General features: G+C 43.3%; 4 protein-coding genes across 12 annotated transcripts; 1 reads left to right on the plus strand and 3 right to left on the minus strand.

Moving 5' to 3' along the window:
* Window positions 1–8,893: 8,893 nt before the first annotated feature.
* Window positions 8,894–36,076, minus strand: GLIPR2 (GLI pathogenesis related 2). Its single transcript, XM_083709969.1, has 6 exons — window positions 36,033–36,076; window positions 31,276–32,721; window positions 20,456–20,564; window positions 15,140–15,243; window positions 13,884–13,961; window positions 8,894–12,080 (listed from the first exon to the last, which is right to left on the minus strand). Exons 2-6 carry the CDS (start codon window positions 31,286–31,288, stop codon window positions 11,920–11,922), a joined length of 465 nt encoding a protein of 154 aa, XP_083566095.1. The 5' UTR covers window positions 31,289–32,721; window positions 36,033–36,076; the 3' UTR covers window positions 8,894–11,919.
* On the plus strand, window positions 33,497–51,633 carry LOC310830042 (zona pellucida-binding protein 2-like). 5 transcript variants are annotated; one of them, XM_083709492.1, is made up of 10 exons: window positions 33,497–33,668; window positions 34,421–34,597; window positions 36,447–36,572; window positions 39,041–39,184; window positions 42,702–42,920; window positions 44,568–44,644; window positions 45,435–45,609; window positions 46,672–46,833; window positions 48,813–48,885; window positions 50,682–51,633. In XM_083709492.1, the coding sequence occupies exons 1-10, from the start codon at window positions 33,572–33,574 to the stop codon at window positions 51,073–51,075; spliced, it is 1,644 nt and encodes a 547-aa protein (XP_083565618.1). In that variant the 5' UTR covers window positions 33,497–33,571; the 3' UTR covers window positions 51,076–51,633. The 5 variants fall into 5 exon arrangements, 3 of the variants coding, with proteins under 3 accessions (XP_083565618.1, XP_083565617.1, XP_083565619.1); XM_083709491.1 differs by having other exon boundaries at window positions 33,665–33,904; XR_014557467.1 differs by lacking the exons at window positions 33,497–33,668; window positions 44,568–44,644 and adding exons at window positions 33,675–33,904; window positions 44,879–44,955.
* A 1,239-nt stretch (window positions 51,634–52,872) lies between these two features.
* RECK (reversion inducing cysteine rich protein with kazal motifs) lies at window positions 52,873–95,900 on the minus strand. 4 transcript variants are annotated; one of them, XM_083709163.1, is made up of 22 exons: window positions 95,759–95,887; window positions 90,184–90,242; window positions 88,066–88,140; window positions 86,483–86,519; window positions 85,396–85,481; window positions 83,320–83,367; window positions 81,492–81,529; window positions 74,502–74,535; window positions 73,970–74,167; window positions 72,694–72,961; window positions 71,857–72,036; window positions 69,454–69,666; window positions 68,534–68,670; window positions 65,322–65,462; window positions 63,652–63,840; window positions 63,090–63,209; window positions 62,506–62,677; window positions 61,728–61,923; window positions 59,568–59,778; window positions 57,764–57,837; window positions 56,920–57,075; window positions 52,873–55,533 (listed from the first exon to the last, which is right to left on the minus strand). In XM_083709163.1, the coding sequence occupies exons 7-22, from the start codon at window positions 81,516–81,518 to the stop codon at window positions 55,318–55,320; spliced, it is 2,532 nt and encodes an 843-aa protein (XP_083565289.1). In that variant the 5' UTR covers window positions 81,519–81,529; window positions 83,320–83,367; window positions 85,396–85,481; window positions 86,483–86,519; window positions 88,066–88,140; window positions 90,184–90,242; window positions 95,759–95,887; the 3' UTR covers window positions 52,873–55,317. The 4 variants fall into 4 exon arrangements, with proteins under 4 accessions (XP_083565289.1, XP_083565287.1, XP_083565288.1 ...); XM_083709161.1 differs by lacking the exon at window positions 81,492–81,529 and having other exon boundaries at window positions 95,759–95,900; XM_083709162.1 differs by lacking the exons at window positions 81,492–81,529; window positions 95,759–95,887 and adding an exon at window positions 94,124–94,254.
* On the minus strand, window positions 77,649–121,067 carry TGFBR1 (transforming growth factor beta receptor 1). 2 transcript variants are annotated; one of them, XR_014557470.1, is made up of 10 exons: window positions 120,879–121,041; window positions 114,623–114,874; window positions 114,057–114,302; window positions 111,136–111,366; window positions 109,917–110,084; window positions 107,805–107,961; window positions 105,784–105,908; window positions 105,568–105,698; window positions 101,829–104,693; window positions 77,649–77,908 (listed from the first exon to the last, which is right to left on the minus strand). XR_014557470.1 is itself a non-coding variant. In XM_083709515.1 (9 exons), exons 1-9 carry the CDS (start codon window positions 121,015–121,017, stop codon window positions 104,568–104,570), a joined length of 1,575 nt encoding a protein of 524 aa, XP_083565641.1. In that variant the 5' UTR covers window positions 121,018–121,067; the 3' UTR covers window positions 100,410–104,567. The 2 variants fall into 2 exon arrangements, 1 of the variants encoding a protein (XP_083565641.1); XM_083709515.1 differs by lacking the exon at window positions 77,649–77,908 and having other exon boundaries at window positions 100,410–104,693; window positions 120,879–121,067.
* Between the last annotated feature and the right edge of the window lie 829 nt (window positions 121,068–121,896).

Below are 121,896 nucleotides of genomic sequence, written 5' to 3' on the forward strand. Positions count from 1 at the left end.
ACTTGTGGGAGCAATAAACCATGCAATCTGTTTTGTCTTACAGAGAATACGCTGCGTGGAAAAACCACCGCAAAAGGTCCAGATGTGTAACAGCTCCCTGTTTTAATCCTGCTTCTTAATGTGAACCCTCTCCAGTTGAAATTTGTAACCCATTAATTACCTTCTCCTCATTTATATGATAAGTGGTTAATTTTCTTTTATTGTGATTGAAGCCTCTGCCAGCGTTCCAGGAAAGGTGGGGAGGGGGATGGAGTTGCAGAGGGAGTTTGATTGGATTTCATTGCTGTGGGCCATTTCTTAAACAGGTTACAAGCTGACAAACGCAGGAGAAAAGGGTCGATATCCTTCCTCTGCCTCATGGACAAGCCAATCTTTTCTGTAAACATTTCATCAGTATCTGCCCTTTGTATACATACCTGCCACACAGAGAGACTGGGGGGAACTTGGCTTTATATAGGTTTAGGCAACTGATAAATGAAGCAAAGCCAATATAAGTGGAACAAATCTCCAACAGATTTTCCTAATCATCGTTTGTCGTTTGGTTCTTCGGCTGAAAAGATGCAGCCAGTTTTTAAAACAATGCTTAGATTTATCATCATCATCAACATCATAATTTATTTCCCACCCTTCATCCTTAGGTGCTACGGCAGGCCTCAGCAATTCAAAATACAACATTAAAAGCAGTTTAAAAGCGTACGATTAATAACAATGATGAAGATGCGGTCATAGAGAACAGGGTGGGTCCTGAAAAGATACCATAGCTGTCAACTTTCAGATTTGAAAATAAGGGATCAGCAGCCTCGAAAATAAGGGGTCAGCCGCCTCACCTGTCCCAGGGACAGTCTATGGGATATCTAACAATCTGGGATAGCAGTGGAGAGCAGCGGGAAACGGCGCTGGAATTAGGGAATTTCCCGCAAAAAAAGGGAAGGATGACAGCTATGAAAGGTACATATCAGGTGCCCAAAGGCCAGAGGGAAGAGGTCCTTCTCCATCGGTCGCCCCCAGGGAGTGCCGCTGAGAATGCCCTTGCCAGGCCACATGCCCCTGAGCTCTACCCATTGGGCCTCTCTGCCAATCTTAATATCCAGGAAGGGTGCAGGGAAGGAGGTGGGGAAAATCCCTGTCCCAAACCCCAGAAAGCTGCTATGAGACAGCGGCTGGATCTACACTGACCCGTTTAATGTTATTAGAACAATATTAGAGATATCATTTTAAAACGCCACAGGGCGGATTTGTAATTTTAACCGTTCCTTACCTTATTTTGTCTGTAACGGCGCAGTTTCCCTGCTGCTGGCTCCTGGTTGCTCCGCAGCGCCCTCTGGTGTCACATTTTAATAGTGCCTTATGAACGCTAAAAGCAGAACAGAGTGTGTCCATTTCTGTTATGAAAACCATTCCTTAACCCTTCCTTAACATTATAAACTGTGAGTGTAGATCTGACCATTGTCAACAATATGGAGCTAGATGCAGCAATAGTCTGACTCAGTACAGTCATACCTCGGGCTAAATGTGCTTCAGGCTGAGCATTTTCAGGTTACGCTCCGCGGCGACCCGGAAGTAATGGAATGCGTTACTTCCAGGTTTTGCCGCTCACGCATGCGCAGACGCTCAAAATGATGTCATGCGCATGCGCAGTAGCGGCGAATTGCGACCCGTGCAGCCGCGCAGTCACAGGTTACGCTCTACTCAGGATGCAAACGAGGCTCCGGAACAGATCCTGTTCGCATCCAGAGGTACCACTATATAAGGTAGTTTTGTATGTTCCTTCTTCACCTAATTACAGTTGCATAACAGCTCTTCAATTCCATTTTGTTACAATCCATAGACTTTGAGTTTTTTCACCCTTTTCCTTCCCAACTTCTTGCCTTTTTGTGAATCATCCAGTCTGATCAGGAGTTTGGGCAAGAGACTTCTCACTTCTGTGTGATCTTTAAGTTGGTTCCAGTAAGCATTGCCCTTACTCTTACATTTTACCATGCATAAGGCCAACAAGTGAGTCCCCGCCTAAAGTTTTATATAGGTTTCAGCAGCATGGGCGCTTAGCTGTTACGTAGGCAGTCAGTCCAAGGGTGCTTCTGTACAAAAGATTCAAGATGTTTGCTGCGTTTGGAATTGCCTCAGTGCAAGCCTAACCACAGCGGTTTAGGAGTAAGCTAGGGCCCTCGTATTTACGGGACTGCCTCTCCTGGTCTGCCCCGCAGAGGACCTTAAGGTCCATGAATAACCATAGTTTAGCAGTCCCGGGCCCTAAGGAAGTCAGACTATCCTCCACCAGGGCCAGGGCCTTCTCAGTGGTGGCTCCAACCTGGTGGAATGCTCTGTCCCACAAGACCAGGGCCTTCAGGATTTAACCTCCTTCCGCAGGGACTGTAAGACAGAGCTATTCCGCCTGGCCTTTAATTTGAATTCCCTTCTCTTCCCTCCCCCTCCCCTTTTATGAAGATCACCTGCTCTGAGACCCCACAGCTAATTCTCCCCTGGCCTCCTCACTGGCCCAAGTAGAACTAATTCAGCCAGCTAGCCCTGGTGACTATTCTAAATGCTTATTAGATGGATTTTCCCCAAATTGATTTCTGAACTTTGAATTTTATTGTTATTCATGTTTTTATACTGTATTTTATGCTGCTTCTACAATTAAGTGTTTTAAATTTGTTGTTAGCCGCCCTGAGCCCGGCGGGGTAGAAATAAAAATTAATTTATTATTCTTATTATTATTGAAAGAAATGGGGCTTACTCCTAGGTAAGTGGAGTTACGACTGCAGCTTGGATTTTTTAACGGCCTTATGGTGACTCCTGTTTAGGGGTACTTTCATTGCTATCACATTGGCACATGGCTCAGTGCTGACGTCTCTGGGGACTTGCTTCTTCATTCACCATTTCCCTTCTGAAATCCTGTACTGACCACACCAATCACAGCAATGCACTTTTTCTAATGTGTAACCTGCACTCATTGCTGTTTGGCCAAAACGCCTGAATACATTTTTCTGCTTACAGCTTCCAAACATTTCACTGTCTAGCTACTGCTGAGAAATAGTTTAGTAAAGTGGACAAAAAGCACTATCATCTTTATCATCATTATATTATATATAAAGGGACTCAAGGCGGCTTAAAGATACTGTAAATTAAAAATAGCCAAAAACATAGGAGGGGAAACCAATAATAAAAACAATTGAACATTAATGTGTGTGTGTGTGTGTGTGTGTGTGTGTGTGAGAGAGAGAGAGAGAGAGAGAGAGAGAGAGAGAGAGAGAGAGAGATCTATTAAAGCCATACAGATAATTACTATAAAACCAGCAGCGCACCAGTCCTGTCATTAAGAACCATCGGTTCCGAAAGGCCTGTTGGAATAGGAACATCTTCACCTGCTTGGCAGAAGGACAACCAGTTCAGCAATGCCAGTCCTTTGGCAATAGTTATTATTATTATTATTATTATTAGGCAATAGTTGGGGCACATAGACTCCATTTTTGTTGTCCAGTTGTCACCTTCCATATGATAGGTATATAATTCAAAAGAATATTTTCTTCTGAGTTTTAAAAGTTTTTCCATAGAGGTAGATTTATATAGGTTTTTCCCCCATAGAATTAAGTTTATACAGTTCAACACACACACACACACCCCAAATTTTGTGAGAATAACTGTCTTAACTAAGAAACAAAAAATGGGAGGATGTAGATTACTGAATTCCTCCTTCTGAATGCCCCAGAAAGAGTAATCATGTAAGTAGTCTGGGGATGGGTTTAATATGAAACAATTTTCTCTTAATTAGTGGTCACTTTGCAGGTTATTAAGCTAAGCCATGCAGGACTGAGAACTTTCATTTTAAATCTTTTATTTTTGTTGTTTTATCTAATTGGACTAATTGGGCAAGCAGATTAGCATGGTTGGAGTCAGGAGGGGAAAATATTTCTCTCTGTAGGCAAATTGCTGGTACATGTTGCACGGACAGCCTTGGTTACGTTGATTAATGGCCTCAGTGGACAGCTGAAAAATCACTAGAGCTGCTGGAAAAGATCATTAACAGTTTTAAGGCTTGGATCACTCTGATGGGTGGAGAGAAATTATTAGCAAGATTTCTAATGTTGTCTGCCAAGACTGTTTTGTGTGTGGAGAATTTGGTCCATGGCGCTGCTGAAATGGAAGCCACTGTGGTTCTTCCTGCTAAAATACAAGGTAGTGATTATAATGCAAACACACATAGGTGTTGTATCGGTCTCTAAATGACATCGCCTGCTCCACTGCTACAAACAACAACAACGCTGAAACAAGGAATGTTTTAGGTTTGTGAAGGTGCAGCTAATTCAGATAAGAGATTCACAGGGCACTACAGAACTGCAGACATGTCCAGTATCCTCATTCATCAACAACTTGTCAGCGCAGAAATGTGTTTAAAGAACAGTAATTGAAGCAACAGTGGCACTTAGTACCTTTAGTACCCTTAGTAACTGCATGGTTCCTCCACCACTTACCCAGCATAGCTGTCAAGTGTCCCTTATTTGAAGGGACAGTCCCTTATTCCAGCACCGTGTCCCGCTGCTGTACCTTATTGATGGATGTCCCTTAAATTTCAAAGGAAGCAGCTCCTCTCCCCCCCTCCCTGCCAGCCAGGGAGGAAGGAGGCTCCAACTGTGTTGCTTGTCTGTGTTGCTCACCCAATAAGAAGTCTTAGAATGACTGGGGGTTGGAGCTTGTATGCCTTGTGTGTGGCTAGTTAATGCAAGCTGAGGAGGTTTTTGAATGCTGGACTCCATTTTGTTGCACGTGCTGCTGCAAACTTTGCAGTGCAAACCAGGCCGGGGAGCCATCTTAAGTTGAGGCTGCATAGGCCTTGTGGTGCATGTGATTCAGATTCTCTTCAGTTGAACCTCTGGTTACAAAGTTGGTTGGACAGTGTTCTTGAAGCTACCAGCATGAGTTTGACCAGACTGCAGGAGGACAGGAAGACTGGAGTGCCTGGAACAGGTGAGGCTGCAGGTCCCTTATTTTCAAGGCTGCTGGTCCCTTATTTTCAAATCTGTAAGTTGACAGCTATGTTACCCAGGTATATTCTCACTACAAGTTTCCTTAGGAAACATCGCAGGGAATGGGGTATGCTGATGTTCAATAATCTTCATCAAGGACCAGAAGACATAGCTTCAAATCCTGCTCCAGGCAGTGGCTGCTTTTCAATTTCTCCCCTGAGCTCTGATCATTACCACATTAATTTTTTTTAAAAAAAATGCACCACCACCATCATAAATATTTATGGTTACTGTTGTTTGAACAGAAAACTCTGAAGACAGAAAATGCAAAGAATCCATTCAGTAACAAGTAAGGAAAGAACTGAGGTGGGATGCAGGAAGGTCACACCGCACAGTAACTGTCTAAGAGACTTCACATGCCAAGAGTAGCTGTGTTAGTGGTTCTGACGAGATGAGATATGGTGGTTTTACAACAGAAGACTATTCCCAAGCTGTTATTAATGTTTTACTTTATGTAGGAGTTCATAAAGTCTAGAAATGCTTTATTCCTTTCACTCATGGGCAGGCAAACTAAGGCCCAGGGGCTGGATCCGGCCCAATCGCCTTCTAAATCCAGCCCGTGGATGGTCCAGGAATCAGCGTGTTTTTACATGAGTAGAATGTGTGCTTTTATTTAAAATGCATCTCTGGGTTATTTGTGGGGCATAGGAATTTGTTCATTTCTCCCCCCAAAATATAGTCCAGCCCCCCACAAGGTCTGAGGGACAGTGGACCGGCCCACGGCTGAAAAGGTTTGCTGACCCTGGCTTTCACTCTTTCACACAACAATGACCCATCTAGGCAGGATACAATCTGCAGCTGGCTCCCTCCCAATCTGCCTCAGTCCCCTGCAAAATCCTTTCACATCAAGTGGCTGGTGATGGCATCCATCAAATATTTTTGCATATAAATGTATGTATAATAACTTGGACCTTATAAACAACACCTAAGTGAGCTCTTGATGTAAGAGACAATATGATATGGGCAAAGCTTGAGCAGCTCAGAACTGTCAAATTCCATATATTAAATCTGTTTCTGATTCCCCCTCCAATATTGTGGTCCTCATTCTGGCTGAAGAGCAACACTGTCATCTACTGGAGAACAATAAAATAGCTTCAGCAAGTGAGATTGGCGGATTTAAAAGGGCATCTGTTTGAATCGTTTTGTGGTGAACGGAAACAACAAACCGGGTGCTGTTAGAGGTTGTGTGATTCATATTGCCAAGGCAAGAGGATATGAGAGCCAGGGGAGTTGGTGTGTGTCTGAGAGAGTACAGCAGTGGGATGCTTGAGGAAGTGGCATGTCCACACATCTCATGGCACATTCAGGTAGACTTTTCCCTAGTCACACACGGCAGAGGCTGGTCCGCTTTTGGGCCAACCATACCTACCTCAGCCATCCCTCAGGCACCCCCCAACTGCCTGCCTTCAGGAGATGGCACGGCCAGGCCGCTTCCTCCTTTGTCTTGGTTTGACGTTGTTGAAGGTAGCTGGGAGAAGGATGCAGTCAAAACAAGAACTGGTTGGTCCCAGCTGTCATTGGCTCTGCCTCTGCTGTCATGGGATTCTCTGCTTTCCCTCTTACCTGTCTCAGTGGGGCACATCTGTTGTTTAGTCGTTTAGTCGTGTCCGCTTCTTCGTGACCCCCTGGACCAGAGCACGCCAGGCACTCCTGTCTTCCACTGTCTCCCGCAGTTTGGTCAGACTCATGTTTGTGGCTTCGAGAACACTTTCCCACCATCTTGTCCTCTGCCGTCCCCTTCTCCTTGTGCCCTCCATCTTTCCCAACATCAGGGTCTTTTCCAGGGAGTCTTCTCTTCTCATGAGGTGGCCAAAGCCTTGGAGCCTCAGCTTCAGGATCTGTCCTTCCAGTGAACACTCAGGGCTGATTTCCTTAAAAATAGGTTTGATCTTCTTGCAGTCCATGGGACTCTCAAGAGTCTCCTAAGGGGCACATCTACATTCACAATTTTTGTGTATCTATATTGCAAGTTTGTTGTGTCTTAATGGGGGGTTTCCTGCAGGATGTGATTACAGACACTGCAGCACTTGAAAGGGAGTTGAGTGCCACACCACAAAAGCAAGTTGAGTTACAATCTGGGCACATGCTGAGACAGCAATAAATCTCTGAGACCAGGAGGCAGGCTGAATGTGGTAAAGCTTGTCCTGAATTGCATCGCTTCAGGCTGACCCCCATGACAGAATGCTCCTGCATATGAAAAACAAGAAACCTTGACCTCAGGAAGAAGAGTTCTAGTCAAGAATAGCATTCTTTCTTCTTTTCCGGGAGGAACATTCAAACACAGTATCGCCCCCCCCCCCCCCCGCAAGAAGCAAACCATGGATTTACCATGGGATCTGCTTACTTTGTAGACCAGCCCTTAGTTTATGTTAATAGTGGTTTGCTTTACGAAGAGGAGCTTGTTGGATCAGGCGAGTGGAGCTGAATGATGGGGGTGGAGATGCTCCTTCAGGTATTCAGAGCTGAAGCCGTTTAGGGCTTTAAAGGTCAGCCCCAACACTTTGAATTGTGCTTGGAGACGTGGGACTCCGCTAGATTGGTAAAGAAAAAGTGTTTTACAATGGTAAAAAATGTAAAGGTAAAGGGACCCCTGACCGTTAGGTCCAGTTGCAGATGACTCTGGAGTTGCGTGCTCATCTCACTCTATAGGCCGAGTGAGCCGGCGTTTGTCCGCAGACAGCTTCCGGGTCATGTGGCCAGCATGACTAAGCCACTTCTGGCGAACCAGAGCAGCGCACAGAAATGCCGTTTACCTTCCCGCCAGAGCGGTACCTATTTATCTACTTGCATTTTGACGTGTTTTCGAACTGCAAGGTTGGCAGGAGCAGGGACCGAGAAATGGGAGCTCACCCCGTTGCGGGGATTCGAACTGCCGACCTTCATGGTCAGCAAGTCCTAGGCTCTGTGCTTTAACCCACAGTGCCAACCTGTATATGTGTTTTATAAGCGATATAACACTGTGACACCAGATGGCGCTGTGGAGTCCCGACTTTCCCAACCAGATTTCCCCGTATGAGTTTACAACATGTTTAACGCTTCTCTGGTGTGTCTAGATCCAGCCGTACTGACAGCCAATGTAGGTCTTTCAGGACTGGTGTCATATGGTCCTGGCAGCCACTCCCAGCCACATTCTGAATTAGTTATAGTTTCTGAGTCACCTTCAAAGGTAGCCCCATGTAGAGCATACTGCAGTAGTCCAAGTGGGCGAGAACCAGAGCATGTACAATGCGCAGACAGGTAGGGTCTCAGCCGGCATACCAGAGAGAGAAAGCCGCTTGTAGTCGGGGCATCTTGCCTCTGACAGTGAAGGAATAACACATCCACAATAGCTGTTTCTTAGTCATAGTGCTATCTTCTCCACTGAAACAATTAGGGGAGTTTCCATCAGGAGGGGGAAATCCTGACATTTTCTTCTCATTTTCTCTGCCTCCTCTCTTAATGAGAACTGAGGTACTGTGTCAAGAAAATGGGAGAACCCCCTCTCTTTATTTTATTAATACACGGGGGAAAGCTCTTTCCCCCAAATGTAATGGTGTGTCTCACAAGTAAGAAAAATTAAGAGTGGTGAAAAATTATTTGATGGAATGAAAGTATTCCCTGGATCTGGGGCCAAGCCTAATCCTCAATTACTCTATTACCCTTTTTCCTGATATGGCAGTTTCCTCTTCTTGTTTTTTGTTCTTCTGTAAGATAATCTCTGCATAAGCACAGTTGTTATATAAAATTACAAGCTGACCAACCAAAGGATTTACAGATGTGTTATCATTGGAGTCTCAACATTTATTGCTTCTCTATCCCGTGTGTGTTGGGCCATTCTTCTGAATTATGGCTATAGTGATGGTGATGAGTTTTGAAAAAGCCACAAACTCTTCATACGAAAAATACTTTATTTTCAAATATTAATAATTCTGCTGTATTGAATTCTTGGGTTACATTTAATGGACTTGGAATACAAACGGCAGCACCACTAACTTAATATCATGTGACCATGTAAGGCAAAGACCTTTCTGATTTCATGTTTCATTTCTTTTAAACAGAAGCTGAATATTCATGAATATACACAATTTTGGTAAGGAAGTAAAGAGATAAGGCGGGTGGGGGTAGGAAGATTGACATCAGGACCTGCTACTCTTCTGGATCCTGCCACCTGAGGCAGTTGCCTCACCTTGCCTCATGGGTGAGCCTCCCTAGGGTGAGGTGTGCGTTCTGGTTAAAGTGGGGCTACATATGGACTATGCCTATAAAAGGGCATTTGAAGCACACACACCCTTAAATTACAGTGCCTGATTTCTCACTTTATTGGACGTGACTCCCCTCTACCCACTGTAGTTTAAGGGTTGCTAGGAATTGTAAATGAGAGATAAACTACAGTGCCCATAATTCTTTGGGGAGGGGAGGGAAGAAATCGGCTTTTAAGGTATAGTGTGTTCACAGCCTGGGACTAAAGCAAGGAGGCCTACAAGCTGCCTTGGGGATTTGGGGCTTCAAGGAAGGTTGGGGGCTGCTGTCCAAACCTGGGCCACATGGGCTCCTCTGCCCACCCCTCAAGATGTCCCAATGCTACACTGATTGTCTTTCTTCTCTCCTCTTCTGGTAGGTAAGGAGCAGGCTGCCACTGGGACACTTGCTTAGCATCTAGGCATCCCTGGCTCTCTCCTCCTTCCACCTGCTCTTTGCCCGGGGTTCACTGGACCCACCCACCCCCAAACTTGTCTAAACTCGCAGGTCTCTGCCTCGTGCCAATCCTAGGCAGGAACTTCTGGGTTCACCCAACCCTTCTCTCCCCTCTGTGCACATCCCGGTTCTTTATCCAGCAGCTCCCAGTGGAGACTTGCACTCTGTCCCCTTCCTCCAGGGTCTCTCACCCCTTCTCCTCCACGCCATCCATCTCCAAACAGGGAAGCATCATCTGAATGCTGGCATTGGATAAACTATAACTGCCCTGGGCTGGTTGGTGAGGCTGGCAGCCTCCCTGGGAGTAGCTGAGATACCGCCTCTCTTTTCCTTGGTTACCTTCCAGCTGGCTGGCTGAGATCTACAGTCCAGCCAGTGGATGGCCCTGGGCAGTATTATTTCAGATGTATAGATGTATCAAAAATATAAGGGCAAGTCTTCCGTGCAGAACTATGTGTACTCTGCACTCTATATATTCAGGCAATCCATATTCTGTACTAAGAAAACAAAATCCTGTGAGATGTGATAAATTATAAAATTTGAGCAAATTTTATGATTTATCTTATTTTGCATAATTTACTCTACAAGTTTTGCTATCTTTCATAATTTATGCTGCCCTTGCTAATTATGGGAAAGGAAATGACACTGAAACGTGACGTCCCCGATGACTGAAAATCTCATTCAGGCACTGCTTATACTTCTGAGCTTTCAGCAAATTTTTGCATCTTGCTTTACAAAATGAAAACTAAATTTCTCAGGAAGCTTATTTGTGTTTACCTTCCTACACTCACTTGGAAGTGCAGCATAAAGTCATGCATTACCAGTTACATATCTAATAGGAATGTTCTAAAAGAGCAGATGAATAGATGATTTACAATATTTCCTAAAGTGGGGGAAGAGATGGTGTTAAGAAAGATTATGATTTCTAATGATGGCAGAATAATCCCAAAGGGCCTGTCTTCCCCTAGTCGCTGGTATGGTATGTATTTTTAATGTAAACCACTGTGAGCAACACCATATCATGTAAATTGTCACCTGAATTGTACATACAACAAGCACACATTGTGCCAACTTTTTTTTAAAAAAAAAACTGCAACCAGGCATCTAAATTATGCACCAAGAAAAGAGTAATCCTTTAACCAGTGTAAATTATGCACAGTTGCTCTATTTGCACGATTTCGCTTTTCTGCATAATTTACCTGTATTTTTGCTATCTTGCATAATTTATTCTGGTTTTGCTATAATGGAGGTCAAGAACCTATGTAAGCCACGGAAGTACTGAAATCAACTACCAGGCTTCTGACATATTGGTGGGCATTTGACCAGACACTTCTAAGCATCTCTTTGCAGCTGTGCTGCTTGTTTTATTTTCTGGTGAGATTCTCAAGAAGCTGAACTCTGCACTTCTACCGCAACATGTATACAGCCCTGGATTTAGGCTGCTATGTGGCATCCTGGATTTCACTGAACAAATAGTACTCACCCAAATAGTAGCTACTCATCTAGGACTAAGTTCAAATTTCAACTAACTGGAAAACCTTTCATGGCAACAGCAAACCTTGCTCAATATACAGTACATCGCAGAGTTCATTTTCATCTTCTGTGCTCCCAGATGCCACCATCATCTGACAGACCATTGTGATTTCGACACATGCACTTGGCCAAAGAACACAAATGTTATTTACAGAGTGTATCCAAGCTACAGAGAGAACCCTCATACATCTAGAAAGAGCATACAAAAATATTATAAAGTACTGCAGAAAAGCAAGGGCTATGGATGTGAATGGGATTCATAAGGAACTCAACTGTTTTGAGACAATAGCCAAAATCAGACTGTTTACTTCGTAATTTGCAATCTGAACTTGATTAAAAAAAACATTCAAAAGTTATCACAACTGATTTTTACTTAAACCATACAAATGTAATTTTAAAAAGGAACCCTAGACAAATATAAAGCTATATAAAACCATTATTTGAACTCCTAATTTTTGCACATTCTACATTTTGGGCTTGCTGAGGTTCCTCAGCCCTTTAGGCACTGGTTCCATACAAAAGTCCATTTTGGTAGGCAAGACTGATTCTCACGATTCAAGCCACTCTCCTTGTAGCAAGTTTGATAACCATTTTCAAATATAAACCTGCTTATCCAAACTAATCTGATCCTCCGCTTTGCTTTTCATTAGCCTCTTGAACAGTCCTTTCCCTCAGGCTCCTGGCAATGTTATTTCCTTGGCGGGAGCACATTCTGTTCGTAGTGACCAGGGTTGACAATATTGCCAGCTGGCTCATATCGGGCCACCACAAATGTGGAGCCGTCGCTGGCAGCCGCCTTTCCAACTCCCATCTTTTTGGTGTTCTTCCAGACCATGGCTGTAAAGTGTCCTTAAAGAAAAACCCCACACGGAATCTATTAGGCGCTGGGCAAGAGTCTCATGCAAGACTGGGCAAGAACAGTAGTCGGTTTCAGAAAAATTGCTCAAGGAAATTCAAGCATCCTAACTCAAGGACATTAACCTTTGTGCGCAATAAAAGTATTGCTTGCTCATAACTTTTTTAAAGAACAATTGTTTTGAGGATACATTTGAAAGTTTTAAGGAGCGCTCCAATTAGTTAACTTGTTTGTTTGACCTCAGTTTCAGGTTCCTTGGTATGAAGCTCACGGGAGACTGTGGTGTTCCTGTGATATACGCTTTTATTTATAAACATACACAGGCTGAGCATTAAATGGAAGAGCATGAACACTCCAACCAATCTTGCTCCCCATTAGGCTTCATGGAGATCCCCCAAAGTCAGAGCTTTGGTTTCAGAAAAGACAGCATGTCTGTCCTCTTGAGAATTCCCAGCGACCTGTGCCAGATGAGACTAACCCTGACTAGTCACTGGCCTATTGCTCCCAAGGCATCCCTAGTTAGTTGTTTCTATGGCAACACATCCGTACTTAACAGGTTAACCCAATGCAGTTAGTAAAGCTTCTAACTGGTATCTCTGCCATTTCCTGAAAAACTAAACCACGTGTCTTTGGAATCAATGCTTTTTCAAATTATGGAAGATTTAGAAATTACTAAGCCTGAGCTTCTTCACACTTGGTTACGCAGCGCCTGTTTCTTGCTGAATTTTGAACACCATGCCTCTGAGGAGATTTCACCCCTCCCATACCCAAGAATCTCCTGAGAATCTCCTGAGGTCTCCGCTGACTCTACAGAGAGGAGGAGCAATGTACTGCTCTCTACTTAATTAGTCAAGTGAGTGAATCAGTGTGTGTGAGAGAGTCAGTCAGTGTGTCGGAGAGAGAGTGCAAGAGATCGTGTTTATAGATAAGATTGCTGCTAAGAGCAGCTGCAGGCACTCAGAGTATAGCATTGATTTATGCTCAGAATATTTAGCTCTGTATATAGTTTTGTATTATAGCTGTAGTTATAGAATAAAGGAGGATACTTTACAGAGCTGCTCTCCGAGTGGTTTATACTCTGCAAGACTCTGCAAAACGCTGCTGCACAACAACTATATTATTGAGACAGTGAATCCGGTGCTCTCAGCTCCAAGCTGTGAGTCCACAGCACTGTGACCTGTTCCTGTGGGAAAGGAGGTCTCTGGCAGTGCTACCCAGCTCGCCTAGCCCAGTCGGGGCTGTAGTGCATGAGTCCAGTTGGTACACTGGCTCAAGGGCAATGCTGACAGCCTCCACCTCCCCGCCCTCTATTCAGTCGAAAGGATATGTTTATATAAAAGCTTAATGTCTGAGATATTGTGAGAAACTAGAAGTGTCCTTTAGGTTATCTGCAGGGCCAGCCAAAAACATTATGGTGAACCACTAAATGGCACCCCTGCACCAGGGAAGAATGGGTGAGTGAAGGGGGGAAATCAATTCAGCCTCACCCAACAATTGAGGTGCGGGGAGAGGAAGAGAGAGGTCCACTCTCTGAATCTCATTGGGTGGAGGGGTGGGAGGAGGCCAGCATTGCCTCCTATTCACTGAGAGGCGGTGGCAGAGGCGGCATGGGGGGGTGCCAAGGAGGGGGCAGCTGTGGCCTCCAAGGAGGGTCCCACAGCCATCATTGCCACCAGCAAAGCAGCAGTGGGTGATGCATTCCTTAGCGACGGGATCCGCTGCCCCTGCGGATCCTGCTGCCTGAGGTGGGCCAGTCCTGGCTAACTGTCAATAAGCAACGCCAAGCCCATACTCACCTGTCCCAGAGGAAAACCCCGGACTCTGAAAGTTGTAACTTTTTATTTCGTTGTACCATCTGTCAGCTACTTCGCTCCCTGCAAAATGAATGAAAAGATGCTGTTGAATTGCAACTGATGGGGTGCAAAAATGCTGCCACTCTGTTCTTTTTTCCCTCCAAGACAAGGCAGCTCTGGGCTCTCAAAAAACATTCTAACCAAGCTGGAATTAAGTTAGTAAAACCCCCAAAGTTTTAGAAAAAAAGAGTATCACACACCATTCGGACCAACAGCAATAAGTAGCTGAATTTAAAACGTAAAGAGAAAGCAATTTTCTGACCACCTAAGTATGTCTTTTGCAGTTACCAAATGTCCTGATGCAGTTTTGAAAAATGTATCAAAATATGTAAAATGTGTATTTTGAGAGAAAATAAATTTAGAAATGTTTTGGTCGGTGAGTGTAAAATCACAAAGATAACTGACAAGCACTAAGCACATTTTCAATTTTATAAAATTCAAATGTTTTAATATTTAAAGCAGTTAAATAACTTTAAACATATTGGATTCAGTAGTTAGGTTCTGCCTCTTTTCTACTGATTTACACCCTACCTTACCCTTGGGCCATAACATTTCTGGGCTGGATCTAGACACATGAAAGAAGAAGCGTTTCAGTTAAACGCATTGTAAACTTTGTATGAGAAATCAGGTTGGCAAAAACGGAACTCTACAGCGCCACCTGGTGTCACAGTATTATAATGCATATACAAAGCATATAAAGCACTTTTTCTCTGCCAATGTGGCTGAGTGCCTGGATATGGAGATGCAACCTTTTAAGAGGAAAGGTGGGATACAAATGTAATAAATAACTGAAAAAAATTATAAGCTGGCTCACATCCAACTTTATCAACACAATACCACACCAGCTCTCTGCCTAGGTTCAATGAGCCTTGAACAAGAGTACCAAAGGTGACACTGGGATACCTACACAAAGCATACAACCGATTCCAACCATTGAAAATTAATAATGTTTATCTTAAACTTCTTGCTGCAATCCTATGCTCATTTAGGAGCAAGTCCCACTGAATCAAGAGGGATATTTCCCACTTGAACATGCATAAGTATGGCACTGGGCCACCATTGGACTGACAAATAAAAAAATGCTTTAAATGGTATTTTATCACATATGTGTTGCGTAGATTGCAGTCCTTACAGTTTTGGGAGGAAAAGGTTTGAGCACTGCAATGTTTTTACCAGTCTTTCCTATGTACTTATCTTACCTGACTGATCATACGAAGCCCATGCCAGGTTTTCCCCACATTTCCCACTACTGGACTCAGGACTGTGTTTGAGGATTCTGGTGCTAGCAAGTGCTTCTGAATACCTAGATAAAAAAAGGAAAGATCTTTACATAAGTGTAAACAGACTGCATCATGCTGAAGCAAAATGGGTGCCAGGTTGCAAAGGTTGTTCTAAATCAGGCGTCTCCAAGCTTTCCTTGCCTCGGGCCGGGGTCTCCAGCAACGATTGTGCAGCGGGCCAGAGGGCAGGGGAGCGTGCACCCGTACGCACGCGCACATGCTATTTCTGGTGCTCCTCTGCACAGGAAGTGGGTCCCTGTGTTGCGCTGCACAGCACCAGTAAGAGTGGGCAGAGGCAGTGGCGGCCGCTGCCGTGGGCCAGATAAACAAGTCCCTTGGGCCTTATCTGGCCCCCGGGCCGTAGGTTGGTGACCCCTGTTCTAAATGAAGAGCACGCACAATGTTCTGTATAAGAGCAGCACAGTGCTCCAGAGCTACTCATACCATTGTGGGAGACTTTTCAGGAAGTTTTTTTTAATGTTTGATGCTTTGCTGTGCTTGGGGTATCTGTGCGCTGCTCTGGTTCGCCAGAAGCAGCTTAGTCATGCTGGCCACATGAGCCGGAAGCTGTACGCCGGCTCCCTCGGCCAGTAAAGCGAGATGAACACCGCAACCCCAGAGTCGTCCGTGACTGGACCTAATGGTCAGGGGTCCCTTTACCTTTTTAAGCCACCCAGAGTGGCTGAAGCAACCTAGTCAGATGGGCAGGATGTAAGCAATTTTTTTATCTTTATCATCATCATCATCATCATAGCCATCATCAAATATGGCCTCTGCCCAAGCTCCTCCCTTGGGTCCTTCTAGACCAGGCTTCCTCAACCTCGGCCCTCCAGATGTTTTGAGACTACAATTCCCATCATCCCTGACCACTGGTTCTGCTAGCTAGGGATCATGGGAGTTGTAGGCCAAGAACATCTGGAGGGCCAAGTTGAGGAAGCCTGTCCTAGATAATTCCTTCCTTTGGCCTTAGAAATGGGGTGGGGGGCTGGCAAGCTCCTATTTCCTCCTCCTGTCTCAGCAGTGGAGCCAAGGACCACCCCCCAATGCTAATACTAATAATGCCAACACCAACACCAATGCTAACCCTAACCCTATGGATGTGAAGGGTAAGCCAGCTGAATTGCATTCTGCCACTGTAATGAGAAATCAGGGGTGAAGTAGGTTCCAGAGTTTATAGACAGAAAATGGTCCCACAGATTGATCTGAAACTGGGTTGTGCAAAAGAGGTAAATTTGAGGGTGGGCCATGCCATATTCGTAGTAGAAAGGGTAAGAGATTGTTATTCGGAATGAGTCAACATTTGATGAGGGACTCTGGTATGTTGACGGTGCTGTGTGCTTCTCTCCATGCTGAGGTGATTCTCCCATAAAAATTTCTATGCTTCCGTTGTTGCTGAGTAGGTTTTGGCCCACCACACTAAAGGCAGACATGGCTGCACAGTAAACTTCAAACGGGATCGTTCACTTAAGATCCACACACGTCAGAAACAAGCAAGCAGGAAGAGAAATGAGAACGGAAAGCTCAGGAAGGCCACTTAGTTTTTCGTTCCTATAGACATTAACTCTCTAGCGGCTTCTTCCTCTCAGGACAGCATTAATTAAATACGCACCATTGCCTTTTCGAACACTCCTTCTCAACAGACACATTAATTAACCCACAAAGCTGATTTTTCTTAATAGCTTGTGACAACGCTCCCCTGATAAAGGTTTTGCAGAACATCTGCTGTGGTATCTTCTGTAGGACAGTATAGTTCCTCTGAATCTCTTTTTTAAAAGTTGTATTTTGCATCAGTGTTTACCTCGCATCCCTTTTCTGGCTGTAACACTGAACAACATTCTGACAGTTGTGCGCCTGATTCCATAGAATCCTAGAGTTGGAAGAGACCACAAGGGCCATCGAGTCCAACCCCCTGCCAAGCAGGAAACACCATCAGAGCACTCCTGACATATGGTTGTCAAGCCTCTGCTTAAAGACCTCCAAAGAAGGAGACTCCACCACACTCCTTGGCAGCAAATTCCACTGTCGAACAGCTCTTACTGTCAGGAAGTTCTTCCTAATGTTTAGGTGGAATCTTCTTTCTTGTAGTTTGGATCCATTGCTCCGTGTCCGCTTCTCTGGAGCAGCAGAAAACAACCTTTCTCCCTCCTCTATGTGACATCCTTTTATATATTTGAACATGGCTATCATGTAGCTATCATTCCATGTAGTTCTCCCCATACTTTCATGAACAGCCTTTCGCAATTAATCAGACCATATGCCATTAATTTTACCCTATTGCACTTTACTTTATTTTCAACTCCCACTTACATCCTATTGTCTGAAGGCTAGAGTGAGTATCTAGGTTTGCTTGTCATGCATGGATTTTATATCTTCCTTTGGCTACCCTTTTCTATCGATGGGCTTCTCTTTCTGGCGTGTGTGCAGCATTCTCCCAGAATGGCCTAGTAGTGCTAACTTTGTAGGACAAATGACCAGAAGGATTGTCTTTTGTTTTCCCCATCTGATCTCAACATCTGCATGGGACTGCCTTTGATCCTCTTCTGATACTGCTTTCTGCAAAGTCATTTGCTGTATTCAACCAATGAGTCTTGCTAGCTTGACTAAGCTTTCCCCCTCCCTCCAAGTCTCCTAAAGCAGCTCAGGGGATCGAGAGAAGCCCCAAAAAAGCATTTAGGAGAGGACAGGAGAGGTTGTTTGGTCCAGAAAGCACAAATACTTGTTCTGATATAATGATCACCTTAGTATGATGCCAAATCCCACCCATCTTACTGACGGCCACTTTGTGTGTGAATTCAGGATTGTGGGCCCAGACACAGTGAGGCCATGGGCAGCTGGGGACTAATCAAGGAAGATGAAATAATAACAAGACAATTGCTTTGGGATAAAAGAAGGGTTACGGTAATCTCAGGTTAAGGATCACTCCGGGATATACATCAAAATGGGATGACCTCTAAGATCACCATTTGGGGGGGGTATCCTGGCCCATCAGCCCCCATCTGAGTGTCAGGATGGAAGCACCTCCCCCAGACACCTTTAAGGGAGCACCCCAATCCCTTGGAGTGGGGGGTGAAAATCCCAATTGCCTCCCCATCTGCACTGACTAGGAATTCAACCCAATGCCTTATCTGCCACCTCAGTTGACCCCACCCTCAGCCAGCTCACCCCCAAGCTACTTACATCTGCAACCACTCTCAAAGGTCTTTGTAAACATCCAGCAGCCACATCTTGGTGCCCATTGGCAACAGATGTGCCCCATCAGGTCTGGACAGGCCTCTGTTATGAACTACAATGCCAGGGTGCTGAATCACCCACCCCCACCCCCAATCTGCCCTATCACTGCTGCAGCACCAACAGTTCAGACCAAAATATAGATATTAAGGAGGTGTTTCAAGAGTGGACTCTCCAGATTGGTAGGCTGGTGAGGCTGATGATGCCTTTTCTGTTTCTCAGATTATTCTTGTCTAGCTAATGACAAGGGCATCTGGCAGGGCCTTCACCACAATCAGCGATGTAAGCCAGGGCATAAGGTTGTCTCCCATCTCATCCTCCTCCGGCTCCTTTTCCACACTGGTCTGTCTTAGAAACCTGCACCTGAACCCTTAAGGAAGACTGGGACAGGCACATATCACCCAGCACAAGACCCGTGGCAACCAGTGAAGCAAGAAGCTGGCTGTGCATTCACTGACCCACAGCTCCCCAAAGAAAGCTTTGTACTTTGACCAGTCCATGGAGCCCAACACAGTCTATATGTCCCTTAGGACAGCGTATGCAATTGGTTTTTTAGTGTCCTGGGCTGGGGGGTGGGGTAGCTTCTGCACCAGCCTTCCAGCAGCTTCCATACATGGAAGTAGTCACAGAGGTTCTGGAAGCTGCAGGAGTTTGCTGAATGATGTGAACACAGCTACATGCAAAGCCGTGGTATTTTGCAGCTAATCCCTGTTCCTTAAGGGATGTGATCGTCCGCCTGAGGAGGAGGAAAGTGTGAGGCAGCCCTGCCGTGAGACCTAAAGAATTCCAAAGATTACCAAACCCTATAATACGCTTGGAATGTTGATAGCGCAACAGAATGCAATGCTCCCGGCTTCACAGTGTGTCTCCAAGCACCCACAGGTCCCCATGAAGGAGTTCTAGCAGTGGCCAAGCTATGGGTGTCAACACCATGAAGTGATCCTCCTCAAACCAGTCAGTTAATATCTTTTCCTCAACAGGAACATGATAGCAACTGTTTAGTTTTTAGAGACAGAGTGAGCATCAGAATGCTTGAAAGATTATATAAATTTAATACATCCAGAAAACTAGCACATGAGGGATAAGCGAGGCAAGGCCCCTTCTCTCAGACATGCTAGGAGCTACTGTGTCTATTCTGGGTGGTCTTCTTTTACAGAGAGGCATCCTATCCTATGAGACCTACCAACTGTGTGAAGTGGTCCAAGAAATGGTGGTGTGAATTGCTGGCAATACCAAGAACATTAGAGCTAAGCTACATGCACCATGAGCTTGACCAAACTGAGGGAGGCAGTGGAAGACAGGAGTGCCTGGCGTGCTCTGGTCCATGGGGTCATGAAGAGTCGGACACAACTAAACTGTTATGTACTGAAGTTCTCACCCTGGGCCAGCAGGGGGATACTGTAGATAGTTATGCAAATGAAGGATCGAAAGTGACGTTCAGTGATTGGATAGTTTGTATGCAAATGAAGGATCGAAAGTGACATTCAGTGATTGGATAGTTTTAGAAAGTTGCAACAGTTACGTTGTTCTGGAGCTCTATATACCGGTAAGCAGGCTGACTGAGCTCCTCAGTTCAGTTCTGTTCCAGCTTACAAATAAAGAGCTGCTTTGGAAGAATCGCTGTGTCGTCTGATATGTTCGCCCACAACTTAACATAAACAACAACATGCACCATGTAATTTTGCTTGTGTTCCTTAGCTCTAATATTCTTTGGTAGTGCCAGCCATTGACATTAACAACATTTAGGTTTTCTTCTTCCTTTCAACCAATGCTTATAGAAATTTCTAGAGATTTTGCTGTGTGTCGCCTTGCTCTTCCAAAATATGGGCACCACTGGAGAAGACAATTATGCTGATCCTGGCAGTGGGGAAAAAATGCCTTTTTTGTTGTTATTCAAGGAAATAAATCTATGAGGATTTGAGTATCAGTAAACCAAGAATTAAATCAAAAGTACTGCAATACTGATAAACTCTTCAATTAACAAAATAAAGAAGTAGTTGTACTCACTGCTGTGCTTCCCTGTTTAACTTCTTGCAGAGTTTTAGTGAGGGAACTCCATGCTTCTTCCTGTAGTCATTGTGGGCTTTTAAGACCTCTTCCGCAAATTGCTTGGAAGCTAAAACGGTATAAAGCATTAGAAATTCAAAACAATTCCAGTCTCTGCTTCAGGCCCTAAGCAAGGGTCAAAATCTTACATTGTTCTTACATTTCAAAGCCTACAAAATAAGAAGACAATCAGTTTAACCAACTCATCAGGTGGCTTGTTTTAAAACAGCTGCACCTGAGATCACTTAGTTGCGCAAGCACATGCGAGGGGGAATGTATTATGATATATATGGCATTGCAGAGAAAGACAAGAAGAAAGGAACTATAATATGCATGTAATCTGTGGCATTCAACATTTTTGACCTGGTATCAGAGTTTCTGTCTTATAACCATAACCTCCTTAGCTCATCTTCAACAACCAATGCAAAAAAGTAGCAAAGTTAATTTGTTAGCATAAAATATTGTTTTTTTCATATCTAAGATTTAGATAATTTATTACAGTCAAAGTCCAGCTTGCATAACACAACAGAAACAGCATTCATAAAGATAAAATATACAATCAGAGCAGATTGCAGCAATAGCTCATGAGCTAAAATTGAGATATATACATACACCCGTACAACTGAGATTTGGGCTACCATAAAAATTGACCCTGAGGCACCCCAAAGGGCGTCTTCAGCATTTCCCTGGTAAGCTATTTTATTCTAGAGGATGATCTGCACCTACAGATCTAAAATTAACAATATACAGTAAAAACTTAGGGTGCACATCTATCTTTCTTCATACTCATCTTTTACTTTTGTATGCCACATTTCCAGCAAGCAAACTGAGCACAAAACAGCCCACAATAGCAAAAAATTAATACATAAAAGCGTCACCTCCCTGTCCCAGTGCTTCTTCCTTTGATACATTGGCTATTCTGAGCAGATTTGCATGAAACCTCAGCTAATCTCCAAGGAGCAGGAAAGTTTGGAACTATTCCACTTAGTAGTGCAACGACTTTCTCTGGAATGTGCATCACTCATTCATGTTGGGAAGATGCCAAGTGACGTCTCTGCCAAACTGTTGTATTCCAATGTGTTCCACTTGGTACTCTCGTCTTTTTCAATAAAGTTTGTGGTGATTTTTCCTACTTTCAGTGCAACTGCAGCACCAGCCTGGTGGGTGTAGACTTGCAAAGCACTATTAATGCCCCTAGCAATAGGAGTCTTCAGTAAGAAAGTTGGTGATGTTCGGCCTGCCTGTCCCTACAGCATGTGGCCCCTTCCCCCAGTTGTTTCCACAGCAACTATTGCCCCCACTCTTTTTAATTTTCAATTTGTTTTGTACTAAAGGGCATGTGTACTAATAAAATTATCATTTTGAAAATGAAGAAGCAAATGCTGCAATTGCTAGAATCATAGGAGCCAACTCCGAGGGGCCATAGGGGCTTCGCCCCCCCCCCCATAAATATTTGAGAGGCCTGGGTCCCCACAAAGTTGATGGGCACTCGCATTCAAACAGTGTGTGTGCACTGCGCCATGTGATTGATAATGCAGGGTGGGCCTTATCTGGGCCCCCACAGTATTTTATTCAAGTTGGCACCCCTGGCTATGATTGTAAAAAGCAAATCAGTAAATGAAGTACCAACTTAAATAACGCCAGTGTCCGGAAGAAGCATGAATCACTTCACACCATGTGATCGGAGGCTGCATTCCTAAGTGTGCATTCTAGGGAATAAATCAGAAGGTTAATTCTGACTTAAGCATACCTAGGATTGCAGCCTTGGAGCAAGAGCATAGGTCAGTAATGCACAAACCACTTTTGTTTCTGCTGTGGGAACAAGAACTGAGGGGTTCCCTATAGGGAATATAGTACTATATTACACGCTATGTAGAACCACAGTTTTAATGCCTCTTCTAGCAGATAATAGTGATAAAGAATCCTTGTGTAGAAATGACCCATATTTATGTTTAAAAAGAAAGAACAGTGTACAAGCTTGGGTCAAATTAGCACAGGCACTTCCAATATTTAACAGAAGAGGACGGATAGCATAATTTCCATCCCATTACCAATGTGTTCACTGTGCAACACCCTACACATCCGAGTACCAAAAATGCAAATGTGCAAATGAGGCCATTGGAGCAGGTCCTCCAAGGCCTCCAAAGCTTTGCCTTTTAGCTGGTGATGCCAGACCTGGGACCTTCCGCGTGTAAATTACTATTGAGCTATGACTCTCCCAATCGTTGCTGAGGTAACTATTAATTTGGTAATCTTTGCCGGATTTAGATACCACATTTAGTATTAAGATTTAGGACATATTTTTTTGCATAATGTAATGTACATTGTGCACCTCTCATTAAACTTTCCATAACCGATAATTAATATGCAGATCTGCCAAACAGCTACATTTTATTAACTCAATGAAGATGTACAGGGACATAAAATTCTATGTTTACAGAGTTTTAAAAATATGCAATTCTAATATTGCTTTCTCTCTCTCTTTCTCCCCCCCCCCCCACAAAGACATGGAGCCTCCTAGCAGACGGTAACAACTGAAATAAAGCCGAAATCATCCAGTCAGCAGTCAAGGAATGTTATTTCTTAAAGATGCATATGTGCTAGTGCTGAGAAACAAGAACAATAAATGACGAATTTGCTTCCCGTTTCTGTCCTCTGGAGCCTGAAAGATACAGAGCTTGCTTTGTCAGTTTGGTAATCTCAGCACGATGGACTCATGGAAAAGAAGGGAGCAGCTGGACTTTCCAACAAACTTGGAAACAGAAGCTGCTTTAAAAAAACAAGCTTTATAGAACAAGATTAAGTGAATTTGAGTTATATTCCCTGATCTAATCCATGATCTGTCAGTATAGACATAACTCCTAAGCATGTGATCCTAACACACATTTAAGTGGAGATAACGTACTCCTGAAGAACTTTCAAACAATTGCAAGCCCAAAGTATTCCCTTAATGTTTATAAAGTGTTCCGAGCACTTTGCAATGCTGTATAAATACAAGATGCATACTGTCTTGAAATCCTTTGGGAAGAAGGAAGAGATATAAAGTTAATACATAAATGCCCACACATCTACCCCAATTAATTCTGGAAAGAAGTCTGCTCTATTTACTAGCATAGCTGACGTGTCTTTTAGCAGTGCTTGGGCAAGTTCTCTCAGAACAGGGAGGGAGTTCCAGCTATTTTGGGACAGGCAAGAGATACTAACAGGAATGTCCTAGTTCTGAAATACTGCTTAGACACAGAGGTTGATCAGGAAGGTTTATTCTAGGTGTGAGTTTGGGATTTAGAATCATAGAATCATAGTTGGAAGGTACCCTGAGGGCTATCAAGGCCAGCCCCATGAAATGCAGGAATCTCAACTAAAGTATCCAAGGCAGATGTCCCTCCAACCTCTGCTTAAAAACCTCGAAGGAAGGAGAGACCACAGCCTCCCAAAGGAGACCATTCCACTGTCAAACAGCTCTTACTGTCAGAAATCTCTTCCTGATGTTTAGTCTAAATCTTGTAACTTGAAGCCATTGGTTTGGTCCTACCATCCAGAGCAGGAGAAAACAAGTTTGCTCCATCTTCCATTCCTTCAGATATTTGAAGACGGCTCTCATATCTCCTCTCAGTCTCCTCTTTGGAAGCCAATGTGGGTTTCTTGTGGGTGTGGGTGCTGCACTACTGGGGATTTCAGGTATGTAGAATGCTTGGAGGCAGACGCAGGCATGCCTGGCACATCCTGATTCTTATAATCCATTATCTGCTGATAAACTGCTGCAGTTGAAAAGCCCAAGGCATTTGTTGTGTGATTCAGGCTTTGAAAGCTGCCTGGTTCATGTAGTCTCACTGACTGACTGCTTTGGTTTAGATCCTGCATATTTCAGGTGGGGCCCTGGACTTTAGCAATGCTAGTTTGATGGTTATGAGATGGCACTGCTGGTTAGTGGCTAGAAGACCACTGGTACAGCTGGGTATGGTTAAGGCTGCCTCTCTCTAGGGGTGCCAAATTGAATAAAACATTGGAGGGGGGGCAAGACAGGTAAGCCCCGCCCACATCACCAATCACAAGATGCAGCACCCAACTACCATTTGAATGGCAATGCCCATCAACTTGGGGCCCCGGCTCCCTCAAATATATTACTGTGGGGGTGAAGGTACCTCCACTCCTAGAAGTTGGCTCCTTTGGCAGGATTTTGCTCATGCATAGTGTTAAGGAAAATTCTGGGTTGAGAGACTATTCAACAGCCCAGCTCATCAGAGTACAAGTCCCCTGCAGGTCCATGCGGTCAGTAAAAGAAGGAAATTCCAGCCAAGTAATTTGGAACAAAACAGCTGTCAGTAGACTTAGATCCTTTATTGTTGCGCAACAGGTTCAAACAGTAGTAAGTGAACCCAGAGAATGGGGCAACTTTGACTTTTAAAACTTTCCCACCATATCCCAGAATACAGTTCGCACAGCATCACTGCTACGTCACTAACATGCCACAAAAGGGGAGGGTTACACAAGATTAGCATAGACAGTTATGTCAGGGCAACACCTAAGTATAAGCTTAGCATAGGCAAACATGTCTTAAGTACCCACCACCCAAAAGTACAATAGAACTTCCTTGGCATGTCTGGAGCCTGAGACAGGTCTGGGGATGAGATTTGGCTTCCCTTGGAGAACAAGGAGCCCAGCAATTGTCACCTCTGGGCATTTCCTGGGGTAGGAGGTGTGTATACATGTCTTCAAGCTTGGGGAAGTGCCGGGGAAAGAGTCCTTTTTCCAAGGGCAAAATGGTGTTAGAGTGGAGGCAATTGGGCAAAAGGGTTGATTTGAGCTGTCAAGTCGAAAGGATGCATTCAGGCATAATATTTGTAACATTTAACAACTTTAAAGATGTGTGCCCCACCCCGCTCCGTTGTAATTTCTGTAACAATCGTTTTTTGGCAGCTGCTGTCTTGCACTGCATCATGACTGCTGATCTGCTCTTGTTAAATTCATAAATGTGGCCCTAGTTCACCAACTTCTGTGTTTCCTACAATCTCCTGGTTTGGTTGCAATTTAATCTATCCATTTTCAAGCCCACTCTTAGCAGGCAGGAGAACATACAACTTCTGGAAAACAGTACAGCTTCCCTTCCTTTTAACTGTGATTCATATATACAGAAATCTATTACACAGCCTGCAATGAGTCATTATCTTGGGGTTTTTTCCACTCAAGTCTTCAAAAAATGCTTATGACTAAGGTTCCTGAAAGCAGCTTGTTTATATATCTGCAAAGCTAACAAATCTGTAAAAAGGATGTATAGAGTGGTGGGAAGACCTTCAGAAGTCATGGAGATAGGGATCTTCCAACCCTGAGGGTGGGGAGGGTGTTGGGCTCCGCAAGCTAATATTTTACTATAAGCCAAACATTGCTTCAGTCACTAGCATGGACTAGAACTACTCCAGAGCAGACTCAATATTGCATAAAGGTAAAGGGACCCCTGACCATTAGGTCCAGTCGTGGATGACTCTGGGGTTGCGGTGCTCATCTCGCTTTAGTGGCTGAGGGAGCCAGCGTACAGCTTCCGGGTCATGTGGCCAGCATGACTAAGCCGCTTCTGGCGAACCAGAGCAGCGCACGGAAACACCGTTTACCTTCCCGCCAGAGCGGTACCTATTTATCTACTTGCACTTTGACGTGCTTTTGAACTGCTAGGTGGGAAGGAGCTAGGACTGAAAAACAGGAGTTCACCTTGTCATGCAGAATCGAACCGCCGACCTTCCGATTGGCAAGCCCAAGAGGCTCTGTGGTTTAGACTGTTAACAAGGGGGGTGGGTTCTCCTGCAACAAGACCACAGCACCACCCGCGTCCCTTTAATATTGCATACCCTCCAACATTTTGTAAGAAAAATTCAGGGCACTCCTCAGCCACCCCATCTATGTCACTTGCCCCCTCCCTGCCACTGACCCCTTCCTCGCCCGCCTGATCACCCCCTCCTTGCCTCCCCTCTCTTACCATTGCTGTCTTCAGCCTTTTGCTCAGCAGCCTCAAGCCGCCTCAGGGAGGTTGCCCTAGGCCCTGTGGTGCTGGCAGACGCTGTGATGCCTCCGAGAAAATCAGGGCATCCCAGATTGGGATCAGAAGCCGGGGCAGCCTCCGTAAATTCAGAATGTCCCGATTAAATGGGGATACTTGAGGGGTCTGATATTCCCCTAATGGAGATGAGAAGATTGGGAGCATGATGTGGCAGTCACACAATCCCCCCCTCCTTCATTATTTACCGTATTTTTCGCCCTATAGGATGCACTTTTTCCCCTCCAAAAATGAAGGGGAAATGTGTGTGCGTCCTATGGGGCGAATGCAGGCTTTTGCTGAAGCTTGGAGAGCGAGAGAGGTCGGTGCGCACCGACCCCTCTCGCTGTCCAGGCTTCAGGAAGCTATCCGCAAGCCTGGGGAGCCCGCAGGAGTTCCCGCAGGGCTCCCTAGGCTGCGGATAGCAGCCTGCTGCCCGGAGCGCGGGGCGCACTGAAGCCGCAGCTGGGGGGGGAATAAAATTTATTTTCTTTATCCCCCCACCCAAAAAAAAACTAGGTGCGTCCTATGGGCCGGTGCGTCCTATAGGGCGAAAAATACGGTACTTTAACCATGGGATAGGATTGCTAAATGCACCAGCACAAGTCATGATCTGCAGCAGCTAGAATTCAAACCACCATTTGAAACAAATGAGTTTGCATATTTTGGTTAACAGGGAAACTGAATAGCTTGCTTAGCACCAATGCAAGAACAGCTAAAAATCCCACAGATTAAATAAAATGTTTCATGTTTTGGATATATGGTGGACTCGGATTTTTGTTTTTGCAAGATTAAAAAGAAGATTCATTATAACAAATTATTTTGGTCAGTAGGATATAACAGCATGTCCTTTTCTATTAGACACACGGTGTCTCAATCCTTAGTTAGACATATCCCAGGATTTCAAGACTTGCCTCAAAGGATATCATAGCTCATTTAACACAAAGAATGTACATTAGTACAATCTCTTAGTACAGTCTCTTTGTAAACTGCTTTGGAGGTTAGAGCTGCATATACATTTTATAAAATAAATACATGACAGAATTAGACTCCTAATCCTTTGGGTGTGGAAAGTGCAGAACTGTAATAGCGAAAAACAATGTACCAGTCCCATAAAGGTTTTTACAGCAATAATGTAATACTGTATATGTAAGTAATATTGTGTCCTTGTTCACGAATGAGTGGAGTCCTGAGATTACAGATTAGTGAGCACAGAAGTAAGATTGTAACAAAACCATTTGTGGCTCCATTAACATTTCACTTCCTGGAAGGTAAGAATACACCTGAGGATTTAAGGTTCATTGCTGTTGAACAGATTCACATATACAGAGGTAAATCCCCACCTCCTACTTCAAGCTATTAAATGTTCACCTTGCAAACAGTCATTCCTTATCGGCGGAATGAAAAAAAAAATGATTTACCAGCATATTTATAAGGATGTTTTCAATATTGTAGCAGCCTGTTTACCATTCTAAACAGGAAATGCTTTCAGGAAATGCTCTCTTGTTGCTCAAGGGTTGTTATAGCTCAGTGGTCTTAGGACACTGATATTTGTGTTTCTTAGGGTTTTCTTCTATTGTATGCATAGTATATTGCTAAAATGATAACCTGACAGATGCATACTTAGATATTCTAGTCCCTGAAATCTGGGTGGCCTAAACTGCACATGCAGATTGTTTCCTAATTATACAAATCAGGTGGTGGGTTAAAAAAGGTTGAAGCAACTCCCTCTCCTCCTGACCTCCCACTGCAAACCACCCCTTTCCAAGTTTCTTTTATAGCAGGAGTGGAGAACAACATGGGTTTTCCAGATGTTCCTGGACTCCCCCAGCCATCAGGCCAAGCCAGCGTGGGCAACAGAAAGGGAGCTGGAGTTGATGAGAGTCCAGCAATATCTGGCTCCCAGAGAGGTTTCCTGCTCTGTTGTAGAGGAATGAGCAAGATGGCTGGGTTTTCTTAGATATTTTTGCATGTATTGACTGTCTGAACCCTCAAGGGGTACTTATCAGATATTAAGAGAATTTCACATATTGGAAGAAGTCTAAAATTCTTTCCTGGGGGAGATGAATACAGGATGTTCCTTTGCTGTTATTATGCCTTATTGTTTTTAGCTTTCTAAAATTGTATAAAATTCAATAAAATCTCTTCCTGATAATAAACTCCATTGAACAAAACAGGACTTACTTGTGTGGAGAAATGTGCTGTTTGTCTAACAAGGTACTGTAACCCTCAATCATCAAAAGCCTATTTGATTCTGTGTTTTACTAATGACCCATTACCACCAGGCTGCCACCTCAAAGGGGGATTAGTCCAGAGTGCATTAGCTTTTAATACTGTATACCACAGGAAGCACCAGTTTGCCTTAATTAGCTCTTAACACATGCTAATTTCAGAGGATTTAGAAACTGTCTAATACAAATGCACACATGGGTCTGTCATCCAATTTTAACACACAAGCTCTGCTCTGCTCTACATATTTCAGGCAGGCTTCCAGATCCTCCACTCCAACGCTTAAGCACCAATTTCACGTTTGCCCATTTCAAATATTTAATACTTAAATCAATTTTTTAGTTCAAACTACTGTCAAAGGTGGCTTGCAAGTTTTATTAAACCTCTTCTAAATCAAGAGAAAAATAACAGAAATTTTTAACAGAAGCATCACACCATAACACAGACCAGAGGTGTCAATCAGTTGTGTTTTACTCAGAGTAGACCTATTGAAAATAATGGGCATAATGTAGGTCCATAATGATCATTTGTTTCAATACTACCCATAATTTCCAAATTAAAACTATTGAGGGGCTTGTGCCTGGCCCAGAAAAACAAAAGACTCTCTGCACCTGATGAGCACCACCCAGGGAAAAAACATTCTATAACAGAGAGTACCCTTTTCTGATTAAATGTTTTGATTGCACCTTAAAAAAAAACAAATCCGCTTTTTCTCATTGCAAAACTGTTCAATGGAACAGCGACAATAAGATTGTGACATCAAAGCCACCCATGTATTCAACACTCCGCACATCAACTTCACAAAGAACACTGGCACTTGGTTTTTAGGTACATCTGTGTGCACCCTGAAATTATCAGGCTTGGAAAAACTCATAGCATTAAACACAGAAATCTGTTGGCTGGATGCTGCAGTTAAAAGCAGGCTGCATGACTTCTAGCCTTGCCTACATCTGGGTAAAACCAGATGGACTTCTCCGATAGTGCAGTTTAAATACACCCACACCCAGGCCTTGTACACAATCAGAAGTTACAACATGCAGCTAGTGATTACCACCCCTCTTGCTATTTATGGCACAACAAAAACACACACACCCTTTCTTCACAAGTAAAAACAATGGGAGAAAGAGGTATTGTCAGGAGGAGTCAAGAGGAGCACTGGTCTTGGTGATTTGGTCGCCTGAATGATGGCATTCAGGGATTCAGTGTGTTTGACTCCTATCAAACTTTGTGGGGAATGGCTAAGGGACCCTCCTTGCATCGGCTGAGAAAGTCAAGCTGTGTTCCTTCAGCCACTGTCCTGGGCTCCAGTCCAAAGTGTTACTGCTAACAGGTAGACAGATGTCACCTCTGGCACAGAAGACCAAGGAAAGCTACCTGCTTAAAACAGACATGCGGAAGTCTCCTGAGGCAGTTCCACTGTAGCTCCAATTGTTTGTGACTACTGAGCCTTGCTGCCTGGGACTGATGGTAGTGGTGAGTCCAACATCTGGAGGGCCACAGGTTGCATACTCCTGGTGTGTGTGCGCGCGCACACACACACACAGTGTATATCCTTCTCCATTCTGGACTTTCCCACCGACTTGCAGAGCTGCAAGGCTGCTGTGTTGTGAACATAGCTGCCTCCCAAAGGGGCCTAGTTCTTTGGTGCTGCCAGACATAACAGTTGCAGAGTTTAGCATTTAAAAGCTGTAAGGCTAGTAGACATGTAAAAGATACAGCTTTTGCCATCACAGCATCTGTGGGCCGAAGAAAAGCAGCAGCTGTTACATTCCTGCTTGTTTTACAGCTTTTGAAGTTGTCAGGAATGAGAAGGGCCCCCCGTGGGACTTGCATCATCATCTCCTCCCTCCCTCGCCTTGCCCAGACCCCCTTGCTTCTGATGCCGAATGATGCTGCTGCTCCAGAAAACAACGTTCCTTGCTCCAGAGCAGCTTCTAGAACAGCAGTCTGATTCCAGAGCCTCCTTCCTTGCGGAAACTTGAGTGCATCGGTTCCAAATGTGAACCCTAGAACACAGAAGCGCCACAGCTGGTTGGGATGCCAAAATCCTCTTGCATGAGCAGCAGGAGAGGAAAGTTGCTCCCTCTCACCTCAGGCAGTGCAGCTGTGCAGGCTAAGGGCCAACATATATGGGGAGCTATTTTGAATTCTTGCCAAATAGGTTTGCGCTGCTCGCGGCTTCCTTCCTGCCCCCTCTTAATCACATCCTCCGAGGAAACGCAAAGCGCTGCTTGAAAGCTAACGGACTCTCCCCATGGCCATTGCTGCAAGCGACGGCTGCCGAACAGTTTCTAGCAAGCATATTGTACCGAAATCCATGTCACGGCAAACCCAATGCGCACCCTATGCAGCGAGTTCCGGGTTTCTTCTGCACACAGAAAACCCTTCCGGGCTACTGGATGAAGCTCAGCTAAAGAGCCATTAAGATCTATGCACATCGAAGCAAGGGCGGGGTAAGGTTTTAGGGGGGGGGGGCGCGTTCATAGGCATGGAAAGCTGCGAGCTTCGTTCAGACTCGTTCACCCACCTGACTTGCCCATAGTCCCGTCCTGGATGCTGAGCTGCAGAATCGGCTCCTCTGGCTTTTTCTGCCCGCCGCCTGCAGCTTCCTGGCGCTGCTCTGAGCTGCTGCGTGAAGCAAGAGGCTGCGAACAATCAGAGAGCAATTGCCCATTCACAGGGCTCAAGCTGCCGGGTGATGCCTTATAAGGAATAAGGCCATTTGTTCCTTTCTCGAGGAGATGCTTCTCTGTGGGCAGGGAGGGATTATTTATCTTCTAGAATACTCAGCAACGCAGGAAAACACTACTGGATATGATTTTGCATACCAGTTTAATCAAGTAACAGAAAAGTTAGGCTTCACTCATTTGGGGTGGGTGGGGAGTGTGAAAAGTAATTGGAAACATGCTACATGCTTTGAATAGCAGCTGTTGAAGATTGTGGCAAGATGCACAGATTGTGGGGCCGCTACGTAATTTTAGACTTAATCCTTTTATGCCCCCCCCCAACTTTGGGTAGTGGTGTGTGGTGCTTCAGTTGCAAAGCACACAATAGTTGTTTATCTTCTCCCCATCCGTTCTTTACAGCAGTTTCCAGATTCCCGATACGCTAGAGCAAAAGCAGACAAAAGGCAGTGTGACAACGCAGATTTAAAGAAGAAAATATTCTGAGCATGTGCAGCTTCGCATTTTAAATTCACTTAAATCATTGCAACCATCGTGACTATGGGAATGAAACTGGCGCAAAATAAAACAATTGCCCTGATGCTAATGCATTTACTTGGGAATAAGCAGCGTTTTATTGTAGAAAAGGGGAACACGTTTTAAAAGTGAAAGTAATAGAATAAGCATCCAGCCACCAACATTCAGTCTTGGTTAACCCTGGCATACCCATGTACCAGCCTGGATTCTGACACAAGGCCTGATGCACCTGGAGAATGTCTGGAAACAAGTTATGAGGGACACTTAGAAGAACTGGGTGTGCACCACCAGGGGAAGATTAAGGAAAGACATGATAGCAGCCTTCAAGTACCTGAAGGCAGTCATGCAGAAGATGGAGCAGATTTGCTTCTAGGTGGTTATCAATTGTAGAGTCACTACTCCTCACAAATGCATGGTTTTTGCAGTGGACAAATTGCATTATTAGCATCAAAAGTGCCTGCCCACCCACAGCCCCCTTACTTTTCTGGAGAAAATCCACTATTGGGGAAAAAATGTTTTTCCTAGTTTAAGAGCTGAGACAGATATAGTTTTGGAGGCTAGGCTATACTTAAAAAATGTAAACTGCCAAGACAGAGGCTGAGCTATCTCAATCATTTTGACAAGTGGAGGTGGCTGACCACCTTTCCATCAGCTGGCGCCAATCACATGAGATCTGGTCAATCAACTTCAAAGGAAAGAATTGGGAGCACACTCCGGAGTCTTACTTTCAGGGGAGGAACTGCCATAACTTGAATCCCATGATGAAGTATTTCCTGAAGAGGAGAGAAAGTAATGAAAATGCCCAAAACCAACCTCAAAACTGTGAGAGTTTTTGCAGCAAACCTAACAATGTATAGTTTAATGCATGAAGTCCATAGAGCTGAATTTGCTAGAAAAAGTTCAACTAAGTCATGCCTCGTGGGCCAAATTGGAGCTTGTGTCAGGCCTGAAGGCCAGAGATTCCCCAAGATCCCTGCTCTCGAGGCAGGACCTACACCAGTAAACGTGGTGAAAACATGGCTCTCTATCCTTTGCACCTGATAGGTGGAGACAGACAGCCCTTGGAAGCTTCATCCTGTTGTTGTTGTTTAGTCGTTTAGTTGTGTCCGACTCTTCGTGACCCCATGGACCAGAGCACGCCAGGCATTCCTGTCTTCCACTGCCTCCCACAGTTTTGTCAAACTCATCCTGGTAGCTTCAATAACACTGTCCAACCATCTCATCCTCTGTCATCCCCTTCTCCTTGTGCCCTCCATCTTTCCCAACATCAGGGTCTTTTTCAGGGAATCTTCTCGATTCATGAGGTGGCCAAAGTATTGGAGCCTCAGCTTCATGATCTGTCCTTCCAGTGAGCACTCAGGGCTGATTTCCTTAAGAATGGATAGGTTTGATCTTCTTGCAGTCCATGGGTCTCTCATGAGTCTCTTCCAGCACCATAATGCAAAAGCATCAATTCTTTGGCGATCAGCCTTCTTTATGGTCCAGCTCTCACTTCCATACATCACTACTGGGAAAACCATAGCTTTAACTATATGGACCTTTGTTGGCAAGGTGATGTCTCTGCTTTTCAAGGGTCATCCTGTTACCCTAACCAATACCTGTTTGTAATGCAGTTTGGAGGGCATGAAGAAAGGAAGACCTGTGGTCTCACTCCCACAGTGCCCAACTGCCGTTTCCCAACTGTCACTGTGCCCAGCCTGGAATGTTCTGGCCCACACAGGTGACTCCGAGGACCGCGAACATCTTGCATGTCTGAGTCTCTCATCTCAGTGCCTCGCTTGCTTCACCTTGCCTGAGCTGCTTGTTTGGGTGGAGGGTTGCCTCCCATGTGTGAAAAGGAGAGAACGAAGGCCATGGTGGCAAGAAGAAGCCGTCCACGGCGTCGGCTTCGCCTGCTGAAGCTTGCTTTCGTGTTTCTGTTGTTGTTGCTCCCCCTCCTTTTCTCAGGGGCTGCCTGTAAGTGACAGAAGACCGGAGGAAGAGTGAGAGGGTTGAATCCCTTGCCATCCGCTGGGGATCCTCACCTCGCTTCATGAGTAGACCAGCCCTGAATAAAGATCTACATCAGGATTTGCTTCCCCTGTGGATCCTGCTGCCTGAGCAGGTTGCCTCACTGCAACTAGAATTTGAAACCATGGTTTGAAGCTGGATCCAAATGCTGGTGAAGAACTAACCATGCTTATGGTTGGTGCAGGAAGGATTGTGAAAACGGCATTAAATAAGGAAGAGCTTGGCTGGGGAGCAAAAGTGATTCAACAGCCTTAAGGAGAATGGCAATGGTGTTATGCTGGGAATAGGCATTTATAGTTGTTGCAAACTGCACACTTGCAAAACTCCATGTAGCCAGATAAGCATAAAATTAAATAGATGCAAATCACTAATTAATTTAATATAAATTGTTGAATATTCTCTAAGTTTTGTTTTGATGGGCTTTCCCCCCCTTTCTTTCTTTTTTTGTCGATGTTGCTCTAGCTGGAAATCCATGTTTTGTGAATAAAATGTGTCTGTTAAGAAAAAGGACGGTGCACTTGAAGAGGGAAACCAGAGATATACCAGCAGAGTCAGAGACTGAGTATGATAACACTTCATATGTCCCAGAAGACCTCCCAGCTTCAGATAACCAGATAACTGGAGCAGAAGAAAGAACTGGTAACTGAAATTGCTGCTTACACCTGTTGATTTCAGACAGTGGATTAAGCACTTTGAGCCTACTGCAATTTTGTTCTATTGCATGTCTCTCGTTACTTCCAACTCAATAGCTGTAACTGTAAAGATCACTGTTTAAAAACCCCAAGTTAGGAACTTTTTGGGTGTTCTAGAGTAGCTGTTTGTATCAGTGTATGTGGAACCAAGTAAAAGGATTAGGACAGGAATCAGGGAGTGAAACTTAGTGGCACAGTTACCAGGAAGTGAGTCAGTACAAACAGATACAGCAGGAAGGAGATAGAGAGTTTCGAGTTGGATGCCAAAGCTTGTTTTAGTAAAGTTCTTTGTTTTAAGGTACTTCTGCTTGATCATTTGGTTATATCTTATAGGTCGTTGTTAAGTTTGAATTGCATCTTACACTGTTTTTATTTTGGTTTTTGGCATTGCATTGCCTTTTATTTTCTTATGCGCTGCTTCCAGATTTTTGGGTGTTAAGTGGTTTACACTTATTGTTAATAAATCATCTGCAGTCTAACAATAAGCACATCAGGATCTAAGGTAACTGAAATGACTGCACTTAATTTTCTGTGTAGGACAGCACTGCCAGTATTTTGCAGGAGGAATTCTATGACGTAGTAGAACTTCAGATTTGCACAGTTAAAGAGCATTAAATCCCTCTGTTGCACCTGCACAATAAACCCACTTCTTAAAAAATGGACTCTTTGCAATCTGGCAAGAGATGGGGAAAATGCATTGGAAAGTGAGGGATTAACAGGAAGACGTGTGAACATCTCACAGACAAATCAGGATGAATGCAAGACTAATCCTTGTTCTACCCAATAAATTGGAACAAAGACTGGACGTAGCCCAGACACTGTGTGAGCAAGGCAGGATGAATGCTGAATAAGCAGGTCATCTAGATGGCTCTGATTTATCCATGCTAATTGTGACTTTTACTTACTGGTTTTCAAACTGCAGGCCCAGTTGTTGTCACGTCATATAATTGTTGTGGCTTTAACACAACAGTTTAAAAAGCCTTTTTTAAAAATGCTCAAGGGCTACAATTTGAGGTCAGCAAAAAGACCATTAACTACATACAGTGGTACCTCGGGTTAAGTACTTAATTCGTTCCGGAGGTCCGTTCTTAACCTGAAACTGTTCTTAACCTGAAGCACCACTTTAGCTAATGGGGCCTCAAGTTGCTGCCGCGCCGCCAGAGCACGATTTCTGTTCTCATCCTGAAGCAAAGTTCTTAACCCAAGGTACTATATTTCTGGGTTAGCAGAATCTGTAACCTGAAGTGTATGTAACTTGATGTACCACTGTATTGATGCAAAAAAGTAGCAAACCAGACCTTTTAGAACCTAGACAATGATTCAGGAGGGGGTGATTGAGATTGCAGAAGGGGGAGAGGGGGCTTAACGCTTTCCCATCTCACTGTTTCTTGCTCCACATCTTTCCCATTCTGAGCATATTTTCCTCAGTTGGGCTTCAGACGCAGGCCTGTAAATTTATGGGCAGAAAAATTGGTGGAGGGCATCCACTGCTGCAAAATAGAAGATAAGGAAAATGTTGTGCCTCTATTTCTGTTTCTCTGTTTACAGCTGCCCTCTCCCAAGTGAATGCTGCCATACATATATTTCCATGTAACATGTAATGTGTCCATTCACCAGTCATTCACTATTTTTAAATTCAGTGTTCTCATTGACTTCTTAGGGAAGAGTCACGCACTTTTATTGCAGTAGGCTAAGTAGGTATTACGCATCAAGGCTGTGTGGAATGCAATGTATTTTAATATTAAGTTTTATGTATTACTATATCTCATTCTAACTGGATTTTTTTTCTACTTCAGTTCCAGCGTACATTCTCATTTATTCAAACAGTTTAATTCTAAATTGTTTGACTGAAAAGCTATTAGTTGAGGGAATCGTTGATCCCAAATACGTATGGTCTGGTCCCCGAGGACAAATTACTAGAGGTAACTACAGTATAGTTTAATTGTGCATAAGTTAAGACTACAGTCGTTAGCACAGTTTCTAAAGAGTAAGCCCACTTCAATTCTGAGGCTCATTTCGGAGTAAACGTGCTTAGGATTATGCTGCATATTTTTTTAAAAAAATATTTAACTCTGATACAGTGGTACCTCACAAGACGAATGCCTCGTAAGACGAAAAACTCGCAAGACGAAAGAGTTTTTCGTTTTCTGAGTTGCTTCGCAAGACGAATTTCCTTATGGGCTTGCTTCGCAAGACGAAAACGTCTTGCAAGTTTCAATGCATTCCTATGGGAATTTGGTTTCAATGCATTCCTATGGGAATCCGTGCTTCGCAAGACGAAAAAACTCGCGGAACGAATTAATTTCGTCTTGCGAGGTACCACTGTATATGTATTTCTGTGCTGCTCTGATAAGCACAGACAGTCCTAAGAGCACTTCACTGAGGAAACGCTGGTGAGCTGTGATCCTGTATTTGCACCACAGCTGAAAGTTTGAGCAGCCACTGCGTGTTCCTTGAGGGGTCTCCCCTCATGCAATTCCTTCCTTCGAAGAGAAAGCCTAGGCAGGGCTTTGGGACCCTTTGTCCTTCCATCCCATCTTGGGGCAGCCCGTCCTGTTTTGCCACCTGAGGCAGAAGAGGAGAGTGCCACCCTGTGCACCTGCCGCCCCTTGCAAACCCCGCCATTGCCACATTAGGTGGCGTTGCGTGGCTTCTCCTCCCTTCTCTGGTGGCAGAGGGCCCTCCTTGGATTACGCCACCTCAGGTGCCTGCCTCGATTTGCCTCATGGTCCTGCCCACCCAGTGGCGTCGCAATGGGGGGGGGCAGGGAACAGTGCGCCCCGAGTGCCATGTCTGGGGGGGGTGACAAGAAGGCACCCCACAGGGGCTTGCAACGACGTGAACAGCCATTGCGCCACCATAAGCTGCATGTGGAGGGTTCTCCGTCCGTGGCTGCAGCCGCAAGCAGCACCGGCGGCAAACCGCTATGTACAGCACATGTGCGGAATCACATGTGCTGTATGCAATGACACCGCACATGTGCTTTACATAGTGGTTTGCCACCTGGGCTGCTCGAGTGCGGTGGGATCACTCTGTCGCTGCTACAGACGCATGTAGAGGATCCTCTGTTCTCTGCTGTAGTGGCAATGGAGGGATCCCGGAACCATCCATATGGCGCTGGAGCAGCGGTGCCAGCAAAGCACCATGTACAGGGCATGTGCAGCAGCGCTACATACGGCACATGCGTCGTACGTAGAGACGCCGCACATGTGCCCTACATAGCGACGCCCCTCCCCAGGTGTCACGACGCCTTCGTTCACCCCTGTGCCCGCCCCGGGTTAATATTCAGGAGCCCTTCCAGAAACAGCACTTTAGAATAGAGTTCAGGAGGCCCTAATCAGTTCCGCCAAGAAATGTAGTTATGGCTTTGTCCATTCTTTGTCTTTTGTCTCTTCTGAGAGCAAAACATCCATGATGAGAGTGAGTAGCAAGAAGCAGCTTGCATTTATTTTTATATGGCCTGGCCATATAAGGGAGGGTGTTTGTCATGTGACTTGCTCCCAGATAGGTGGGTACCTTAAGGTTTTCATATGAAAACCTTAGCTGGTTTTCATATGACTTTTATGTGTTTATGGGGTTGTTTATAGGATGGCTGCCTACATTCTAAAGAAAGATGGTTGTTGAGTTACATGTCCACTTAGCCGGTGCTCAGCTGGGGGGGGGGCAGTGGTGGAGCAAGCCGATTGGGTGCCTGGGGTAGGCGCACATGCCCTGTGCCTAGGGGCAGGGCCAGCCGCCCTCATGGTGGGGTGAACTGGGGCAGGATGCTCCGTGGGGCCTCCAAGGAGTCTGCCTGCCTCCTCCCACTCAGCCACCCTACAGCTGGGGGGGGGAGGCAGCGGGCGGACCATTTGGGGCAGCATGGAGCCTGGGTGCCCAATCCACCGTGTCACTCCCAGGAGAGACACGTGGCTCAGGTGTGCTGCAGGCCCCACAGTGAGTGCCGCCCAGCATTTTGTCACCCTCCTCAGAGGTGACACCCAGGGTGACCCACCCCCACCACACACCCCTTCCTCTGCCCCTGGGGGGGGTCTCCTTTTGCTCTTTGTTTTGTTTTCTGCCTGGCTCTGGAGACCTTCAGACCCTGGAGCTCCATCGGGCTGTTGGTCAGGTGCTCCCGCTAGGGGGGCTGGGGGCTCTGAGCGACTTCCCTGGCTCTTGCACCAAGTGCCCCTGGATCCCCCCCAGTCATGGCGGTGGCGGTTTTGGTGGCTCAGGGACCAGCCAGGCAGCACAGTTGGTTCTGGCAATTCTCAAGAGCTCCACATGGCCGTGGCGCCCGCCATCTTGCCTTGAAGGAAGTCCATCGTTATGATTTATGATTAGTTAATTGACACTGGCATTGAGCATCCCGTTGCTGATATTTTGGGTGATGTGTTGTTATTTGCAGAATCACAGAGGTTTCTTTTAACGGATGATGGTAGCTTGCAGATTTATAATATTAAAGGCAGTGACTCTGGAGGTTACACTTGCAAAGTGAATTATATATACAAAGCTGAACAAATGACTACTGAAATCCATTTCATGGTTTATGGTAAGTAAGGTTTTAGTAATTTTAATTTTGTTGTTTTGCATCCATGGTATTAATTTGTAAAATACTCAGGAAAGCATGGAAATCTAGAACCCTTAAATATTATTGAAAAGAGTGATTTGAAAATAGTATCTTGAAAACCACAAAAATGTATTGGGCCTTACTAATTTCTTGGTTAAGTGTCCGCTAGCACCATCAGCTTGAGAAATAGTCAGGAAATATTTGGACTCTGCCCAGGCATTCTGGAAGTTTATTTAGTGTACGCACATGCAATTCAGGTACCTGGGGCAGGGCAAGGGGTGGGCAAACACTGAAGAAGGACAATAAAATTAAGCTAGAGTGCCACCTGGTGGAAATGCATTGTCTTACTCTGTGACTGCATTGTGTCTTATTAGTTGAGTGCAAAACCACATACCAAAACAATTGCTGATGAGTACATTTGCACTGCCTTGATCAGAAAACAAGATAAAACATCTCCAAGGGCAGATGACCTCCATCTTGGAGCCTCTATCTACATACAGTTTTAGAAATAATTGAGAACTAGTGACATATTGGGAACAGGAGATGGGCAAATTCTTTTTGTTGTTGTTATTAGAAATAATTTAATTTATAACCCGTCCTTCACCCTAAAGCCCCAGGATTTGTGTCTGTTCAGTGGCCAAGCAGACTTCCTTGAAAAGTAATGGACTTTTGTTTGTTAGAGGTTTGCAAGCTGCAGGTGACCGGTCACTCATCAGGGATGCTATAGCAGAGGTTAGGGAGTTGGGTACGGTTGGGGGAAAACTTATCCTGAGGGGTCATTTCCTAAGAGTAGAAGTTCTAGATTAAAACTGAGTAGAGGGAGAAGAATTATTTAATATACTAACTGTTCTGAAAAGCACAACAGCCTTAACATTTAGCAACTCCTACTCTGCAGCTGTGTGTAAATTCAGCAAATTAATTTTGACTGATAAACTTGGGAGGAACAAGAATTATTGGCGCACAACAGGGGGGGGGTCCCTGTCCTCAGTTTTCTAGAAGTGACTGAAACGTGGTGGAGTAATAGCCGTGGCTGCAGTACCTGTACTGATAGGGAAGCAGCAGCCAAGAAGATCTTTCACAGATCTCTGGCTATGTTCTTTATTCATTTAGGTCATACCAGCAAGATTCTTACGTGTCTTCACTTACAATAATTTCAAGAGATGTTTCTAACATCAGCACTTTCCCCCATAAAGACCAAGAAATATATTTTAAAAATTAGAATAATTGTATTATTTGTATGCCGCCCATCTGACTGGGTTGCCTTCGTTTATGCAAAGTCTAAGCGCTGGAAAGAACTATGGTGCATTCTCAGTAGGGGCAGAGCCTTGAGGATGGATGCTAAGCGGAATGGGCATGGGGGAAGATTCAAGGGCATTTTGGCTGCATGTGAAAATAATGTGCATGCACACACACCCCTCTCTGGCATATTTCAGCTCTTGGTATCTTCTGCTATCTTCAGAACCAGTGTTTCTTGCACCTGTTGGGCACGTGCCTCTTACCCAGTTCCACCCTTACAACAACAAGGATATTCGTAAGGATGAAGGACATCTGAAAAATATTTTAATAAATAGACAATGCAACACAAAAATACATTTGGTAACAATTAGAAACAAGCAAGGAATGAAAGAGTAAAAAGGAACATTCAGCCACATTATAGCCTCTTCTGCCGAGGTCATGCTGACTATAAGAGTGAGGCCAGAAGGAGCCAGGATTTCACTCTCTCTGTCTCTTTTCCTTCTGGTGTGGTGTTCTGTACATAGTATACTTAGTGTTAGCGTTTAGTCTTATTATAAGTTATTGTAAGTTTAAGTTGAGTCTGCTGCAGCTGGATTTCTTATGGACACTGCCAATCCTGAATCTTTTGGATTTGTGACCATTATGCTCATTTGCCTTCAGTAGCAATAAAGCAGTAAAGCTCTGCTGGTCTTATTTTTAGGGGGAATCCTGCAACGTGTTTGAGTTTTTGCTCTGCTAACTATGCGTTGGAGTTCTGTGCTGGATCAATATGAGTCGAATACATGACAGTTATTGCATAGTTGTGCCTCTAAAGCAATGGAAAGGCATGCAGGTGGTGCTGTGGGTTAAACCACAGAGCCTAGGGCTTGCCGATCAGCAGGTCAGCAGTTCAAATCCCTGCGACAGGGTGAGCTCCCGTTGCTCGGTCCCTGCTCCTGCCAGCCTAGCAGTTCAAAAGCACATCAGAGTACAAGTAATAAGTAGGTACCACTCCAGCGGGAAGGTAAGCGTCGTTTCCGTGCCCTGCTCTGGTTCGCCAGAAGTGGCTTAGTCCTGCTGGCCACATGACCCGGAAGCTGCACACCGGCTCCCTCGGCCAATAAAGCGAGATGAGCGCCGCAACCCCAGAGTCGGCCACGACTAGACCTAACAGTCAGGGGTCCCTTTACCTTTAAAGCAATGGAAAGGCATAATCCAATATGAGATAATATGAATCTATGGAAGAAACTGAACTTGCACTATAAGCACAATGTTTCTGTCTGAGGCAACAAGAACGAGAGAACCGTGTGGTGCCATAAGAACTAATAGCTGTGTTTTATGGATAAAGTTTTTGTAGACCTGAGGTCACACTTCGTCAGATGCATGAAGTATCTTCAGTTGACAGAAGATGACTTGCTTCTTATACCCATAAATGCTCCAACCAGGAATGCGTTAATGATTGAAATGGAGCCCATGAAGTCAATGGCAATTTTAGGCAAAGTTTATAGAAAGGAACCAATGTTCATTTTGGGTTGGACAGAGGTTTCTAGGACTGGATCTGAATGGAGCACAGGGCTCTTTTTCATGTCATTATGGGGGGGGGGAAATGTCCATAGGCATTAGGTCATGAGGGTCATTAATATCCCAGAAAATAAACGTTGCAACCAAATTGTCAGAAACTAGACACAGGTAACATATACACCCATGTCTGCGATTCGTCTTGCACAGTCGTAATACAGTCATACCTCGGGTTAAATATGCTTCAGGTTGAGCGTTTTCAAGTTATGCTCCGCAGGAACCCAGAAGTAACGGAGCACGTTACTTCCGGGTTTCGCCGCTCATGCATGCGCAGACACTCAAAATGACGTCGCGCGCATGTGCAGAAGCGGCAAAATGCGACCTGCGCACACGCAGACGCACAGACATGTGTTACATTTACTTCAGGATGCGAATGGGGCTCCAGAATGTATCCCATTCGTATCCAGAGGTACCACTGTATACTTCTCAATGATTGTTCAGGACACAACCTCTTTATATCTTTGGCTTCTCTCCTGTATTGCAGTTCAGTGCTAGTGTTTCCATTTTGCTTAGTTTTTGGTTTTATTTTATGATTTTTATGTGCTTTGCACCTGTTCTAATTGCAATATTTTGTGTCCGTTTGGTAAGGGCAGGCTGTAGGTATGTCTAAAAAGAAACCAATAAAATATTATGCTTAGGAATGCATTAGTCCTGGTGTTGGGTAATTCCTGTAGCATGTTAAGAGAGAATATTTTCCTTTTCTTAGTGTATCATATGCCAGAGAAGAGTCTCCGCCTGTCCTCTGAATTCACGGTTCAAACCTGTGAAACCAATGCGGTTGCTTCATTTGAAAAGCATTTCTTAAAGAAACTGGAGAGCTTAGTCTACAACTTGGGGTGTGAGATCAAGCAGTGGAGTACACAGTGTCATGCTTCTACAGACACACTGGAGAAGATAACACACAAGCTGACCTTTCAGTTTGTAGGTAAGGTGAAACCTTACTACTTCTTCAGTATTTTATTTTTGACCATTGTGTGCAAGAAAATACTGTAGGCAAGAGGCCTGGAGGGGGGCAACATGAGAACGGGCCTTTTCTGTGGTGACTCCCCACATGTGGAATGCTCTCTCTAGGGAGGCTCGCTTGGCACCACCATTACATACAGTGTCTTTAGGCGCCAGGTGAAAATATTCCTCTTCTCACAGGCCTTTGGCTGATTAAACAATATATGGCCTTTTAAACTGGGGTGGCGGTATTGTTTTTGCTTGTTACTATGATAAGTATTTTTGTATTTTTATATGCTAAACCACCCTGCTATCCTCAGATGAAATGCAGTATTTAATAATGATAGAAACAGAAATAATAGAAATAGAATAAAAGGAAATGCAGGCCAGCTATAGCACATTCTCTTTGTGAGACAACTGGCAACCAACCCAATCAGTTTGGGCACCAGGAGGTCATCAATTCAGGTGCCCAACTGTGTGCTGCCACCTTCTCCTTCTCCTCCTCCTCCTCCTCCTCCTCCTCCTCCTCCTCCTCCTCCTCCTTCTTCTTCTTCTTCTTCTTCTATAAATGGTGTTGTGGTTAGAGTGTTGGACTAGGACTTTTGGTGGGCTTCAAATTCCCACTTCAGGCACAAAAATCACATGGGTGACCTTGGGCCGCAGTCTCTCAGCTTAATCTGTCTAACCAGGTTTGTTGTGAGGATAAAATGGGGATGAGGAGAACATCAAGCACAACCTTGAGCTCCTTCGAGGAAGATGGGATATAAATGAAAGTATACACTCCTCCTTTTCCCCTGATATAAGGACTCAGGGCAGCTTACAGATAAATATAAGAAGAGCTAAAACGGGGGGGGGGGGGGGGGGAATCATTAAAAACAATTAAAAATTAAGAATATATATATATATATATATATATATATATATATATATATATAATGCATTAAAATCTATTAAAACCACACAAATCATTACTTTAAAAGCAGCACAGCTCCAGTCCTTTCGTTAAAAGCAGTCAGCTCCCAAAAGCCTGTTGGAATAGCAACAAGGAGGGAGCCAGTCTAGCTTCTCTAGGGAGGGAGTTTCAGAGTTGTCAGGAGCAACCACCAAGAAGGCCCTGTCCTGCGTCCCCCTGTGTCTGTGAGGGTGGTGGGACCGAGAGATGGGCCTTCCCTCAGAGACCTCAAAATCCAAGCAGGTTTGTGTGAGGGAATACAGTCTGATACAGGGCTGTAATTTACTTGTTGTTTTAAGATTTCTGCTGGGTGTTTATTGTTTAAGGAGCATTATGTTATGCCATGTATTGTTTTAAATGAGTTATGTATCCTGCCCTGAGACAAAGTGGTATAAGATGAGTTGTAAAATTTTGGAATAGATATATACAAGATCTATATACAATGAACCTAAAGAACTGGGGTCATATTATGCAATGATAGTTTTAAAATTGTAGCGTGCAAGAAGGTTGCTGCTATATAAAATATTGGCATTGCAGACAGATTATTACATGTGGTGAAGTCACCGTGTTGTAAGGCATGGGTTTTATCATGTGGGGATACTATTGGAAGAACATTTACATCACACAAAAGTTTTATTAAAGTAGAAAAATTGCTGCTTACTTTCTCTTAATTTGCAGTTTTCCCTTTAGCACTGACCACAGCAGACCTCTGTAGAAGTTCTCAATGTGAAAATTCCACCAGCAACATGAAGGAGGTGAAGTAAAATTATACCAAAGGTTCACAGTGCAATAATGGCCGTGATATTTTGCAGAACTTATGGCAAAAATAATAACTTATAAGTGTGCAAAATCAGGAGTGCCAACAATATTGTGGGGACCTGGTATACTGTATGTAGATTGAGCTCTGCTGCAGTCGCCAAAGAAGGCACAAATTTGCATAATATTTGTGTAATATTATCTCACATGCAAACTTGCACCCTCTTTTGCAGGTGGTGGTGGAGCTTACAAAAATAAATCAGGGGTCACATACAAATAATAAGATGTCCAACAGACAGAATATTAACAGGTGAAGCTTTCCCCATAACTGTCGTTCCATACTGTTTAATATCTGCCTGCCACATAGCTGTTAAAGCCACAAGAGTCCTCCAGTGCTAACCCCAAACCATGTAAAGAACTCATGTTTTGTGAGATGTAAATGAATTGTGTTATTGTGGGTCTTTCATCTGTTGATCACAGGCTGGCAGTACAGGTGGCAGCCATTTTGCACACATCCAGTTGACGCATGACTGCCGATGCGCAGGTCCTTTTGGACCCGGAAGAGGGCGGAATGGAGGGCAGGACAGGCTTACGCGCACTCTCCCTGACAATGTGCCATCACGCGCATGGCGCATGGGTGTGACATCACATGCCGGGCCCCCTCAGTCTTGGGCACAAGATGGCACTTCTGGCTTGTGTTGTGTTTTATCCACAGCCCACCGTGAATCTAGCTAGGTCACAGTTTGGTCTCTGTTAATGTGCAGCTCTTGTTAACTGTCACACTCCTAGGCCTATACCAAGATTAGTGAGTTCTTTGAAGTCGAAAACGCGAACTCCTCTCACAGTGATTATTCAAGTTACCTTCATGGTACACTGAATGCAGTTAAAGTAGACCACTGCAAGCCAGGATTTGGGAAGATCATAAATGCCCTCAGCAATAACACAGAGTGCCCAGGGTGTTGTGGTGAGTTTCCAGAGTCTGTATGTTAAAAAAAATACTGCTGACTAATTTTCATGAAATGTAGTTTCTTGCTGATTTCCCCCCTCACCTATTTTTCTTCTTTCAATTTTTAAAATTGGAAACAAATTTCTTTGGGTACGGAGATCATTATGACAAAAACACATTATTGCAATAAGGGGGAAAGAATGAACATTAGTGCCCACCTGTCAATCACTAACCTAACAGGTAATGGCCACCAGGACTTCAAGGCACCATGCAGGGCCTCTGAGAAGCAGGCTGGATGTCACTGCCTGTTGATGGGCAGTGAATTCAAGGCTGTTTTCTGCAGGGATCGGCTGTGTGACCAAGTTCCCTGTGGGGAACTCAGTCTTGGAGCTGATCCAGCCATATCTCTACCTGCCTCACACCATGCAAAGGCATGGTTTTGGGAAAACTGCTTCATGGGCAAAATTGGGAGCTATGCTCTCAGTGTTTTGCTTACTTATAACAAATGAGTGCTGATTTTGTTTATGTAACTCACCTACAGCCGTACCTTGTTTTGCAACCGGGATCCATTCCGGAGCCCTGGTCACTAGCCAAAAAGGATGCAGGGCAAAGCACTGCATCTGTGCATGTGCGCGGAGTGGTTTGTGCTTCTGCACATGTGCGAAGCGCAATTTGGTGCTTCTGCGCATGCGTGAGCAGGAAACCCAGAAGTAACCCATTCCGGTACTTCTGGGTTTCCCATGGACATTCGCTGGAATGGACGCTAGACGTTCGCAGAAGTATTAATGTACTCAGTCTTTGCAAAATTGTCTCTGTGGGCAGATATGTGTGGCTAAATACCCCAATGAGGTTGTACATTTCCCTATGTAGAGGGAGATGCAAAGGACCCATTTCTGAAATTACTGTGACATGGAGCACCAGGCGGCATGTCTAGTCACATCAGTGTAATGTCTGAAGCTGGACATTCAGCCTGCCATGAATGGAAGTCAAAAGCAGGCTAATAATTTCTCATAAATTTAAGTGAATGAGAGCCGTAGTAATTTTGTGTGTGTTGCCCCTATGTCTTTTATTTTTGGATAGTCACCTGCCCGCCAGGTAGATTCAGTGCAGAATATGGTACCATCTGCACTCTGTGTCCTGCTGGATCCTACAATGAAAACTATGGTCAAGCAGCATGTGAAAATTGTCCCAAAACACAAAGCAGTGATGGTGAGGGTGCAAAGACAGGAAGAAGTTGTCATAGTAAGTAGCTTATCTTCACAGGCATGTGGTCATACCATGGGCAAAATTTCCTTATTGTGGCCAAGTTGTTCTGACACTCGATAACATTTAGGCATTGGCAAATTAGACAGTTTGCTTTACTATAACCCACAGTGAGTAACTGTTGTGGGGATAAACCACCAGAGTGAAGTTTTTGATTGACAATTTTAGACCAGGCACTCTTGTGACAGTCTTGTTGCACTAGGAATATTAAACCAGGGGGATTTGAGTTTAGGCGATGCCAGAAGTTAAATGACCTGTGCCAGATCCATAATTCTACTGAGGGGAGATTGGCCTCTAGGCGTAATGATGCGTTTGGGACAGAGGATGGTACAGAAAAAAAATTGTCTTAAAACTTTGTTTGGACAGCAAATGGTGTATGGACAACCAGCCAATCGAATAGGTCAAAGTTTTCAAATATCTTGGCCTTATTTTCCAGTCCACGGGGTCATGGGGAGCGCACCAGAAATGTGCAAAAGAAAAAGCGTCCGAAAGCGCCAAAATTCTGACAAGCTTTTTCCACACAAAAGGTGACCAACAGATGCCCACAGTCCTGGAAGTGTTCCAAGCTAAACCCCTAGCACAGCTATTATATGGGGCTCAGATTTTTTCATGTAACTTCTCTTGGTGCACACAAAATCAGGCACTTCTTGTATGGAAATATGTGAACAGTTCACTCCCTGGAGAAATATTGACTGGCTGTAGCAGACTTCCCCCACATGGGTGGGGGAACCTATTAGAATGTCTGGTCCCCAGAAGCCTATGGAATCTCAAGGATTTCTGAATGCTCTAGGGTATTCTACCCCAGTGGTTCCTAGGTGTCAGCAACCCAGTTGGATGGGCAGGGTACAAGTAAATATTATATTTACTTGTGTGTATACACGCGCGCACACACACACACATATATATAAAATACAACAATAATAATAGCAACAACAATTATAATGGTTCTCCCTTGCCTCTGCTGCTGCCTCCTGCATCCAAAGTCACAGCAGCTCCCTGGCTCCACCCATGCAGTCCTCCACGGTTCTGGCAATGCTCTCCTCGCTTCCCTCCATCATTCTTGCCTCTGTCAGATCAGAGTGCCTGCTACCTCTCTGCTTAGTTGCTGGGCAGAGACTCAGCACCTGAGACTTGGCTTCATTGGTGTTGGCCTGACTCTCAGTTGACTTCAGCTGGTGGTGAGTCATGAGCTCTCAATCTTGCACGCCTTCATAGCCACTGCCCCAACTGTTCTGCCCTCCTGATCCTCCTCCTGGCTCGGGCGTGAGGGAGTCAGGTTCTGCTAGTCATATGAAGGAAGAACTGTAGATTCCATTCAGGGGGAAAGGCTAGATAGCAAGCTGGACGGCACTGAACAACAGGAATCCCTGCTCAACTCTCCCTCTAGCTTAGCCTCTTCCAGCATGGTGCTCTTCAGGTGCTCCCATCATCTCTGAACCTTGCTGGAGATGATGGGGACTTGTGGTCCCTAATATCTGGATGGGACTGTGTTGGGGAAGTCTCCTCTAGCTCCTCACCACACACACTTTCCTGCCCGCCTTCACAGCTGTGGTGTTATGTGCCGAGAGAATTTGCAATACAAATCCACTTAAATTGCACAGCAGCAAGGCCCTGCCAAGGCTGATGGCCATCCTATGTCCCCTAGAGTAAGAGAGAGCAGCACAACCCAACAGAGAGGAAGAAGGGTGATGCTGCTGCCTTGGGACCTGCTGTTGTGTTCCAAAGAGGAGCGGTCTGAGGCATGAAGAAAAGAGGACAATGGGTGTGGGTGTGATGCTACCTCCCTTACCTACCTCGTGCTCTGAGGATCGGAACAAAGGTTGGAAGAGCATCCTTTTTGAGGCCCACTAGCAGGGGGCAGAGGTGGGCTGGCAAGCCCTTTTCAAGTGCTTGTGTGTGTGATGTTTGTCTATAGTCGCCATGCTAAATAGATCTCTGTTCTTGTTCATGTTTTTCAGAAATTCTACCAATGTGGATGGTTTTTTTAATATCTTCCGCAGGAACCAGTCTTATTCTTGTGACAATTTGGCTGTAAGTACCCTACTGTTTTACATTGAACGTATACTTTACATCTGTTTATCACCTCTAACCCCTGTGCCCTCCTGCACTGCAGGAGCTGAAGCCTCTTGCTGCTGGACACTTTAGGAAAATATGGCTTCCATAGCTATAGGTGTCATATATGTGATGCTACCCATGTGTATGAAGGCAGCTAGCAGTTTTATGCCTAGAATTTCTTAAAAAAGATTTGAATTAACTTCTGCTTTTCCTTTAAAAGCCCCTTACATTCCACACAGTTGTACAAAACTGCAGCACAAATCACAGAGCAGTTGCTGCACTGACTTTGAAACGACATCTTATGCTAGAAGTGGGGAAGGGGGTTCCTTTTCAGCCATGGGGCCACATTGCCTTCTGAGCAATCTTCTGGAGGTTGCCTGCCAGCAGCAGGCAGGGCCAGAGGCGGAAGGGAACAGACCAATGAATGGAAACACTGCCTTGCCACAGTAGGCTGCTTTCTGCAGATGCTCACACAGCCTTCCTCACCCTCAATCCAAACTAGCAGGAGGCCTGGCCAGAGTTCAAGCATGTATTTGAGCCAGGCAAACGCACTCAAGCATGGTCGTGTGGCCCAGGGAGAGTTGCAAAGGCTAGATAGAGACCTGGAGGGCCACATTTGGCCCCTGAGTCTGAGGACCCCCAGCCTGTGCTTAAGAGATCTGTTATCAGTTCTCCCAACATTTTGATTTTAACTTTAAAGCAGCCAAAGCTTGAACTGGCCAGCAGCACTGATAATGGGCATTAGTTCCTCCCCTGCCCTATTCTGTTTAAGCAAAGAGGATTGGGAAAATGGAATGGGGCAGACTTCTCCAAGCTCCTCCAGCTCTTTTGAATTACCACTCCCGTCAGCCTGTGATCCTTGCCTAGGGTGGCCTTATTTCAGTTAGGCAACTCCACTCTGGTTTCTGTCCTTCAAATCACCAGCTCCCAGTGTTGCTTTGTAACAAGGGAATGAGCCATAGGTCTTTTCCTACACTTTTGTGTAGAACTTTCAGCTGATGTCCAGGGTCACATTGAAAGCACATGGCCTCCCTTGAAAAAACCTGGGAACTGTAGTTTGATAAGGGTGCTGGGAGTTATAGGTCTGCGAGGAGTAAACTAGTTTCCAGAATTCTTTGGGGGAGAAGCCATGGGCCTGAAATGTATGGTGTATATATGACCCTAGTTCACTATGACGGCCAAGGATGGGGTGGGGAAAGGGTGGTGAACTATCAAAAAGTAAATGAAGAAAATCAACTGCCCTGAATTTCCTTTTCCTTGGTAGAGATGTATGTGCTGGTGTCTGGCATGACTCCCATCTGTTTCAGGGGGAATAATGTCAATATCATGCTGATTGAGAATTCTTCATCATTCATGAAAGCGCTGTGCTATAATAGTGGAATTTGGAAGCTGCACTTAACTTTCTGTGCTGCTGATGTGTCTATTTGTTTTTACATGATTACACTTTATGTAATTCATTAAACTGTGTATGAACAATTTGTGAGCTTTCGCCACAGCAGGGTAAGTGTATCTTACGGGAGAGGTGGGAAATCTGTGGTCTTACTGGAGGTTACTGGACTCCCATTAGCCCCAACCAGAATGGTCAGTGTTTGGAGATGTGGTCCAGTAACATTTGGAAGGCCACAAATCTCCCTCCCCATCATACAGCTTGACCCCAAACCCCTTTATACTTAAGTCCCTTTCATTCCCAAATGAATTACTTAGCAGTGGATAGGAAGTATGTTCACCTGTAATACCAGACCTGACTAATTTTTTCCACATCTCTCACACAGCATCATAAGTAGGTGCTGCAAAAAAACAATAGCTGCTCAATACATCAGAGAAGCAGAATCTGGACTTAAGAGGCGGCTGCAGGCATTTGCGAATATTGCAAGTGATGCAGAAGTACAAGAGCAAAGAAGCAAACTAAGCCCCATCAAAATGCACAGAAACAAAGTTGATTTTCTAGAAGATGAATCGGTGGGATTGTTAAGCAACGACGAAGCGACAGAACCACCCACCACTGCTGGTACAAGTCCATCACCTGTCCAAACAGGACTAAGCGATTTAGAAAGTAGCTTTGAAGACAAGTCAATACCCACGCTGGACAATGACAATTTTATTCCAAAGGACCTGCCACCCAACCAGCAGAGATTAGTTGACATAATGAAGCACAATCTGCCCTAGCTGCTGTAAGGTTCTTCACAGCTTTGCATAAACCTACAATTAGGAAACAGAGGAACTTCCTAAACAATATTCGCAAGAAAGCTGAAAAATGAGCTTGCTTAGTGCTTGCAATTGGGAAGCAATTTTCAGTCACTCTATTTCTGGAGAGCATTTCAGCAGGATAATATAGCTTCAAGAGGGCAGTGCATTGAAGTACACTCATTCCCCCCCCCTCAAACTGGCAAACTGTCCAGTTTAGCAGATAATGGAAATTGTTGAAGAAGCTTCCTTTACAAAGAACTTGCTACAGAGCCCAAGAATAATCTAGACCAAAAGCGATGCTGAGTTTAGAACTATTGTATTCTGTAAGCCAAGGGGAAAATGTAAGGATATACCATATACAATACTATAATCTCTGTGTATTCTATGTGATTTGCATTGTGTATTGCTAGTAGTAGTTAGAAGAATATGTTCAAAATGCTTAATCTGAAGCAACGTGACTTGGGCCCATATCATAATACTGAAAAGTCTAAGAGCCTGTTAGAGAAAAGAACCCCTTGAATAAATTGTCTAATATTGTTATCTGCTTTGCTGCTTGTAATGCATGCAGTCTAAACCAAATAATACCAGTATTAGCAGCCACTAGCATAGTGGGACCATAGATTGCTTGGCAAATGACAGGGCAACCCCTGCTTCACCCTATACAGACTTGAAACCTTGTTTGCCTTTGACCCATTGTTCTGCTAAAAGAAGGAGAAAACGTACAGTGGAACCCACAATCCCTTAATGTCCTGGAGGGGGAAATGAGCTACTGCTCACAGGTGTTTTTAAATATTTTGTCAAAGTATTTCATAAATTATCTTGAAATCTCGTAATGTACTGAATTCCAAATCACATTTACACATGCAACCTAAGCCCTTAAGCTCATGCATGGAAACATTCCCACTTTTCACTTCAGCTCCTCATGCTCCGGGGCTGCTACTGAGCCAAATTTCAGAATCAGCATTTGGGCAGGGGGCTGAAGTGCTACGTATTATGGGTGATAGGAAGATGCTAAAGGAGCAGAACAGCACCTAAAATCCATGCAGAGAATGTTTGAGCTCTCGGAAATCAGCTGACACAGAGGTTTTTACCTTTTTCTTCAGTTCCACCCTGGCCTGTGGAATGAATTGATTTTTTTCTGCACACTGGGCAGTGTGAGTTAATGCAGAAGAGGACAGGGCTCTTTACTGTTAATAACTGGGATTTTGTGGGAAAGAAAAAGGATTTTGAAGGGGCAACATGTAAGCATGAGAAACAGCATCTGCTGAAATTTCTCTTAACACATGTATTAAAGTTACAGGGTACAAGTTTCCCTATGCTGCATGACTAAGGTAGTAGCTCTTTTCTGAGGCCTTGCCATTCCACACCTCCTTTACTTACCAGATTTTCTACAATACTGTTTCCCCCTTCTATGTAAAACCATGTAAAAGGTAAAACCAGCCAACCCATAGCAGTAGGAATGCAATTCAGAGCACACCATTTAAGGGCGCATGTGCATAATAGATTTTTCCTTTAGTACTGTGCTCACTTTAGTATTAGTCCCTATTCAGTGAAACAGCCCATCTCACATAGTGGACTGGGGTGCTGTTGCTTTGATGCAGAATAATACGTGATTGTCTCCCCCCCCCCCTCCCTTTTGGGTCTCCTCCAGCAGCATAAGAGAAGATGCTGGTTATCCAACAGCTGCCTATTGTTTTCTAGAAATGAAAGTTCCAGTATTCAAGTATGCCATTTTATACCTTCTATGAAGTTGCCACATTTTTAAAGGACACGTGAGAAAATAAAAAATATTTTTATTAAAATAAAGGTTTTCATATTGCATTGCAAAGACTTTTTTTCTTTTTGTAAGAATACAAAACACTTGCCACGACATTTGACAACACAGAAACGTTGAAATTAATTTTCAGTTCCTCCTTTTAAAGTTCAACAATTTGGCAAAGACGATGCAACCTGTATACACTTCAAAAGTTGGCTATCATAATACTGATACAAAATACTTCATGTAGATAAGGTTCAGGTGCACAAGAACAGGGCACAACCCAGCAGATGGGTCTCCCGGGAATGCCATCCTGAAGTGAATAGGAGCTGGGCAAGAGCTCAGATTTACTTCAAATAGGCTTCTACCGAAGATCTTCCCACTGGATTGAGCCCCAAGAATTAAAACATATGCTTTGTATAAAATATGAACACACTAAAGTGTAAATTTAGATAGTATGCAAATACTGATATATTTAGAATGACATATAAATAGCTTGAATTCTTCATAACTTTGCTTTTATAAAAAAAAGGTCAAGAGAATACTGCATTTGCATCTGTATATTGCATACATTTTTTATGTAAGAAAGATGCTAGCTTAAAACATGATTGACATTGCGGGAGGGATACTCTGCAAAACCCTTCTTTGCATGTAGAATTTTACACAAACATGCTACTCTTTGCAGAATTAGGCTCATGGCTATATTCTTCATAATAAAATATAGAATGTATTTACAGTTGAGTTATTCAGTTCATTTTTTTGGTAAGTTAAGTAGCAGCAATTGGTTTCACTTAGAAATTTTTGTTTTAAAATATTCTGAATGATATACCTCTAAGTCAGGGGTTGCTAATCTTTTTTGGCTTGAGGGTCACATTCACTTCTGGCCAACCCACCCGGGGCTGCATGGCAATAGTGGGTGTGGCCACCCTACACTCACACATGCGCACACAAACATGCATACACAGAGAACCTCCCTTCTCCTTGGCTGATCTGTGTAGACCAGCTGACGGGAAGGGCTATTCCCTGCTCCTCACCCATCACCTTCTTGATCTGATGACTGGGGAGGGGTGATCTCCTTCCACATCAAGGCCCGTTGGGGAGGTTTAAACCTCTGCCCACCTCAGCCCCATGTCTGCATTATCCCCACCCCCTGCTTCCTGGTTTTTGCCGCCAGCATAATTGGTACGGTGTTGGGGAGCACAGATAAATTTGCTTGGGGACTGTACCCAGCCCCCGCCAAGGGGCTGGTCTTTAGCCACCACCCCCCTTAGTAATAGACAAATATTGTATAAAATTATTGCAAAGTTTCGGTTGGGGGGGGGCTTGCATAACGATTTCCTCTTACATGGAAATCAAAATAGCTTCCTTGATCCAACAGTTCCTTTGCCTTCACAACAGGTGTTCTGTCCCTGGGAACTGGACAGAGCAAGAGACCAATCTAGCAGGCCCATAAGTAAGCGTAGGGTGCTGATTTGTGTGTGTAGTTTATCTATGTGGCTGTGAAGGAACATTGGCAGAGACACGTGCTCCCAAACCACCCTTGCATAGATAAAAGTGCACACTGTCGACCAACTTTTGATATAGGGAGGAATGCATAGCCCTGTATGCTGCATGAGACCTATTTTGTCTTGTTTCCCACCCCTCCAAAGATAGGGGGCCAGCTAGTGCAGGAAGGCTGCAGTCCCCCAAGGCTGAGCCTCCCAGTCACTAGCTGGCCTCCTCCACTCAAAAGGAACAGGAGGTCACAGGAAGTGAAAAACTTCTGTTTCCACTGCAGTTATAGTTCTGCTCACCATCTTCTTATACATGTTGTTGATTCCAACTTCCATCAACCCCAGCCAGCATGGTCAGTGGCCAGGGGTGACAGGAAATGTAATTCAACAAATTCTGGAGGGCCATAGGTTCCCTATCCCTGTTTTAGCAAATGCAAGGGTAAGGCAAGGCTCCTAAATGTGAAACCTGACTTGTACCGCATTGTAAGCACCATGCAACTTAGTGTGACTTACTTCCAAATAACCGTGCATAGTTAAGCTTCTTCAATCCCTACTGGCTTGAGTGCTGGATTGCAGTTTAAGGCTTGAGACAGAGGATGTTTTTTCCTCCATATAGTTGAAAGCGGTATGCTAGCACTTTAACTGTCCAGTCAGTCATTTCTTTTGTCTTGCTACCATGTGCACTCAACACGTTTTCCTGATTTTGGAAGCATTGCAAAATTCTCCAAAACTGTTTGACCAAAAATGACAAGAGGATCAAAAGAAACGAATGCACACACTTCAGACAGAGCCTTCAACTCAGGGCAGGGGGAATCGGTCTCCTAGGTAAATTGTACATTATTGCTGGCGCTGTGTGGAGTAATCACTTTGGTCATATAGTTTCCTCTCAGAAACATTATTAATGTTACATTATTAATACACCGTTAAGTTCTGAATGTCTTTCGCAAATCAAATTACAAACCTCACTTGCCACTACGTATTAAATATTGTGGCTGTGAAAGTGAGCACAAGGCTCCAGAAGAAAGTACACTGTGCTTGCATAACCAGGCTGCAAGAAGACGACATCTTGCGTGAAACCTCCGCCTGGGCTGCGATAAGTGCTGAAAGTGGCACATGGGATGCTAGAGCAGGACTGTCAGAGTTGATCAGCGATTCTATCTTTTCTGCTTCTTTATTGCAGGCTTCAATCTAGGGAAAAGCAAAAGTGAGCTTCCAAAGTATCTTTCTACTACGTAAAACATACAGTAGCTTTTTTTTCTTACCGTATCCCCTCTCCCCCAATTTCAGATGGCATCCTTAAATGCTCTGGTCCAGGTGTAGAGAACATGGCGCCCTCCAGGCATTGTTGGGCTACAACTCCCATCATCTCTGACCCGTGGTCATGCTGGCTGGGGCTGATGGGAGTGGGAGTCCAACAATGCCTGCAGAGCACCACGTTAGGTACCCCAGGATAAATTACCTTATCCTGACAGAAGTCAGGGAATAGAAGTCAGTTTCTCGAGTATATACTTTGAAGTTTGCAAGACATCCTCAGAGCACATCTAATGCAATCCCGATAAGCATCAGCTAGTCATAAAAGTGGTCCACAATTTGCTAGCTATAGAAACCATAAAATCAGTTTGTTTGTTTGTTTGTTTGTTTGTTTGTTTGTTTGTTTGTTTCTTAGACCAGAGGCACTCTGAGTTTTATTCATTTCTTACTTCCTAAAAAGAACTGGGATTCTGCACCTGCACCAAGCCTGATGAGGAATGGCTGAAGGAGTTGGGTATGTTTAGCCTGAAAAAGAGGAGACTGAGAGGAGATATGGTAGTCATCCTCAAATACCTCAAGGGCTGCCACATGGAAAAGGGAACAGGCTTGTTTGCTCCTGCTTTGGAGGGGAGGACTCAAGCCAGTGCCTTCACGTTACAAGAAAGAAGATTCCTTCTGACAGTACGAGCTGTTTGACAGTGGAATGGACTCCCTTGGGAGGTAATGGACTCTCCTTCCTTGGAGGTTTCTAAGCAGAGGTTGGATGGCCATCAGTCATGGATGCTTTAGTTGAGATTCCTGCATTGCAGGGGGTTGGACTAGATGACCCTTGGGGTCCCTTCCAACTCTACTATTCTCTGGTTCTGTGATCCTCAGTACAGACATTGGATAAAGTGGATTTCTTTATCCTAGCCCAACTCTACAATTCTCTGATTCTCAATAGAGACATTGGGAAAAAGTGGATTTCTTGATCCTAGCCCAGATTTTGATGGAATGGATATGATTTCATCTCTCTCTAGGACCCAGATTCTGTTCCAGTCAGTGATGGGCAGTCAGCATCACTTCCTGGTGGTGGTCTCCCAGTCTTTTCATTAGTAGTTAGCTCCATGGCATCTGCCAAGTTTCAGCTTCAGGAAGCAGGTGTGAGACAGAGTTGCTCTGGTGCATGATCTTCACAGGAATCTAATTAACTCATTGGAGCAATTGGTTGGAGCTCTAGGCTGTTTTGTTCTTATTTATTTGCAGCGTTTCATTATTAACATTTATGCCTAACAAGATAGATAAAGCCCCATGCAATCCTCCGCCCCCCATGGTGAATTATACCTGAAGAGGCTTAGGGTTTTGATCAACAGGTGTGATGAGGATCACGATTTCAGATTCTATGCTGAAGTATCCAAAAACATCACACTGTGGCACAGACACATGGAGGCGGATCTTCTGAAGTATTTCAAGTACAGTGATTGGCCCTTTGTTGATTATCTGGAAGAAGAATGAAATTTCTGTACCATTTATGACATGTTACAAAATTGTGTTAATTTGCTAGAGAGATAATAAGCTGGTATCATTAGGAAAAAAGATGCATTTCCCATCAATAGAGATTTGCCAAGTGAGTGCAAATATCTTTTCAAATGCAAAAGGCATCATTTTTCCTAACTCTACTAACTTTTCTTCAATTACAGAAAGTACACGTTTCTGACAACTCCACACTCAATAATATATAAACAAAACTGGTGATCTGGGGACTGGGAAAAGCCCTCCTTTTCACTACAAGAATGTTGGATGTCCAGCATACCAAGTGGTTTTAAACACACTATGGGAGGCAATCACTTGGCAGGTAGCCTTCAATATCCACCCCCATTGCAGATATAGGCTGCACAGTGCACATGCAAGACTAACATCACAGCATCCACTAGTAAAGCCTTGTTTGAACTCACCCCATTTCAATTGCAATTGTAAATTCCATTGAATGCCTTTTCAGACAGAACTGGGTGGTGGACTACAGCCATAATACCAGTGCCATTTTTCAAGAAAAAGAGGTGCCAGAACTCACTATGAAGGTTTCCTTCATTCTCTTAGAATGGCAGTGGTGCTCACCTGAGAGTTTCTGGCTGAAAAAAAGCCCTGTATAATACTATAAAGTTGTCATAAGAAAACTTGAAGTACTTACCTTGGCGAAGGTATCCAGCTTTTCTTTATCATACAAGACCCTGAGTATTGCAGCATACAAAGAACAGCAAGCTCCTGCATAACAAGCAGACCCCCAGAGAGAGACAGAGTAGAGTGACTTGTAAAAGGAATGTACTGCTTATGGGTTCATCTTGAGTTCTCTAAAAATGCCAGAGGACTGTAAGGATCCTGGTGGGTGATACTGAAGGCCCATCTATCCAACATCCTGCTTCACACAGTGATCAACCAGATGCAGAACGTGAAGGCAGCAGCCCTTTCATGGACATAGCTGCATACAGGTCATCAAGGTGGAATGTGTGCAGGCAGAGGAGAGTGACCAAGGGGATAAAGTGTCTGGAAACCAAGCCTTATGAGGAACAGTGGAGGAGAGAAGGCTGAGAGGTGGCAGGATAGCGCCTTCAAGTATCTGAAAGGCTGTCACATGGGAGACAGAGCCAGAGGGTAGGAAGAAGCTAAGGGATTCAAATTACGAGAAAGGAGATTCCAACTAAACATTAGAAATAACATTTCAACCAAGTTTTGCTTTGTTTTCTCAGTTGTATTTATTGTGTTACTGTTAAAAAAAAATAACATAATAATAATAATAATAATAATAATAATAATAATAATAATAATGTGCATTTTTTAAAAAAAGAAAAAGAAAGACCATTCTAACAGTAAGTGCTGTTTGATAGTGGAACGGACCCCCTCAGAAGGCGATGGACTCTCCTTCATCGGAATTGTTTAAACGGATGTTGGATGACCATCTGTCTCGGATTCTTCAGCTGTGATTCCTGCATTGCAGAGGGTTGGACTGGATGGCCCTTGGGGCCCCAACTCTACACTTCTTTGATTTTATGGCTAACAAAAGAATTGGAGGCAGAGATGCTCTCATAGTTCCGTTAGGTCCCGCCGCAGACGACTCTGGGGTTGCGGCGTTCATCTTGCTTTACTGGCCAAGGGAGCCGGCATACAGCTTCCGGGTCATGTGACCAGCATGACTAAGCCGCTTCTGGCGAACCAGGGCAGTGCATGGAAACTCTGTTTACCTTCCCACCGGAGCGGCACCTATTTATCTACTTGCACTTTGACGTGCTTTCGAACTGCTAGGTTGGCAGGAGCAGGGACCGAGCAACGGGAGCTCACCCCGTCGTGGGGATTAAAACCGCTGACCTTCTAACTGGCAAGTCCTAGGATCTGTGGTTTAGACCATAGCGCCACCCGTGTCCCATAGTTCCTTAGCAGGTCTAATTCTCTAAGCTTATACCCATATAAGCTAATACCTATAAACATGTCTTATGGCAGCAGATTCTAGTAAGTTAAAAATATGTTGAAAGAAGAATGAAAATGAACAGTTCGTGGATTCTACGACTACTTCTGTTCTAAACATTTGTAACTCAAGCACAAGCCAGGGCTTGAGTGCACATCAGTTTTACACAGGGCAAATTTGTATGGTGTGGTTTGCAGGATGGGCACCTTTCTGTACATGACTTGTGCTGAACTGCTCTTGAATCCTCAAATTTACACAGCAATGTGAGAACTATCTCCGGATTTGTCAGATTGCTTTTCTTCCACAGAAGAGGGGAGAAAGAATGCACTGGAGAGCAGGCCACTCTGTGCACATACCTCCCCAAGGTGAAAACAGAAAGCGTATGATTATGGGTTCACCCAAGAGCTGCTCCCACTAGACTGTCTATCAGGAAATCTAATACAGGTAATCAAGGCATCCAAAACTATGCTCCTTCTAATAGGTCCCACTACTTTTCTATGGCTGCCTTTCAGAATAGCAATATCAGTTTTCTGACCTGGTGGGGTTACTGACTTGTATCCAGTTGCTGCAAGACGAGGACATGTAACAGACGCACATTCTCCTTGATAACTGTAGTCAGAAAGGACTCCTATAGCTTGACAAGGTCCCTTGTAGTCTATAGCCACACGATCAGAATACGCAGCACACACATTGTTGTAGGTTTCACCATTATGGCCACATACCAAATCAACTGATTTGCAAAATGACTGGAAAATGGAACAAAGCGGAAAATGGAAACAGTATAGATCTACAGTTCATAGCAAATTAAATGCATAATGTAATCTCTGAAACTACTCAGCAAACTATCTGTATACAATTACCAGAAACTGGATAAAAATATATTAAAGTTCTGTTCCACCTTTCTCCCAAAATAACCTAAGCTAGCAAATGCCAAAGTGATAAATCAATACTATTAAAAATAAAATGAACATCTATTTGAAACATCTAAAAACATGAACATTTGAAAATGCCTAAAAATAAAATGAACATCTATTTGAAACATCTAAAAACATGAAAATTTGAAAATGCCTAAAGCAGTCACATGCCCTCACAGTTAACAATGTCAAGGTTGCCAGAAATTGTATCTTTCAGCCAGCAAATGCCTGGGGGAACAGGAATGTTTTAAAGTTCTTCCTAAAAGTTAGAGAAGGGACGCGGGTGGCGCTGTGGGCAAAAGCCTCAGCGCCTAGGGCTTGCCGACTGAAAGGTCGGCGGTTCGAATCCCTGCGGCGGGGTGCGCTCCCGCTGCTCGGTCCCAGCGCCTGCCAACCTAGCAGTTCAAAAGCACCTCCGGGTGCAAGTAGATAAATAGGGACCGCTTACTGGCGGGAAGGTAAACGGCGTTTCCGTGTGCAGCTCTGGCTCGCCAGAGCAGCGATGTCACACTGGCCACGTGACCCGGAAGTGTCTCCGGACAGCGCTGGCCCCTGGCCTCTTGAGTGAGATGGGCGCACAACCCCAGAGTCTGACAAGACTGGCCCGTACGGGCAGGGGTACCTTTACCTTTACCTTTAAAAGTTAGAGAAACACTGTATCTCAGGGAGGGTATTTCCAGGCACCTCCCAGTGGCAGTACCATCAATGGTTCCCTGCCTATTGTGGGGCCTGATACTGAGGGAAGTGACTTGAATAAGCCACTTCAGGGAAGAAAAAAGCAGTTCTGTGAAAACTTCTCTAAGCCTACTGAGAAAGTGAAAAGCTATGGACTTCATTAGTAAAATCATTGTTGTACGCTGTCATTGACCCTTCCTTAGGCTTTGTGAATGCCTGCAAGTAACAGTAGTTCAACTTGAAAAGAATTGTGGAAAAAAGCTCTGACTGAATTTAAAATAGTGAATGATGCCAGAAACAAAGGAAAGCTGAAAAACCTTCTTACAATACTGTGCTGAATTGCTTTCAACTGTAGACTGCAAACTATCTTTTTCCTAGCTAGTATGATCTCTTACAATCCCCAGGACATCATAAAAATACCTATGTTTTTGACAGGGAGCCCCAATGGGCTGTTTGACATGGCTACATGTTGGCTCAACAGTAATAATTTTAAAAGCCACGGAGAGAAAGCAGACAAAATGCCCAAGATGATGCTCAGCTATACTATTTGAGTACAGGTGGAGAATCAAATGAATGATCACTCCCCTAAATAGAATACTCCTTACATGTATAAAAATTGCAAGAAGGCTAAAAGTTAGTTTTGTCTTTCACATGCACTTCTGCACGTCTGAGAAACATTTTTATGGAGGTGGATTCAAACACCTGACCCAGTCTGAAATTGTATAACCAACTAACAGATATTAGGTGGTATTAATACTCCCAATACTTTGGTTTCTACCATTATAGTAGTACTATAAATATCAAAATTAAGATGGAGTTTGAGGAGTAACAGAAGTTCCAAATCAGTAATTTGACACCTCAAAGCCCCAGAAGGACTGTGCCATTATCCATAGTGACTAGCAGTTTCAGCTCAGGTGGCACAGTGCGAATAAATGCCTTTTTAATAAAATATATGGTGCATTCAAATTCTCTCACCTGGTTAAATATAACACAGAGGAAGCACAAAGCAGGAAAAATGACCCAGAGAAGAACAAGTTTGGTTGGGTCCACCTTAACAGTGGAACAATAAAAACCATATTTAAGTAATGTGAAAGATTATTCCATACCTGACATGGACCTTTGTATGATACACTTTTCCCTTTTTGGTGTAGAACACATGGACTGCTATATTCTATATTGTCTGTATCGCAAACAGGATCTCGCAATTGGTCACCACAATTGAATTGTCTGGGCACACATTCGTACTGGTTACATCCAAACTTCTCAAAACTCGTTAAGCAAACCTGTGGCTTTGGTATACATCTGGATTAAATAATATTTTCATGTTATTTGTTATTTTTCCCAAAAAAAAACCAACAACAACAGATTGAGATAATTTTGAAAAAAGCAGAGGTTAACACTGGTCCCAAAAGAGTGGCAGAAAAGTAATGTGCCAAAAATATTTAAGTACCCAGTTGCATTACAAACACAAAAAGAATTCCAGCCCTCTATAAACCTAAGAATTTATGTTGTTCTTGTAGACTGAAGGGCACTGCAAATGTAGTTGTATGCTTCACTTCCAGGGTGCAGGAAGACGGGGTGAAAGATCACATCCTCTGAGGCGGAACTTCTCACGACTCTCCCAATAGCAAATCTATGGCAACCAATTACTTACAAAAAATAACACAATAGGAAGGAAACTGCAAGAAAAAACAAATTGGGAAAATCGAAATCTCCTCTTGAAAATGATCGATGTACAAGTTAAGCAGAACACCTACTGACTGATATGGTGACTAGTTTGAATTCATCCTTGTCTGTACGTAAGCCAAATTATGTTATGGCACAACTGAATTTTTATAAGCAAGCTAATTTCCTAGAGTGCTACAGATTTTCTTAAATATTTACCTCTGATTTTTAAGGCAGGGATTAGGGATGCAAGGATCCTGGGAGATGCAGGATCCAAATTCAAACTGATCGTCCTGAAGCCCAACACAACGTGCTATACATACGCTTGGATAGCTACGACCGTTCTGTCCACACACTGGGACAAACTGATCAGCACAGTTACATGGCAGACCTGAAAGAGTTAAAGCTTTTGTTAGGAACTTGCAGATTCCCAAAGAAGCTGGAATTCTGAGGTCTGTATTCCTAATATCTATAGCAAAAGCGCAGACTAGCAAGCCTGATTTGAATGGCCATGATCCAACACAGAGTTTAACCACACTTAAGCCCACTGAAATAAAAGAATTTAATCACACAGCTGTGTTGGGAGCATGGCTCTTCTTTTTTAAATCTTTTACAGGAAGATATGAACATTCGTTTATTATAAGAATTATGGGATTTGCTTTGCATTTAACTGCTGGATTCTGAATACTGGACAAGCCACTGAACTGTCTTCAATAGCAACCTCAAAGAGTTGCTACAGGGAATATCTTGGCAAAGTACAGCCAGAAAATAAAACGCACCACACACACACACACAAATCCTACCTGTAATGTCATGCTCATCATCTGAGTTGTATTCATTTAGACACTGGCGAGTGGAGCAGATCAGGTTCCCAGCAAAACAAGAACAGACATTGCAACCTATTTTGAAAGGTTTTCCGTGGCCTTAAAATAAAACAAATGCATTAATAAAGAGCCGCTTCAGGGAAAAGCAGAAACAACAGTCTGCACCCTACAGGGAGGAAAACTCTCCAACTGGAAGGTCCCGGGGGGGAAAGAGGAATAGCCGGACAAAGACGAAAGGTGGCAGGCAAGAGAACTATTGCCACTGCTCTGTCACCCTGCACCTCCTCAGAAAAAGCAAGGTGGGGAAAAGGCCCCAAGGTGCCCATATTTACTCTGGACTCCTGGCTCTCCCTCACGTATATAACTTCACCTACCTAGGGAAGCTGGCCAGGAACAAAACTTTTAACAACCACCAAGATCCCAACATAAACTTTGCTTCCTGAGGCTGAGCCAGTTTGGGAGTTGCACTCTCAAATGCCCTTCCTTATGCTACCAGAGAACAGGAAATTTTCAGAGCTTAATAATCTGCAACAGTACATACCTTTTCTTTCCCCTCCAACAATGCATGATTTTTGGAGGTCAACACAGTGCAGTTCCATACAGTTTTCCAGCAGCCCACTCTGGCCACATGTGCAGATTTTATAGCAACCAACATCTCCTGCAGAGGACGGAACCTGGATGAGGGTACCTTGGCGGACAATAAAATCGGAAGCTTCGCCCAACTTGCAGCCTGTGCAAAGATGGCAAAGTGTTACTGAACTACAGACCAAAAATATTTAAAGGCTTTTACATAGCAAGAAAGACTACACATGTACAAAATTATTTGTACATGCATACTACTTTACATTTGAAGGTACAGAAGACATTGGAAGATAGAACCGTTTCATCTCCAGAAATGTGTCTTCAAGAGCAAGAACCATCAATGTTTGTTTGTTTGTTTATTCATTCAATAATTTATATCCTGCTCTTACAATGTACATTAGAAAATAAATATGTCTCACCTCAAGCCTACCATGCTTATGAAGACAATACATATAAATCTCTCTGAATTCATTGGCATTTACTATAAAGTTCAAAATGTTAGCCTTTCAGTCTAACACCTCAGTCTTAAACACATTTACATGGGAAAGGCCTCACTGGAGGTTTATTTTATTTTATTATGTTACATTTCTAAACAAAAAATCTGTCACTTTGTATTTCTTAGTACAGAAAGTATTGATCTGATGTGTAGAGATCTTTCCTATTCTAATTAATTCAAGAGGGTTCTTTCTGGAAGCTTCTCTGTGTGAAAGAAACAGTGTGCATGCACACGAAAGCTGATACCCAGAACAAACTTAGTTGGTCTCTAAGGTGGACAATTTTTTAATTTAAACAATTCATGATGTTTGGGTTATTCCTTCAGAGACGCTGGCTTGAACAGGTCCTGTTAACTTTTCTGTCAAGGTCATGCTGATTGTAACAGTAAGGCCAGAAGGAGCCTGGGTTTCACTCTTTTCTGTCTCTCTTTCCTTCTCATGTGTTGTTCTATATAAGTGTTAAGCGTGTTATTATAAATTATTTGCTTAAACTTACAAGTGAAGTCTGCTGCAACTGGATTTCTTATGGACAGTGCCAATTGTGAATGTATTGGATTTATGACCATTATGCTCATTTGCCTTCAGTAGCAGTAAAGCTCTGCTGGGTGAAATACAATTGCCTTTGGTCTGTTTTTTGGAATCCTGCAACGTTTAAGTTTTTACTCTACTAACTATGCGCTAGAGTTCTTCTCTGTATCAATATTGAGTAGAATACATGACAAAATCATCCAAGGCAGCTGACTTGTTAAAGTAAGAGTATGTTAATTGTAATCAGATAAAACAGCTCCCTCTCATAACTCCCAAATAACAATTCAAACAACAAATTATATAAAATATTCATTTAAAAAACAGCTGTAAAAGATCTCCACACGTGAATAATATTGCCTATCTAAAAGCCACCTGAAAAAGAAACTATTGGTGGTGGATGCCAAATGACACTACAGGAAAAAGCCTCTCTCTTCTGCCCCTCGTTCTCAGTTAATTAGGCAATGGGCAAACTAGGAGAGCCTTAATATCAATTCTGAAAATTCTAATGTTGTTCTTGGATTATCAGAATCCTACATACAGCTAACAGAGTTCTTTCTAAAAACAAACCTGCAAATATAGCTGGGAGTGCAACAATTGTATTACTTACCCTGTATACAAAAATAAGGAAGACATGGTTCCCCAGTCTGACATCCTTTTCTATTGACTTCACATAACTGATTGGCAGCACAAGGATTTGGGTTACAGGGGTGTGTAACATCATCCACAATGTTCCCTAAAGTGCTTGGGCCTGAAAAGACAAGGGAGTTAAATAGAGGTCATCTACAGAGTGGAAAACAAAGTGGTGACATGGTAGCCTAGTTCACATATACAGTGGTACCTTGGTTTAAGAACATCTTAGTTTATGAACAACTTGGATTAAGAATACTGCAAACCTTTTGGTTTGTGAACTTTGCCTTGGAAGCAGAAAATGTTCCACTTCCTGTTGAGTGTAAATTGGGTCCCCCGCTGCTATGGGAAAGCATGTCTTGGTTTAAGAACACTTTGGTTTAAGAACGGACTTCCAGAACAGATTAAGTTCCTAAACCAAGGTACCACTGCAATGCTAAAGTGAGCCTCTGCAAACCTGAGCAAAGCCTCAAGCACTCCAGCACATATGCGCAGCACATGGAGCCTTACAAAAGAACAATATGTGTGGACTCTCCACTCTCTTACCAGGGCAAAAAGACTGATACTGATGAATTGGAAAAATAAAAATGTGGCTCCCTTCTACAATTGGATTGAAGACCTATACAAACTTACAACATACAAACAACTTGCATATAAACACAGACCTGCCGTGGACAAATTCAATGATATTTGGAATCCCTTCTTACAAACAATGTACAGTGGTGCCCCGCAAGACGAACGCCTCGTAAGACGGAAAACCCGCTAGACGAAAGGGTTTTCCGTTTTGGAGGCGCTTCGCAAAACGAATTTCCCTATGGACTTGCTTCGCAAGACAAAAATGTCTTGTGAGTTCCTGCGGGTTTCCCCCCCTTCCCCCCCCTTTTCCTAAGCCGCTAAGCCGCTTATCAGCTGATCCGCTGATACGCCGCTTAACAGCTGATCGCTTAAAGCCGCTATACCGCTAATAGCGCTAATCCGCTAAGCTGTCAATGGGCTTGCTTCGCAAGACGAAAAAACCGCTATACGAAGAGCCTCATGGAACGGATTAATTTCGTCTTGCGAGGCACCACTGTAATAGGTTAAGATCTGGTGAATTACAGTAACAACTTTAAAGTATAGAGTTTTGGTTTTCTTGGAAAAAGCCAGATTTGGAAAGAAAAAGTTTGGTTGGATTTAGAAATGGGGGGCTGGATTGACCCCCCTATGCTGGGATGTCTGGACTTTTCAAATATGGTAATAGGCCGCGAGATGTTGGGGATTGTGGGGGCTCTTGACTTTGGAGTGTTTTTGAGACACGCCGTCAAATATCATATGGAATTTGGTGTTGAATGTGGAAAAGGGGCTGACCCGTCGAGAAGGGCTAAAAATATTGTCAAGCTGGAGCTACTGCGAGCAGGAGACAAGGGAAACTATAACTACAAATATGAAGAAGAGTCGCGGAAGGGACTTGGAAGAGACTTGAGGGCCTCAGACATAAGGTTGCCAGGTTAATGAGATAGATCGATGTGATTATAAGGACTGACAAAACCCGGAACCAGGAGGAAGGGACGCTGGATGACTGGACTTGTTTGCATATTTTTTTTTCATTTTAATATTAGAATTGTTTTATAATACTAATGAATTTTAGGAAAATGCTGGAATGAAATTACTTGGTTTTAGTAAAAATGTTTAAAGAATTATGAAAGAAGGTTATGGCTATGAGAAGCTGGTAAGGATAAGATTTGAGTTTTAAGCTTTAAGATTTATCTTACTATAGAAAGTTAAGATTAAAATACTTTAGGGTAATGTGTGGACAGAATATTATGAAATATGGGAAGGATATGTGGTAAGGATAAGATTTAAGTTTTAAGTTTTAAGATTTATCTTATTATAGAAAGTTAAGATTAAAATATTTTAGAGTAATGTGCGGACAGAATATTATGAAATATGGGAAGGATTTGCTGGGACAATCAATAACTAGAATACAAAGAAAGGGAGGAGGAGGAGGTCTAAGAAAGAAGGTGACGACAGTTTAGGATATGGAAACAATGTGTTTTTAATTATTTTCATTTTTGTATTTTTGTTATTTTTTCTTTTCTTCTTTTTTATCCTTTCTTTGTATTAATATTGAAAATTTTAATATATATTACTTTTTTAAAAATAGAGTTTTGGTTTTCTTTCCTTTCCCTCTTTCCTTTGCCTTCTTACACGGGTGGTGTCTCTCTTTCATTTATGTCTCACCAACTTGACTGCACACATAATTATGTATTTTTCTAACTTTCAATAAAGAAGAAAAAAAGATTGCTGAGTGGCATGTAAAGTGCCTGGCAGCTCCTTCCTAGATTTCCTTGGGCAGGTATCTTAGCATCAGGCTGCACGGTGCTTCACTTTACAGGCTACCTGTGTATAGGGACGAGTTAAGCCAGTTAAGGGAGATCAAAATGTGAAGCTGCCCATGCTCAGAGTATTTTCTTTTCCTTTATCAGCATCAATAAAATGCTTGTTTTGTGATGTTGTTTTTTTAAAAAGCTCAAGTACTCCCCCTCATCTTCCTGTGTTGTCGGGAGGAGGGGGGGGACATGCAGGGGGTTGGACTAGATGACTCTCTGGGACGCTTCCAACTTTACAATCCCCTCCAACTCTAGTTCTATGATTCTGCTTTTTAATAATTCTGTAGACGTGTTTGTGAATTCTAACTTCAACACATAAGGTTAGTTCTTCAGTACAGGCGTCCCCCCACTTACATGGGGGTTATGCTCTGGGCCTAAATGAAAACTGCATTAAGTGGGGAGCACCCTCTAAAAAGCCCATTTTTTCCTGCTCTCCTGCTCTCAGTCCCGCTCTCTCTCCACACAACTGTCTCTTCAACTAGAGTTGAAGCCCTGGGGCTGCTGGGAGGCTGGAGGGCACTTGAGAACACAGCTGCTGCTGCTGCTGCTGCTGCGCTGCCACGTGCATCAGCTGCTAGGCAGGGAGGCCAGGCTGCCTAAACAAAGCCCCGTTGTGCCTCTGGTCTCTTTAGGGCTTTGTCTGCCCTCAGTGAAATCTGCTCCAGGCTCCAGGGAGGGTATCTTCATGAGCCAGAAGGACTCACCAGCTCTCTCCTACCATTTCCTGGTTTGAATCTATTCATCTACTAACTTCCCACCACCGCGCATATACGTGGTTGCGTGCAAGTTGATCACACATAAGTGAGGGGATGCCTGTACTTACGAACATATGTATCTAAAGGTATGCAAGTCTCCAAGTCATCGGTTGGAGACAGAAGTTCACAGATGCTTTCGGCCATGTGTCCCTCAGGGAATTTGCTTAAATCTCCACATTTCTTGAGAATTTCCACACAATCCGACCTTCAGAAACAACAAAGTATTTACACATTACACACATGTACACTGCTCATATTGCATAGGCCAAGTTAATCCAATAAACTCTCTCTACCCCTAATATACATCCTGGTCTAATTCTAATAACTTCTTCTAAATACCCCCAATACCTTGGCCTTAGTTTAAGATTATATTTCCATATTCTCAAAATTAAGTTGTTCTGCTTTATTTTTTATTATTGTTAAACCAGATTTATGTCCCTGCTGCTCGACTGTAAATTCTGGATACTTTATTATTATTATTATTATTATTATTATTATTATTATTATTATCAACTAGTGCCCATCTAATCCTGCTCTCACTGCGGCCATCTAGATGCAGGATTCTCCTCTCCTGCTGAAATATACTCAGAGTCGCAAGGTGATTTCATGCTCTTTTTTCAGCTCATAGTGGTGAGGAGGAATGAATGAAAGTCCCCTCAAAGTATCTGCCTTATATACATTATTTACACAATGGGCTGCACATGATTGGCCAATTCCAGAATTCTACTGTAAGCCAATCAGGTTGTGGATTCACTTCTATCTGGAGCATGATTGGGTGGTTCCTGCCAACCAATCATACTGCTGCATTGTTCTAGGACCAATCAGACTGCTGCATTCTGAATCCTATTGTTCTAGGACCAATCAGACTGCTGCCTTTTGGATCCTATTGTTCTAGGACCAATCAGACTGCTGCAGTTTGGATCCTATTCAATTCAGTACATAACACCTGCAGTTCCCAGCAACTGGAAGCACCCTGCCACCCACTTACTTGCAGATTATGCTCCCTCTAGATTTACTGTGACATGGCTTTATCTGCAGTGAACAAGCAATCGCCTTCCACATTTCCGGCTGGCATTTTTTAATATCAAGAACAGGAATATTGATAAATGGCATCTTAATTGTTCCTTTCTCCCAAAGTTTCATGTCATTCATGGCTCCTTGGTCTGATTGGGCATTGCAGCTCCTGAAGAGTTCAGTTGGCCTTCAAGGAAAGATACAGTATGGAGTCATACAGAAAATGCTTTTGAACTCAATATGAATGTTTATCCAGGCCAGGGACTGAATACCACCATCTCCTAACAAATCAATGGTCAGAGAGTTGTTGGTGCTAAGTCCCTTCCCGGAGGATACTTTAGACTTGTGTGCAGGGCTGTCCTATCCCGGGTGCCAGATTCCAAGGATGCCCCCCTCAACCGCCACTGGAGAAGTGAAAAGTGGTTGCACCAGATTCTGGCAAGATCTCATGCAAGCCCTGTGAGATTGTGTGGAGGCTTCTGCATGATCTCATGGGGCTGCCACAAGATCTCAGAGGGCTTGCATGAGATCTTGCTGCAATCCAGTAGCCGCAGCCACACCACACTGGTAACTGAGGTTTCAGTGGCGGGTGGCCAAGGGGGTCAGATGGTACACACACAGGGCAGGATCTTCCCACTTTGGCTTGGGCGGTGAAACGGGGTGGTGCCACCTCTGCTTGTGTGTGCTGAGGGAAGGTGAAAGTGAGGAAGCCCAAGCCAGGAAGCTTGTGACATCAGCTCCTGAAGAAATGGTCTTCAGTCAGCTTGCAAGGATTCTGTACTTCTCTATAGTTTATGCCATTTATTTTTTTTAGTATTTTAAAATTGAAAAACCACCTTGGATGCCTTGTCCGTAAGGTGCTGTACATCAACACAAGTGATCAATAATAGATTATTAATATTATGGAAGTCAGAGCCCAGCATTCTGAAGGCAAATAAGTTAAGAATCAATTCTTAATATGTCTCAAATTAAGGGGCACAAAGCATGTTAAACCCATAATATGTATTATTATTAATTATTAAAATACACATAATCAAACACACCTTGACACAGAAATCATTCTGTCTTTAAATCTAAATATAGTATTATAACAAGAACTTATAATCACAGTGATACAGCTGAGACATGTATCAATCAGAATAATATAAGCAGTTGAATAGTATATTGATATTTCATATTCTACCGATTATAAGTGAACTCTTTTCAGTAAAGTTGTCTGGAGAACATCCTTCCTTAAAGTGCTTATAATATGAATGTTTTGCTAGAAATGCTACAGTTTAAGCTCACTGATCCTAGGGCAGTGCCGAAGTTCTTGAGTTTGAAAATGCTGTTGTTACTTGCCTTGCAACAGTAGGTGACCTATTCACCATTGCTAAAGCTTCCTGAAAGGTACCATATTTTTTGCTCCATAAGACTCACTTTTTCCTTCCTAAAAAGTAAGGGGAAATGTGTGTGCGTCTTATAGAGCGAATGCAGGCTGCGCAGCTATCCCAGAAGCCAGAACAGCAAGAGGGATTGCTGCTTTCACTGCGCAGCGGTCCCTCTTGCTGTTCTGGCTTCTGAGATTCAGAATTTTTTTTCTCTTGTTTTCCTCCTCCAAAAATTAGGTGCGTCTTGTGGTCTGGTGCGTCTTATAGAGCGAAAAATACGGTATGTTCCTTTACATACCTGAGAAGCAATATTTTCATGTGACGAGAGAGAGAGAAATGCTCAGAATCAGCCTTTTTAAAAGACTGTTTCATTCGATAAATTAAAACGGAAAAACCCTAGGCTAGTAACCAATACAGTCGTATCTTGGAAGTCAAACAGAATCCGTTCCAGAAGTCCGTTAGACTTCCAAAACATTCCGACTTCCAAAGCGTGGCTTCCAATCGGCTGCAGTTCCTGCAGCCAATCAGAAGCTGCGGAAGCTGCAGCGGACGTTCGGCTTCCGAAAGAACGTTCGAAAACTGGAACACTCACTTCTGGTTTTTGATCGTTCGGGAGCCAAAATGTTTGACTCCCAAGGCGTTCGAGAGCCAAGGTACGACTGTACATGTAAACCAGCTCCTATAAATCTAGAAGTAAACATATAATCAAAAATGATAAATTTGTAATCTATTGGCATAATATATAATCATGGTTATCTAAATTTTCAATCACAGTAAAATCACAGAAAGTTAGCAGGCTCAGCGGTTGGAGGAAGATCAAACTCTCTTCTTCCAGCACCCAATAACATCTTTCAACATTCTTTATAAACCAACCATGTTCAAAATGGGGAGGGGGGGAATTCTCCAAATCCCACATTACCAAGTAAACTATACCAGCTCTACCTAATTATACATTTCATCCAAAAACAATATATTCTGAAGAAAATACTCAAGTGTACCTTTCCTACCTGTTATTAAAATTAGTGCAGTAAGTAAGATTTCTACAGCCCAGCTGACAAGGTTCACGTACATCTGCTAAACAGGTCAACATGGACACTTCGACTGGGTTATACTCACAAAAGCGATCAAATTCTTGCCAGCTCTGTGTATTGCCCCAGCTGCTGCTATAAAGTTTAGTGCATAAATCTCTGTGGAAAAAGAAACACAAGGGAATAAAATGAAGACAAAATCTTGGATTATGATTTAACTCACAAGATGCATTGCTCAAAATATGGTGTTCCTATACAATGAAAAACATATGCAATTCTCTCTAGGTTACAGGATGTGGTTGATCTAGTAATTAAGGGTAAGAAATTGGGTCTGGCCAGATCGTTATTTCCTCCATTCCCTATGGGCCAAGTTTGGCTGGTGGCACTGGCAGGGTGTGGGTGTGCTGCTGCTGCTGCAGTTTGCCTGCAGCATTTGAAATCAAACCACGTGGGCAAAAAGCACAGCCTGCAGCTCAGCTGCCACCAATCAGCTGATTGCTGAGTTCTATAAAATGTTTGACATGGGGCTTTGCAAGCACTGGTAATTCGCAAGTCCTGTTGTATATAAGCGCTCTGCAAGCATGGACAATCAGACGATTGTTGGGTCTTATGAGGAATCATCCACAGGGCTTTGCAAGACAGAATGGTCAGATCATTTTCTAGGCTCCAACACAAGGAGAGGGCTCACAACATCCTTTGAAATCACAAGGTTCCCAGCCTCCCCAAGCCATAGGAGGAGCTGAATCCCATTTTGAAACATCAAGCACCCAAAGGAGAGCCTATAAAAGATGGAAAGAAAATGCAAAATGTACTCACCTACATATGGAAGTATTTGCTTTAGAACAGCAGTGTAATTTAGCACCATCCAGACCTGTTGAAGGTGGAGGGTGCAGAGTGACTCCTGGGTGAACAGATCTTGAGCTCTCAAGGAAACATTGCCATAGAGGATCCTGTGGCAGAGGCATCGTTTTACAGCTTTCAATAAGTCCATCCACAATTTCAAGCTCTGTTTTCATTGACATCAGGATCTTTTTACAAGCTGTTTTGCAGGCATAATCTTCTGCTCTATCACAGCAGTATAAACCTAAATAGCAGAGAAGAAATAAATACTGCTACCTGTCACATAGTTGTGTTTACATCACAGTGTCAAAACATCAGCACGTTAAAATTTAATATAATGCAATTAAAAATTGCTTTATATATAAAAATGCTGCATTGTATCTATTTTTTAAAGAGCAGGCAGAAAGATTGTCCCCCCCCTTCAGATTAGTGACTGCACTTGCCAACCCTTCCCCCAACCTCCCACCAATCTTCCCCCCCTCCCAACAGTAACTAGTTAGACCAGGCATCCCCAACCTTCGGCCCTCCAGATGTTTTGGACAACAATTCCCATCATCCCTGACCACTGGTCCTGTTAGCTAGGGATCATGGCGGGCCACAGGTTGGGGGTGCCTGAGTTAGACCTTCCCAGTTCCACCTCATGCCATTATTGCTGGTACAGATCCGAAGGCTGCATTGAGCGGGAGAGCCCCCAAAGCAGGTGCCTTTGAGCAGATGGATGCCTCCCTCCCCACTCAGACCACACCAAGGCTCCCTCCCCTTAGAACTTCTCCTGCCACAATTACTGCCTCAGTCTATAGGGACTGTTCCTCCACTTGGGTCTGCAGATACTCTCTGATGCTGCTAAAAGGGCCCAGCAGCTCCCTGAAGACTGCCATCTTGCTGTTGTTCTCAGTGCCACCTGTCTGTGGCCAAGCAAACTGCAGCAAGACCCTCTTACATGTTTATTATACAGAAATAAAACAGATCACTCTCTAAAGAGCAACCACAGATCAGGAGAGGAAGGTGTGGGTGCCTGAGGGACACTTCCCTCAGTTTGGCAGGTCCTGTGGGTTACCACCTCTACTCCAGGAGAATGTCTTCAATTCTTTTACTTTTGAAAGCAAATACAGAGAAAAATATAGATGAAAAAGAAATTTGCAGTCCAGAACATGAACAGAAAACCATGCTTACACTATAGATACCATTGCGTACTTCCACGCATTAAGGTGCTAAAATTTTGCATGCCAAACTTGTATTTCCTCATACTTACTATCTGTTGAATTTCTCATTGGATAGGACTGTGTGTAGTTGTTCACACAATGAATTAATTGTGGGCTAACGGAGGCGCAGTAACTTTCAACAGCTTTGAACTGAGAAGGACCTGGAGAAGAGTCGGTTCGAAAGATTGCCTGGCAATATTCCCGGCAGTTTGTGTGATGACCAGCATAACTGCAACAAACTGATCCCACTAGAGGAGGAAACACAAGCAAAACAATGCATCACAAATAACTCTTTATTATTAGTGATGAAAATACAGAAATATGTTTATACTCTATCGTGGGGAAGAGGCAGAATCTAGTCAGTGTTCTGGATAGGCCAAATTTGACAGGTGAGTGGGGCCACCCACCTGCCAATCACCCACTGTCACAAAGACATTGTGCCCACACATGCACAACGTCCTGCCAGATGGGAAAAGCAGCTGATATTAAAAAATGAACATACATCTCAAAAAGCAGGCAATGAAACGGGAGAAAATGATAAACTAATATTTAGGAAGGGCTTTTTTTTAAAGGTATACTTACTTTCATTTCTGTTGATGCAGCTAAAAAGTGCATTCTAAAAACAAAAGCAAAAAGTATCACTTTTAAATAGCTACTGGTAAAAAAAATTAAATGGCAAATGCACTACATCTTTTGTTGGTGAGCAAAAGAATATAACTGAATCATATGCACACACATATATAATTATATGAAGAGTTAAAGTTCAGTACAATTAATAAACATGAAAATCTCCTATTTGCCTTGATTTGCACATCCTATGGCTAATTAAATACTGAAGACCCTTGAGAACTTCCAGGAATGACAGTAGCTATAGTGGGACAGATCAAAGGAATAGCAAACCATTTCCCAGAAGAATGTCACAAAGATTCTGTCAGAAAGGCTTCATTCATACACCACAACGGATAGCACACCAAGCAGAAGTAGGAAGAGGCTGCAGGGAACCTCAGGAGAAGGCACAGGCAAACTCGGCCCTCCAGATGTTTTGGGACTACAACTCCCATCATCCCTGACCACTGGTCCTTTTACTAGGGATGATGGGAGTTGTAGTCCCAAAACTTCTGGAGGGCCAAGTTTGCCTATGCCTGTTCAGGAGCCTATGCAGACCCCTCTCCTGCGCAGCTGGGAGGATTAGAAGCTTTTGTGATTTGTTGTATCTTCTGTACCAATAACCTGTGGCTTGAAGATGGTCCTTGAAGTGCACCCCACAGATTGCATCTCAGACGGCATTTCAAAATGGTATCCTCTAAATGCAGGGATTTTATTCATGCATCTGACAATCTGTTCACTACAGAGAGACATATTTGCAGCAATTCCCAGTTGTTTCACTGTTCAGGTTTATGAATCCAAAAAGGAAAAGTTACCGTAATAGAGAAACTGCTGCTGCTGCTTTTTGCGTACCAGGTAGTAGCCCCCGGATGCCTCCCTGTTCAGCTGTGGGTTCCCTTCCACCAGGCAAATATGGCTTAAGTGTGCAAAATACTAGCCAAAAAGGTTGCCAAAAACATTGTGCTCTATTCCTTTTGTGATGACTAAGCTTTGGAAACTGAAATTTCCTCAATATCAGTGGAGGCTGGTCCATTAGAGGATATTGCATTTCAAGCTGTGGTAGAGGGCAATGGTTTGCTTTCTGCTCTTGACTGGGGTGTTGGTGGCACAGGGCTCCCAGTCTCCTCCTTCCATAATGCTTTTAAGACCAGAACAGGACCAGGGCATCTGTAATTTTTATCTGTAAACCACCTTGAGTCCATCAGATAAAAAGGCCAGGTATACATCATCACCACCACCACCATCATCATCATCATCATCATCTATGCCCCCCTCACCAACCTCAGCCAGTTACCATCTGCTTTTCTTAATTACAACCAGTCAGCAGGTGGCTTGGGCTCCCCCTACTGTTGGCCTCCTTGCCTCCACTCTACCGGCCCCAAGGGGCACCACAGCATCCTCCTCTGATGATTCCAGGTGTGATCAAGACGAGAGGGAAGAACTGTGTGGCAGCTGCATCCCTGCCCTCGTGGTCCAGACACTGGCACCCACTCTGCTCTCACAAGTGACTGGTGAGGGTTGCTCCCCTGGGGAGGGGATGCTGTCTAAGACAGACAGAATTTGCACAGAATATTATATATCATCTATATTATATATAACTATAACTTTTCAGAACCAGCATCTGAGCTTTCTTTTTCCTCCCGGTGTGCCACATATTTTCAACTGTAAGCTGGAAAGCTGTAACCATCTTATTGCTGAGTTGCTCTGGGAACCTTTTAGACCAAAAGAGTGAGGCATAAATGCCATAAATAAGTATGTAAATAAAAGTTATAGCCTGGTAATCTGCAGGTTATGAATAAATAGTCTCAATTTCAACAGTTTTTCTAAGTAGTTTTATTTCATTTTCTTTTCCATTCAAACAATTTCCTTCTGTCAGTGAAAAAACTTTCAGAGCTTAAAAGAAGATCTTTTAACATTCTTTTAAAATGTTAATCTGTCACATATCTCAAAGTTTAGTGGTTCTGCCATGAAACAAAGCAATACATATTCTTGCATATGAGTAGAATAATCCTGGGGTGCCTATAGTAAAGGTCTGAAGCTGCCATCAGAATAGTCTTGCTGAGGACAAACTATTGTCCCCAAGATACAACTGCCCACCAAAACAACACATTAGTTTTACCGATTATTCTTTTTAATGGTTATACAATGATCTGAAATACACCCTTAAATAATAATGATGATAATAATAATAATAATAATAATAAGCATTCATAAACCACCTTTCTCTTCCAAGGATCTCTGCTTCTGCTCTGCCCCATTTAATCCTCACAACAACCCTGTGAGGAAGGTTAGGCTAAGAGATGGTGACTGGCCCAAGCTCATTCAAGGAGCTTCATGGCTGAGTCTGAATTCAAACTCTGCTCTCCTAAGCCCTAGTTCAATACTCATACCAATATATTTCATCTCTCTAGAATGCAGAATCTTTTAACACTCAAGATTTTACTGCCAGGATCTAAAGAGCCTGAGTATATCCTGTGGGATTTTGGACTTTCAATAGCTGCCCTTGCAAAAAACTATTCTACAAACTGTATTTGAAAGTCTTCTCAGTTTAAAGAATGGTTTAGCGCACACAATGACATGGGGTAGAAAATTTTCTAATAGTGGCATACTCTGGATCCTGCCTGAAAAATCAATCCAGCCTGTTTTATGATACCTTTCCAAACATATGCCTTATTCTCTAAATAGCACTTATCATAAATTATGTTCTTTTATCTTCGATTAATTTTAAATTTTGTATTATACATGCTTTTGCAAGTGTGAACTGCTTTGATATATTTTTAGTGGCAAATAAATGCAATAAATAATAAAATAATAAACCAATTAATATAGCCATTCTAAAACACTTTCCACAATTCCCCTTGTTTTTGTAAGGCTTTAAATTCTTAAGCCTTTAGCCTTTTCCAAATATACTGCCTGTTACACAGTTGCTCAATTCAGTCTCTACCTGATACACCTTCACTACTCTCAAATTACTTCATATCCCTGGAGAAAGATACTGACTACTCATAGTACTATTTGATATATGCTGTAAGGTGCCCAGAGTGGCTGGGGGAACTCAGCCAGATGGGCGGGGTATAAATAATAATATTATTATTCATTTATTTATTTTTGCACAAATCAGAATGCTGGTGACACATAGCTCTTTCTCCCTTTCCCCCAAGTATCAGGCAAAATGAGGTGCAGGTTCAGGTGCTAAAGCTGAAGCTGAATCCTGGCAAGATGTAGGCATTGTGGACGCAGCTCTACTCCACTGAAAGAACCTGGAGTGTCCTGAGATCCACAGCAGCTCCTAGTGGTGCATGGTCCTTGGTGCCCTTGTTGTTGTTTAGTCGTTTAGTCGTGTCCGACTCTTCGTGACCCCATGGACCAGAGCACGCCAGGCACTCCTGTCTTCCACTGCCTCCCGCAGTTCGGTCAGACTCATGCTGGTAGCTTCGAGAACACTGTCCCACCATCTCGTCCTCTGTCGTCCCCTTCTCCTTGTGCCCTCCATCTTTCCCAGCATCAGGGTCTTTTCCAGGGAGTCTTCACTTCTCATGAGGTGGCCAAAGTATTGGAGCCTCAGCTTCAGGATCTGTCCTTCCAGTGAGCACTCAGGGCTGATTTCCTTCAGAATGGATAGGCTGGATCTTCTTGCAGTCCATGGGACTCTCAAGAGTCTCCTCCAGCACCATAATTCAAAAGCATCAATTCTTCGGCCTTCTTTGTGGTCCAGCTCTCATTGCCATACCTCACTACTGGGAAAACCAGAGCTTTAACTCTGGTTGTCAGCAAGGTGATGTCTCTGCTTTTTTTAAGAATGTGCTTCCTTTCCGCTCCACAGTGTCAAGACAAGCAGAGGCCATTAAACCAGCAATTGCCAGCCAAGGAAAAGTGCTTCCAGCAGGGCCAAGCAAGATTCAGCTACACAATCCTGGTCTCAGAGGATTTTGGTGGGTCAAGAGCCACCTGAAAAATCTACCTGAAAAACCCTACTTACATATGGACATCACATTATTTCAGTATTTTCACAATCTTTTGGAAGCGACTTTTGAGAGCCCCTCGCAGAGGTGGCTTTAGGGCAGCATGAGCAGTGCAGGGGCACAGGGCACGCAGCCGAGGATGGGGACTTCTCAAAACCTGATAAGCGCATGCCCACCTTCAGGAAGGAGGTGTGAGGGCTCCGACAGGGTCCTATAGTCCTCCTATAGAGAGTCCTCCTAGAGAGCCAGTGTGGTGTAGTGGTTAAGAGAGGTAGTCTCGTAATCTGGGGAACCGGGTTTGCATCTCCGCTCCTCCACATGCAGCTGCTGGGTGACTTCTCTGAAGTCTCTCAGCCCCACTCACCTCACAGAGTGTTTGTTGTGGGGAGGAAGGGAAAGGAGAATGTTAGCCACTTGGAGACTCCTTAAAGGGAGTGAAAGGCGGAATATCAAATCCAAACTCTTCTTCTTCCTCTTCTCCTGCCTACTTCACAAAGCCAGGCAAGCAAACTTTGGGAAGGAGATGGGAGGGCTCTAGGACCCTGCCAGACCCACGTGCCTCCTTCCCAAAGCCCCAGCATCTTGTTTACCTAGCTCAAGATAGCACTGCAAGGGTTGTGGGGAGAGCCAAATGTTGGCCTCACACAGGGCAGCATATTACCAAGGTTCATCCCTGCCTCTCGGGGCTATAAGGAGGATAGAAAATTCCAAATCAACAAATAGTACATTTCAGGTTGCAGGACAGCAGGATCGGGTGATCTAAAGCAGGGGTCGGCAAGGCTAACCAGGCATGGGCCGGATCACTCCCGCGGAGATCACCCAATCTCCAGCGACGCCGGAAATCGTGTCTGTGCATGCCCAGGCACCGTGCGCCTGCACAGAAGCGATTTTTGGCATCTGGGCATGTGCAGAAGCGATTTCCGGAGCCGCAGAAGAGAGTCCCCGTGCTGGTTTAGCGCAGCGTGTGGGGACTCGCCGAGAAGGCGGATCAGTTCAGGGGAGGCTCATGGGCCTGTTAAGTGACCCTCATGGGTGGCTTCTAGCCCATGATCCTTAGGTTGCCAACCTCTGATCTCAACAGGCCTTCCATAAGTGCTATCAGTGGCTTGGCTCCTCAGTCAGGACAATTCATTACCCGTTGCAAGCTGAGCTGAGACAGATTGAACGGGAGGCCAGCTTGAAATAGCAGAATCTTCAACCTGTCTACCAGCTGCTCTGCTTCACAGTAAACCCAGCTTTGTCAGCCATTTAAACTTCATATAATTTGCTTCCTTTGGTGAATTTACTGTCTTTTTCGCTCCATAAGACACTTTTCTCTTCCTCAATAGTAAGGGGAAATGTCTGTGCATCTCATGGAGCGAATGCATGGTCCCTGGAGCCAAACTGCCCAGGGGCAAAAAGCAGATCATGCTTTTTTATTTTTGAAAGAGGGAAGGGGGCGTTGAAACAAATCCACTGAGTAGCTGATCGGCAAGCGATCAGGGAGGGAGATGAAGGACTCTAGTGATAAAGAAGGCTGCCTGGGAGGGGAGAGGTAAAAGCCCATGGATCCTCGGGATTTTTACATTGGGTCACCCCAAATTCACCATCAGATCACATAGCATGTCCATGACTACAGCCGGCACCAAAAAAATCACGCACCCACTGTTTCCTGGGGCCACAATAGCACAAAAATGTGGTTGCAAAGCACGGATCCACATGGATTCTCAGGATTTTTGCATTGGGCTACCCCAAACTCACCGTCAAATCACATGTCTGTGGCCACAGCATGAACCACAAAAATCATACATCCACTGTTTCATTCAGAATATTTTTTTTCTTGTTTTCCTCCTCTAAAAACTAGGTGCGTCTTATGGTCAGGTGTGTCTTATGGAGCGAAAAATACGTATTTTCAATAAATATCTCTGAGACATGGCTCAAGAGCTGTGTCTAGTACGTGAAAAAACAGCAAAACAAATAAGTGCAACCATGTTTACTTAGAAGTAAGCTTCACTGAATTTAAAGATGCTTATTTCTAATAAGTAGGGTAAGGACTGCAGCCCAAGGCTGTGTTTGGACATGCACATGTAAGTTGGGGAAGGTGCTTGCCAAATTAGTAGCCTTCAGGCTGATCCCTAAATGGCATGTTAAGTTTTCACTTGTTAGTGGAAATCACCAGAAGTAAACCTGTCAAGAGACAGGAAGACAGACAATCAGCACACAAACAAAAATGGTAATTACATGTCTGAATCTGTAAAAAAAAAAATACTATTACCACCTATTATTTTATTCAACAGAGTTCAGCAAATATCTTTATTGACACGTTTTCTAGAACTGAAATGTATTCATTCCAAAACAACTTCTAAGAAAAGTATTGTCTCTTATTGACTTATTCATGATTGCAGATCAAGAAAATATTGTAGACTACTTTAGTAACCTGACTCCAGAGGATATATTTCACTCCTGTCCTTTGAAAACTAATGAGTTGGACCCAGTCTTGCCCTCCTACAAAATGGAGCATTCCTTTCATTAGCAGAAGGGACCAAGAGCCTTAGGAGGCTTGTGCTGGACCATCTCTCCTAATCCCATGGGACAGTCTTTTGGGATGCAGGAGGAAGGGAAATACCTGAAATAGCGGAGTGTCCCATTGGGACAGATGGTCTGGAGAGATGCTGAAAATATATTCTGGGAGATTCATCACCTCATCCTCAAACCCCAATCTACAAATGAGTGTTATGTTTCCCATGACTTTTATCATAGACAGTATCAAAGCAGCGAAGTATGGTTCACCCATATATGAGGAAGAAAAGTATGGCAGTATTTCTCTTATAAATGTTTGAAAAACACTAGACAGTAGTTTTATGTACTCACTTGTAATCATTCTTGAAATAAGTCCACTTATTTATATAAAATAAATACTACAAAATGATTCCAACAAGAAAGAGAAAAGAAGAATTAGGAAGAGAAACTACTCTGTCACGATCAGTGATCACTTTTTCATTCCCATTTTTTAAAACTCTCTTACCTGTCCTTTCCGTTCTCCAACAAACATTGGTCAACCTCCTACAGCAATGCAGAAATCCAGAAAAGAGAAGGAAACTAGCATAACAGAGGAAAGGTTACAGATACGGGCAGTGAAGTATAATACAGAAGAGATAAGGCTATTTAATGTAGGGGATATCAGTTTAGAAGAACACAAGCTATGAAAATCTCAGCAGCTAAAGAGATTAGGAAAAGTAAAAAAAGCTTTCTAAGGCATATTTGCAATAAGATAAAAAGCTAAGTAGTATTTAATCTAAATCCCTTGCTGGGGAGTGAGCAGGCCACTGCATTTATTTCTTAATCTAAAGAATAAAGACATAAAGAAGAATCAATATGGAGATTGTTAATTTACCAGGTAGTCTAATCAATTATGGGACTTGGTTTCCTTTCCTTTTGAACCAAAGCCACTGTGGCTTTGGGTTGGAGATATCTACTTTCAATTGCAAGGTCTTCCCTTCTTTTTTCCAATGTCTTATTGATTGCCTACTCTGATCTGAGTGAATCTAAAAACACATTCCTAAAGTGAATGCTCTTCTTTCAGGCAGAAGGAGGTAAGATAAAACAGCATATGAAGAGATTTATATTCTTAAGAGAAGGTGTGCTGGAGAAAGTTTACTGAAAATACCATTGCTTTTTATACATTATTGAATGCAATCACATACTTGGAGATAACTGATTTAAAAGATTATTCAAAACATTTTCAGTTGCACATGAGCAGAAAATTAATTATTGTTGATTACCTACAAATATTGTATGCTAAGAAGGCTACTATTTTTTATATAAAACTTCTTTTCAATGATTGCTTTTACCAATTAAGCATGTTCCTACTTAAGAGAATAAAATTACTCCAGCTAAGTTAGCTTGTATTCAAATAGAAAACGGGACTTTTGCTGTGATCTATCAGGACTTTTGTTATAAGCTTCTCTCTCCAGAGCAATTCTTGCCCTCGTTTCTGTGGGGGTGCACCAACAGAAACCATGACTTTCACAAAAAAAGACCCATTTTAATCATGGACTGTACCAAACCTGTGAATACAAACACTGATCTACAAAGTTAACCGTTTGCTTTAACCATGGTTTGTGGGTCTACATGCAATTTTCCAGAAAATTTGGCAAATTAGAATAATTTGAACTGCATCAGAATTTTTTTCTGATATCAGAGGGAATGATCTCTCTTTTGCATCCTGTCTGTGGGAGCTGTATATTAGCATGTTTACTTCACTTGAATTTAGTAAGAGCCGTTTGACAGTGGAACAATCTCCCTCAGGAGGCTGTGGACTCTCCTTCCTTAGAGGCTTTTAAGCAGAGGTAGGATGGCCTCCTGTCATGGATGCTTTAATCTGAGATTCCTGCATGGCAGGGGGTTGAACTAGATGGCTCTTGGGTCCCTTCCAACTCTATGTGAAATTAAACATTTTGAAACTGCCAATCTTGTCCAATTTTGTATTTGCAATTGGCATCTATTCATTGTTACTAATGACCTTATGAAAAATATCAATGGAAAAATAAAGCACTTGGAAAGAATAAAATTTTTTTGCCCCACATCAATGATGAATTAGGAATGGGAAATTCCAGGGAAGGAAGAATCAGGAGGGAGTGACTATTTACTTTGCTGGCTTTCAGTTTGCAAAGCCTAGTTTGCCACTAACCAGTATCTTATCTGCAGTGGAGGAAAGAGGTCAACTTGGTCTGTTTCACCTCCAGAAAAGTTTATGAGTTGGAAACTGTTATAAGCCTTCAAAGTGTGCCAACATCAGGAAAGATTAAGCATGTTGACAGGGAGGGGTAACCCACTGTCTGTAATGCACTTACCTCATATTCTTTCCTGCAAACTTTCATAATATCATTTTTTGAAGATGCCTGAAAGACATTAGTTTCATTACCAGCACATAGTTCATATTATTCAAGAGCAAAATTATACAATAATAAATTATATAGAAGATATTTATATTGTGATCATTTTGAGATGCCACACCAATATATCTAATTTCTTCTATAGAAGCAGTTTTGAATCACTTCGATGTTCTCAATTCTGGCATATGAACATAATCAAAAGCAACCCTTTTTAAAGTATTAATCTGCTACTGGGGTCAAATGGACCTCTAAAGTCTAAATGACTGAGATTTAACATAAATAATAATAATAATAATAATAAAGAACAACAAACAAAGTATTTCAGTATTTCTTCCTGTCATCTAGTTCAAGTGAGGCTGTGCAGACACAGCACCACTGACTAGAGTCTGTAATACGGGCTAATAAATTGAAACAGAATCCTGGTAAGATGGAGGCTCTGTGGGTTGATGGTTTCCAGGTACAGGAATTAGGTAAGCAACCAGCTCTAGTCAGGAAGGGTTGCACTTCCCCTGAAGGAGCAGGTATGCAGTCTGGGAGCAGTACTCCTAGATTCAACCACAATGGCTAGATTCAAGGAGCCTCCATGGCTCAGACCGTTTTTTCCAACTTCAGTTGGTTTGCCAGTTATGACTATTCTTGGCCATAGTTGTTAATGATGCCTGCTGTGATTTCCTCAATTCACTCTGTGCAGGGCCTGCACAAATGCAGCAGTTAGATTATTAGTGTGATCACTGTATACAGCGGTGATGCGTCTCACTTCACTGCTTGAGGTGAAAGAGGAACATGCCACCCCAGCCCAGCTTGTGCTAGACTGCCCCACTCCCCTGCCATCACTGATGCCTCCCTTATGTGTTGCACAGGGGCACCCACAAAGTGCAGACCATAGTGCCGCTTCCATCAAGATCTCACAAGATTTTGGTGAGATCTTGCCGGAATTTGGTGCCACTGGCAGTGGAGGGGTGCTGCCCTGTGGGTTTCTGCTGCTTGAGGAAGGCGCCTCACCATAGCTCATGGGTGGGCTGGCCCTAGGTCTATAGGAGCCATGTAAAGGAGCTGAACTGGCTACCAATACATTTCCAGCCCAATTCAGTGGGTCAGTGAGGATGCTTAAAACCGTACATGGCTTGGGACCTCAATATTTGAGGGAGCACCTCCCCTGGAATTTAAAATCTTGTGGAAGGAAAACTCTCCTCTGTATCTCACCCACATGAGATGAATATTATGTGGAGATACAAGAGAAAGCCTCTTCCACTATAGCATTCCAACTATAGAAGCCCCTTCTCTTGGAGTCTCAGTTGGCACTGTCACTGGTCGGTCTGGCCATGGGGCCCACTTAATATAAAGATGTTTACTCAAGCATTTGGGAAGCATTAGCTGCAGTTGTGTCTGAGTTGCTTGTTGATTTTGCTGCTAATTATTAGCTTTTATGTGGCGTACTATCAGAGTGTTAACTTCGGAGTCAAGAGAGACCATCTTGGCTGTGAAACCTGGAAGACCTGCTCCCTGCCTGGTAGGACTTTTCATTCCCAGGGGCCAAAGGACCCCAGCTGTGCTTCATAGAGGGTTTAATTTTTTTTTAAAGGAGGGTATACACACAGGATTGTATGGGGGGGGGGATACATAAAAAGCAGCTCTACTCCACTGCTGCCTAGCAGACAGCAAACATAGGAGACCAATACAAGTATTATAGGAGAAAGAAAGGGGGGAACATATATTTTAGTTATCTAAGACTTCATATTTCATCATCAATTAAAATAACACAATCTCATTATAAAATAAAAAATTAAAATTGAGATAGCTTCAGCAAATAAAAACAAAGTTCACCACAGAAAACATTATCCGCTCAGCAAGACAAAGGCTTGCTGAGAAGTCTTCAGCTAACAGCAGAAGACAGCAATCAACATCCTGCGGAAAAATATTGCACATTCTGGATGTGGCCACTGTGAAGGACCTTTCTCTTCCAGCCAATCATACTTTCAACCATAAAAACGTATGTCTTACTTTATTCATGGTGCATCAAAAATTAATTCTTACCTGTTTACATGCTTGGCGACATTCTACAACAATGGCTAACTCACAGCAACCTAAGCCAACCCAGCCATCAGATTTCTTCAAAACACCTTTAAAGAAAAATAAAATTACTGAACACATTACAGTATCACTGCAGGGTGTATTGGAGGGCTGTATCCTATGCTTAGAAGACAACACAAAGGGAAGTGCTGCTCAACTGCAGAAGTTTGTTCACATTTCCTGCTGGGGGGGCTGTGTGCGAAGGTGCTGAATGATCAGTTAAGAAACATCTCATTCAACCTGAAGCTCCGTATTTGTGCAAACAGATATGTAATTGAAAAAGTATAAACTTGACTTCATTTCATTTTGCAACAATGCATGTACAGTATGCCAGTACTTCTTGGAGGGTGTGGTAGATTGTTTTAATCATGCATGACTGTCCAGATAAATCTTTTTTAAAACATATTTTATTTTAAATTCTTTTACAGTTAAAAGAACATAATTACGTCTAAATAAGTTAGGATCATACAACTTGATCATTTTTTCCCTGAGTCCTATACTGATCCCACCCTGCATGTGGATCATATACTCTTAAAAAGGCAAAGGAACCCCTGCCGGTTAGGTCCAGTTGTGGACGACTCTGGGGTTGCGGCGCTCATCTCGCTTTACTGGCAGAGGGAGCCGGCGTACAGCTTCCAGGTCATGTGGCCAGCATGACTAAGCCGCTTCTGGTAAACCAGAGCAGCGCACGGAAACACCGTTTGCTTTCCCGCCAGAGTGGTACCTATTTATCTACTCACATTATGACGTGCTTTCGAACTGCTAGGTTGGCAGGAGCAGGGACCGAGCAACGGGAGCTCACCCCATCATGGGGATTCGAACCGCCAACCTTCTGATCGGCAAGCCCTAGGCTCTGTGGTTTAAGCCACGGTGCCATCCGCATCCCTGATATTCATATACTCTTAGTACATTATAATAAATTATCAGAGCATATCTACCCTGAAGTATCTATGCATATCTACCCAGATGTAAGCCCTGAATTAGTTCAATGGTATTTACTCCCAGGTAAGTGTGTATAGGATTGCAGCCTAAATATAGTATTGCCTCTTACCTGGCAAAGAGGAATTTATACAGTCCCAAACTTCTCCCTGAAAAAAAGAATAATTGTATTTTATAAGAATGAGTATGATTACTAAGTTGACCATGTGGGATGGCAGGCATTTAATAAATAAATAAGATCAAAATAAATATTTGTATGTAGCAGATTAGCACTTTTAAATGCAACAAGATGATCTAGCACAAATAACGAATTATCAGGTAACCTCATCTAGAGTATTCAGTTTTGGGACCAGGACTTTGGCAAACTTTGCTTGGGACCAGGACTTTGGCAAACTTGTTTCATTTGTCACTATTTCCTGAGCAGTACCTGCAAAAGGGCAAGTGGCTGAGCACCTGACTGAGGTAGTGGGACACAGCAGCAGTGCAACAGAATTAGTTTCTGTCTTCAATCTACAGAAAGTGGAGGGGTTTAACCATCCTAAGGACAAGATGAGGAAGAGCAGACCCAAACCACACTTTCTGTTATCAAGCCTATTAACGCCCCTGACCACACATTGCCCTTTAATGTGTGTAACATATCATCTTGAAGGCATGTGTTTTGAGGAATTCCAGATCAAGGTGGGCATGCTAAACAACCAGAGCCATAGAGGCACAAGTTTCCTGCCACAGAGTAATAGGGCAGACTTAGAAAGCAAAAGGCCTGGGTGGCCTTGTTCTGCTTGCTAAGGCATCCCTAAAATCCAAATTTGCCACTTTCCCCTGTAAGGATTTATTAGTGCTCTGCAAGGCAGATATGCCTGCACCAGAATTATGTCTGTCCTCAACCTCTGAAATTCATTTTCAAATGTGCCGAGTTGGGAGATAGTACCATTTACCGAAGTTTCAAATGCTGTACTAGAGCACTGGATGGTTTTTTTTAAAAAATCAGCAGCCATCTTTTTAAGAACAACTTCCTCTGATTCTCCCTTGGAACCAGAGGGTGGAAACACAAGTGACTTGTGTATTCTGGGAGGACGCAGAATGCTTTTTAGTAGCTTTGGATTGCATTGTGATATGATTTCTCTCTCCCTCGGAAAGCAGAGCTGAAGAAGCAACAGCGCACCATTTTCAAGGTAAGGCAATTCTGTCATTAGAGCTCACGGCAGGCTAGAACAGGAGGGGAAAGTAGAAAGCACAAGTTTGCTTATATGCATCTGCTCAGGCTGTTCTCTTAGCTGGAACCAGCAATTAGCCTTTTAGAAAGCTTCCACTGAGGCCAAGGGGAGGTTTTTAAAAACCTTAGTGCTGTGAGGGGAGACAACTGTCGAGGGACAGGGAAGAGAAAAGAGAGAAGAAAGAAAGAAAGAAAGAAAGAAAGAAAGAAAGAAAGAAAGAAAGAAAGAGAAGGGGGAAGGGAGAAGGGGGAAGAGGTAGGAAAGGAAAGGAAAGGAAAGGAAAGGAAAGGAAAGGAAAGGAAAGGAAAGGAAAGGAGGGAGAGAGAGACCGTGGCTCTATCCAGCTTTTCTACTGGTCTGCCACCTTTTGGATCCAGTCCCATCTCCTACTGGCACGTGGCTCCCAGAAGGCCACCCCTGAGGAAACTGAACCCTCAGGCCGAAAATGGTCTTATGTTTTACCAAACACAATTATACAAACCATTGATTCTGGACAATATTCAGGTGCACGTTGCAATAGGTGTTTCAAATGAGAATCACTCTTTGATGTCAAAATCTGTCAAAAGCATTTTTAAAAGAAAGAATAATTAGAAAAATCACTTTTGTACCGCAAAACTTAATTATCTTTACTTAGGAAACCCATGAAGCTAAGTGGAATTTGATTTTGAGCAACAGAATACTCCTTTTTGGAGTTGTCCTTAGTTTCTATAATGATGAACTAGCCATGCACTATGGGAATCTAATCTCTGAACCTACCAGATTGCAACCCTCTTTTATTTCTTAAACCACCACTTTAAGTCTTTGTTTTTTATTTAAAAAACACACAAACCAGAGCTCTGGGACCTGGGAGAGTTAAGCACCATCATCAAACTACAACTTCCAAGGTTCTTCGGGAAAGGCATGGCAGTTAAACTAGCACCAAAATAATGTTTATCTTATGATATTTGCACTACTTATTATTGGTTTGTATATAAAAACACTCTTAGGGTGGCATCCAACTAAACAGGCATCCAACTAAACAGATCTGATATCACAATAATTTTTACTTTTGCAACTTCAGTTCCCCTCTCCCAGCCCTCCCTCCCCAAATCTGCTCTGGTAGGTTGGGGGAACTCCAGAACAGACACACAGGGAGAGGAGAGAGAGTTCCCTTGTACAGTCAAAAATCCTTGCACTAGTGGATATATTTTATTTAGTTGAATACTGTCCTTACAGATTTATCTCCTTAGGGCTTCCAAGTTTCAGCTTATCAAACCTAAACATATTACGATGAGATGTGGCTGACTTTCAAAGATCAGGCAGGGTGTGCATCTAAATCTAAATTGAAAATAGAATTTTCTCAGTCATAAATCACTTGGCCCTATAAATTAGGCTCATAAGTAAGATGGAAACAAATGTGACTCCGCATATATTGATATGTTAGGAAGACTATCACAGCCTTACAGATCAAAATGTATTCATGACAGCACATTCTTACAACACTAAAGGAACTGCTTCAAGGTCAGGATGAAAGTGGCATACATAATTTTAATATACTTCTCTCACATGGCTATAGACCAGGGATGGGGAACCTTTTCAGCCCAGGGTTTCCCTCTGGGAACCTTCTGGGGGCCACATGGAGGGCAGGGTCAGAGGCAAATGCGGGCAGAGCAATTAATGTAAAATTTACCTTTCTACAGTAGGCTACTATCTGCACACGCTCACACACCCTTCTATTCTCTGCCCAGGCAAGAAAAGGGCATTGTCAATGTAATGGTTCTAGGGGTTGCTCATGCGAAAGCGGCGAGGCGGTCCCATGACTCTTTGCCTGGGACCAGCGGGGAGAGTAGGGGTCCTCCGTTGCCCACGCCCTCCTTGCGCAGAAGGCTTTCGCGCAGAGAGAGTAGGAGGAGACTAGGCGTCAAAGAGCTTCTTTGCTGGAAGAAGTTTAAGAAACGCCCACTGACGGATTCTGCCAGAGATTGAGTCAGCCACAGGTGGACGCTCTCTGGAATCCCTCTGGCTTTTCCTCTCTCCCTTATCTCCCTGGCTGGGTGCAAACACCTGGCTGGGTTGCCAAAGTGAACCTTTTCTGCCTGGACAGCCACTCACCCGTGGCTGACTCAATCTCTGGCAGAATCCGTCAGTGGGCGTTTCTTAAACTTCTTCCAGCAAAGAAGCTCTTTGACGCCTAGTCTCCTCCTACTCTCTCTGCGCGAAAGCCTTCTGCGCAAGGAGGGCGTGGGCAACGGAGGACCCCTACTCTCCCCGCTGGTCCCAGGCAAAGAGTCATGGGACCGCCTCGCCGCTTTCCCCATCTGCCCCCCTTCTCCACTGGTGCTACGCTGATTCTCTTCCCCAGAAGATGGGCTGCTTCTCCCGATCCCTGGACGCTCTCTGGAATCCCTCTGGCTTTTCCTCTCTCCCTCCGGCACTGATGGCAGTTCCCTGACAGTCAATGACACATTCCAGTCAGCACTCAGGGTGAGGGGTGCAGGCTTGTGGCCTGGGGTGTGTACCTGGGGCTAGATAGACAGCTGCTTTCTGCCCTGGTCCCAAGGTTCCCTATCCCTGATGGATATACAGGTTCAAATGTGGTGCAGGTTCAAAACCAACATACCTGTTCACAAACATCGCGACACATTAAGTTACCCTTTGCAAGGTAACAACACGATGCACCTATAAGGAAAAATAAATCTGTCAACATCAGCAAAATACTGGTGCTCTCAAAGTACTTTGATGAAGTGTAACTATTTTTTTGCCATTCAAATATGTAGTTTGCTCCTAAAACCGCCTACTGTACCTTAGGATTGGCAAGTGAGCTACATAACCTCCTTTTTTAAAAGATCTGGCTAGGCTGACACCTGTTCTGGGAAATCTGGTGGAAAGCATTATTGAAGATAAAATTACCAAGCATACAGAAGAACATGTTTGCCGAAGAACCAGCATGGCTTCTGCAAAGACCAGTCCGGCTACTTTTTAGTGTCAATAAGCAGCAACATGGGGCTGCCCTTGTAAACTACTCAGCAACTTCAACGGGTTCAAAATGCAGTGGCCAGAGTACCAGTTGGGGTTCCCTTTAGAACTCATATCACTCATTCTAAAACAGCTGCACTGGCTGCCAGGTTCCAGGCCCAATTCAAGGTGCTCACACTAGTGCTAACATTTCTAAAAGACATAGGCACCAGAAATCTGAGACCACCTCCTTCTCTATAGACCTCTCAGGTGTTACAAGTCAAGGGGGGCACTCTTGGTAATTCCTCTGCCCACATTAGTGAAGAAGGAGCCAACATTCTCTCTGGCAGTCCTGAATATGTGGAATTCCCTCCCTACAAAGGTGTGTCCGGCATCTTCACTAGATAGCTGTGACTGTTGAAGACCCTGCCACGTGGCACATCATACATGTGTTTTCAGGACCCACTCTATTCCTGTGTCTGCTGTTTTAACTGTTTTTAATACTATGGACCTGCTGGTGAAGAGCAGGTAATAAATTTAATAATAAAGGTAAAGGGACCCCTGACATGGTGGAGTCTCCTTCTTTGGAGGTCTTTAAGCAGAGGCTTGACAACCATGTGTCAGGAGTGCTCTGATGGTGTTTCCTGCTTGGCAGGGGGTTGGACTCGATGGCCCTTGTGGTCTCTTCCAACTCTGATTCTATGATTCATTAGGTCCAGTCTTGGCCGACTCTGGGGTTGGCCGAGGGACCCGGCATACAGCTTCCAGGTCATGTAGCCGGCATGACTAAGCCACTTCTGGTGAACCAGAGCAGTGCATGGAAACTCTGTTTACCTTCCCGCCGGAGCGGCACCTATTTATCTACTTGCACTTTGACGTGCTTTCGAACTGCTAGGTTGGCAGGAGTAGGGACCGAGCAACGGGAGCTCACCCCATCGCGGGGATTAAAACCACTGACCTTCTAATTGGCAAGTCCTAGGATCTGTGGTTTAACCCACAGCGCCACCCGCATCCCAATTTAATAATAGTACTAAGTAAAAATTCTAAACCATTAAAAACAGGTATTTAATTTGCTACAGGAATTTTTTTGTTTTGTTTTGTTGAAAACCATTTATGATTGGTATTATATTAAGTTATCCTTTAGGGTGATTACCAAATGTGGGAGATCACACACCAAAGGAATGCTCAGCTCAAGCAGGCAACCAAGTGGCTTCCAACGCTATAGACTCAAAAACACTTAACTGGTGGACCTATCAATACTTGGAACCGCATGAACTTGAATCTCAACTCCCACCTAAAAGTATATAACATTGAACCATACAGTAGTGAATCCACAAATGTCAAATGGCAGTATCTTTGAAGACAAAGATAGGGAAACTGACAATGTTTCTGGGACAAACAGACTAAATTATGTGGCAGGCTGTGTGCATTTAAGGCTGTGAGCTTGGAGCATTGCTTATTATGCCGCACACACACACACACACAAACAAAAATACTATGTTCTTGAATTGGTATGCTGCTTTCTCTGTACCAGGTGTCCTGTACAAAATGAAAGACAGAACTTCCAGCCTGTGAGACACTATTGTTTGCATTGGTGTTGAGACTTAGAGCTTTAGAACTGTCCCAAATTTTGCACAATGTGCAAGTGGTAATTACCAGTGGTAATTTACCTATCACCTGCTGTCATCCTTATGGACCTTCAAATAATCTGATCTGAATCAGAGGGCTGCTTTCTGGAACAAACAGCCAAGTTAACCATCAGCATTTTCAATTCACCTGAATGTTTGGACTGACAATCAAGACCCCACAAAAGTCCTAAATCTTGCACTAAGTCAACAGTAAAGGAGAATTAGCTGAGTATTGTCAACAATCCAAAGGTAATTGAGATAGAAAAGCAAACTCACAGCAACCACTTGTCCTTCAAGTGGACCATGGTCTTACCAAAGGAATCAAACTTAAATTCACATCTGAATTTACCCTCTTAGTGCTTAGTGTCAGAGAGGGTAATAAAATAATTAGGTGATCTAATGCAACAGAGGCTACTTTTCTCAGAATTACTGAGTCTCCCCAAACAATGGAATTGTATAGACAAATAGTAGCGGACCTTCACCAGAGAGCGGCCAATATATGTTGAAATTTGGCTACTGGGACTTGCTATGGACTGGTTTGACAGACTGTGAACTAATCATATGAGCAAACCACACTGCCTACATGTCCATTATTGTATGAATAAGCTGTAAAGAAGTATAAGATGTAAAAAAATCCAACCTTGAGGCTGCCAGGAATTTGTGGCAGCAACCAACACCTGCCTCCCACTCCTGGAACCCTGTCATCTATTGCCAGAGGGCTCTGGGTTTCTGAGAACCATTTTGGTCAATTTTTAATTATTTTCAAAATCTTCCTACAACCCATACCTCTTATTAGCCTCATGACTCTCTTGAAAAGCTTCCCATTATGAGAAATGAAGTTAAGCAATTGATCCATCGGTCAAAAACCTGCAAAAGCTCCAGGGCCAGGTGGCATGCTTTGGAGTTAGAACAGAAGAGTAATTGGTGGGCCTGTTTGTTGGCTACTCTCCTTTCATTTTTTAATAAACCTGATAAAGCCATGTTAATGCCAATCCATAAGGAAGGGTGTGGGGTTTTGTCCTAAAAGTTTGCTTCATGGTATCAGGTAGGGGTGAAACAAAAAATGAACAAGCATAATGCACTTTTGTCCAACAGAAAGCAGGTTTTGAGGGTGCCTTTTGTGAAACTCCTAAGCTACATTTGGACAAGAGTGCAATGTATGTTACTGCAGGTAGGCCAATGGAGCATGAGATTATCCTGTCTGCTCATAATTATCCTAAAGAGGATCCCTTAGCCTTTCTATTGAATGCTGCTTGTCTGGAGATAGCTAGATGCTGGAAAACTGGTGATGGGCTGAACATTGATTCTTGGTATAACAGAGTATGGTTAATGGCATTGGCTGAGAAACTAACATGCCATGTGAGAGCAGCAAAGGTAAACACAATCCGTATTCCTTTTATAACATATGGCAAATGTTTATTGAATACATAAATTGTTCTGACTGTGCCAGGAATCTACCCTGCACTCATGGGAAATGTGGCATAATGAAACTTTAACACGTGGCATGAGTCTGTAATTTTATCAGAACAAATTACTTGTTGTTTACTGTTGTAACAATTGTTTTCTCAAAATTTATCTTCTGTACCATGAAAATAAAGAAAGAAAGGGGGGGAAATGGAGCATGAGATTTCTGGATGCCACTGGGCACTGGATTTGGGCTGAGAGGGAGCAACCGAACTAAGCAAACTTCTGTCAAGACCTCTGGTTTGTGCTTGGGGACAGTATGGCTGGAGACCAGATGAAATGGAGTAGAAAATTTAAACAACACATAAGCTCAAACTGCCCACTGTTGTTTTGCCTTTTTGTTTTTAGGAGAAATGGAGGTGAGGACTGGAGATTTGACTACGTAAGTTAGAAGCACTGGGGGATGAGGGATTAAGACTTCCCCCCATGGCTGTTTTGGCAAACACATTCCATGCACCTGCCCACTCACAAGTCTTCCTAATTTTCCCCATGGATGAAAAAGCAATTAATCACCTGTTTTACCACCACCCCAGGATGACTGCTACATGCTTCTCAACTGCATTTTCCTGGGGAGGAAAGCAAAATGCCAGGAGCTAAGCACTGGACTACACTGCAGGGTTGTGACACACAAGTATCTCAGTTCTCTTTCCTAGCAATATGGATATAAAAAAGTAGAGTTACTTGGGAAGGATTACATGAGCCTTGTATCACAGGCACAGCATGCCCCACAGCAATATGGGTACCATAATGGTGCAATTAATATGCATTAGGAGAGTAATTCCCCCCATGTAAAAAAATAATAAATCTACAAACACACAAACACAAATATGAAATAAAATCGGAGTTCTTCATTGAGGTGGAACACCTACCACCTAATAAGTTACAGTCGTACCTTGGATCTCAAACGCCTTGGCTCCCAAACAAATCAGCTCCCAAACAATCAAAATCCGGAAGTGTTCTGGTTTTCGAACAATTTTCAGAAGTCAAATGTCCAGCGTGGCTTCTGCAGCTTCCAATTGGGTACAGGACGCTCCTGCAGCCAATCGGAAGCCACGCTTGGTTTTCGAACAATTTCAGGGAACGCCTTCTGTTCGAGAAGCAAGGTACACTGAAATTCTGGATTTCTCAACTGCTTTCTAAGAGCATTGAAGTAAAAGAAAACTGATTCAAAATGAGCCAGGAGAATATGTGTGCTAATATCATAAGGTAACATTTCAACCTCTAAGAACATTTCCAAGAACACTCTGTATCTGACTCTAAGGTTCCCTAACTGGAACAAAGGAACTTCAAAGGAAGGCTGCAATATAAAACTGAACGGCAAGACACCAGAAAGTTCAACGGCTTTGCATCACACAACATGTGTTAAATGCAAAAGGATGTCTGCATGATCAACTCCAGAGTGGGAGAAGCTCACCCTTTCCTCCCTGTCCTGTCAGTGTCCCAATGGGGGATTTGTTCCCTTAAGGAGCGCAAAAAGGCCCTTTGTTCAAACTGGAGGCTCAGCTGCGCCCTGCCCTGCTTAAATGGTCACATATGTTTAGAGAAAAGGCGAGCGAGAGGAGACATGAGAGAAGTTCATGAAATTATGCATGGCTCGGACCAAGAGGACAGAGGAAAGTGTTCTGCAGTCTCTCATGACAGGAGAACTCAGGGGCATCCCAGGAAGCTGAATGCGGGGAGAAGAGATAAAAGAAAGGGCTTCTTCATGCAGCACACAAACTATGGAACTCACTCCCACAGGAGGCGGCGACGGCCAGCCGCCTGGATGCTTTTAATGCAAGATTAGACAAAATCCTGGAGATGGAGGAGGCTGTCAGGGATGGCGGGGCGGCAGCGAGGGGGCCCTTGGGCTCCGCTCCCGCTTGCAGGATGCTGGCGCAGAGGGGCCAGTGGCCTGACCCTGCAGATGCTCTTCTCACGTTACATTCTTCCGACACGGGTCCTATGTGACTGTGACCAACAGCTCTTCCTTTCTCTCCACAGTGCAGCGCTGAGATTTTCTAATTCTTGTTTTTAAAAGGAGCACGCAGGGCCGCCTGGTCCTCCCTCCCCCTCGAGGGCCCCCCGGCCGCGCTCCGGCCGCTGCCCGGCGGGGGTGGGGCGGCCCAGGCAGCCGCCTCCCTCCGCCCCGCCAAGACCGTTACTCACCCGCCACGCCCGGCGGCAGCAGCAGCGGCAGCAGCAGCGCGAGGGCCGCGACGAGGGTCCCGCCGGCCCCGCCATCGCCCGGCCGCGGCGGCCGCCCAGGGCCAGTCAGCGCCGCCATCGCCGGTCCCCGCCGCGCCGTCGCCGCCCAGCGCGGCTCCCCATTGGCTGCCGGGCGCCGCCCTCGCCCCGCTCGCTCGTCTGAGGGGGGGGGGCGGGGATGGCGCCGGGAGGGGGCGGGGCGGGCGAGGGAGACCCGCCGGCGGCCGCCGCTTCCCTCCCCGACCGGAGCCCCGGCAGAGTGAGGCGGCCCTCGGGGCCCTCGGGGGAGGGTCGGCGGCTGAGAGGAATTGAGTCCTAAGCCGCCTTTTTCTCTGACGGGGGCTCAAGGCGGGTTACGGATAGAAAGAAGAACAGCTGGAAACATGGAAAACAAAACAATCGCTGAAAAAAACAATTAAGCGTTGATAGAAATCAAACCGCGTGTAATCCTGGCACTTTAACTCATTAGTGTTATATATTTATTTATACTCCGCCTTTATATCTCTTGACAGGGAATCAAAACAGATTACAGACAAAATAAGAAGACCTAAAAATCGGGGGGGGGGGTGTTAGTCATTAAAAAGTAATTAAACATTGATAGAATTAAAACTATCATCTATCTATCTATCATCTATTTATCTATATCTATCTATCTATCTATCTATCTATCTATCTATCTATCTATCTATCATCTATGGGATCTATTAAAAGCTTGCAGACAATGGCAACCAAAACAGCAGCTCCTCATTAAAAGCAGTCCGTTCCCAAAAGCCGTCTGGAACAAGAAGGTCTTTCTTCACAATGAAAAATCAGTTACGCCGCCTGGGTGCTTGGGCATAAATATGGTTTGCCTCCTGCCAAGACAGTTCATCACTGGGTTGTTGCTGCCTCTGCCAGGTCCTGTGTAAAGAGGCTTCTTGGGTTGATGGTAACATTCAGCTGTTTGCATATGTTCTTTTAAAATGGATGAATGTGTGCCTCTGCACAAGGATTTGTAACCCAGAGGGAAAGAGCAACACTGAGCATATGAAAGAGCCAATCCAATTCCTCCAGATGATTTCCCCCCTTATTCCTTGTGCAATGCTGCATTCTTACCAGTATGGTGTAAAAAAGGCAGGTAAATTTATTTATGATAAATAAAACTGATGCCAAAATGGCAGGATGCCTCAGAGGCACTTGGAAACAGTGTTTTCGACCTGAAACCATTCCAATATGTTGTACTTTTTAAACTTCTTTCTAATCAGCACCCATATGGAACAGAACGGGTTGGCCCAGAACATCAGCTTCTGAACAGATTGCCATGAATGCCACCTTCCAAACTAGTAAAACCAACCAAAGTCACCAATTGTCAATACAACTGTTGCTTACAAATAGTCATTGTTATAATGGGGAGCAGCAGAATTAAAATGGTTCCCCTAGCAGTGCCATGCATTCAGGCAGTGGCGTAGCGTGGGGGGTGCAGGGGGGGCTGGCCGCACCGGGCGCAACATCTGGGGGTTAGGGTTAGGGGGCGCAAATCCACGGGTTAGGGGGCGCAAATTACTTGTCTTGCCCCGGGTGCTGACAACCCACGCTACGCCACTGCATTCAGGAGTGGTGCTCCCACCGCTACTGGGACTGCTGCTACTACATGCAGACAATGGCAATGGTGCCAACCAAGGTCCGCATGACTAGACCTGCTGGCACCACCTCTTTCACTGCACTGATATGTAGGGCAGTTTCAATGCTCTTTAAATGCTAGATATGCATATCAGGGACGGGGCTAGCATAAATAAAAGAATGGAGCAGGTAAATTCAGGTGTGCATTCCCATTGTTCCAGTAAGCATTGCCTTTAGGCTAAGACAGACTCTTGCTTGCAGTAGTTGTGGCCCATTAGCAGCAATGGTGAAGCCTGCTGCTGCTCCACATTGTGTCCCCACACCCTAGGAACAAAAATGGCCTTGGTCCAGTGTACCTGAAGGTGCGTCTCCACCCCCATCATTCTGCTCGGACAATGAGGTCCAGCGCCGAGGACCTTCTGGCGGTTCCCTCACTGCAAGAAGCAAAGGTACAGGGAACCAGGCAGAGGGCATTCTCGGTAGTGGCACCCGCCCTGTGGAACATCCTCCCACCAGATGTCGAAGAGAAAAACAACTACCAGACTTTTAGAAGACATCTGAAGGCAGGCCTGTTTAAGAAAGCTTTTAATGTTTGAGAGAATATTGTATTTTAATATTTTGTTGGAAGCTGCCCAGAGTTGCTGGGGAAACCCAGCCAAATGGGTGGGGTATAAATAATATATCATCATCATCATTTCGACTAGCCAGCTAAACCAGGTGAGGGTAGCCGATGGGCCTCAAACCCTCAGTGAGTTAGGGACTTCCCCTGCATGCAAAGACGGGCTCTAGAAGATTGAGCAGATTAAGTGAGGGCAGATGGGGCCTGTCAACCTGAGAAGGTAGCCCATCTAGGAGGAGAAAAACTCCTCTGCTTTGCAGGATATCTTCGGTAGAAGAAAAGGCTAAGGAGTAAACCCTACAGAAACCTGGAGTGGAGCCCCTAAGACTGTTGGATGGAGCCTTGTACGCCTACTTCCAGCAACTCCTGCAGCCAAGCTGGTGACAAACATATTGCTTGGCTTTCCTTTGGACCACATCTTGCAGTCTGAGCAGCCCAGGACCTCCATACATGCTGCCCATGCTTGCACACCATGGAAGGCCACTTCAGTGCTGCTAGATAGACAGATGCCAACAATAACTAAGCATGTATACCCAGTGCTTTTTAAAAAAATATATTTAAAAAATCTCATTTTGACTCAAGAAAACCAGCATTTTATAGTTCAGATCAGGAAAAATAATTACAGTAAATGGACAAAAGTACAAAGATTCACAAAATGTTTAGGGGTATGTGTTCCCCTGCGTCCCCCCCCCCCCCGAAAAAAGCACTGGGTATACCTACACACCAAGAGATGGGAACCAGGCGCACTTTGATGGGAGTGGAAATCAAACCCCTACTCTCCAGAACCAGACACAAACACTGGCATGGCATTATGCCGTAAACCTAGAAAAATTCAGCATTGTTCTGGATCTCTTTCTACCATACAATTAAGCAATATGCATGTTATCAGGAAGTTACTAGCAAATCCTTTAGTCAGGAAACTTTTTCCAGTGGACACTACAATGGTTATGTTTCCCTGAAGGGCTGGCAGAGGTAGCAAAGTCCATAGGATTCAATCTCAGCTTAGTGGCCCTTATCTAGCCCACTGCTGCATCCATGTCAAGAACCTGGGCAGCTTTTCTCACCTCAGATGAGACAGAGCTGAGTTGCAGCACCACTCTGGCACATAGCAGTGCATCCATGATTAAGCCATGGATGTATGCTCTTTGCTTGAGATTTCTATGAGATATTAAAGACTAGTACATTACAATTAATTTCACAAGGTCCCTTCTTGTGTTAAGAGCCAGTGTGGTGTAGTGGTTAAGAGTGGTAGACTCGTAATCTGGGGAACCGGGTTTGCGTCTCCGCTCCTCCACATGCAGCTGCTGGGTGACCTTGGGCCAGTCACACTTCTCTGAAGTCTCTCAGCCCCACTCACCTCACAGAGTGTTTGTTGTGGGGGAGGAAGGGAAAGGAGAATGTTAGCCGCTTTGAGACTCCTTAAAGGGAGTGAAAGGCGGGATATCAAATCCAAACTCTTCTTCTTCTTCTTCTTAAGTCCCAACTCATAAAACCTCTTCCACTATTAAGTTTCTGAAAGCTGTGCAGTTATGTTTGCTTCTGAACCAATTAGAACAGCAACCAAGGCTGCATAGAAATAAGAGAAGAGCCTTATCTAGGAAAATAAGGCATGTGCCATTAAGCTACATGGGGGAGAGCAATGCTTGAAGTTCAGCCTATCAGTCTTATACCCAAGACATGTGGCCAATGTGATGCAGGAAATAATGAGAGGATACAGCACATCCAAGGTTGACTAGAATGCACAATGGATAGGATGCACAATGCAAATGATTCTGTTTAGCATAACTTAGGATTGCTGTGGGAAGTGGCAAACTGTACAGCTCCCTAAAAATGAATATATTGAAGCAGTAATATTAAAATGTTGATGTCCCCCAAGTAGTGCAATTATTTCAAAACTTTTGTGTCAGGTCTAGCAGGTTATCTATTTTTAGACTCAGGATATTTTACGAAATATACCTGTTTGGACAGATGTTAATTAGTTCAAGACACCATGAACAACTAAATTCTATTCCCAACCAGCACCTCCATTTTTGTCAAAGTGCTTATAAAAGTCAACAGATCTAAGCTCAGAATTCAAATAATGGTTGTTGAGAACAGGAGGACTATAAATATTTTCTCCTTGAACAGAACCCCCCACCCTGCAGGTCAATCTGTTTTTTTAACTGTAGGGGAATTTAAATAGATGTTTGTGATACTACATGCTGGGGACTGCTGTTCAAAGGGCCCTGGTGTGAGCCTCAGCAGTTCTGTTTAATTTTCACAGGTTTACTATGCCTTTAAAAAGTGGGGGCAGGGGGCAGGGGGCAGGGAGAGAACAGGCATCAAAACATATCAATGTACAGGAACAGCAAGCAGCTTCATTTCCCAAAAAGAAAGCACAAGTATGTTATCTACTAAGAAGAAAGAAAATCTGTAATTGCTTTTATTATTTTCTACTGTAGTGTTAGCACTTAACAGTAATAATCATTCTTAGACTATTTACAATCCTTTGTCGTAGACTCTACTGCACATACATTATCAAGCATAAATGGGGCAATGAACAATTCTATAAGGCTTAAAAGTAACACATTTGTACAGATGCTCAAAATTTATCATCCAAAATGTAAAAATGTATGTGTCATTACCCATATAACTCTGAAAGTTGGTGCTATTTCAACAAAACAGAGAACATATTTGCAAAAAAAAATACAAAAGGAAAAAGAAATGCGCAATCTGGGCACAAGACAAAATATACAATCAGCTTGATCCAGGGCTGGTTTAAACATGCAGATGTTTAAACGTGCACATGTAGCTCCTACAAAACCAGCATCAGAGCCTTGAGTGTACATCAATCTCTGAAGCCAACAGGAAAGCTCACATTAGCAGATCTTCAAGAGCACACACAGAGCTTTGTATCAGAACCAGCAAGGTTTTAGGTTTATGCATATAATACTCATATTTTTAAAAGACGTGTAATTGCCAACCTTGAGAATGTTCTGAAAAAATATTAAACGTTATATACAGAATGAGGTAAATGTACCTTGGTCTTTTTAAGAGGTAATTTAAGTTTAAAGCAAGTTTTTACATGTTAAAAAAAATCAAGTACCATTCAAACCATTTTAATGGCACAGTATGAACAAGGAGCTAGCTTAAAAAGTGGATCCATGGCACTCAGTTGACAGATGGTTATTTTGCTAGAATAGCCTCTTACTAGGTATGAATCTGCAAAACTATGCCACTCATATATACAGATATTTTTAGGTTTACAAGACATGAAGGTGTGAAAGGCTACAAAAATCTGAAAAGGCAAATGAAAATGTTATGATAAAACTCCAACTCTTAAGGATTAAGAGTACCTAAAGTTACAGCACTCAAGACATCTGAGTAACAAGGCTTGCTACTGTTCCTTTGATGTGTCTTGTAAGCAATTGGATCATATGTCCAAGATCTGAACAGCAACTGTAATGCTATTTTTTAAAAAGACTTTATAAAAACCCTTATTAAACAAATGTGTACTGTGCAGTACACATTACACAACAGCTTTCATCAAAATTTTACCAGATTTTTTTAAGGTATAACATTCAAATGTTTTGAGTGCCAAAATATTTTGGTCCCCATGGACTCTCAAGAGCAAAACAAAAACTGGAAAAAAAATATGAATACTTGCCTAGCTGCTTAAAGATGCATATCAGAGGTGTTTTAGAATTCTTAAAAAATTACCTCCAAAGAGAAGCAAGCTTTTAAGACTTCCACCCCTGATTTCAAAGATTATTATCCAGGTTAGCAAATGGCTCCCAGCTTCCTTCCCCACTGTTCCTCTAGCCCCCAAAGCACATTCCCCACCTATCATTTTGCTTTACCTTAAAATGGGAAATGAAGGTGATGGTTTGTACATCTCTTAACAGACGGACTCTGATGTGCTTTGAGGGCATAAGGACCAAAAGCGGTGGCTGTTAAGAACTGGCAACCTATAGCCCTTTAGGACCTTAATTACCAAGGGACACTGCTTTCAGTCCTAAACCAGGTAAGTGAATCAGGAAGATAGAAAAGTGCCATTCCCACTCCATACCTGAAGGTAAAGAAAAGAAAGTGCTTTGCAAGTTGGAAGGGATGGTAGTGGCAGTGGGGAGGGGGATGGCAATAGGATAGCAGAGTCAAAGGAAGGGAACAGGTGAGCCGTCTGAGCTACTCAGACTGGAGCTGTACAGGTTTTTCTGTTAGGGGCAGAATTGGGGAAATCCAGAACCAATCTGAGGGAAGCCTTAGAGGATATGCCCAACCCTAATCTACATGTGACTTTACAAGCAACAGATTAAAAAAGTTCTATGTAATATATACAGGCACTCATTCGCAAGATATTGACAAATTATCAATGGAAAACATGACTAAAATTATATCATTACAGCTGAAGCCACAAATAACAAAGTACAATTTTCATGATATACAATTTTCCTGCTGCAACGTCTATTTTAAGAACTGCTAAAAAAATTAACCTCATAATTTTCTCTAGACTAAAATAGAAAAATCATTTTGGCATGAGTGAATCATGGGAAGTTAAGGATTGATAACCGGTATGCAGGCAGCCCCCCATTTATGCACATTCAGGATTTGTGTGACTATGTAGACATGCACCACACTGAACCCGAAAGTGATTTGGAAATGTAATACTGTAAAGACATCACTGAAATATCACTAAAAGGGCGGAATGGGGTGGGTGGGGGAGGAATGGGGCGGCTGCAGGCTTTCTCAATGGGTTTCAATTATATGCAATTTCACAAATGCGCACAAAACGGGGGGCTGCCAGTACAGCTAACCAATATTATTTTCATTCTACATCACTGTAAAAAATTGCAGGTGGGCAAAGTCTTCACCTTTTCATTTATGTCTGCGTTGAAGAAAAACAAACTTAAATAGGTAGTTTTTGCTTGCTAGCTTATTTTAACTTTTATGGAAATCAAAAGTATTTTTTAAAAAGATGTTAGTTTTTCATGGTTCTTCATAAATGTAACTAGCTTGAAGATACATTAATAGAAATTTGATTTGTGCACCAGATATAAGATTTACATAAATGAAACCCAAAATACACCTTATAACGCAAGCACAGTTTTTCAGTATTGTAGATGTAACACAGTATTTTACATCCAGCAGCAAATTTTACAGCTACCTGTATGCACCAGAAAACAAATGGTATATTACTATCCAACTGTGATTTAGTAATAATAATAGATGGAGGTTTCAAAGCAGTGACTTTCAAGGCGAGCCACAAGCTGTGCAAATACATGTGAAGCTCTTGCCACCAAACAGGAGTTGGCCTGCATGGAGAAGTCCAATGGCACCACATTTTAGGAGCATGGGGACCTAGATTCAGTCCTTACCACATCTCCAGATATATACAATTGGTGAGGTCAGAGCCAATAGTGCCAACCATCTGTTAAGAAAGCACATACTGACCTGACCAGCAAGATCACACAACAGCTACAGATGCTAGGGAAAGTCTACTGCTTTGCACACAAGGACTGCATACAATAAGGCTGCCCAAATGCAATGTTTTTACACATGGATTACCCTTCGAGAAGCAGGGAAACAGGTGACACTTTAGTAAAGAGCGCTGTTCTTTGAATGGGTAAGGGTCTGTGCAGAAATAAAATCCCCCCCCCCGCCCCAGATAACATTAGAGTGCTAAAATTTATTTTCTCGGATTAAGCCCTCATATCAAATTTTAAAAGAATCTTGAAGTACTCTTTATGGGTCATTAAAAGTTAAGTGCCACTTGTGACACCACAATTCATTGTGATGCACAACTTTAATAACAGCACAGAATTAATTTATATACTTAAAATTCCTAGTCTTCAGAATTAAGAGGTTTTGGTAAAAAGAATTCCAAATGTAGTATAAAATTCCCTTTTAGTTAAGATATATTTTATCATTCTACAAGCGCCAAAGGCTTTGCATATACCTACTGAAGTGCATTACAAAAATTGAAAAGTGGCACTTCCTGGTACAGTACAATCTATTTTGAAGGCATGTAATGTTCCGAAGCAAAATAACAGAAATACAAAATATAACTGCATATGTTGTATATGTTCTTCCAGAGTGGATGAGGTAATGTCTTCAAATCCTGATAAATACGTCCAATAGTAAGTGTCCTAGTAGCCAAAAAACTACACAGTCTGATAAGAACAAGAGTGGTTCAGAATATAGAGTGTGCCATCATGAACAAAGCAAATAGCTTTAGAAACTTTCAAGATATCCTTCAGTGCGATAGTGTGCACGAGCATCATCTTCATGTTCTCAACAAAACAGGGACCAGCGTTAATCCTTGGAAAACCAGTTTTTGTTTTACTGAAGCTGAAGTGTCCTGGGAAAGAGGAGTCCGTAGTGCAAGGTTGGGAGCTGTACAAAGTTTTACTGCATCTATAGAAATCCTGGGCTAATAACTGATCTTCCTATTTTGTACAAAAGGCAGGAATATCCTTCTGTTCCCCCAGTGAGGTAGAACAATTAGCCTTCTTAATGCACAAATTAGGTGCAGATATGGTCCTTTAAAAGTATCCTTCAGTAACACCTCCAAGATTACATTTTTATGCCTTCTTGCTGACTGAGCTGTGACAGTGTTTTCTTTATGCGTAAAGCTGTCAGCCTTGCTGCACCATTGGCATACCAACATTCCCGCATAATTTTGGCCATTACTCGCAAGGCCTGTAAATAAATGAAACAGAAGTTTAGTTTTCATACCGTAACTTCTCATCTTTTTGTATCTCAGTGCTATGAATTTCCCGCTGACATAAAATTGGTATTTAATTTAGCATATTTGATTGGCATATTAGTAAGCAGAGCTGTGGCATTAATGTTTTAACATGTGGCATTAATTAATTAATTAATTAATTAATTAATGTGGCATTAACATGTGGAATTACTTTCATTAGCCAGTCAGAAATATCTGACTGCGGAAGATTCCATAAAGTACAATTAGTGTGGTTGAAATATTATTTTCAAACAAACTCTAAGCTTTATTTGGAAAAAAATTCAAACATTATGAAGTTTTAGAATCTAAAAGATAATTTGAATTGGAGTACTAAGATGTAAAAATTCATTAACATAATTATTATTCCACAGGTTAAATATTAAGAAAGAACACTGAAAAACTATATTAACATGCTTGTGTGCGTAGGTATGTACAGTTCCTATGGATAACTACATGAAAAGTTTAATATTTTCAATCCAATACAATTTCCTTCTAGCTGTGCAGTATGATTTGTATTATCAATTCTCTTACTAATTACCATAATTTTATAAAATCATGCATTTCTAAAAATTGAAAATTTCCTATAGAAAAGCATTTCACTGGGAAATTTTCTGCACCCCACACAACTATTCTTGTTAATATATTTCATATCTGTGTGATTAGGTATGTCCCATAGTTAAAGGCATAAGGTGAATGGGTATCCTTCAAGGCACAATCAATTTCATTTTTGAGTATGTAACTCAATGTTTTTATTTTTTAAAAATTCAAACTAAGCTGCTTTATACATTTTAAAATATTCTCATTTTGATACAGCTTGAAACACCTCACCTCACAGCTCTGCCATCGGTTTGGAATATTGGGTCGAAGTTTCTGTTCACAAACAACTTTCCTCATTTCTTCAACTGAAGGATCAGAAGGAACCAGGTCATAATATGGTAGTTGGTAATCTTCATGAATTCCTAAAATGTGTAAACCAAGTTGTAAGTTAACTGTTGCCATGACAGAATCTGAAGTCAATTCTGTTTCATTTCTGTTTGTACCTACCACCAATTGAACATCGCCGAGCTATTTCCCAGAACACTAATCCCATTGCATAAATATCTGCTCTTTTGAAAGACTCAAAATGCTTCATGTTTATGGAATCATCAAGTACTTCAGGAGCCATGTACCTATCAAAATGAAAACCAGTATGTTTTATTTATCAAGCAGTGGTCTCTAAAGACAGTTATCTCTATTTCTCTTTAATTAGGCACTGCAAACAGTTGAGCCACTCTGCCAGTTAGACATTACACAATAATGACATTCTCAAGATACTCACTATTGACTTGGCTCTACATGTCAACCAAGACTTTAAAGAAGTAACTATAGTAGGAGCTTCTGCATAACTGAGAGGCATGCAGAAGCGCCAATCATTTCAGGACAGGGACACCCTGTTATGTGACTTCATATGTGGGCTATGCACGTGTGACTCTTCCTGCTCCACGACCATTTCCTTGCTCTCTAAACTGGACTTACGCAAAGAGGGCACAGACACTTGTTTTTCTGCAACTGAACCTGACAGGATTCAAAATGCCATGGTGCAGATTGTGTGCAGAGAGAAGAAAGCAGGATGTTCTGAACACCCCACCATAGGCAGAAAAGGAAAAAGTGGTGTATACATACACAACAGTGCTATATCTGCTGAAGGAGGTTGTGTGGTAAATGAAAGTTCCCCCCCTCCCAATTTTACTGTGGACTCTAACACCTCTCCTCATCTCCCTGCTTCTCAGTAGTGTTTGCACAAGCCTTCTGTCATCCCAAAAGGAAGCTTTGTATATTTTCAAACTTTTTATTAGAAGAGTATTTAGAAATCCAGAGTGGAAGCAGATGTGGCTAGTCTAAGTCATATCAGGGTAAAGGAATCTCCAAGAAAGGGAGCCATTGCATGTCACCCTCTCTACTTCTCTTATTTCATGGATCTTGCTCACCTACAGATCTCAAGAGTTCTATTTAAGTTTCCCTGCAGTTCCTCTGGGTTTCACACCATAAAAGGCCATTTCCCTGCCTAGTTCTACTTCTACAATAGGATCTATTCAAGATTATAAACCAAGCAATGTGAAACTTGTAACAAGTAACCATTGCACTGGTTTGTTTGTTTTTTAATCCCTGCACCTGTGTGTCAAACTACAAAGCCATTTTACATACTATCTTGCCATTTTGGTAACTAAACCTTTAGATCAATTTGAGCAGGCTTTTATTTGAGTTTGGTAATCTCTCAAAAATAAGCAAAGCGATACTGCTATTTAAAGAGTAATCAGGTCCACTGTAATAATATCTGCAGGGTGTAATTGTGTTCCGGAATGATCCCACAGTAATAGCTCAGTGAAGACACATGTGAGATACAGGTTCGAGTACATAGGCATACATAAAATGGTCCATATAGATGTTTATCTCTTTACCAGCTGTTGCAAGAACAAGGTTCATGCCAGGTTAAAGCAGCCTAGCCGTTAGCTGCCCTTAAATAGCAACTATGTTTAAAAATACAAATCTATATTATAATTTACAATGATTTTCAAAGCACTAATTATTCTGTAAAAGGCAGGTAGGTATGGGTGACTGAAAAATAAATGTTCTGAGAAATTGGGCACTCTCTTCTCCTCCTCAGTAATTTTGTTTTTATTATATCAACAAGATGACTATAGGAGAAAGGAACAAAGCACCTTCCGATCACCTATTTAAGAGAAGGCACTACCCAGAAGTTCTAGATCATTCACCAATAAGGAGGCATGGAGGCCGGAAGTGAGGAGAAGAGGCACTACTGCAACCACCAGCAATATTTCAACACCACCAGTTACACTGTCAGGTAAGTTATGGTAACAAACAGCAATTATCTGTGTAGCTTCACAGTTGTGTGGGAAACTGATCCTTAAGACCCAAAGAGCACAATACCGCACTACGCTGGTTTCCATTGTTAGAATGCCTGCTCTCCAAGAGACCCTGGGGGAGTCGTACAATTAAGTTTAGGGCTATGTTTATCAGTCTCCTTAATATAATATATTCTGTTTTTAAAAGAGTGTTAATTTTACCTTTTTGTTCCCACCCTGTGGTTTGGTGCAATATCTATTGTGTCTGTAGCTGAATCATGTCTTACTGCCAGGCCTAAATCTGCAATACAACAGGTACCATTTTTCTTTACTAATATGTTCTTTGATTTCAGGTCTCTATGAGCTATAGCTGGTTTTCCTGCATTAAAAAAAACACATAGAGAAAATTATTAATCAACTAGTGCATCTTCCTAGAAATTTCTTAATTATGCATTTAAATTGAAATTCAAAGCTGATCTTTGGCAATGGTTCAAGTCAAATAAAGCAACTTTCATACATGGTCCCAAAGTATAAGAGTTTGTAGAGGGAAAGGCGGGTGGACATAAATTTTGTTAACCACTTGACAAATATGAACAAGGTTACTGATACAACATGAAGCTCTCTGAGTGCCTAGGAAAGATGCAACGAAAGTAATACTGATGCTGCTGTAGTAATTACTTATCCTATTAATTTGAGTACCTTAAATAAATTTGGGTACTAGTCATTCAGACCATAACTCAACATATCCCTGGATACTAGGATGAGAAAACCACCTTTCCATCTGTTCTGAACAAAGGCAAGGTGCAAAAAAACCTTTTGTCTGTGAGTGCAGCAGTGGCTGATAAGGATCCTCTCCCCAATGGGGTGGCTAAGAAGAGGAGCGTGCTAATATCATTTTGTGGCATTTCCCCTTGCCCCTTTGGATGTGGCAGCTATTTTGTGTTATAGTATGTTCTCACACTAGCCCATTGCACTTTCTCAAAATTCCGCTGGCCCACAAAGGTTGGCAACCCTGGCACAGGCAATAATGAGCAAGCTGGGCCTATGGCCTGACCCGGTAAAAAAGAAGCTTTATTTATTTAACTGAAGTTACGTAGCTGCTCCATAACGTAAGTGCTCCAGGCATCTCACAAAATAAAATATTTTAATTTGATGAAATAATAAAAGCAATTAAAATTAAATTAAAAATACAATTAAAATACAGATTTTTCTAACATAATATAGAATCCCATATTGAAATACACCTCATTAATAAAATGTTTTAAGAGCTTCCAGATGCATAAAGTACACAGTTTTGGCATTCTTTTAGTCCATCTTTACCTCTGAGTCTTGCTTGGGCAAGCAGGATTTTAGTTGCAACATATGAGAGGAGGACAGATGAACTGATTACTGAACACTGGGAAAAGTAGTTTGTATTGCATACTTTGTTAATTTTTTAAATTTATTTGTTGCAATTTATATACCACCCTAAACCCGCAGGTCTCAGGGCAGTTCACAAAATAAAATCAAAACGTAAAACCACAAAATACATAATCAAAATAAAAGTAAAAACACCCAATAACAGCCCCCATTATTCCACTATGACAATCCTAATTTCAATTAAATCAACATACACTTGTTAATGTGCTAAGTTGCATCTCAGTGTTTCACATTTGCCCATATAACATGATAGAGAGGAATTTATTAAATGACTAATTCCTCTGTTGGGGGCGGAGGGAAATACTACACTGACAGAACATGTGGATGTGTTTTCTACTATTGCTATTAAAAATGCAAACTAATACAAAAAAATATTTTTAAAATCTGAACCCAAAATTAGCAGGAAACTAACCAAAGTATGTTTTATATAGAATTAAGACTAGAAGAGAAATAGGGATATATAAAGACATATTTTGTCTGAAACTAAACTGCCATGAGAGTTTATGAGGCATCTCAAATGTAAGCAAATGCTGTTATAAATTGCTCAAAAAGGCTGCTATGTGTTGTCTAATGTGCTTTACAGGGAGATTATACAGTGGTACCTCAGGTTACATATGCTTCAGGTTACAGAACTTTGCTTCAGGATGAGAACAAAAATCGTGCTCCAGCGGCATGGCAGCAGCGGGAGGCCCCATTAGCTAAAGTGGTGCTTCAGGTTAAGAACAGTTTCAGGTTAAGAACGGACCTCCGGAACAAATTAAGTACTTTACCCGAGGTACCACTGTATATGTTTAATATATAAGAAATCACCAATAAGGAGGCATGGAGCTCCTTGTTACACAAGCATAACCATGTGATTTTTTTCTCCTATTAGGTCCATATTACTAATACTACATACTTAATTTAGTAAATTACCTTGAGTGCCAACAATCTCCATGTGAAGATGTGCAAGTCCACTGGCAGTAGACAAAGCTAGTTTTATCATTCCTTCCACAGTAACGGTATATCTGTTTAGGTAATCGAAGAGAGAGCCATGCTCATGATAATCTGACACCAGCCACAGCTGTGTCCATGTACCATTATCTGGGGGGGAAAAACCAGAAGAAATAAAATGAAGCATTTCCAAAAGCAAAACATAAAAATTATTATCTTGTATGTGGTAAGCATTTCATTTAACCATGGTCTCTTTCTACTAAGTTATTTAGCATTTACTGATGCTAAAACGTAAGAAATGGTGAAAGCTGTAATCCTGCATACACCATCTGTTTTAATCCCAATGAAGTCACAGAGTCATAGAGATGAAAGGGACTCCAAGGATCATCTAGTCAATGATATTTAAGCAGTTTGTGTAATTGCAAACAACTGAATAATGATTTGTTTTTGTTTTTGAAAATACAAAGATCACCAGAACATTTGAAATCTTGTGATTTATTTCTTCTTCATTCATTAAAATAAATTATATGCCCTTTTCCAAGACTAAAGTATTCCTAGAAACTCACAATCTTAACAGTTTTTTGAAAGTACTGTACAATCAATACCTAAAAAAATTAACTAACACAAAATAGTTACTAGCAGATTCTTATTCAGATTAGTAATCCTATGAAACAAATTAAAACAATTTTGTCATTTAAAACAGGGTAATGACTTGGCATTTAACTAGCCATCTGAAAGCTAACATGTAAGGAACCAACTATGCTTCCCTTGAGGAAATTCTACAACATGGGTATACCAAGGTGAAGGCTGTTTTGTGCCTGCCAGCTTACTTGACCTTACTGGCAGGCCTACAAACTATAACTGATCTTAGTGCCCATGCAGATTCATAAATGTGCATTGCAATTCTAAATCAATTATATGAGCAGCATTTTATTCAAAAGAGAGAAGACATTTTTTCCTCACTGAAAGTTTCTAGGTATTTCCAGGAGATGAAGAATGGTAGCAATTTATTCATCACCTTTCAACTTTACAACTCTATGATTCACAGAATAGAAATCAATATGGGGCATATACATGAAACACAAACATTAATGTGAAGCCAATGTAGAAATTACTTCAAATTGACACAAAGTGCAACAGACAGCATTATGAGATTTCAACAAGCAAAAAGGGACCAGAAGCAATTTTAAAAAAACTTAACCTTTATTGTCTGCAGCTATGAACCCCAGAATATTTTCATGACGTAACATAACGGTTTGGTAGATTTCTGCTTCACGAAACCATGAACGTTCTTCTCTTGAGGAGAAAATTTTCACTGCAACTTCTTCTCCTCTCCATTTTCCACGCCAAACTTCTCCAAATCGACCCTTTCCAATACTTTCCTGAAGTACAATTGTTCTTGCAATTGTTCTTTGAACAAGTAAAGGTAAACCTAAAAAAAAAAATAGTTTATTTTGAAAACAGTGACCAAGTTTGTTACTTTTAAAGCTACTTGACTGGATAAAAAAATCCACTATTCATGGCTGAGATCCAAGATAACTAATTTCTTCCCGTTTTTCTTCAATATTATAAATAACATAATAGAGCACCACAACCTTTTCCTGATACATGGATCAGTTTTATAGCTTTGATCTCCAAAAAGTGCTATATTGCTTTTGAGATGTGTCAATGTTTCAGTTAGTTCCTGAATAAGGAGACCAGGAAGATGTTGCTTGGTATTTAGTACAGTTGCATTTTCTGCAGGGGTTGAGCTCCAAGGGTTCCGTATATACATAAAAATGCATATACTCAAACCATTGGAGCCACTCTCATGTGAGCTCAGCCTGCTGGCTCCAGGGGCCCTGGGATGCTTTTGCAAGGTCTTACAGGGCTGTCCAACTTCCTGTAATTCTTTGAATCTTGTGGAAGCATCTTGAGGCTTCTGAAGTCAGTGCGCAGTGAGGGCCTTGCCTGCATTTAACTTGCAGGATTTCAACCAAAGGTCTTCAACTGTATACAGTTAAAATCATGCAATTTAAATGTGACTAAGATGCAATCGTACAAATTACAGGGCATAGTTTCTGGGAACAGATTCCAATCACTCACTCCTCAAGTTGTTCCACAGTTCCACAAATTTCCTCAGATAGCTCCCAAATACGTTTTTAGTAAACATGGCAAAATATGTATGTAGTGTTGAGCTCCCCGCTCTGAAATGCTGGCCTAAGGACCCAGGTTTTGATCTAGGCTTCAGATGGTAGCAACAGTGGGACAGGGAAGGAGCAAAGTTCATGGTAGGAACAAAAAGGACCATATGGAAGTAGTCTTTTCTCCTTCTTTGCTATAGGAAGAGCTTTTTTACTTTTTAAAACTGAGAAGCAAGAAATACTTTGCAACTATCTTCTCTAGTTCTTTCTTGGTTTCAAATACAGGAACTCTCTATTTTAAGTAATGGACTGTGGAAAGTGAGACAAGACTGTCTTTGGTGGCTGAAACAGTAAGTGCATCCTTTGGAAACTAAAGGCATGAAACTACACCTTCTCAGCTGTTGTTCAATTAAATATTGATGTGGTTTTTCAAGTCAGTAACTGGTATCTCTAACTTCTCTCTTCAGCAGAATATTATTGAGCAAACAGTTACTACACAACATGCCAAAAGGTCACTCTGTGCACGATTTCACCTCATTTGTAAAAAACACCAAACCATGGTTTAGAGCAGAGCTGGCTAATCTGTGGTCTTTCAGGTATTGTTTGACTCTAACCCCCATCAGCCTCAGTCAGCAGGGCCAGAGGTTGATCACTGTCTGTAGTCCAGCAACATCTGGAAAACCACATGTCAGTCACTCATGGTTGATGAGTCATAGCAAGACATGGGTCCCACTCTCTCCCTTTTCCTCTAGCAAGGCTGCAAGATTGTCCAACAAATTGCAGGAAGGCAGTAAGTTCTCATGGGTGCATGTAGCTTGTTGTGCAGTTTGTTGTGATCTCCAAACCCAGGCAAACTTTGATTAATCTTAACTATGGATTTTGGAAAAAGGAAATGTCAAAACACCATTTATGAAGGTAGCTTGTTTCAAATAGGGCTGGCCCAAAGTAACAAGGGGCAGTTGGTTACTGTTTCACCCATCTCAAAACTTGCAGAGTAGATTCACCTTCCACCCCTCCCCCCATTAAAGGTAATAAAATCTTTTCATGAGACTGTAGAAGCAGAACTCCAGAAATAAAATAAATAGCTGCTGCAATGAAAAATGCCACTGTCACTCACTGCCTGGCCAGGTTTTATCCAGATTCTAGTCTTGCTAGCCTGCAGCCCCAACTTTCATTTAACATGGGGGGGATGGGACATGCAAGTTCTAGCCTTCATAGAACCAGCAATAGGAGGCAAAATGCACAGGCACTTGTATTACCCAACCTGCCTGTACCTGCCTTGCAGCACTGGAAAATAATCTGCCACTTTAGCTCTCCTGCAAGGGAAGCAGTAGTGAGATTACAGATAAGACATTTTCCTGTGACATTGATACCTTTTCTTTTTGCCTATAGCTCAAACTATTTCCTATTGATATTAAGAAATCTTTCTACAGGTTTTAATACCATGTGCATCCAATTGTTTTAATGACTATGGGACTAGGCTGGTATCCATAGCATTAATCAATGAGGTCTAATCTTCCTTGCTAGATCAAAAAAGATGGTAATACATACACAGATCCTGCCATACTGTTTATCCCCCCGTGTGTATTGCAAGCATTTTGGTGAGATTGTGCAGATATTAGAAATAATAAATGTTGTATATTTCAACAACATTTTACCTTAATCTCAAGATCTATACTTTTTAGGTAGGGTTTGTCTGCAACAGAAGAAAGCATTTGAGCATGGCACTGAAACAAGCTTTACTTTTGGTTTGAAATCTGATTAAAATCTGAATTTCTCGCAAGTTGCTGGCAATTTGATAAACTAATTATGATTTCTGCCTAGCTATATCTTCACAACCCCAGTAAAATGCAATTGCAAAATCATTATTCCCGTAACATTTAGCAAGTAACTATGCTTGTGTTGAACAATACTAGCCGCTTTAAAAGATTATGTACTAGTATATGGGGGGGTCGGGGGGAGGAGAGGGCAGAAGGAAGAGGGAAGAGACTCTTATTACCTGAACCTGAGCCTGAAGTCGTCATGTCATAAATTAAATCTTTTAAAGTTGTTCCCTCAGATATAAATGGAGGACGATCCATAGAAGGATCTTCTTCACTTGGAACACGATGGTGTATGACGGCACGATTATGGCAGATATACAAAATCAACATAAGTGAAATGCAAAGAAAACAAACAGGTCCAGCAATGACAGCAGCCAATTCTACTGGTCCTAAATTAGAAGGCAGCTTTCTTGGGAGGGGACCTAGAAGTGGAATGGGGAGACACAGAAGACAAATAAAAATAACCTATCAGTTATATATTCAATGCCTGTATATGTTTGTGCACTTGAATAAAACAGAAATATCTCTCTATGGACATATATCTACACAAGATTCCCCCTTCCCCCAGTTTTCAGGTAAACTTACTTGGTACATCAAAAGTGCAACACAGGAGTAGGAGATGCTACCATCTGAATAAGTCATTGGATGCTCAGATTGTTCCACTATCTGTTTTGATTTTAACTAAACTATTTTATATTGTTTCTCATATTACGCTTTCAAAATTGGGAGTGGGGAAAATTACCTGGGGTTGGAATCGGTAGCTCTATTTTATTGCAGAGGTCTCTATCACAGCAATGTGGCACAGTAATAACTCCTTCACTTGTTGAGGGGGCACAAATAAATGGCCTGTCTCTGGGAATCAGATCAACTTGTGCCACACACATGCTATTGCGTGTTATTTTCTCTCCGTTCCGTGTTACAGAAGTAAAGCAAAGTCCATCTGTTGTGCATGTAAAGTTCTCTTTTGTACAAACAAGACAGTAACACTGTAGAGCTGGGGGGGGAAAGAGAGATGTTCATATTAGTTATGTTAAACACTGTTGGAGTTTCAAAATCCAAGGGCCCCCAAATTTGCTTCCCCCCCAATTGCTAATTTATAACAGCATAAATTTCTTAATGCGTATTTGGTGCAATAGCTGCCAAACAGCTTTCAAGTAAATCCAGGGATAAAGCAGCTAGTGTATGTAACAATAAGACAAGTTTCTACATGAATTCCTTCTATCAGTTTGGGTAAGTTGACAGCCAACATCTGGGAAAAAGAATAGAATTCCAGACATATTTTCAGATGGTTGGTTTTTTTGTAACCTTAACATGAAATAAGTTCACAATAATCCAAAGAAATTTCAAAAACAATGTGTGATATAGCCTGACAGTCAACTGTTCATGGTGAATATTTTGTAAAACTGCATTGAGTGCATGCCAGGCCTGGGGTGCACTGATAGTATGTTTTTTGACAGAACAACTAACACGTGGTGGTACTAATACAACACATCAAAAAGAACAAAGGGTTGTGTTGCACTCTAAAGAACAACAAATTTATTATGGCATAATCTTTCATGGACCATTGTTCACTTCATCAGATGCATGTAGTGCTATCCTGAGTTGCAGGTATATATTTTGGCTAGGGTAGGGATTTCGAAGTCAAAGGGAAATAAAATGCATTAAAAAAAAACACTGATCATTATGTACTGAACAGTGGTAATTTACAATGCAGATTTTGAAAGCAGGCTTTCTGACAATGGTAAGCCAATTAACACGTATGTGTTAAGGATCCTTCATCTCACAAGTGATAGCACTGAGCCTCTTGATTGTAATTCATGGTTCCACACTACAGTCTCTTTGAGATTTCCTGAATTTGTGAGTAGGTTGAAATATTTCCTCACTGGCTTTTGAATATTACAATTTCTGTGGTCACATTTGTGGTCATTTATTATTTTTTATAGAGCAGAGATGGCTTAGCTGTGGCCCATACACCGCCCCGTACCCATGTGAAAAGCATGCCACCCAGATCTGTCAGAAGCAGTGGCCCCTTTTAGGGGGTCTTTTTTTTCCTTCGACACCCTCCCCCCTTTTGAATTGCCATGGTGCTCTCAGTGTTGACTGCCCTGCAGGTACAGTCAAATGTTTTTGTCCTCAATTTCTCTTCCAATCTTCCAAAGCTTAGAGAACACTTGCTTGCTTGCTTGTCTTCAGCTTTTTCTTCTAGAACCATGAGTAGTGCTTTGAGTAGCTGGCGATGATGTTTACACTGTCCAAGAGAGATAATCGTGCATGATCAGTCCTGATAGCCAGCAGCGGGACAAACTATAGCACTGAAGTAGCTGACTGTGCCTGCAGCAATTTCTTAAAACTTACCAGTGAGCAATCTGAAATGGAGAGGGAATCAGTGTGGAAGAAAGGGGGTATAGATGGAATGCAATGCAATTAATGTTGTGGTGAAACCAATTTAACTTAGGAAACTGAAATCAATCAATGAAGAGGAAAAAATTGGGAGGTCTTAATGGGGCACAATAAAATGAAGCCAATGTTCACAGGAAATCAATGCTGAGGAAAGAGGGGGTTAATAATATATTAATGCAGTATAAATTGATTGGTTAAGTTTCAAGGCAATTAAAGTAACTGGGGGGTAGAGGGGAAGTTCATTTATTAATGGAGCATAAAATTTTGGAACTCTCCTACAACAGCAGTGCCCTGGAAAGCAGAGGTGCTGCTGAATATATGTCTATCTGCTGCTGAGTCTGTTCCTCTGCCAAGCTATCTGTGTGTGCACAGCTACGTGTAGGCTGCTCTGCTGTGTGTGTAAGTGTGTACATGTACAGGCTCTTTCTGTGTAACCACACTCCCTAGTGTGTGTGCACATTGGCATGCAGCCCTTGGACAGGTAGTAAAACCCTCAATATGGTCTCCAAGCAAAACAAAAAATAAAACCCATTAACTATGCCAGCCATAGAGCTGGGTTTGCCATATGTAGAATACAGAAGGGCATTGCTGACCTTTAACAGAATATATCATATTGGAAGATGAACAGGTAAGTGAACCACTGAGGCTGTAGATTAGGTCCAGTACCAGTGTTGCCAGAGCAGACATGAGGACAGCTTTGGGGACTGGGTCTGCCAAAGGGGCTGATTCCATTCTCTGTAGCTCTGTTACCTGGCCTGTTGTTGCAACATATCAGATTTACTCACTTGTTACATTTTAACCCTAAACTTCCTCCTAATGGAGCCCAGAGCAGCTATAATCGAATTTACCATCAGAAATAGTTTTAAACCATTATGTAAAACTTGGGAAAACATAAAAACTGCTCACTGGAAAATCACCTGAAGGCTTGAACAAACATTTTTAGCTGTCAGTGGGATAGCAGCAATACAGGGAACACACACAATTCTGCGGGGAGAGAGTTCCACAATTGGTGTGCCACCACAGAGAAAACCTTAGCTTACGTGACTGCCAAGCCAAACAGGCTGTGTTCATTGGCAAGACTGCAGCAGATCTTAAAGTTCAAGCTGGTTGGTACTGGAAAAGGTATGCCCACAAATCCCACCTTTCTACAGCACTTCCAACTTATCAGGATTCAATTCAGCTCACTGCCCCACATCTAGCCAGCCATTGCCTACAGAAACTGGTCCAGCACCTTAACTACCTCTCCTGATTCAGATGGAATGGAGAACTGGGTATCATCAACACTCCAAACCCCTGGTTGACTTGTCCCAGTAAAGTCATATAGATATTGAACAGATATTGCAGGACTCTACAGCACAAGCACCAAGGGGCCCATATAGATATTGCAGGACTCTACAGCACAAGCACCAAGGGGCCCAGCCAAAGTTCTCCAGTGCTACTCTCCAGTGGAGTGGTGGTGGTTCTGGAGATAGCAGCAAAGCCACCACACCACACATGTTCCCAACTATCTATTGAGCAGTGCCAGCAAGATACCATGGTCAATGGCATCAAAAGCTACAATATATGAAAATAATTAGGGTAGCACTCTCCCTGTCTCTCTTCCAAACAAACAAAAAACAGAACACAAAAACCATCAGTCAAGGTGAAGCTAGACTGAAACAGGGCTAGATAATCCACTTCATCCAGGCACTCCTACAGCAGACCATCACCAGCCATCACTTTCTCAATCACCTTGCCCAAGAAGGGGATATTTGCAACAATGCAGCAGTTGTCTTAATGTCTCTGAGTCCAGGGAAGACTTTTTGAGATAAAGCATTAAAACTGCTTGAGACTTCTATAAAGCAGCTTTCCAATAAATTGGCAGATGTATCAGAGACTTCCAATGAACACCTAGACCATAGGTCTAGGTCCCACCTATGCCTGTAGTGCCCCATAGATATGCCTGCAGTAAGGGAGTCATAGAATAACAACACTGTTCACTTTCTGTTTTGTTTCTATGGTTTTCTAGACTTCTCCCAGAATGGAAGTGTGATGGGAACTAAAATGCAGAAGTGTCTACTGTGGTGAGAAAACAAAGAACACTGCAGTGGGCAACTTGGTTGCCCAGGGGTTGTCATCATGGGGCCCCAGGAAGTGACAGCTGTAGTCTGGCTGCAGGAAGTGAGAGCTGTAATTATTATTTATTAAATTTCATAGTGTTGCCATACGTCCGGGAATTCCCGGACATGTCCTCTTTTTGGGGTCCTACATGCCCACCCAGGGGGAATTTTACATTTTAAATCAAATGTCCTGTATTTTCTTTTTTTAGAAAAAATAAGTTGTGTGCGTGCTGCTCTGGTTCAGGCTCTGGTGTGGGTGGCGGCAGAGGGAGCATCAGGCGATTGCCCTAAAAAAGCTCGACTTTTTATGTCCAGATTTTTACCTCTTGAAATATGTCAACCCTAAATTTCTATACCACCCTTCAGGCAGTTTACAATATAAAAACTCAAAAATACATACCATAGTAACACACATTAACAATGACACCCAGAGGGTTAGAAGGAACAGGGACGCCACATCATCCTCACTCCACTCCCTGCAAGGATGTGTCACAGGAGAATTTTCTTGCTAGGCAAATTTTACAATTTACCAAAACAGCATCCATGATATCCAAAAAAGATTCACATCTAGCTCATCGGTCTCTTCTCTCATTTTCTATTGCAGTACTTTCATCTCTTTCTTTCTTTCTTTCTTTCTTTCTGTCACTTAGTGGTGCCTTTCTGTATCACTGCCTTCTTGTTACATTTTAACCCTAAACTTCTACCTAAACAGATAGGTCTGTTACCTATCTTGCCTTATTTCTTTTCTCCAGATGTTTTGGCCTACAACTCCCATGATCCCTAGCTGACCAGTGGTCAGGGATGATGGGGATTATAGTCAAAAACATCTGGAGGGCCAAAGGCTGGGGATGCCTGATCTATGGGCACAAATGTAAAGTGCATTTTTATGGCTGATGTATGGAATCTACTGATAAAATATGAATCCAAGAATGTCTGCAACTGAAATCTAATTTTTTCAACCAGAGGTGCCACAATGCATTTAAATGTATTTACAGTGGTACCTCGGGTTAAGTACTTAATTCGTTCCAGAGGTCTGTTCTTAACATGAAACTGTTCTTAACCTGAAGCACCACTAGCTAATGGGGCCTTCTGCTGCTGCCGTGCTGCTGCTGCCTGATTTCTGGTCTCATTCTGAAGCAAAGTTCTTAAGCCGAGGTATTATTTCTGTGTTAGCAGAGTCTGTAACCTGAAGCGTATGTAACCCGAGGTGCCACTGTATTTATCTATGTTTCTATGCTACTCTTCAGTTAAAATTCTCAGTGATGTCAGATGTTTTTTACTCTGCATTTTCTGACCACACAAATATGCACTGCAAAATTGGGTCATGTCTGTCCATGAAAGTCATGCCTGAGATCGTGTATTTTGTATCATTGCTGCTTGCAGTGAAATCTCAAGTGGTGGATGCAACGCCCCAAACTCAGGTTTTTGCACTAAGATGTTACACTGAAGTGCTGCGTCTTCAATATGTACAGTCTTTGCATACAGATCAGCTGTGATCATAGCAGGTTAGAAGTGCTTTGTGGACTGCTTACAAAAAAAGTGTAACATCAGTAGCTGTAGATGCAACTTCTACAACCACCCACACACCCATTAAAGCAACAGGCACAACGGCTTTTGAGTTCCCATGATTTTTGCCATCCTTTTTACGATTCAATGCGGTTCTTGGCATCGGTGCAGTTTTGGCCTCAGCCGCAAGCACACCGAGTTGGGATGAATGCGGACACCAGTTAAATTCTCAAGGCTTAAAAACTTCTTCAAAACACAGGCATCCCTTTTTCTCCGAGCAGCACGAGGATACCGATAGTTGCCCCCTACAAGCTTCCCGCAGCGCCTCGCCGTCACGGTGCGGGAACAATGCTGGGTTCCCTCCGCTGTTTCGATCCCAAAGTTTCAGCCAAGTGCTGAGATAACGTGAATCATCCCGAGCGGCGCCACCCTCACCTTCCTGCGGCACCTCCAACACACACACGGCCGGATCGGTGCCGCAGCGCTCGGTGCAAGAGCTCGAGGGGGCAGCCAAACTGCGTCCCGCCCCTTCCTCGCCCCAGCGAAGCCCCCACAAAGCCCAAGAGACCCCCCCTCCCCGCGCCAAGCAGCATCTGCCCTCGGGAGGCGAACAACGCGCGGCTCCCTCGGCTTCTGGGTCGAAGGGGGCGGCTTCTGGGGCGCGCCCTAGAGTGCAATACAAAAACAAGGCGCACCCCCCCCCCCGCAAGAAACACGCGCAGACGGGACTCTATAGGCGCCGGCGCTCGCTCGCTCGCTCGCTTTCTTTCTTTCTTTCCCCAAGGAGGCGAATGGAGCACCAGCCTTTGTGAGGGCGCGAGGGCCGCCGGCCTGGGCGACTCGGCCCGCGTCCTCTCGTTCTCCCCCCCCCCCTCCATCTCCTCCATCCCCGGGCGCTTTCTTCTCCTTCACCCCCCGCCGGGGAGCGGCGCCATGTTGCCGAGGGGAGAGCCGGAGGCCGGTGGGCGGCGAGGCGCGGAGCAGGCAACTCACCCGTCGTCGCCTCAGGGAGGAGCAGCAGGAGCAGCAGCAGCTGCCCGGCCGCCGCCGCCGAAGTCGCCCAGCGGAGCAGAGTAGCCGCGCAGGGGCCCCGCCGCCGCCGCGGGCTCGGAGAAGACGCCGCCGCCGCCATTGTCCCCGTCCCGGCCCCGCCGCCGCCGCCGCCGCCTCAGCCCCTCTCGCGCCCCCTCGCAGGGAGCCAGCGAGCGAGAGACGCCCCTCGCCGAGTCGCGGCCCGCACGCCCCGCCCCCAGGCCCAGGCGCGCCCCCCTCCCCCAGGCCCGCTCGCGCCTCCGCCGCCTCAGCCGCCAGACCAGACGGGCGCGCAGGGTGAAAAAGGCTGCCTCCAGTCAATCGGGAGAGGGGAGCTGCTGATTGGCCGGGGTCGGCTTTCGGCCCCGCCTCCCCCTGCTGCTGCTGCTGCTGCTGCAGACGCAGCCCGAACAAGAAGCGGCGAGGGCGCCGCAGGGGGACCTGAGGGAGGGAAGGAAGGGGCGCCTGGTCTCCGCGACCCCCGGCTAGACTGAGGGAGCGCGCGAGGAGATAAATAAGCGATAAGGCGGCACCTCCGAAGCTTCTCTCCTGCCCTCCCTGGTCCCGCTTCTTCGCTTTGCCCCAAGGACCGCCAGCCCAAATAAATGCTGCCGACCTCTGAAGCGAGGCCAGGCAAAGAAGCCCCGTCGGCGCTCGTGCCCGGGGGGTCGGGCGAGGCGGCGCCCCCTTTCCCGCTGGGTCTCCGGCAGACCCGGCTGGCGAGGAGAGGCGAGGCGGCCCACTCCCCTCCGTCGCCCGGGCTCCTCTCCCGGAGCAGCCCCCGCCCCGCTTCGAAATTCCCTTTTTGGACCTTCCCTCGCCTCAGATGAGGGGCCGAGTGCGTGTGAAGGGGGCCCAGCGCAGCCTTTCCCAGCCTTGGGCCCTCAGGTGTTGCTGCCCTACACCTCCCATCCTCCGTGGCCGCCGCCGACCGTCCTGCTTAGGAATGACGGGAGTTGTAGTCCAGCAGCAGCTGGGG

Source organism: Podarcis gaigeae (assembly GCF_964106915.1).
Source record: "Podarcis gaigeae genome assembly, chromosome: 13".
Lineage (NCBI taxonomy): Eukaryota > Metazoa > Chordata > Lepidosauria > Squamata > Lacertidae > Podarcis > Podarcis gaigeae.

Coding starts and splice junctions, on each gene's coding strand:
- GLIPR2 (XM_083709969.1), bottom strand. Junction 13,962..15,139: donor GGCTTCGTATGATCAGTCAG/GTAAGATAAGTA, acceptor TTCATTTTGCAG/GGAGCGAAGTAGCTGACAGA. Junction 12,081..13,883: donor GGGGTTTTCCTCTGGGACAG/GTGAGTATGGGC, acceptor TTTTTCTTTAAG/GACACTTTACAGCCATGGTC.
- RECK (XM_083709161.1), bottom strand. CDS start 95,876: ATGGCGGCGCTGACTGGCCCTGGGCGGCCGCCGCGGCCGGGCGATGGC. Junction 62,678..63,089: donor TGATGAGCATGACATTACAG/GTAGGATTTGTG, acceptor TAACTCTTTCAG/GTCTGCCATGTAACTGTGCT. Junction 59,779..61,727: donor CATACAAAGGTCCATGTCAG/GTATGGAATAAT, acceptor TCCATTTTCCAG/TCATTTTGCAAATCAGTTGA.
- LOC310830042 (XM_083709491.1), top strand. CDS start 33,775: ATGTGTGAAAAGGAGAGAACGAAGGCCATGGTGGCAAGAAGAAGCCGT. Junction 42,921..44,567: donor GCTGACCTTTCAGTTTGTAG/GTAAGGTGAAAC, acceptor CTTAATTTGCAG/TTTTCCCTTTAGCACTGACC. Junction 45,610..46,671: donor AGAGTGCCCAGGGTGTTGTG/GTGAGTTTCCAG, acceptor ATTTTTGGATAG/TCACCTGCCCGCCAGGTAGA.
- TGFBR1 (XM_083709515.1), bottom strand. CDS start 121,017: ATGGCGGCGGCGGCGTCTTCTCCGAGCCCGCGGCGGCGGCGGGGCCCC. Junction 114,875..120,878: donor CCTCCCTGAGGCGACGACGG/GTGAGTTGCCTG, acceptor TTCCCCCCCCAG/CTCTACAGTGTTACTGTCTT. Junction 104,694..105,567: donor ACCGATGGCAGAGCTGTGAG/GTGAGGTGTTTC, acceptor ATTTATTTACAG/GCCTTGCGAGTAATGGCCAA.